Below are 130,609 nucleotides of genomic sequence, written 5' to 3' on the forward strand. Positions count from 1 at the left end.
TGGAAAGTTCTTGGATAAGAAGGATGCCCAAAAGGACAATGAATGAAGTAATGAAAGATGTTGACTGACTTTTGCTCTGGGTTGGTTGCCAAGTTAAGTGCTAGGAATATACTGTTGAATAAACCAGACCCAGTACCAAATCAGAATGTTCCAACCTAAAGGCACAACTCAGGTGAAGGTCATAGGGTTTTTCCTTTCTGGAACATTTTGGTACCTGTTGTCTGTGGCTAAGAGCACAGGCACCACAGTTTTAGGCTTTGGTGCAAGGAGCTCAGTACTCAGTGAAGACACTTGGTAGGTTATAAAGGCATGATGTGGGTTACCTTAAGCCTGGAGTGGGACTGAAGCTGCAGAGATGTGATAAATCCTCTTCACAGCAGATATGTCAATGATCACATACTGCATTTTATCATATAAAGTAAAAATGGGAATAGTATTCATTCACAAATAAGTATTTCCTGTGGATTCTAGCAGATAATTATTTGCTCAGCCCTCATATTATTGGGGGGGAAGCCAATAAATAACAGTGATACAATGTTGATTTCAGGGACTTGAGACAGTTGAGTTGACTTTGGCAAGGCTGAAGTGCCCTAAAGACAGTGTCCTGGAGTTGGTTTAGCATCAAGCCCTATTCTGTTCTGGTTACCATACAGGAATCATTCATTTAGAACCAAGACAGTGCTAGGAATCCTACACAATTCAATCATGATGGTCTACACCTGTAATCCTAGGACCCAGTAAGTTGGGGAAAAAGGATTACAAATTTGAGGCTAGCTTGGGCTGCATAGGAACCACAAGGTTGTTTGAAACTATAGGAGGAGACCCTGTGAAGGAGGAAGAATAGGAATAGGAGGAGGGGAGAGGAGGAGGAAGAAGGAGAAGGAGCAGCTTTGGTCAAGCATTAGACAAATTTTTTGGAGATTTTTTGTGGGGGGTGACTGATTGTAGGGCAATTCTAGTTTTTTGGTTTTTTTATGTTATATATTTTTATTTACATTTCAAATGATTTCCCCTTTTCTAGCCCCCTACTCCCCGAAAGTCCCGTAAGCCCCCTTCTCTCCCCCTGTCCTCCCACCCACCCCTTCTCTCCCCCTGTCCTCCCACCCACTCCTTCCCACTTCCCCATTCTGGTTTTGCCGAATACTGCTTCACTGAGTCTTTCCAGAACAAGGGGCCACTCCTCCTTTCTTCTTGTACCTCATTTGATGTGTGGATTATGTTTATTTACATTTCAAATATTATTTCCCCTTCCCAGTTTTCCCTCCACAAGCCCCCATCCCCTTCCCCCCTGGTTATATGAAGGTGCTCCCCCACCTACCCACCCACTCCTGCCTCAGCACCCTAGCATTCCCCTACACTGGGTAATCAAGCCTTCACAGACCAAGGGCTCACCTCCCAGTGATGCCCACTAAGGCCATCCTCTCCTACATATGAGGCTGGAGCCATGGGTCCTTCCTTGTGTACTCTTTGGTTGGTAGTTTAGTCCCTGGGAGCTATGAGGGGTCTGGTTGGTTGATATTGTTGTTCTTCCTATGGGGTCGCAAACCCCTTCAGCTCCTTCAGTCCTTGTCCTAACTTCTCCATTGAGGACCCCACACTAAGTTTGATGTAAAGCCTCATATATCTTCATGTGTATTGGTCAGGCTCTGGCAGAACCTCTCAGGGGACACCAGGCTCCTGTCAGTAAGCACTTCTTGGCATTAGCAATAGTGTCTGGGTTTGGAGTCTACAGATGGGATGGGTCTCTAGGCGGGGCAGTCTCTGGATGATCTTTCCTTCAGTCTCTGTCCATGCATTTCTTTTTGGAGCAGGAATTCTGGATTAATATTTTTGTGGTGGGTGGGTAGCCCCATACCTCAACCAGGAGCTGTGCCTAACCTCTGGATAGGTCCTATCTTCCCTTTGTTGGGTATTTCAGCTAATGTCCTCCCTGTTGGGTCCTGGGAACCTGTTGTAGCAAAATTTCTTTGTATAGCCCTGGCCATCCTGAAACTCACTCTGTAGAACAGGCTGGCTCCGAGCTCAGAGATTTACATGCCTCTGCCTCCTGAGTGCTATGATTGAAGTTGTGTCTACCACCACCTGGCCTGACAAAATCTATTCTTAAGAAAAACACAGGAAATCAGTCTTGAGGCCAGCCTAGTCTTCAGAGCTAGTTCCAGGATGGCCAGGGCTCTGTTTCAAAAAAATAAAAAAGAAAAAGGAAAGAAGGAAGGAAAGAAGGAAGGAAGGATACAAGGAAGGAAGGAAAGAAAAAGAAAGAAAGAAAGAAAGAAAGAAAGAAAGAAAGAAAGAAAGAAAGAAAGAAAGAAAGAAAGAAAGAAGGAAGGAAAGAAGGAAGGAAGGAAGGAAGGAAGGAAGGAAGGAAGGAAGGAAGGAAGTAAGGAAGGTAGGTTTTCAAAGTCTGTGAGCCCAGGCATGCTAAGGCTTGAGTCTGCAGGATGAGCTCACTAAAGGCACAGACAGAAGCTGAGGTCACTTATCAGTGAGGCTGCCAGGCAGGGGCATGGGTGACAAGCTTACATCAGGACTTGAGAACTCAGACAGGCAGGAGGAGGGGCTTGGTCTCAAAGAGCAAGCTGTCTCATCCCTGGTGGACTTTGGGCTTTGTTATCTTAAAGGAGCTGTGTTTATGAGAGTGGCCTCCAACCCCGCTGCTCAGCGTCTTTGTGTGCAGTTACACTGAACTGAGCTGGATTTCTTTTTTTTTTTCAATTTTCTATATTCTTTGTTTACATTCCAAATGATTTCTCCTTTCCCGGTTCCCTCCTCCCTATAAGTCCCATAAACCCTCTTCCCTCCCACTTCTCTGTCCTGGTAATCCCCTACACTGCTGCACTGAGCCTTTCCAGGGCCAGGGCCCTCTTCTTCCTTCCTTCTTCGGAATCATTTGATATGTTAATTGTGTCTTGAGTATTCAGAGCTTCTGGATGATATTTTCCAGTTCCAACCATTTGCCTAAACATGTTCATGAATTCATTGTTTTTAATTGCTGAGTAGTATTCCATTGTGTAAATATACCACATTTTCTGTATCCATTCCTCCTTTGAGGGACATCTGGGTTCTTTCCAGCTTCTGGCTATTATAAGTAGGGCTGCTATGAACATAGTGGAGCATGTGTCCTTATTGCATGCTGGAGAATCCTTTGGGTATATGCCCAGGAAGTATAACGGGGTCCTCCGGAAGTGTCATGTCCAGTTCTCTGAGGAACCACCTGGGATTGCAAGCTGGATTTCTCTTCATCTCTGCATCTTCCATGACACCTGATGAAGTTGTCCCAGGAGCAAAGGCAGAGGAGCTCACGGAGGCGTGGCCTGGAGCCTGGTAATTTTCTTTCTTTCTTTTTTTTCAGAAATATTTATGACTTTATTCATTCAAATATTATTTTTTCTATTTTCTATATTCTTTGTTTCCATTCCAAATGATTTCCCTTTTCCCAGTTCCCCCTTCCCCATAATGTAATCCCTGGCCAGGTGGTCATCTGTTCTTTGCTTTCTTCTGCAGCCCACATGAAGGCTGGGATAATTTAAGGTCTCTATCTTCATATTTAGAAACAAAATTGGGACGGCGCAATTGACATCTTCTCCTGAGCCTGGTGGCGGTGGTGGCGCACACCTTTAATCCCAGCACTTGGGAGGCAGAGGCAGGTGGATTTCTGAGTTCGAGGCCAGCTTGGTCAACAGAGTGAGTTCCAGGACAACAGCCCGAACTACACAGAGAAACCCCGTCTCGAAAAACAAAAACAAAAACAAAAACACCAAAAAAACAAAAAAACAAAAAACAAAACAAAAAAAAAGGAAATCTTCTCTTAAATGTTTCAGAAAATGCCAAAGGGGAAAGAGACACTACCACAGCACTCCTGGGCAAGCATCTTATCCTTGTTATCCAGTTAGTGTCTGAAGACCTTCTTGTCTTCCAAGCAGTTGCTTTTTCTTCTCTCCCCCCCCCCAAGATTTCCTCAAATCCCAGCACACACCGTAAGCCTCACCGCTCTTCTCTTTTCTCCCAGTGAAAGAGGAAGCTGTGGCCTGTCCTAACACCCCTGCCGGAAGGAGAGAGGCAGACATGGAGTTTAGTTTAATTCACGCTCTCAAGCGTGGCATGCAACTCAACAATGAAGGTGACCAAATCTCTGAGATAGCCACGCACTCTTTCTTTCTGATACGTGAACTTTCAAAATCTATTCCATCTCCTAATAGAAGCTTTGTTGGAAAATAATAATAATCAGGATTTCTTTTACAAATTGCTGGCAGTTATATCTGACATAGGATTTCTCGGACATTAGGTATTTTTTTGCTGCCCCTTCCTGCGATGTTTGGGAGCTCCAGTAGACCCTGTTGCTGCCTCAGGACTGGTTTGCTATTGGTCAAGGGCAGCAATATGAGGTGTCGGAGAATGGGAACGTTGTTTCTGTGCTCCCTCATCACCTGGTTCTGAAGGCCACAGATCACTGTACACAGCCTCCCCCATTCCTTTACTACCCCTTAGGCCTAGAGATGGGACAACTAGAGTGTCTCCTCTTTTCACAGGACCTTAGCTCTGGTGCTAGCCTTGTGATTTCCCACCAGGCTTTGTAAACCACCTCTTATCAATGTTTTCTTTTTCCTGCTCAGACCCCAACTCTTAACACCGCCCTTCAAGTAAACAACAAACAAGACAAAGCACAAACAGATTAGAGGGGAAAAAAGGCAAAAAACGAATTTAAGGAGAGAGGCAGCATTGGAGTTTAGTTTAATTCCTTTATCAGGAAAGGTGCTGTTGATAGCGCATCTATTTATTAAAGGAAAGGAAAACAACTTTGGTTTTTAATTTAGCCACAAATAACGTTACACATGAGAATGTGGGAACAAATTCTTCACCTGTTTTCATAGCTCGTCCTGGGGTCCCCTGCTGTCGCTGCTGACTGTGGTCAAGATTAGAAAGTCCTTTCTGTGTTCCATGGCTTCATGGGAGCTGTGGGTAGTGCTGCATGCCAGCCTCCATCCAATGCTTCTTGCAACACAAGCAAACATCTATGCTTTCTGTCCCTTTTCTTCCTTGTTGGTCTATGGATGCTCCTCCCTGTCTCCCAGATCTTCAGAAAGAATATTAAAAAGCTCCGGTCCTGTGTAAACTACACCACTTCTTAAAGACCTCCAGCTACAGGACAATAATCAGGATTTCTTTGAATTTTCTAAGACTTTGCTTTGGAATGAGAGTTATGAGCGGGTAACTGCGCTGAGGGCAAGGCGCCGGGCAGCAGGTCTGTGCTCTGCTAGCCGGGAAATGCGCTGGGATGGCTGGTTTTAGGTGTACGTCTGACTGAACTGAGGAGGGCTGAGAGAGCTAGAACCATTACTCACTGTTGGGTGTGGCTGGGGTGTGTCTGGAGAGGGGTGGCATGAGACTTAGGGGGAAGAGTAGGAGATTTGCCCTAGATAGGGACCAAGCCATCGCATTAGCTAGAGGCTAAGAAAGAACAAAAGAGAGAAAAAGATTCCCTTCCTCTTGGACCTAAACATTGCTCCTTCATCTGCCCTTGGACTTCAGAATTGTAGCTTGCCTGGTCTGGAGACTCAGGATTTGGATCAGGAGTCCGGGGATTCTCTTGCCCTTGACGGTGACTGAGAATGAGTTTCTCCGGCTCTAGTCTTGCAGCTGTGAGAATACCTACTTCCCACTTTTCAGACAGTGGCTCAGAGATGTCTGAGCCTCCATGATTGCATCTGCTCTAATAAAATAAATCCTGTACATGGATCCTATTGGTTCTGTTTGTAGAGAACTTTAATATACATGCTAATAGCTAGAAAACTGCAAGCCTTAATATGTATTATGAAGGGACTACATATAGTATTAAAAGAACTAAGAACATATTAAATATGTTAAAATGTTAAATATTAAAATAAAACAGCAAATAATGTGTTATGCAGGGACTAAATACAATATTAAAAGAACTACCTCTGGAGAAGTAGCTGAGTGGCCAAGAACACTGGCTGATCTTTTAGAGGACCCATGTTCAGCTCCTAGCACCCACAGGGCACACCATACAACTGTCTGTAACTAAGTTCCAGGGGATCTGACGCCCTGTTACAGCTCCAAGGGCGCCAGGAATTCACATGGTGCACGGATATGCATGCAGGCAAAACACAAATACTCATAAAATAAGACCAAAAAATTAGTGAAACAACTGAGAACATTTGATTTACTCTAAGGGGTTAAGGAAGACTTCAAAGAGGTGATGTCATATTAGCTAAAATTTAGATGATAACCATAATTAAGTCTATCATTCTCAATCAAGAGTGGTTTTGCCTTGGAAATACTTTTCAACTGTTTGAAGCCATTTTTCCCCTGTCATAATGTGTGGACACTGCTGGCATCTAGTGGGTAGAGGCAAAGGATGCTGTGGAATATTCTGATGCCAGGAGACGCCCCTCCCTCCCAGCAAGTAGTTTTGAGTTGTATGGGTCTAAACATGAGTGATACCAAAGTTGCAATCTCTCAACTAGAGAAATGATTATAGTGGGAGGGGAGCAGGTGTGGTGATGTACACTTACACTTAACCTGGCACAGAGACAATATCCAAAGCTGAACTGCATTTGAGTTTGAATTGGGATATTACCTCCATTTTTCTTTCCCGTTATTCCTTCTATTGGGTAAAATTCTGTTTACAAGTCAGGAGTTGGAATGACTTTGGCAAAAACCCTTCCTCTTCAAAATGTACGAGTAAGCAAAATTGTGATGCAGCAAGGGGGGGGGGTGAAATATGGCTGATGGAAGGATGTGAAGGCTTCTATTTCATCACAGATTAGCGTTGCTTGAAAACAGAGAATGGCCTCTGACTCCTGACAGAAGACGTCTGTGGTCGGGCTGAACTGAAATGGAAAGCGTGCTTCCAAGAAGTAAACAGAACAGGCAATCAGAAAAAGGGTGGAAAAGAACCCAAGATTTGTAGAGTGTTTCACAAAATCCAAGTCTACGTTGTTCATCCATTTAAGAAGTATTTTATTTAGTTCCAGTGTCCTAAATTTCTAAAAATTTAGCTTGGAAAAACAAAACAAAGCAAAACACAAGAGGTCTCTGGATCTGATCTGGAGACCAATGAACAACGGCAACGTGTAAGGAGGATGCACCAGTAGCGTCTGCGTGAGGAAGTATTGAGAGAGGAACTGAGTCACTGAGGCCAAATGAGAGCAGCATCGCCACCAGGGTGGCTTTGTGAGAGAGGCCGAGGCTAGTTGATGGCGGAGCTGTAAGGGGACTGAGCAGAAAACCCAGGGAGTAGCTAGTCGAGAAGGAATTTGGTATGGTCTGCTAAGAAGGCAGCAGTGTGCACTAGTACGTAGGATTTAGACACTAGGACTTGGCCTCAATGGGAAGGGTGAATGACAGAAAAAAGAGAGACTGGGAAGGGCTTGGTGTCCCATAGGAAACCTAGGAAAGGCATGGACAGATTAACATGCAAAATGGCCACTCTCACACTGCTGTGCAGACATGGAGGGCAAGACTGGACAGGTGTGAAGTCCAAGAGTGGTGGAGTTAGATCATGGGAGTGAACGATACCACAAGACAAACGAGTTGCCAGGGGATAAGAAGGAGGAGGCCCTGCTTGTTAGAAGTCCTAATGCCATTACACTGGCAATTTTGATTCCACACAGGCATTTTGAGGGATATTCAGACCATAGAAACTTGCAGTGCGTTCACAGGCTTCACGTTCACAATCACTAGTGGGGCAGACAGCTAGCTATTTTACCATCTGCAATAGTGAATGCTGAAAATGGAAACTATGGTGGTTACATGCTTATTAATAGGCAGAACCTAGACTGGAAACATCACTGGTTTATTTGTAGATGTTTACACTCATCCTGCTCCGTTCTATGGGTTCCTGAGTCTGGAATGACTTCCATCCTTCCTTCCTGTGTGTGCTTGCTTACAGACGCTTTTTATTTTAAGCCAACACAAAACTTTCTGTCCATATCTACCTTCTTACATCCTTTTCAAAGCTCAGGTCATATTTCATCTCTTAAGTTTTCTCTGACATATCACCAACTCCATCAGCCAGAAGTAATCTCTTCATAGTTTCTTTCCCCATTATTTTTAGTGCTAAATTTCCCATAATATTTCTATTATTTTTATGTTGCACTCTACTTAAGTATGTTTATCTACACATTATGTCCTATAGTAGGTGAAGGGTCCGGTATTAGCACAAGATACCCTGAAACCACATTCTCAGCCCAAAGGAGATTTATTTGCCCCAGAGGAACCAAGGGGAAGGAATAAGAAACAAAAACAGAAGATAGAGGATGTGGGAGAAGGTGAAAGGAATATGGGAGAAAAGGAAGGAATACATGCTCCAGAGGGACACAGGGCTGACCACATTTGGAGAGAGAGGAGACAGACATGGCTCTTAGGCAAATAGCAGTTTATAAAGGCGAAAGGGAAAATTCCCGTGTTAGGATGAGGTGTTTAATTTTGATTGGTCATGTTAATTAGGTGAGGCAAAGCGGGCTTTTGATTGCTGGGCTTCAATACTTTGAGAGAAGAACATTGGTAGTCAGCCTCATGGAAAGGAATTGTTCAAATAAGGGAACAGACCTTGGTGGCTGGTTTTAGGAATGTAATCTAATGGGTTTTAGCAGGGCAGAGGGAATGGGGGAGAAGGGCAAGGCCCACCAGAGCCATGTTTGTTATGCTCAGGCCTGTTTGAGGTCCTTCAGAAGGCAACCAGCACCAAAGGAGAATACATTTTCATCTGTGAATCCTCAAAGAACTTCATAGAAAACTCTACTTAGTAGAAAATAGAAAGCACAGCAGACATTACCAATGCTGGAATGAAGGAATGAACAAGGTGGAAGGATCAAAGGAAGAGAAACATTTCTAATATTTTTAAATTAATTAATTTTTTATTTTATGTATGTTGATGTTTTGCCAGCATGTATGTCTGTTTAAAGGTCTCATATTCCCTGGAACAGGAATGACAGAGAGTTGTGAGCTGCCATATGGTTGTTAGGAATTGAATCCAGAACCTCTGGAAGAGCAGCCAGTGTTCTTGACCAATGAGCCATCTCTCCAGCTCAGCACATCTAATATTTTTCTTTTTTTGTTTTTGTTTTGTTTTTTTCGACACAGGGTTTCTCTGTGTAACCCTGGCTGTCCTGGAGCTCACTCTGTAGACCAGGCTGGCCTCGAACTCAGAAATCCACCTGCCTCTGCCTCCCAAGTGCTGGGATTAAAGGTGTGTGCCACCACCCCACCAACTTACCAACTTTAAGATAGTGAGTAGACAACTCAAAATAGCTTCAGGAATTCCCCGAAACTGACCATATTCTCTAATCTCCTGTCTGCTAGCAACACAGTCCTAGAATGGAGTCATGCAAGGAGAATACTGAATGCTTGTGAGAAAACTCCAGGAACATAAGAATATTGTGACCTCAGTTTCTTCAAATGTGGAATTGCTCTTGGAATGTGTTGTTCAGCAGCTGTAGCAGATAGGAGTGAATTTACTTCTTATTACTCACTATTGCATGCTGGTGTCATTCAACTAAGTGTTTGCACTTCTACAGTAAAACATGTTTTTGCCCCATGTGGCTCATTCTTGTGATTGTATAGCTTGAACTCATGAGAACTTTATTCATCTGAATTTTCTTAGCCCTCGGAGTATAAATTGTCTGATGCTCTGAATAAAGTTAGCTATTACATGAGACTTTAGTCTGCCTCATTTATCAGCTCCACTCTCCCAGGCCCCACTGTCTCAAATACTAAGGAATAAAGACTGCCAAGAATCACTCTCAGACAAGACAAGCTGCAATGAAAACTTAGAGACCAGCTGTCTTGAAGAAGCAAAACCCAGCCCTGCTATCTGGACAAGGTATCAACTTAGGCACCTGGAAAGGACACTCTCCAACCCATAGAGCTGTCTGCAAGCTGTACAGTGTGCACCAGGCTCCCAGATTTTGTAAGCTGTCACCCATGCTATGGAGAACTTTCATATCCCTCTAAGTAACTCAAATAAAACTCATTGGGTCACCAAATTGCATTTTGGTGGTATCTGTACTAGCTCTGTAGTAGGCTCCTTATCTGGGGGTGAGTAGATGTGTTTTGTGTCTCGCTAGGAAAAATTTTGTCACACTACAAGATGTCGCCCAACCTCTTACATAAAATCACCAGGCATAGAACATCTGAGTTTAGATATCTGGTAAACCTCTGATGCTTGGGTCCTGCATGCATATCATTTCTGATTAGAAGCAATGACTTAAGAGCCATGACAAGGAAAGTCCTACACTGAGCTTTTCAGGATATCTTCCTATTGCTTTTCTATGTTTATCCTCATCAGTTCACAAATGTCTTCAACTCAAGTTCCGGAACAACACCTCTCGTTTTCAAGGTCACCTTCACTTACTTGCACAGACCTCCACATATTCATGATTAAAACTTAAAAATAAATCTTGGGCTGGAGAGATGGCTCAGCAGTTAAGAGCACTGTCTGCAATTTCAGAGGTCCTGAGTTCAATTCCCAGCAACCACATGATGGCTCACAACCATCTGTAATGGGATCTGATGCCCTCTTCTGGTGTGTCTGAAGACAGTGACAGTGTCCACATAAAATAAATGAATAAGTTTTTAAAAAGAATCTTAAAAAATTAAAATATAATAAAAGTTCACATATTTTTATAATTCTGCATGCCTACTTTTATCTTGCAGCTTTATGAAATCTCTAATCTTTTTGAAAGATTAAGATAATTTTAATTTAGCATAATTCTAGCACCAAAATGAGCTTAGTAGATAACTCCCCTCACTTTGACAGTAATGAGCAGTGAGAAGTGAAAGGTTGCATGATGTGCTGAGGATCCAGATTAGCTGATGCTAGGGGCTGGTGTGGGTGCAGTTCCTTTGACTCCTAGGTCAAGGTTCTTCAAACAGAATTACTTTACTATGTTAGAAAGACAGATCTGAACAAGTCCCTCTGTGGCAGAAACAAGCAAAAGCAAGTGGTTACAGGAGAGATGGAGATCAGAATCAAATGTCGGGAAACAAAGACAAGAGTTACTCTAATTCTGGTTTTGCTCTGAGTATCTTAAACGCAGCTCCTTTAGTTGGCAGGACTAAATTTGGACATTTGCAGACTTTAATCCAAGATCATGCCCATTTCCCTGGCCTCTACTGGCCTTCATCCTATTAACCATGACTGTAGAAAATTAGGTAGCCTGATGTGTGAGCTCCAACTGCAGGGGCGTGGCGAACTCAGTGGGGTCGTGTGCTGTTTGAGAACGCAGCTAGAAGTTGATGGAATTGGCAGTTTTCTTTCTTCTTTATCCTTCAGGTTCTCTCCAACTAGTCTTCCCATCCTTGTTGCCACCCTCCTTCAATATCTTCTTTCCATTTCCAGAAAAAGAAAAGAAGAGGAGAGCTGGGCATGGTGGCACACGCCTGTAATCCCAGCACTTGGGAGGCAGAGGCAGACAGATTTCTGAGTTTGAGGCCAGCCTGGTCTACAGAGTGAGTTCCAGGACAGCCAAGGCTACACAGAGAAAGCCTGTCTCGGAAAAACCAAAAAAAAAAAAAGAAGAGAAGGGAGCAGAAGGAGTCAAAGAGAAAGAGCAAAGAAAAATAAGAGAAACAAGATGAACATGAAAATAAGAGAAAAAATGAGCATAAAAGAGGAGTCACAGCATGGACTATTCCGAGGCAGAATCGTCTGTTTAGTGAAATGTACATTCTGGGCCATACCCCACATTAGCCAAATTGGCATCCATGGAAACAGCATCATTTAAGAGTAAGCTTTTTGGTAAAATAATTACACTCTTTTTTGTTAATTTGATTTCTAATTTTATTTTTATTCCAATTTTAAAATCCATTTGCTTCTTTAAAGCTAAAAAAACAAAAAAAAAAAATCTATCTCCTTGCCTAAAAGGCTTTTCTTTTTAATTCTATACAATACTTGATAACCATTACTTTCACAAAGATGTTGATATATCTCCACGTGCATCAAAGCATCCCTGAAGCATAGCACTTTCCATCAAAAGGACCTACTCCAAGGACCATATCATGATAATGTCAAATGTGTTTTCTTCTCTGCCACAGGCACCGGAGCTGAGCATGCAGGAAATTCATGAACCACAACAGTTGTGTCTTGATCTTTCCTTCAGTCCATTGCTAGGATGTTTTCTAATTACTGACCATTGTTCATCAGAAGGCATTTTTTTTTTATGTGCACTTGGCAAAAGTTGGAATGTTGGCGGCCATGTTTACAGTTCTACAGGGTCAAAGTGAAGGCTTCTCTGCAATGCCCATTTTTCATGCTGGAATTACACTGCATAAAAAGAAGATACGCTCAGTTGGACATTCAGTTGGTGAGTTCGCTCAGCATGTCAAGGCTCTCGAGGCCAGCCTGTAAGTCTCAACTGGAACTCTGAGATCCACATGGTACTAAAAGAGAGCCGACTCCTGCAAGTTACCTCTGAGCCCCAGATGTGTGCCACAGCACACATGCCTCCCTCTCACAAAGCAGATAAAGGCTGTAACTTAAAATGTCTTAAAGAAGCTCTATTACTCTTTCTTAAATACCTCAAGATAAATAGAGGCAGGTGTGTACTATAACAATAATTTCAGCATCCAGGATCATTTTTAAATTATTTTTTTTATATCCTTGCTATGTCTATTTCTAAAGTTTCCTATGATAGAAACTGCTATGCTAGTGACTCTCTTCTAGGATGTCGGCATCTGAGTGTGCTGAGGTATTCTGTGGTATGTCCTCACCACACTGTTTCTATAGAATATAGAATATAGGTGCTACATTTCTTCTGCTCACCGTGGCCTGGTATTCTCATCAGGGCTAGGTTAGGAACCACGTTGAAAGGCCCACTGGGCAGTGATGATGTTGTCATGTCATGTTAGACAATGCCTATTTGATAAGTGATCATATTATATCCGTACCAAGCTGGGCCTGCTATGATAGTGACTCTGTTGTGTGTAATTGCATGACCACTTCAGGAATTTATTGTTATAGATCGCCTGGCTGAAGAGACGAGAAGCTGATAACTATGCTGGCTTTGGGCTACTGGTTGTGCCATTGACAGCATATAACACCTCTGAGGGTATGGAAGGAATCTGTGGTTTGGAAAAGAAAATAACGCTGACATTTTCAGTTCTAAATATTTGAATTATGCTTGTACTTCATGTAATGACAAACTCTTTGTAATTAGTAGAGTGGCTCTAAAAGTGAAGAAATACACACAGACTTAATGGATCCATTAAAACTAACAAAACACATCAAGCTTGACTCTAGCTTATTTAAGCAGAACGTTGGAGCTATTCATAAATTCATAAAATAAATTCATAAAAATAATAAAGAACAAATATTTTGTCAGAGAACATAGTGCCAAGCAGGATAGCTAGTATTTCCTTTTCCCCCCCTAAACTCTTGCTAGGGGAATTTTCTTACCTCTTGGGATTCAGAAATATTGATTAAAACAACTAAGCCTGCCAGCTTTCTATCCCAAAATTTCCTCTGAATTTATTTATATCAATGATAAATAAAAAGGGACAAAGTGGGAGGGGCTAATGCTATAGCTCACTGGTAGAATACTTGCCTAGCACGTGAGACACTTCTTCGATTCTCAGCGCTAGAACAGTAAATGAATAAATAAATAAATAATATTGGGGTTTTTTGTTTGTTTTTGTTTGTTTGTTTGTTACAAATAGAGGTCAAAGGGGCAGTAAGTCAGGTCCCGATGTTTTGTTTTTAGTTTATTGTTGTTTATGTTTGTTTGTTTGTTTGTTTGTTTTGGAATCTGGGTCTCATGTCCTAGGCTTCCCTTGAATTCCAGATCCTTCTGCTTTTGCCTCTCCAGTACTGGGCTTATAGGCTCCTGCCACCACCACACCTGGCCTGGGACCGATTTAATAACTACACAATATGTGTATTCAACTGTAGACTCTTTGGCAGTGGAGACTTGGGAAAGCTCACTGTGTCCTGGGAACTCTGTTTGGAAAGGCATTCGTAGTCATAAACCTTGTAAGCAAATCAGTCTCAGACCCTTATGACAGAAAAATGAAAAACCAACGTCAAGGGTCTAGAGAGATGGCTCAGCAGTTAGGAATGCCTGCTATATCATTGTAAAGCCTGGACCTTGGATCCCAGAACCCATGTAATAAGCCTGGAATCCCTCAAACTCCTGTAACTCCAGAGCCGATGAGCACACAAATGCACACACACTCACACAGACACACTCACACACAGATATACACTCACATACACACTCACACACACACATACACCCGCTCATACACACTTTTCACACACAGATACACACACACACACACAGACACACACACACACACACACACCCCTAAATAAACACATCCTGCCTTTTATTCCAGCACTTGGGAGGCAGAGGCAGGTGTATCTCTGTGATTTAGAGGCCAGCTTGGTCTACACAGCTACATAGTGAGACTCTGTTGAAAATACAAACAAATGAAACATCCTTTTAAAATCTGAACACAACAACAGATAACCAGGCATCTACTGAATGGCTTGACTTCCACGGATGTCTGGTTCTCACTAAAGAAAGGTGGGCATGCAAAGGAACTTATTAGGGTGTGTATAAACTGACAATCAGACAAATCTTCTCAAAAGTCATTGATAAGTTCTTTAGAGCCCTCCCTGCATATAGAGATAAGTTTTTCTGACTTCTGCTAATGTCATTTTTAGGCCACGCGTGAACATGGCATCCTATTTTCCAATAGAACAGAAGACAAGCCAGCACACATATACATGCACACACATATGCACACATACAGGTACACACAGAGAGACATACACACATACAGGCACACATACACCCATATAGGCATACACACAGGCATAAAAACCATACAGGCACATGAACAGACATACACATATACCCACACACAGGCATATACACACTTGCATACATACATACACACAGGCACACATATATACACACATATAGACACATCACAAGCACATACACAAGGCACACACACAGAAACATACATACACATAGGCACAGACACAGGCACACATACATACACATATTTACACATATAGACATACACAGACCTACACACATACACCCACATATATGCACACAGATACAGGCACATATATACACACATAGACACATACATATGTATAGACCCAGGCACACACAACACACACAGACACACACAGACATAAAAAGGCGCACACACAGAGGGACACACATGCATACATACACACAGGCACACATACACATAGACACATATACAGGCACACATACACACACACACACACACACACACACACAAGCACACATGATAAATAAGGGCTGGAGAGAGGGGGAAGAAATGTGAAGGAAAGAAGGTAGGAATGACAGGATTTCCTCACAGGATTCTTTCCATAGTTATGGAAGCAAACTTGTAGAATTTTGTTTATTATTTTATGTGTAAAGTGTCTACCTGCATATATGTATGGGTACTACATGCATACCTGGTGCCCGCAAAGATAAGAAAAGGGTGCCTGATCTCAAGACTAGAGTTCAGATGGTTTTGCAAACATATCAGTGTTGGGAATCAAACTAATTCCTCTACAAAAACAAGTGCAACTCTTAAACCTGGAATAAAACTCTTGGCAAGTTGGATGTTTCAAGAGCAGTGGTCCTCAACCTTCCTAATGTTGCAACCCTTTAATACAGTTCCTCATGTTGTGGTGATCCCTGAACGTAAAATGATTTTTGTTGCTACATCATAACTGTAAATTTGTACTGTTATGAAATCATAACATAAATATCTCTGTTTTCTAATGGTCTTAGGTAACCCCCGTGGAAGGGTTGCTTGACCCCAAAGGGTTGTGACCCACAGGTTGAGAACCACTTTTAGAGTCTGGTTCAAGATTTAGATACAAGAGGGTTTCTGGTAAATATATGATATTTCTCTAAGATATAATTTATATCTTAAGATATTGTCTTACTCAGGGTTTCTATTCCTGCACAAACATCATGACCAAGAATCAAGTTGGGGAGGAAAGGGTTTATTGAGCTTACACTTCCATGTTGCAGTTCATCACTAAAGGAAGTCATGACTGGAACTCAAGCAGGTCGGAAGCAGGAGCTGATGCAGAGGCCATGAAGGGATGTTTCTTACTGGCTTGCTTCCCCTGGCTTGCTCAGCTTGCTCTCTTATAGAACCCAAGAGCACCAGCCCAAAGGTAGTACCACCCACAAGGGGCCCTCCCCACTTGATCACTAATTGACAAAAGCCCCACAGCTGGATCTCATGGAGGCACTTCCCCAACTAAAGCTCCTTTCTCTGTGATAACTCCAGCCTGTGTCAAGTTGACACACAAAACTAGTCAGTACAGATATAAAGATAGGATTTTCAGGCCAGGTGTTTTGGTGAATGCCTTTTGCCCCAGTAATAAGGAGGCAGAGGCAGGTGGATCTCTGTGAGTTCAAGGCCAGCCTTGTCTACAAACTAAGTCTAGGACAGCCAGGGTCACACAGAGAAACCCTATCTCCAAAAAATAAAATAAAATAATAAAATAAAATAAAATAAAATAGAATAAAGAAACCCTATCTCCCCAAAATTAAATTAAATAATAAAATAAAATAAAATAAAGATATAACTTTCTTATTTGAGAAATTTAAGGTGGTCTCTTTGGCTGGGCCATGAATTTTTGTGTCTTTGAATATATATATATATGTATTCACGTGTATATACATATATATACACACATATATATTCATGGATGTGTGTATATACTTGTATGTGTGAGGGATGTGTGCACACACATGTGCATGCCATATGTGGAGGCCAGAAATAATATTAAATGTCTTCCTGTATTGTTTTCAACCTCATTTTTTAAAAAAAGTTTCTTGTTACTATACGTATATAGGTGTTTTGCCTGTATATGTTTATACACTACTTGTGTATGTGGTACATGTGGATAACAGAGAAGGCCTCAGATCCTTTGAAACTGCAATTACAGAGTCACGAGCTGTCATGTGGTTGCTGGGAATTGAACCCAGGGTCTTGTGGAACAACCTGAGCTCTTTACCCACTGAGATATTTCTCGCTTGCTTTCTCTACCTGGATTTTTGAGAGAGGGTCTCTCGTTGAACCTGGAGATTCCAATTGGCTAAAATGGCTAGCCTGCAGTACCAGGTTCCGCTGTTTCTGATTTTTCAGCTGTGGGGCTACAGGCATGTTCCATAGTGCATGGATTTTTGCATAGGTGCTGGGTTCTCGTGCTGGCTCATCAAGAACGATATTGAGTGAACCATTTCCCTAGCTTCCCTGCCTCACAACATGATTTATCTATCTATCTATCTATCTATCTATCTATCTATCCATCCATTCTATCTATCTATCTATCTATCTATCTATCTATCTATCTAATCTATCCTGTCTATCTATCTATCTATCTATCTACCTCTATCTTCCATCTTCCGTTATTGAAATAGGACTTACCATGTAGCCCAAGCTGGCTTCAAACTTGCACTCCTCCTGCCTCAACCTGCTGAGTACTAGACTATGAGCATTTCCCCTCTATCTGCATCAGGCTTTGGCCCTGATAGTGTGAAGAGTTATCCCTACCCCTGGCTAGCTGACAGGAACCACAGAGGAACAGGGAAGGAGGGATTAAAGCAAGAGTGTGCAGAGAAAGAATGTTTCATTTTGTTCCATCTTAAATTAAAACATTTAAAATTTAAATGACCATTGCATGGTTACTTTTCTCATTTCTGCAACAGTATATAAGTAACAAGAAGCAGTTGAGGAAATGGAGGGCTTGTTTGGGCTGAGAGTTGAAGAGGTATCTTAGGCAGTGTTTTGTTACTGTGAAGAGACACCATTGCCATGGCAACTCTTAAGGGAGAAAGCATTTAACTGGGGCTTACTTACCTTTCCTAAGGTGCAGTACATTTTCATCATGGCAGGAAGCATGTCAGCGTGCAGGCAGACATGGTGCTGGAAAGGTAGCTGAGAGCTCTCCCACTAAGGAAATATTTGGAAATGATTCCAGCTTTATATCTATGCCTCAAAATCTAGGGACTAGAGACGAATCAGCAGTTAAGAGCACTTGTTGCTTGTACAGAGGATCTCGGTTCAATTGCAAACACCCACATGGTGGCTAACAACTGCTGTCTAACTCCAGTTCCAGGGAATCCAGTGCCTTTTTCTGATCTCCAAGGACACCAAGCATGTGAGTGGTACACAGACAGAAGTGCAGGCAAAAGAAATACATCTTTGTAAAAAAAAGTTTTATATGTAGTTTTCTATTCCAGTAAGATGGCTCAGTGCGTTAAATCAATTGCCATGTATTATGGTTCCTTTCGAAACAATGCAAGCCTAACAGCATGACCTCTGTAACCTCAGACCTTTCCAGCCACGCCCCAGTTCCCGAGTAACGACTCAGAGGCTACTTTATTTATTAATAAATACCTACACCATAAGCTTGGGCTTGTTCCCTGTGTTATGGGAAAGAGCAGGATTTAACTGACCCTGTCTGGAACAGTTTGTGATGCTGGGTGATCTAGTTGGCCATAGAGAAGCTTTTCAGGAAACAGATTTTTAAGAAAACAGCAGTTGAGGCAGTCTGTGAGGCTGAAGTCACATGGGCTATTTGTCTTGTCTTCTTTGGTATCTGGCCCTTTTATTCTGCAAACATAAACTTTTCTAAGGTAATATACATTTCTGTATTGGCACACATATGGAATGTGCAACGTGTACAATTTAGCTAAAGATGATTCTCTGGGCAGGTGAAAGGCAGCAGGCTTTATAAGTCCATTTGCGCTGTATAGACAAAGTGAATTTCCATCCATGACATTTGAAAGAATGGCATAAGTCCTGAGGGCTCACTCTATAGCCAACAAAATCCTCTGATACACATATGTTTTGCCTATGACTTCAAAATGGTGGCTACTTCCTGTTTACTTGGTCTAACCAGCATGTCATCAATATAGTGCACCAGTGAGATAGTTTGTGGAAGAGATATGATCAAAATCCCTTCAATCTAAGTTATGACACAGGGAAGCAGAGTTAATATATCCTTGAGGCAAAATGGTAAAGATACACTCTGACCTTACCAACTGAAAGCAAATTGCTTCTGGTGGTCCTTATGGACAGGTCCTGAGAAGAAGGCATTTGCCAGATCAACAGCTGCATACCAGGTACCAGGAGATGTATTAATTTGCTCAAGTAGCAAAACTACATCTGGTACAGCAGCTGCAATCAGAGTTACTACCTGATTTAGTTTTCGATAGTCAACTGTTATCTCCATGACCCATCTGCCTTCTGCACTGATTACAGATAGTCAAGTGAACAACCAGAAACAGTCATCACACCCAGCAGATACGAGGACACTTTCTCAGCATTCCCATCCCCCAACATCATCCAACACGAGATGGTAATACCTACCTCAGTTATTCAAGGTCAAATTGTCTTTTGACTCTGGAGGTTCAAACCCTTAGCTCACCACAAGAGGAGGCGGCAGTGGTACTTGTTAAGCTCTTTTTTTTTCCCACAAAAGAATGCTAACTTTATGCTCTGTAGCATGGTCATTGGATGTAGCATGAATGTAGCCGGGCACTTAGAAGAGCCCAACTTTCAGCTCAATCCAATTTATCCAGAGACAGTAGACAAACAATGCTATTCACGGCGGGTTCCCTGGGGGCCACAGTGTCCATTTACCCTCAAACCTGTGTGGGTTCATTCTCATAGCCCCAGACATCCAGGCTCATTTTAATCTCAGTTTATATGGAAGGTCACTGCAGGAAACATCACTAGGGGGGCCCTGTTATGTCTATTGTAGGGATACTGTTGAGATTAATGTGGCACTACCTAACAGTGCTGTTTACTTCTGGACATTCCAATTGAGAGCAGTCGTAAATATCCTCAGTAATCCTATTATATAATGGGCACCATGAACCGTGAAGCTGACATATTTATTTCATGATGCTAGGAACTTAGAGTTCAAATGATACCCGGCTATATATGTTAGCTACCTTCAAACGCCACTTGGAATTCTTTCTGAAACAAGGTGAGTGAGTGGCTTAGGTGTGCCAGTGAAAATGTAAGTCATCAGCTTTTATTTCCGAGGTTTTTCTCTCCCAGTAAAGTCACCCCAGATAGTCCATGAATGGGACAGAAATGGCCTTCCGATTGGGAGATGTAAAGCTGCTTTCCTCTCTGCCTCCTGACTATTCTCTGTGGAATTCAATAAGCAAATACCATAGGAAATGAGCGGTTTTGTTGTAGGACAACAGTAAACTCACCATGGCGTGGCTCTCACTAAATCGTTCTCTGACTTCTTTAACTCAGGATTCCGGCTGCATACTTTATTCACAAATGTGTGCTTTTGTGTTAAACACAGGCTTTTTGTTAGTGGGAGACACAACAACAACAACAAACCAAACAAACCAAAAATCAGGTAAGAGGCGGGGAGAAAGCATTTAACATAGCTGAGTTCAGGTTTGCTAGCAATGGAGTTCTCTCAGCTAACACTTTCCACCCCAGAGAGCTGAGTGGACTGAGCCGGTTGATGGTCAGGGAGACCAGGGAGGGGGGGAGGGAGAATATGAATAACTAAATATGAATAACTAAGTCTACCTCCCCAGCTACCTTTCTGAGATGCTCGTGAAAATGATGAGGCAGTAGGCAAAGACAGGGAAGGTCGCCGAGATGAGCCTATTACGAAAGACCTAACCAAAAACACACTCCCTCAAAGCCCCAGGTCCTTCATTTGAATGCCTTATTGGAAATAACACAAAAGCCTTAGCTAACGTGAACCTTAGCTTCAAGAGAGCAGTACTGAAGGCAGAGGTTTTTATCCCCCCTTAAGTTGTAGCACAAAAAGATATTTTATTTTACCATTCATGACTTTGCTTTTGTTGCCCCCTTGTTTCAAATTCATTTTTCTAAACAGCCATATCATGCCTTATTAAAATAAATAGGACCACATTCATCAGCTGAATAGGATCTAATACTGCTAAGAAATTCAAAGTCCTGAAATTAAATCTAAGCAGCTCACTCACACACAGGTCAGAACAAAGATAATTGTCCAAATCAGAAATACTAGGCCCATCACAAGAGCTTTAATTACTTCTACCCCCTCCCCCACGTAAAAGCCCGAGTCAATCTATTCCATGTGTGGGACACGGGGTGTGTTTTCCGGTCAGGAGTGGGGCGACAAATGAAACAGGCTGCCAGACTTAAAATAAAGTGTTGTGGATTCTCCGGAGTCATGTGTTTTCAAATTTGTTTCCTTCAATTAATCTGTCTCATCTTTCCCTGGTCTCTAAGATGCAGCGATTTCGGGCGGACTCTTGGTGGAGCTGGGAAGTAAATTGTCAGCTTATACACAAGGTGGCACCCTGTGATTCCATCCAGGTCTGAGAGCAGAGATGCTGCTCCGGTGACTGAGCCACAGTTACAGATTTTTATTTACGGTCTCACGTTCCCTGTGGCAAATGAAGAGGTGAGAGTAGACATTTGTCATGTGTCCCCTCCCTACTGCCTGGATCCCAACATCTCAAACAATCAAGACTTGCCTTCCGAAGGTGCTCTGGGGCTGCAGGATTGATTCCAGTTGATTGTAATGAATGCAGACTCCCACATTCAGATTACATATGGGGAACAAGGAAGCTTTATTAGTACTAGGTTCATTCCTAGAAACATAGGGTGGGGGAAGGGTGGAGATACAGTCCACATACCAACCCAATTAACTTTCAATTGGGTTTGCAGAGACTGGGAGTAAATTAGAAAGAACGTGACATTTGCAAAACCCTGAAATCACTGAATAGCAACTGTGTTTACTAATTTAAGGGTTCATTTTTTTAAAAAATGAACTTGTCTACTATTTGGAAGCCCTGATTATTATACTGGGAATTGGAAACTTGAAATGTAATTTCCATTTTTTTTTTTTAGTTTCTTATTTGTATATTTTTTTATAGTTATAAAACTGGTTCTGATTCTTGGTGTTTATATATTACATTCCCCAGATTAAATGACTGTCATTTGGATTGATCCAGAACATATTTGAGTGGGCTGATTTTTAGGATGGCTGCACACACACACATGTGCATTGCACATGGAAATTAGAATAGGTTCGGCTGCATAACCATTTGAAGCAGGTTTTGGTAAGTTTCCTAAGCGGATTTACTTCAAAAGCCGAAAAGATACTCCTGTCTTTAGCACTAACCAATAAGAGCATTCAACAAATAGAAATAAATAGTAGAAGAAACAGTATTTGCATACAAATAAAAAATACTTTCCAGATGTGAAGCAGGCATTTGAGTTTACGCACTGAATGAGAATCTAAGGAAACGCAGGCAAGGCTACTGTGACGTTTGCTTCACACTGTTTTGTTCTTAGCTTGTAATCATTGCCTGCAAGGCAAGGAGAAAAGGGAATGCTGGTGGGTAAAACTGTTAAACATTCAAAGCAAAGACCAACAGAAAACCAACTGCAATGCAAAAGTCATTCTCTTGGTTGAGTTTTACATTAGGAAAAAAAGGTTTCTTTGAGATGTTCTTATTGTTTCTAAGGTTCTGATGGCCAAAGGTAGAAATCTGAAGAGCTGGGTAGGCCAAAGAAAAGAAAAATTTGCATCAATGGCTAAGCCTGATGCTAGGCCAGGAAGGCACTCAAACTCCAACCTGAGGTAGAATGGGGTTAACAGCACTGCAATTCTTCATGTAGCTGATATTGATTTCATAGCTATCAGCAAACACCAGCTGCCTGCTTTCTGTGAGGTATGGATCTAGGGTTAGAGGAATGAAAGAGCAAATGCTCTTCTTCCTGTTGGCTAGATGGTCTCACCAATTAACTCTGGAGGTTTTCATTTATTAACTTTTGGTCAGAAACTTTTGTACATTGGATGGCCAATAAACCAAAGAGCTTGGATTCTAAAGTGTGAAGCTAGGAGAACAAGTCTTTTGGAGTTAGGATAGACCCAGATTTGAATCCAGGTCTGCTGTCCCCTAGTATTAGAACCTGACAAATTATAGGTCTGAGTGTGTTTCCTTTTTAGCAAAAATTACAGTATTTCTTCCTATGTAGAAGTACACAGTTATAAGAATTAAGTGGACTTCAACTGCTTGGGACTACTACATCATAACATACACACACACACACACACACACACACACACACACACACACACACACACACACTGTTCATACTTCTTTTTCCGAGTGTAACATTAGGCAGAGAGACTAGAAGCTATTGGTTTTTTAAGCCTTAGAAGGGCTGGGCATCTAGATAATAAGCCCTGATGACTCATTTTTTTTTTCAACCACTGTTTCCCCCTGATTTTCAGACCAGCACTCAGTAATCCCCCCACCCCCACCAACGCCCCTTCTGAGAACTTCTTGTTCTTCCTTACAAAGGATTGGACCTACTCCAGAGGGTATACTCAGAACTGGGCATGCTCACATGCATGAGAAAGGTGTTGCTCACAAGAACCGAACCACAGTCTGTTTGCATTGTTACCAATAACAAGTAGACATAAAACACAAGGACACTGAATAACGTTCCAAAGTGATCCTGTACAGACTGGTTGGATTATTTAGATGTTACTAAGGAAGTTCACATTTTCCCTTCAGCTTTCAAAGGAAAAGCTGGAGACAAGGGGGGGGGGGAAGAAGAGAGAGAGAGAGAGAGAGAGAGAGAGAGAGAGAGAGAGAGAATGAGAGAGTAGGGAGAGAAGGAAATAGAGAAAAATAATGGTAGCAACGAAGAGAGATGTTTTTGCTATATTATGACAAAGAAATCTGTTTTTACTGTTGGACTTTAGCAAACCATCTACCCTTTTATGAGCTAGGTAGGGTATTTTTCAATGATTAGAAAATGGTAAAATTGTTGCCCTGTGAGGGAATTTGCTTAGAAACCTGTACTACTTAAAGGCGAAGAAACTGCAACAAAGAAGTTTGTGTCAACAGTAACCAGTATTTAATTGAGTCAATTTGATTCTTTTTGCTGCGTTTTCTCCAACCACTTCTGGCCAAAGCTAAGTCTCATTTCTTTGACCTGTCACAGCAACTGTTCATAGATGTCATGTGGTAATTAACTTTCCATCCCTCTGTATCGTTTTCTTCAAGTATTTACTTTTTTTTTTTTTTTTGACTATCATCTTTGCAGCTGCCCTTTCAAGTGTTTACGACTCTTGCTACTAATTATCCAACAGTGTTTAGTTGTAACACAGTAACACGCAAGCTAATTGGAGTCCGGAACTTTACAAAACTCTTTGGAGTAGTCACAGTAACCAGTGTTTTTACATACATCTAGCTTTGGTTAGAGATTTCAAGTGGAATCTTTAAGAATTGTTTTTTTAAATCCGAGAAATGCCAACCGTCACACTAAGAAAGTTTGGATGACAGGTGCAAGTCCGCTTGTTGCGTCCAGCAGCTATTCAAGTAGCAGCCTCAAACTGCGAACCCTCGTGTCCACGGTGAGCATCCTCTCGGTGAAGGCGAGGGTGAGCTCGGGTGCCTAACTCTGGAGAGCTCCTTCGGACTGGGACTGCCCGAGTTCTGCGGGCGCGGGACGCAGCAGGGCTGTGCCTCTCGCGTGGGCAGACTCGGCGGACCAAGCCGGGATGCGCAAACCCGAGGCGCGAAATCAGCCGGCAGGCGCCCGGGCGAGCCGAGCCGTCTAAGTGCGGGCTCGAGGGGCGGCCGGTGGCCCGGGGGTGGACGGCCTCCTGCCCCCTGGGGCGGGCGGTCCTGTGCGCCGAGCCTTCCCGAGGGAGCTCTGCGCGCCGAGCGAGGCAGCGGCGGCCGCGGAGGCACAGGCGCCCGCCCCGGAGCCGGGGCCGAGCGCACCTGGCACCTGCCGCCCCGCCTGCGTGCCGAGCGGCCGGCCGAGGGGCACCCGGGACTCGGCTCGCTCTCGCCGGCTGGCCGGCCGCGCCGCGCCGCGGAGAGAGTGGGTGGGCAGGCAGGGGAGGGAAAGGAAGGAGGGAGGGAGGGAGGGAGAGGGCGACGCGCGTCCCCGCGGCGGGGGCGCGCTCTCGCGCGGGCTGTCGGGATCGCTCGCCGCCGCTGTGGTAATGTCCGCCATGTTGGCCATGGCGCAGGGAGCGGATCGGGCGGGCGAGCGGCGGATCTAGAGTGTGGAAGCGGCCGCGGGCGGCGGGGGGCTGTTTTTGGGCGGGGTGGGCGCCCATGCTGGGGCCGGGGGCACTGCGGAGGAGGAGGAGGAGCGGGCCGGCCGTGCTGCACTGAGGAAGGAGGTGGAGGAGGCGGCGGGAGTGCTCCCCCCCTCCCCGCCCGCCCCGCCGCCGCCGCCCGGGCTGTTCCTGTAAGGCGGGGAGACAATGAGTAAACTCTCCTTCCGAGCGCGGGCGCTGGACGCCGCCAAACCGCTGCCCATCTACCGCGGCAAGGACATGCCTGATCTCAACGACTGCGTCTCCATCAACCGGGCCGTGCCCCAGATGCCCACCGGGATGGAGAAGGAGGAGGAATCGGTAGGGACTCGAGTGTTTATTACCCCCCCTTCCCTCCTCCCCCTCCCCTTTGTCAGCCGGGCCTCGCCATTCACAGAGCGCTCTACGCTCGCTGGAGGGCGCCGCTGCCGCTGCGCGCTCCGGCCCCTACGCCGGCGGAGTAGCGTAAACCTGTCGGCCGGCGCTGCGCCCGCCCGCGGCCGCCATGTTGTTGCGTCCCAGTGTTGTGATTAGCTCTCGGCGCCGCTTACGCTGCCGTAAGGGGGCCCTGCCGTAAGCAGCGGCCGGGAATGGCGCAGGGATGCGCCGACCGCACTTGGCGTACGGCCTCTGTTTACCTTGTGGACATCTCCCCGGGAGCGGGGTTAATTAGTCGAGAGGGGCCTTTTGGCGAGGCGATATTTTCGTTACATTTTAAAATCCGTGTGTGCATGAAATTGCCTTTGAAACGATTTAGGAAAAGTAAAGCTCTTTCAAAACATGCATCTTCCTAGTAGTAGGGTGATGGTTTGCGCTGCCCGCTGGAGGAGGTGCGGCCGGAGTAGGCGATGCAACCCTGCGGCCGGGCAGCGACCCTCGGCCCGGGCTCTGCGTTAGCGAGTCCCTTAAATCGCACGCGAGCTTTGCCTGCGGGGCTGGCCCTCCTCGGTTGCGCGGAATTAGGACGGAGCCCGAGTGCTTGAAACTAGCCTACAGGCCCGCGCTTCCCGTGCAGAGTCCAGGGAAGTTGCATGCGAGATGGCTGTTTACAACTTGAGGACTCAGAGCGTCCACATTGACAGTTGCATTTTTTTGACCAGTTGTTAAAATTTTGGCAAAATGCTGTTTCCTTCTTCCCGGGGGTTAAATTAAATACCCAAGACTGAATTTCCTCTGATTTGACAGTGTTTACGACTCTGGAGTGTTGTTACTTGTGTGCGAAGTTCATAGTAACTGCACCCTGAAGAATTTCTTCAATGAACCTTCAGTCCCGCCTTATTGTCAACCACGGGTGTGTGTGGATTGGTTCCCTTGCTTCTGTGACTGTCAAAAGAAAGCTGGAGGTTTCTGTGATTGGTTTTCTCTTTTGACTATTAATATTGCAGGAAATGCCTTTAAGCCTTTGATTGGCTGCTCGAATTCTGACCTCACTGTGTTGGTGCTTTGACTTAATCACATTTCTTTTTGGTGTTTGGTTATCTGACTTAACATTTTCAGTAGAATATAGAATAGGGCCTCTTTGTAACCCTTCAAAAAAATTAAAACCCAGCTTTTATGCCTAAGGTTTAGATAGAGCCGAATCGTGTTTGAGAAGTTTGCTTATGAGGTTATTGACTTGATTTTAAGCCATCTTCTGACAGCCTCTTGATAGGTGACCTAGAAACTGCGTTTGGTAGCATGGCACTGCCTTTGCTGATCACACCTTTTTACTATCCATTTCTTTTGGGCATGTGTCTTTACATCGTTTTCTTCTCTTCCTTGTGTTTGTTACCTTTTGCCTAAGGTCTGCCAGTTGCAAAATCAGGTGATCAGTTAATCAGTCTGTCATTTCTTCAGGAATGTTGTATGTTGGTAGTTACTGTTTTTACTATCTCCTGTTTGTCAAATATTTAGATCTAAGATACTGTACTATTTACTTTATGTAAATTTTTGTGAGTTATAAGTACAGGCCTTTTTTGATACTTAGGGTTTTTTGTTTTTGTTTTTTTAACACATAGCTATGGCTGAGATACTATTTTTTTTATCCTGCATTAATTAACTATTATAACTATGGGCAGGTTTCTATGAGAGAGATCTTCATTCAGGCACAAGCCAAAGTCTACATGAATCATGATTTAGTATTTAAACATACACAAGATATGCATGCATACGTGTACCTGCACATACATATGCATGGTCAGTGTTTTTTTAAGCCAAGAGTCCTGCTTTGTAGCCACATTGGTCTTAGACTCACTGTCTTCCTACATCTATTCCCCATGAAACTGTAGCTGTGTCTAGTGCACCATTAGCTTACTTTGAAAGAAAACAGGACTGACTTGAATTTGTAGTTTCCACCATTACTCTTTCTTGATTTCTGTCATTGTATTTTAAGTAAAATATATTGAGTATTAATAACTTTTCAGAATTAACTTAGATACTGTTTTTTTCCTGATTTCGGATAGAATATAATGTACAGTTTTGTAGATTGATGTTGTAAAAACATGACAAGTGTTATGTTACTTAAATGAGATAGTGGGATTGAGATGCATTGGATATCAAAGTTATATATAAGCCAGTGTGCAGAAGTATTCTTAGTTTTTCAAGAAAATTTTTATCTTGATTTCATGGAGCTAAAGATGAGTCATCTGAGGTAAAGATTATGTACAATATAGGGAAAGTTAGCAAAAACTAAGGCCTTAAGGTAGCATGGCAGACGTCAGAGTATGTCAGAAAAAGTAAAATGGCAGTGTAGTTGCAGCATGAGAAAATTCTGATGTATAGAGTAGGCTTCTTACAGAAAGAGAATTCTGAGTTTTCTTTTAAAGGAAGGGTTACATTGTGTGAACTAGAGCAGACATGCTGGGGTGCTCCTTGGGGGAGGGTTGCTTCATTGTAACAGTTCCCTTTTTGTTAGATTTTGTTTCCAGAGGGTTCTCTGTGTAGCCTAGGCCGGCCTGGATCTTGCTTTGTAGATGAGGCAGGCCTTGAACTCACAGAGATCCACCTGCCTCTGCCCCACCACCTGGCTGCATCAGTTCTTTTTCCATCTTTTTGTAGGATCTGGGGATCACACACAGGGCACCAAGCTTGTATAGCAAGCATCTTTACCGAATTGCCATCTTGCTCTGCCCAATTTTGAGCTTTCAAGCTTGCTTGAGGATTATATGTTGATGCAAATATTTGAGCATAAGGTATTTAAAGCAAGGTCTATGAATGTTACCTGGAAGGAAGGTTCTTCCAGATCCCTTATCATTCGTTCATACCTTCTCCTACTGATCCAAACTCCAGGAAGAGATGGTGGTGCTCTATCCTAATTTTATTATCTTTTTCTATTTTTCTTTTTTTGATATGCAGACACTTTTTTAAAACTGTCTTTTGTTGCATTTCCTATATGAATGTTTCTATCTCCAATGCTGTTTAAAATATAGTAGAAATTCCATAAATATTTGGTAAGTGGTTGAATCAAAATGGGGTAGAGATTAAGTTGAACAAGGCATACAGCTATATCAGATTCTAGGTGGCTTTGTGTGTTAGGCCCAGAGGGTGATAGAATAGTCTGGAAGAAAGATTGTCCAGGTGTGGGTCTGGAGTTCGTTTTTCTAGTTCTGATCCTTAGGGCCTTTACTGGTAGAAGCTCCCTACCTTATCTAAGTCTCCGGTTGTTTATGTTATGTAACATCCAGAGTATGTTAACCTTTGTTAAGTTCCTCAGAGGGGTTAGAATTCATTCTAGCAATAGTATATATAAGTGTAAATGTCTCATTTCTAGAGGGCAGAAATCACACTTTAAACTTGTCCAACATGACCTATCTAAAATAAAATGCAGTAGAGTCAGAAATTGAACTGAGGTCCTATGTCAGATTTCAGGATTCTGAGCCTTATCTTTGTATTGCTTCATCTATTAAATTAGTGACTTGAGGCAGATGGTATTATTGAAGAAGCTGAATTCCTTCTTTATATACATTCCTTTTAAATGTAGAGGAATGCTTTATTTGTGGTATAAGTTTATCATTTGTCTTAGAGACAAGTCCAGGAACTATGGCAGTGACAGGCTCTTTAGTAGGAAGTGACATCAACATCACTGATAACTATCTTTAAGAAGCACTGAACAATATTGGCTAAGTGTACATGTTCCTAGTTCAGGCTCTCCCCCGCCCCCAGGTGTGTGTGTCTGTCTGTCTGTCTGACTCTCTCTTTCTCTCTGTCTTTCTCTCTCTCTCTCCCTCTCTCTCTTTCTCTCTCTCTCTCTCTCTCTCTCTCTCTCTCTCTCTCTCTCTCTCTCTCTCTCTCTCTCTCTCTCGGTGTGCGCGCGCATTCTTAGACATGCCAGTATTTATAAGGTCTCATCAGTTTGTTGGAGGATGAATTGTCATGTATTTAGAAAAGTTAAATTGGCATGAAGTAAGCATTCACTAAATATCAGGTGTTTCTATTGTTTAATTAAAATTTCAATTGCAGTATTTCTGTGTGTGTGTGCACACGTGTGTGCATATGCATGCAAAATCTGGCATATGTGGAGGCTAGAGGACAGTTTTTGAAACTGTGACTTCTGGAAGTTGAACTCAAGATCGCTAGACTTAGCAGCAAGCCCCTTTATCCCCGTAGCTAGTTCAGTAGCCCTACTATTTTTATCACTGCAAAATTTCTCTCAGTTTAAAATTTCAGATTCTTGGGATGTGGAGTATGATTTCTGTGAGACTTGCATGAAGTTTCTGTCTTTAAGCCTGGTAGTTACAGAGGTGGTCTACTCCTAGGCAGGAAGTTGACCAGACAGTTACTGCATTGTGTATGGAAGTTAGATAGATTAATTTTTTAAATCATGTACTTAGTTTTACAAACCATGAATTTGAAAGGGTTTTAATGAGGTTAGAATAAAAGAAATCTCTAAAATGCATTTAAAGAAAGCAAATCCTTCATACTTTGCAGAATTATATAAGTTTCTGTGGCTTCAAAGAACTTGTTTAGCCTTCTTGGCCCTTAATTTCCTCATTTCTGAAATAGAATTAGACTGACCTTTAGATGACTGTTTGCCTGCAGAACAGACTTGCTTAGTGAGTTTGCATTCTGTTCAGCAGTCCAGACGTAACTAGATGAAGAGAACAATATGGCGCTGGGTGTTGGGAGGCTCCTGTGCAGACTGAACTCTGCAGCTCTCCTGGCCATTCCTTGTTTTGACATGGAGTTACTTTTTATATGAGAATTGATCATGTTTATCAATTGTCTGACACCCCTTTGCTCTTATAAAGGGATAGAGCAGTCTAGTCTATATTTTGACTGTTTTTGTTAGCTTTGATTTTCTTGCACTATCTTACTGCTATTACTCATCGCTGTTAACTGTTTTAGTCAGCTTTCTTGTGTCTATTGGGTTTGTGTATAAAACTACGTGAGTATGAATGTTGTATATGAAAGGAGAGAATGAATATACATTTTCCCAACCAGATTAATGGACATAACTCTGTTATTATGTTTGTTTAATTTAATACCTAACACATTCAGGATATTGAGCAGGAACTTATGTCCCTTTTTACTTTAAATGATGGAAGGTTTATAATACAGGCTTTGACTGTCCTCACAGCTACTTGGTTAAGTTTGATTGTATGACTGCATGTATCCCTGCCTCTTCATTTCAAGTAGAGTGGACATGTAGAAAGGACAATGAGTGGTAGGGCCAGCAGAAGAGGAATGGCTTGTAAGAATTCATCACTAAGGAGACCTGTACAGACAGCAGAAGGGCTCTCACAATTAGACTTTGTCTTTAAGTTAGTCTTTGATTATGTGCCTTGCCTGTATTATTTAAATGGAACAAACAAAACTTCAAATTTGCTTACTGAGCTCACCATTCAGGACTGTTCTTTGTGGAGTTAGTATTGTGCAAGTAAATGGTAGTCACTTCCAGATTCTCCTCAGCAGCATTTCCCTTAGTTATCTCTTTTTTAGGTCTCTTTTTCCCTTAAGCGAGTATAGTGTTGAAATCAGATAGGTGGCTGCATTGTGAGAGTCAGCCTGTGGTTTTTACTTGTCAGTGCATTGCCTCACCACTGTTCTCCTTGGGCAAAGGGTGTCAAGCTTTTGGTTGACCAGGAATCTCACAAGTGGTAGTTAATAGTACTAGTAATTGGACAAAATAACCTTGGCCTTTGCCTCTTCCCATGGACAAAGGAAGTGATAACCATCTCAAAAGGTCATTTTAGTTAAGTTTTATTTATTTTTATTAAATGTGTATGAGTGCTTCACTTGCATGTATTTAAGTAAACTGGGAACATGCCTCCTGCCTCCAAAGACCAGAAGAGAGTGTCTGATCCTCTGTACCTGGAGTTACAGATGGTAGTGACCTGCCATGTGGGTGCTGAAAACCCAACCCCACTCCATCTTAAGAATTAGCTGCTGAGCCATCTCATCGGCCTCTCAGAGCATAGTTTTAAAATTAAAGAGCTCATTTTTGGCAAGACTTGAATCTGCCTTATATGCCATTTGATAACAGCTATTATTGATGAACAATTTTCAGTGATACAGAGTAAAGGAATGGGAAGAATAAAATATGAAGTATCCCCAAAACATTCTTTCATAGTTTGCCATTCTATCTTTCTCTTGTCAGTTGAAAATATTTTTATTTTTATAAGCTTTAGTTTGAATGTACTAGCAAGTTAATATGTATATTTTTCTCTTTTCTGTTATGGCAGAGTAACAGTCAAGTTAGCTTAAAAGTTAAAAATATTGGCAAAAAGAACAAAACTTTTAGCTACTTTTAAAGTAGTAATTGGGTTTTAAAGTAATAGTTTACTATTGTATTTGTTTTTCAGAGTTGGTTTTTATTTTAAAGATTGGATAAATGCCTAGTCATGAGAGAAAATAAATTTGTATGATGACAGCCTCTTCAGAGGTTGGTCTACACAGGAAGAGTGGACGAAGACAGTCTGATATACCAGTGAGCTTCAGGGTTAACACATTTAGAAAACAAGGTAATTGGTGAGTGTAGCCATGCCACATGTTTTATTCTTTGTAATATTTTAGCTGGAACATTATTAGCAATTCAATCTGTAGTGAATGATAACAGGACTATTGCAGGCAAAATGAGAAATGTTTACATCTGCCCCCTGCTCATTAATATCTGGTAGCATTCCAGTTTGGATAATTAGGAACTGATTCCTCTCAGTATCCAAATGGAGGTTGTAACACCTGATGTGAGAACCTTTATCTAGGGATTCTCAGCTTTTTTGGGTGATGGGTTCTCTTGGCAGTCTGATAATACCTTAAAAACAGAGAAAGTCCACAGAGGTGGCTCTTGTCTTTAATATCAGCACTTGGGAGGCAGAGCTAGGTGGATCTCTGAGTTCAAGTCTAGCCTGGTCTACAGAGTGAGTTCCTGGCTAGAGCTACACAATGAAACCCTGTCTGGAAAAATCAGAGAAAAGTTATACTGGAAAACAGTTAAAATGATATTAACTTTAAAACAGGATGCAGAGTTGGATCTGATTATGCTAAATTTGGAGTAGTGATGGGTATAAACAATATTTTGACAACAACATGAAAAGGTTTATGATTTCTGTTAGTATTGCTAGTACTACTTCTTACTATTGACTACATTAGTAAAACCAAAGGAAACATTAAATTGCTTGAGCTTAGGGAAATTAAAAGATGACTATTTTCTTGGCCATTCTATGGACCTTTCAATTATTTTTTGTGAATATTTTGGGGATATGTGATTCCTGGGGGAAAAAAGGTTTATGAAAAGATGTTATATTACTGCTTGCCTGTTATGTAAGTAACATTGATTGTTACTTACTTTTTGATAAAAGACAGTGACTGATTCCCTAAAGATTGAGAACAGGACTGTTCCTGTACAGTACTTGGTAGGTAGGCCATGAGAGAGCTTAGCCACGTAGCAGGACTTGTCATGGCTTCCATAATACCCCAGAGGAGTGGAAGTGGTTTAGTTCAGTAATTCTCAAATGTTAACATGTGTCACATTACTTGGAAAGTTTATTAAAACAGACTTTTGGGGTTGCAGTCCCAGTTTCTCAATCAGTAGTTCTCGTATGGAGCTTAAGAATTTTTATTTTTAAGATGTTTTCAAGTGTATCAGTTACTTTTCTTCCTGTTGTGACAAAATAATTTACAAAAATAACCTGTGAAGGGAAGGGTTCATTTTGATTCATAATTTAAGGAGAGATGCAGTCTTCTGTGGTAGCAAAGACAGCAGACTGCAGGAGTGTGAGGTGGCTGGTTCCATTGTGACCGTAGCCAGGAAGCACGGAGGAGTGCTAGTGTTCAAGTGTGTGTCTCCCTTTTCTGTGGGATCATGCTGCTCACATTCCGGGTGGGAACTAATCTACTCAAACCTTCCTGAGAGTGTATAGACAAACTCGTAGGTATGTTTCCATAGTGATGCTGAATCCAGTCAAGTTGACAATGAAGATTGACTATCAGTGTGAGATCTTGATGCCATTTGTCTAGGGACTCAGTTTTGAGATCCAGGATAGTCTGTTCCCTTCCCCCTCTGTTTCTTTTTTCCTTTTTCCTTTTTGTTTTCTTTTATATTCATGTTCATGTGTTGTGTAGAGGTGTCCCAAAAGGCCAGGAAATTTATTGTATCTCCTGGAGCTGGAATTACAGGCAGTTGTGAGCCACCCAACATAAGTTCTGGAAACCAAACTCAGGGCCTCAGCAGGAGCAGTATATGGTAACTGTTGAGCCATCTTTCCAGCTCCATTCGTGTGTGTGTGTGTGTGTGCACGCACAAACATACATATATGTATATACACACACATACATACTTACTGCAAGTTGTTTCTTTATTCTCTATAGTTTCTTTATCAGTGTTTTGTGGTTCTTACTGGAGAGAAGCTTTTCTTTCATTACATATTCAGTCCTAGACATGTATTTTTGTGCCCCCCCCCCCCCCAGCCCCATTTGGTAGCTGATGTAGATGGCTAGATTGCACTGGTTTTGTCATTCTTCTTTCTTCGTTTGTTTTTTAGTTACTAATAATTTAATTTTAAATTAGTATTAGCTTCAATCACTTGTAGCATGATGAGTTTATTTACTACACACTTTCAAATTCAATACTTTTTTACTTTAAAATATTTTCCCTGGGCTGGTGATATACTTCTCAGTGGTACAGTGCTTGTCTATCATGAGCAATGATCTGAATTCCATACCTAGCATCTTACACTAAAAAACTAGGGGAGGGGGAAACGGTTGGAAGGAAGGAGGAAAGGAGGGAGGGAGGGAGGGAGGGAGGGAGGGAGGGAGGGAGGGAGGGAGAGAGAGAGAATGCTTTTTCTTTTAATTATTTTTTAAATTTATTATTATTATTATTATTATTATTATTATTATTATTATCCAGTTCTTCCCTCTTGGTCTGACTTCCCATGGTTTTGACATTCTAATACTTTAGGAATTGATTGATATATTGCTGTTTATTTTGTTTTGTTTATTTTGCATCCAGCAATTTTGATACAGTCTAGGTTTTTTGGTGGAGTTGGGTTTTCCTGTGTATAAGATCATGCCATTTGCAGAGTGACAATTTAGATGCTCTTTACTTCTTTTTCTTGGTTGATAAGTCTGGGTAAGACAGCTAGTATTGTGTTGATTAAAGGCATTGAAAGTGGGCATTTTTGTCTTGTTCTAGTCTTGGTGTGAAAGCATTAAACATTTTTCATTCTTTATAGTGATAGGGAATGGCTTATTTTAGGTGACCATTGTATATTGCTGTCTGTTCCTTTTGTGTAAAAGTATATTTTATTCACCAGCTGTAATTGTCATCTCTGAAACTTACTGCTGAATAAACTCACGTTTCTAGTTCTTTATGAACTCTGCCTGGCTGGTTCAATTCAGCTGTTCTGGCTCAAACTCTTCTCCAAGCTGACTGATTCAAACTAGCTTCTCTTGACTAATGACTGAATTGCTCTGCTTGGCCTTAGACTAACTCTAGCAATCTGTTTTCATCTTTTGGCTCCTTCTCATCCTCTGGCTCATTCTGTTTTTACCTGTGCCAGCTTGTTCTCTTTGCAACCTGTCTGTAAAACTGTCCTGGTAAAAAACTGAACTCTATGAACTGAAATGCCACCAACTGAGCTGCCATACTCAAGTCCGTTGTATGCCACTGAACTGACTCCGTGTGTACCACCCTGCCTTCACCTAAGCTTTTCTATTCCTGGAACTTGCTCTGTACCAGTCTGGCCTTGAATTTAGTGATCTGCGTACCTTGTCTCCTGGGATTAAAAATTTGTGTGTATTCCAGCCAGAGTAGCCATGTTGCTGGATTAAAATTCCTCTACACTCTTGAGTTTTCTTAAATGCCCTGTTCTGTTGAATTGATCATATGGTTGTATAGTCTTTATTTTGTTTATAATGCCATATCACTTTTATTAACTTTCACATTATGTACTATAGATGTGGAGTTTGTGCCTCCTATAACTACTTCTCTATCATAATAATATTAAATTTGTAAAAAGATGCCAGAAAAGTATGGACATGAAACACAGATCCCTAAATCTCAGCTACCTTCAGAAGTCCATTGTTGGCTTTTGAGGTGAATGTACTGCTTGCTGTCTTTGCCCTTTTTCTGTACAAGTATCCTTTTGTAGTACCCAATTAAAAACTAAGACGCCACACCTGAGAAAGTGCTTGACAGAGAGCATAGCAACCATGTAGGAGCTGGGGGATTGCAGCCCAAGAGGGCTCTCTGCCTAGGACCAGGGCAACAAAGGTGGAATATAGATCTAGTAAGTAGTAACTCCTGGAATATTGGAGGGAGGCGGATTAGCCACGTGAGGTTAGGAAGTGGCTCAGCCATTGAGCTGTTTTAGGCCTGTCAAAATATAAAGGTTGTGCTTGTGTCTTTCATTAGGGAATCTAGAAAATTAGGGGCGGATAGTGAGGAACACGCCACTGATGGAATCAACTAAGTATTTAATTGGGTACTACTACAGTATCCTATATATGAATGTGAGCGAGGGGAACACTTTATTTTGTGTTTTACCTATTTCTGTTAGATTGAAAAGTTGAGAAATGAACCTCTTTGGTTGAGTCTGTGGAAGCCTAGGACATAGATGATGTAGAAACAAGACAGCTTGCAGTTGGATCATTGCTCTAACCTGAGCTTAGGATGAATAGTGGTACTCAAAAACAAAGGAACTAAAGTGTTCCTGTTCATTATGAACTCATGTTCATTAAACCCTTATGGGCTCTGTGGCACCAGTGTAGCCAGGTGGTGGTTTAAAGATGACTCTACTATTAATCAGTTATATTTTGACAAAATAATGACATGCAGTCAGTAAGTTCAGTTCTTAATAAAAATATTTCTGTTATGTAATTTAAGTTAAAAGGTCTCCCTTTGGTTATTAATTACTTTAATCTTTACTATGGAATTTCTGTGATTTCTTCTAGTATATGCTATTGTTTGTATTGTCAAACTCAAGGTTTTGTTTATGCTAGACCTAGTTCTTTACCATTGAGTCACATCCTGAGCCCCTGAAAGTTACAACAAGCTTCCCTCATCCAAATGGATATTCAGTTGTTCAAAGAAAAAATACAGTTATCTTTTCTCCAATGTTTCTTAGGTATTGGGGCCTTTCGAGTGTCTTGAGATGGGGTTCTGTGCTGTCCATGTGTCAGCCTCCTGCAGTTGGGGTTAGAGTTTTATGCTAGCACTTCTCTCTCACGCCTGACTTCTTTTTCTTTGGTTCCATTGAGCAGAATGTTTAGTGCCTTATTTGTTAATTGTTTTATAATTTTATCATCACGTTCTATCAGTTATTTCGTCTCTTATATGGTTATTCACTGTTGCCACTTTCCCTGCTCTGCTTTCTTAGATATTTCCTAGGTGCCATTGCATTTTTTCATGTGAACTTTATAATTATTTTGCCAAAAATCCAGAAAATAATGTTGGTATGTTTGTTAGGATTCACCATACATTGGTAAATTGACTTAATAGAGAATCGATAAATTTATGGATTCTCTCATTTGCTGAAATCTGTTCATCTCTGAGGAATGATTTTTTTGTTGTTGTTGAGCTTATTTATAGGAATTTTATGTGGTTTTTATTGTAAATGCCATTTCACTATTCCCTTCTATTGTCATTGTGTTTACAAAAGCTGTTGATTTTTTTTTTTTTACTTTCAAAATTGTTTATGTTGACTATATGTATACATATGAGTACCTGCATATGTATGTGCACCCTGTGTGGGCCTGGTGACCTTAGAAACTAGAAAAGTGCTTTCCCTGGAATGACAGTTATAGACAATTATGAGCCACCTCATGTAGGTGTTCTGAACCAGCCTAGGTTCTCTGCAGGAGGAACAAGTGCTCCTAACCACTGATCCGAGCTATTGATTTCTATATGTTATTTTCATACTCTACAACATCACTAACTTATGTAATTGTCCTAGGAGCATTGATTTCCTTGGGTTGTTGAGTTAGATCTCTGCCTATTAATAGAGATAGTTTACCTATGCTTCTTAAACACTAGGCCTCAAATAGTGTTTTCTTTTAATTCTCTACAAAAGATCTTGGACATCTTCTTGACCAAATATGGCCACCCCAAAGCTTCTGTAATTCATTTTTCTAAGTTACTGAGAGAGTATGATTGGCTAGTTCAGGTACATATCTAATCTGGTTCAGTTAACTGTGACTTTGGGTATTATGAAGTGATTGATTAATCAGCTTGATTGATGACTGTTCTGTCTGTGGGAAAGAACAGGTATTTAAAGAAAGACAAATACCTGCAAAGGTGTCTACTGCAATTTTATATTTTATAATACAAAGTTCATAGCTATAAATATTAATTACATTTTGACTGTCCAGATTGTGGTTTCTCTTCTGATAAGTGGCATCAGACACCTGGATTTTGCTCTACAATGCATGTGTTCAGTGATAGTTTAGAACTAAAAATCTAAATGACCCTCAGAGTCAACCACCTACAATTCTCAACCCCTTAAAAGACAAAGTTCTTACGTTATGTATACTTGACACACTATACATAGTATGTTATGTAATTGGATAGTGTTGGTGTTTGTGTACACCTGCAAAACCATTTCCATAGTCAGGATAATGGCATAAGTGTTCTGTACTCTACTGCCTTGTGTTTTAAATAAGCAACAGTCTTCCTGTAATTGGAGATTCATGATAATACTTTCTAGAGTTTTGAATAAATGGAACATAGTATACTTTTAACCCTCTCTAGCTTATTGGGAATTTAATTATTTTTAAGATCTATACATATTGTAACATTTATCAGTAGTTCATCCCTTGCTGGGCGTGGCCATGTAAACCTATAATACCAGTACTCAGGAGACAGAAGCTGGAAGATCACCACAAATTTGTAGTTACAGACCTAATGATACATAGTGAGACAGCTGTTTTTAAAAAGTCTTCTCATTTTTGAACGGAAGCTTCATCCTTTTTATTGCTGAATAGTATTCCTTTCATAGCTATTTACCTGTTAGGTGACATTTGGGTGTTAGCAAATAAAGTCACTGTGAGAATAATGACTTTTAGCAACTAAGTGCCTATAGTGAAATGGCTTCAGGTAATAGTAGTTTTATGTAAAGTGTGGACTTTATGAGGCATGCTGTCAAGCTGTTTTCCGTAGAGGTTCTACCATAACACTAGTTTATTTTAGATGTTTATATAGTTGAAAACCTTGTTATCCAAAAGTTTGAGATGGTGATTTGGTCTCACCGGGGAGGATATTTAAAATGTTAACACCAGGTCCCATCCTAAAGTTAGAGAATCAAAATGTAAACTTTTAAATGTATTATTATTTATTTTTTAAAATTCCCTAGGTTGTTTCAGTTCTCTTTAGGATTTGAAAATCTATGTGGAGCAGAACTTTTCATGTTTGTTTGTTTGGTTTTGGTTTTTTGTTTGTTTCTGCTATAGAACATGTGAAGGCTTTGACACAGTTTGGTTTGCGTAAAATACTTATTAAAAATATGACATAATATTGATAATGGGAAATATTGTGGTTAAGGTTAATTGTCAACTTGATAGGATCTCAGATCACTGGGAGACTAGTTTCTGGGCATTCCAGGAGGTTCTAACCTCCTAAACCTTTCCAAACAGTTCTGTCAGGGTGAGTGGTGGATAGGAGTGGGGTGGTATTAAGACATATACGTCTGTAGCAGCAGTTAGATACAGGAATAAAGGGCAGATATTTGTTACTTTATCAAGTGGAGCAAGTCCATGGTAAAGGTAATGAGTTTTTCAGACATTGGTCTGTAAGACTAGTAGTAAAGCTTATGACATTTCCATACAGTTGAGATGGCTTACAGTTTTCCATCTGTGCCTATAATGTAACACGCTGAATTAAAGTCTTTTACTCCACCTGGCCTTCATATACCTCCCAAGTAATTATAATAAAAAGAGAGGGGTGGTCCTGTCAGTTCTGGGTCACTTAAATCCACCTCAGCTGGTTTTCAGGACAGAAACAATCTCTATTTTGTTTTTCAATCTAAAGGGAACTTTTTGCAAGTGGACATTTAATTTGTTTGGTAAACATCCTTAAATGTACATTACAGAACAGGGAATTTAATAATGTAACTTTATTTCAAGCTAAAACTTGTCCTTTCTTTTCTTTTCTTTTTTTCCATTTTCGTTTTTCTAACCATCATACCTGATGAGTTGGCAGGCAGCTCGCTGTACCTTATGTTCTTTGTCTTTTTATTTTTTACGGTCAGTGAGTCGTAGTAAGAGTTCTATTGCTGTAAAGAGACACCATGACCAAGGCAACTTAGAACAGTTACTTTTTTAATTGGAGATCTGTAAACAGTTTGAGCGGGTTATTCTGTCTCCATCATGATGGGAAGCATAGTGGCAGGCAGGCATGGCACTGGAGCAGGGCAGTAGCTGAGAGCTTGTATCTCATCCACAGTTTGCAGGCAGAGAGAGAGTGAGCAAGACTGGGCTTATTGTGGGCTTCTGAAACCTCAAAACCCACCATCAGTGACACACTCCAACCAGGCTGGCTGTACCTTTCCTAAATAGCTACCAATTGTGAACTAAATATTCAAATATTTGAGCCCATGGGGGCCATTCTTATTCAAATTACCACACAATAATACAGTTCTTGGTATTTGTGCATTGGTGTGTGTGTGTGTGTGTGTGTGTGTGTGTGTGTGTTAGGTATCTGTAAGTGTGCTGATATGAACTTGTGTGGAAGCCAGAGAAAGATGTCAGGTGTCTCCACCATAACCCCTCAGGATGTCTCACTGGTTATGGAACTCCTTATATTTTGTTAGGTTAGTAGGGATGATCCTCTGTCTCCATCTCTTGACCTCTCTCAAGAGGTAGTTACATGACCACAACTGGCTTTTGTTTTTTGAGACACGGTTTTTCTGTGTAGTCCTGACTGTCCTGGAACTCACTTTATAGACCAGACTGGCCTTGAATTCAGAGATCATATGCCACTGCCTCCTGAGTGCTGAGATTAAAAGTGTGCACCACTACTACCAGGCAAAGGTGGCAAAATTAATGAAATGCATATGATGTTACCTTCAAAGGAAGTGTATGTTTAAAAATACCAGAGAGGAGGATATTCTTCAGAAATGTCTCATTATTTTGAAGAACATTTTTGTTTGTTTTGTCTTTTGTATTTTTAAGACAGGGTTTCTCAGTTCCTTGCCTGTCCTGGAACTTGATTTGCCAACCATGTTGGCCTCCTGCCTCTCTCTGCCTTCCGATTTTTAGGATTAGAGGTGTGTGGTGTCATTACTGCCTGACTTGAAGAACGTTTCTTAATAAACATTAATTTTAATATTTTTATTTCTTTCACTGCATAGATTTGTCAAGTAAAAAAAAAATGTTGCCAGAAAAGTAAGAGAGGTACAAAAATACAAGACCAAATATTTTAAAGTATTGGTTGCATCAGATTATTGCTAAATTGCTTTAAATTTTTAGATGTTTACTCTAAGGTTTTGTAATTATAGAGGACCACAGTCTATAAGCTGTACTACCTTAAGCAGGTGCTTCTTAAACAGGTTGTTTTCTCAGAGTACAATATTCAACCCCCAAGTGAGAACTTGTTAGGGATATGCATTGTCTAACTCCATCCCAGATGTGCTGAATTAGAGACTCTGAAGTTTGTATCAGAGAGACTATGATGTTCATATTAATATTAGAGTGTTGAAATAAGACCTGTCAGATCATCTGAATGCTTACAAATATTTGAGAGCTGGGACTGGATTTTCTTCATTTCAAAATACTGATTATCCAGAATGTGCTTAGTCAGAACTGGAAATCACTTTTACTGTGTCTGTATTCATTAAATAACATTTGCAAATAGAAAACCTAAAGGTTGGGTTGGTTATGACATTTTAATATGATACACACCCTGCATGCACAAGACTTTGGAGATTAAACTATGCTAAGTTGGTGTTTTACCACTGGGCTACAACAGATTCTTAGGTAGAAAATAATAGGTATGATTATAAGATTATACTGTTGAAACATGAGCTAAGTAAAAAGGAGGATTCAAGCTGGCTGTGGTAGTGTATGTATGCCCTTAATCCCAGCAGTTGGAAGACAGAGGCAGGTGCATCTCTGCAGCTTTGAGGATAGCCAGAGCTAAAATAGTGACAACTCGTCTCCAGATAGACAAACAATAGAAAAGAATTAAGAAAGAAAAGGTAGATTCAGAGATTTTGGATACTAGAATTAGAATTTGGTTGAAATACAGAGCTGAGAATCCCACTGATCTTGATATTGGAATAAAGACTTTATAGGCCAGAACTTAATAATTTTAAGACCTCAGAGCTGCATAGCAAGTGTTATCAGACCGTTCTAAGAGTGTGACAAGTTGTCTGATGAGTCTCAAACCAGTGGAGAGTGAATGATCTCAGATCCGTTCAGATTAGTTGATTTTTCTCCTTCCCTCCCTTCTGCTTGCTGATAATGCCATGACCTTCCAGTAGGTATTAGGTAGACAGTGAGTATTGAGTGCTGTCCCGTTCCTTATCTTCGGACAAAGCACTGAGTGTGTGAGTGTGATTTTATGTGTGATGCCCTTTACTACACTGAAGAACTTGCCGTGTGTTTTATTAAACAGGTTTTTAATAAAGGTTTATTTTTTCTTTATGTGTGTGGCTGTTTTGCCTGAACTCATGTTTGGGTATACCACATGTGTTTCTGGGGTCCACAGGGGCAGAAGAAGGGGTAGGATTCCCTGGAACTGGAGTTACAGGTGGTTGTGAGCTGTTAATATGGGTGCTGGGAACCAAACCTGGGGCCTCTGGAAGAGCACCAGTGCTCTCAAGCACCGAGCCAGCTCTCTAAACCCAGCTCTTGTGTTTTTCTGAGTTTTGGAAAAGATGTTTACTTGTTTCCAGGTGCTTATTTCTCTGTCTATAGAGATTATCATGATTTTCATTTTAAAAATAACATTGGATAATAGTCTATTTGAATATTTTCTTGTTTGTTTGATTCAAGGCAAGGTCTTGATGTAGCTCAAGCTGGCTTTCAATATGTAGCCTCTAGGAGTTTTTTGTTTTGTTTTGTTTGGTTTGGTTTAGTTTTTCGAGACAGGGTTTCTCTGTGTAGCCCTGGCTGTCCTGGAACTCACTCTGTAGATCAGGCTGGCTCGAACTCAGAAATCCACCTGCCTCTAACTCAGAAATCCACCTGCCTCTGCCTCCCAAATGCTGGGATTAAAGGCGCGTGCCACCACTGTCTGGCTTACCTCTAGGATTTTGTATGCATATACATACATACGTACATACATACATACATGCATGCATACATACACACACACCATACCCAGCCTAACTCTTAACATTCTTGAGATAAACCACATTTATTTGTGTAATGGTATTTCAATACACTATTGGATTCTATTTGCTCAATTTTTGCTTTGAGTGGTTACATATATAGGGGATATTTGGTATAATTTTCTTTTTTCCCAGTTCTTCTTTCATTTTGGTATCAGAAATACTGTTCCATAGAATGAATTGGGGACAGGCCTTTCTCTTCATAATTTTGCAAAATTTGGATAGAGCTGCTGTTGTTTTTGCTTTAGCTATTTATTTGAAGACATTCTCCAGTAAAGTATTTGTCTATGAGTTTTCTTTTTGTGGGTTTTAAAAGTATAGTTCAAACATGCCGATGCTTGCAAGGTTACTCAGGTTATTTGTGTCTTCCTGTGTAAGCTTTAGCAATTTGTTTCTTTCAAGAAATCTGTCCCTGAACTAACACAGAGATCCACAACTTGACAATGTGCAGATTGAAAGATTTTTGGAGCATTTAGTCCTATAAATGAGATGTTTTAATCAAGCTCCTTTCCTCGGGCCTCTGGGATCTCTGTGAAGAGGTGGAAGGATTTTAAGAGCCAGAGGGTATGTATGACACCAAGAGAACTCATCAAGACACTGTAGGATGGACGCACATCTGAACTCAGGCAGACTGTGGGAGCATGCACAGGGCCTGCACAGCCTCAAGACAGACTAGGTCCCAGCTCTGAGAGGGGCGGTGGATATGGGCTCCCAACCCTAACCTATAAACTATCTCCAGTTGACACAAAGGAAAAAGTTAGTTTTAAACAATACAATTTCACTGGCTATATTAATCACACTTAAGAGCAGACTCCGCATTTAACAGTAGTAGATGGCCAGCACAAGACAAACATGGTATTTTTGTGTTTTTTTTTCCAATTTTAATTGTGTTTGTCTGCCTGTTTTCTAAAGAAAGAAGGGGGAGAGGAGGTGAAGTTCTGTAGGTGGGGAGAATCTGGAAGGAGCTGGGGGAGGGGAAACTGATCAGAATATATTATATAATCTAAGGTGGGAGGGACCAGAAGGGGGGAAAAGAAATTTGTCCCTGTTAGTTGATTGTCCAATCTCTTGGCAGTAAATTGATTGGAATGTTCGCTGATACTGGTAGTTTGTATCTAATTTTCTCTCTGACCTGTATTGTCATCAGTTTTGTGGAATTTCTTAAATCAATCTGCTTTTCCTATTTTTTTTTTCTACTCTCTTAAGGTAGTTGTTCAAGTTATTGGTTTATTTTATTTATTTAATTTTTGTGTTTTGGTGGAACTAAGCCCAGGGCCTTACACATTGCTAGCCCAGTGTTCTCCCACTGAACTTTAGCCCAAAATCTTTTTTTTTCCTTCATTAAGTGTTGCTTTGTTGATATTTTACATTTTTTAATATAATTACTCTGTGTGTGTGTATGTGTGTGTGTGTGGACATGAACAAGTATGGAGGTCAAAGGGCAACTTTTGCCAGTTGGTTATTTTCTTACACAGTATAGGTTGGGGGTTGAACACTGTCAGTTTAGCATGAAATGCTTTTGCCCTTAAGCATCTCCTGGTTCTTGTTTTGATTTCTTTTTAATTCACAATATTTGCCTGTTTTCCTTTCTTTATCCCTTTGACCCATAGTTGAAGAGTATTGTTTGGTTTCTAAATATTTAATGGATTTATAAAGATCTTTGTTATCAAGTTTCAATTTAATGCCGTTATATCTTAGAATTTGTGTGACTTCATTCCTTGTTAGTGACCATTTAAATTTGTATTATGTATACTAAAATATTCTGTATCCTTTTTAAATGAATTTTTGAAATGTGCTCAAGCTGGGTGGTGGTGGCGCACGCCTGTAATCCCAGCACTCTGGGAGGCAGAGGCAGTTGGATTTCTGAGTTCGAGGCCAGCCTGGTCTACAAAGTGAGTTCCAGGACAGCCAGGGCTATACAGAGAAACCCTGTCTCAAAAAAAAAAAAAAAAAAAAAAAAAAAGAATGTGCTCATCGTGTAGCCATGTTGTCCTGGAGCGCTCTTGAGCTGATTTGACTCCCTATGTGCTAGCTCTCCTTGGCGGACAGATGTCTCATGGCTCTGTCATTTTCAACTGGAATCTCCACCACAACTTTCATGGCCATGCAATGATCTTTCAGGGCCTCCGCTCAGCAGCTCCAGAACTCCCACATGTTGCCTGGTCTTAGCTCTCCGAAATCATGGAGGAAGAGTCCAGGGTCCCGTCCCTCTTAAATCTTTTGTATTTCCAAAGATGGGAATTCATTAGTATAGGTAGAGTTGAATGATATTTTTTTAGGGCTTTAAATTATTGAATAGATATACTAAGTTTTCTCATTTTCATTTTTGTAGAGTCAACTTTTCCCATTGTGTATAATTCTTTTAATTAGGGTTTCCCTCCCCCCCCCCCCCCCACAGGGTTTCTCTGTGTAGCCCTAGGCTGTCCTGGAACTCACTCTGTAGACCAAGCTGGCCTCAAATATAGAAATCAACCTGCTTCTGCCTCCCAAGTGCTGGGATTAAAGGCGTGCGTCACCACTGCCCGGCTAATTAGGGCTTTTAAAAACAATTTTCTTGTTATTATTTAAAAATGCCATTGTTTGATCTTCTGTAGGTCAGGTAGGCTTGGAGATCCCCCCCAACCCCCCCTTGGGAGTTTGTGTCCTGTGGTCTTCTGCATGAGTATTTTAGTTTCTAGAATTTTGCTTTAGTGTCTGGTACTGTTGATCTGTTTTCTTTGTCTTTGTAGCTTATAAGATGCTTAGTTTGCTACTAGTAACTTTATAGTAGCAAAGTATAAGTGGCCTGTCAGTTGCTTTTAATCTGGTGTTGCATATGGAGTTTTAAAACTGACAGATAACCTTTGACTTAATGTACAGCTCCTTAAATTCATTCCGGGAGTAAATTCTGAAAGCCAATAAGTTTGGTATTGTAAGATTCAATAGGACTTCAATTTCAGTCCTGATATTGCATGGATGGCCATAGAACCTCAGCTAATACCTTCCCAAAAGGAAAAAAAGAAAGAGATTGTGGTACTTATGTATGACTAAAAGTCATAAATTACTTAATTTGTTTGCTTTTCATAGCTTATATGCAATTCCATTGTTTACTAGGGAAAATAATCTACAATAATCACTATGAAAACAAAATATTTAGGTGTAATTATAGTAATAGCCAGTTTTATCTTTGAATTTTACTTTTTATGTGTTTATGGTATGTGTATGTGAGTACATATTGTATGGTCCTACTGGGAAAGTCAGAAAATAACTTTGAAATTGGTTCTCACTTTCCATATTCATGTGGATTCAGAGTGAGGTCGTTGGGTTTCTTGACAAAGCTATGTACCTTGCTTAGCCATTTCACCAGCCTTTTTAGCTTTTCCATTGTGGTGGTAGATTGGAAACAGGGTTGTGGATATGTCAGTAGGTAGCTCAGACTTGGATGACCTTGAACTTCTAAGCCTCAGGGATGGAATGACAGCCCTCAGGGTTGGTTAGTGCCTGGGTTAAAAGGGCCCTTGGTGTGGTATGCTGGTGCTGCACCCTCTGAGCTACCCCAGAAAGTATACTTTTTACATTTTTAAAATTACAGTTTATTGAAAATGTGTGTGTGTGTGTGCGCGCACCCATGAAGGTACAGGTCAGAGAACAACTTTTGGGAGCAGATATTTTTCTACCATGAGGGTTCCAGATATCAAATTCAGATCATCAAGTCTGTTGTCAGGCCCCTTTACCTGCTGAGCCATCTCTAAGGCTACAGGGATGCTCCTTTAAAGGAGAGGTCAGGTAGTGCTACTATTTTAGTTACTTTGAATGACCAAGTAACCAACCAAAGTATAGTACAGCATATAACAAGAACCTGACATTACCCATGTTAGTCCCTCTGTCCCCAAAAGACAAAATTTCAGTACCTACTTCCAGGAGGTGCCCTCTTTCTCTTTAAAATCTGAGACTTGTTACAGTCATTACCTGAAGCTCAGGCCTCTAGTAAGCCTGTTATTCCTGTTCTGATTGGGTTTTTTGTTTTGTTTTGTTTTGTTTTGTTTTTGTTTTTTTGAGACATGGTTTCTCAGTATAGCCCTGGCTGTCCTGGAACTCACTCCGAAGACCAGGCTGGCCTCGAACTCAGAAATCCGCCTGCCTCTGCCTTCCAAGTGCTGGGATTACAGGTGTGTGCCACCACTTCCCGGCTCCTGTTCTGATTGCTAAAACAATTTTTTAACAATTTATTTTATGTGTGTTTATTTTATGAGTGTTTTGCCCAAATATATGTATGTATACCACATGGCAGTTTGGTGCCCTCAGAAAGAGGGCATTGAATCTTCTGGAACTAGCGTTCCACATGGTTGTGTGCACGTGTGGGTCCTCTATAAGAGCTTGAAGTGCCCTTAACCTCTGAGCTATCTCTCTACCTGTCCCACCCTCCTTTTGAACACTCACTACAAAATCTGATGAAGGAAATGATAGCTGAGCGTTTATGTTTAGAAATAGTTTTGGCCTCTTAGTTAAAATAGGAGAGTGTCATAAGTCTTCCTTTTTAATTTCTGGCTACAACTCTGTCATCTGCTAACTCTGCTAATATAATAATTTCTGGCATAATTTAAATTTTTCATTTAGAATTGGCGATAGAATAGGGAATGAGTGATTTCAAGCAGGAGGCCCTTTGCTCACCAGATTAATAAATTTCTTAATTTTTGTTAAGAATTAGCATGAAACCCTCATCTATTAAAATGTTTATTACTTTAAAACTTGATTATATTATTACTTTAAAATGTTTTATACTTGGAGGAAAGTGACATTTATGTTAGAGATTCTCATTACCCAAGTCTGCAGACTGTTAATATTATAAGAATGTGGTTTCTCATCTCTACTTTAACAAATGCCCTTGTCCTCTGAGAATAGGATACAAACAACACTGGAACCAGAGTCCTAAAATTTGATTCTCTAATATACATGTAATTTATCTAGGAAGAGATCACTTGTTTGATTCTCAAAATTGTTGTGACTGTAGATGGTCTCTAAGAACTAGAAGACTTTGTAACTGAAAGGGAGGCATTGCTTGTTGTGTCTTACTTTCTATGACCAGCCTTAACTATTAGAAATGATCTTATTCAAGGCTTTGCTTCTTAGTTCCTGGATGCTATTTGTGCTATTTTTATGTAATCCTTGGAATTGTTCAGTTGACTCAGATTCTATCACTAACACATTCTAAATTTATAGCACAGTACTAGTTATTCATGTATGAGAGAATGTCATTGGTGAGCTTGGGTTCTACCTTGTAAAGAAAAGTTCTTTGAAAGTCTGGAAATGCAACTAATCCTGTCCTAAGCTGCTTTCCGTTTGTTGCTGGGCCTTTATCCATTTTGTTAATGTTGTTTTTGCTGCCTGAATTATTGCTTTTATTGCTTTGTCAATTCATCAGTCTCCCTAAAAGTCTCAAATTAGATTTGCATTCTTTGGGCATCTTTTCCTGTTGTCCAGAAACAGTAGTTTGAATAATTGAGCAGAGAAGTACTTGTCAGGTTCAGACATGATTGCATACTTGAGTATTTCCCTTCTACCAAATAAGCTTCTTAATAGCAGAGACTGTGCTCATTCACTCTAAAATTTCAAGTGACAAGATAATATCACAGTTTAACAGGTACACTTGGAAGGATGACTGATAATAAATGTTTAAATTTATCTATTGTAGCATCAGGCTGATTTTTGTATTAGCCTAGTGCACTTCCTGTTATTGATCAGTGCTTTTACATGGAATGGAATATCAGAAGAATGGAGAGAAGATAAATAGTCTCAACAGTATATTCTAGACCTGGATAAAGAAGGAGGCCAGTGAGTGAGTCTGATAGGGAAATGGAAAGGTTGGTAAGCTGAAGCCTTTCATAAAACCCAGGAACAAGCTGTTAATAGCAGACTGGAGATGTGTGTGTAATGAGGAGTGGAAAGTAGAAGTTGTTTGTCTTCAGGAGAGGACCAGGATTCGGAGAGGAGAAGGTAGGCAGGAGGATACAGAGGAGATGGTAGGCGTTGTGATTCTGGGGGAGCATGCTTGGCGAGAGACATGCTGGTAGAATGAGAGGTTGTGTTTATGAAGCTTAGAAAATGAGACAGTAGTAGGTGGTAGCTAGCGGGCCTTCCTTTATTCTAATATGATGGAGAAGCTCTGTGAGCATGATAGCCCTAAAAAAACAAGCAAACAAAAGCCTGGCAGACTGAGGGGCTTAGAATAGAAAGGTATATGGATTTGAAAAATGATAAAAAGAACTTTAAAGAAAAGAAGACTTGGAAGGGTGAGGATGATTCATAGGGCCTAGAGTTTGATTTCCTAGGAGGAAAAAATATATGGCTAGATTTCACTTTAAATAATCTAAACATGGGTCCTATAGACCTTATTATTTAGAAGTAGGATATTATTTGTTCATTGCTGAGTATATTACAGAGAAGAATAGCATTTTGTTACTATTTGATAATCTCTAAATCTCTTGAAGGCTTTAATTAATTTTATTATAAGCAGTAAGACATTCTCAGAACATTTATGGTATCAGAATTCTTTAGAAATTTTGGTTGTAAGTGATAATTGTGTGTGTGTGTGTGTGACTGAAATATTTTTAATATTTTTTTTCCGAGACAGGGTTTCTCTGTATAGCCCTGGCTGTCATGGGACTCGCTCTGTAGCCCAGGCTGGCCTCAAACTCAGAAATCCGCCTGCCTCTGCCTCCCAAGTGCTGGGATTGAAGTCGTGCGCCACCACCGCCCAGTTGTGACTGAAATATTTTTAGGATAGCATTCTTTCTCCATTTCGTATCTTATGATATTTTTATTTAAAAATTGCTGTTCTGATTTTTAAAATGATTTTAAAATATAATTTAAAATATTTTTAAAATACAACTAAAAAGCTTTTAGTTATAAAAGTATTTGTCGTTTTTAAAGCATAAAAATTAGTGGGGTATTTGACATTGTATTTAAAAAAATGACTTGGAGGAGCTCAGCAGTTAAGAACACTTGTTGCTCTTGCAGTAGAACTGGATTCCATGCCCATTACCTGCATGGTAGCTCATAGTCATCTGTAACTTTGGAGTAACATGAAACACATATTGCTTACAATGGTAGACTAAATATTATTGATAGGTGATGTATCTCACTTACCAAGCTACTATGAGCACATGTTTATCTGATGATGTAAATTGTATGGTGCATGGAATGTAACACCAAAAAGGTGCACATCACCTGCAAACTGAAGCCATGTATACATACAAATAGTGAGAACATACTACATTTATTTTGCATGACATTATGATGGTGTTCACAAAGTTCATGGTTGAGAACCACTCAATCATTAAAAATTATCAAAAGTTTCATAATGTTTAAGTAAGGCAATGGTTTCATGTTGAGTCACATTCATAGTTATTGGGCCCATTGAGGAGCTGTGGTTGTGAGTGTGGCTGTTGCTGGGAGATCCCAGACCAAAGGCATGAATGAAGTTAATATCTAAGTTCTTAGGCTTTATAGAACTTCGAAAATTAAAATTGGACAAATGATATAATTAAGAATTTGGCTTTGCACATATATAGACAAGTTCATATATGCTTAGAATTATGTGACCATAATAAGTTACTGAGCATTTTTACACCTCAAGTTTCCTTGAGTGCAATATATTTTTCATTCTCTAAACTACTGGTAATCTAGTAGATTTAATTTATTAAATATATATCAGTTTTTGTTTTGTGCAATTTGGAGACGTAAAAATTTACAGAAGGAGCAGAACTTGCATATTTATGCTTACTTTTGCTTAGCAGGTGGAGGACAAATGAGACTTAGTGTATCATATGTAACTAATAGCATGGAGGAAAATAAGGCCTTTCTAGAACTGATGGACAAGGGCATTTTAGGAAGGCCTCTCTGATAGATGCAACTAAAGAAATTTCAAAAGTAAGCTATTTGGATACAACTTCAAAACAGAAGAAACATTGTGGCTAGAGCAAAAGGTGAGAGATTGAGATGTTGAGAGATACAGAGCCATTGGGGAATTTAACCTTCTACTGCTACAAAGGTGATGGTTGTGGAAGCGGCCTGACCTGGCCTGGCCTACTGTCTGAAAGGGAAAGCTGCTCCGAGTGGAATATGTATATTAAGACATTTCCAAGGCTGTGAATGAAAGAACCTGCATATGTTTTATAGGATCTTTTTGTTTTATATTAAATACTTCCTGCCATGGTTATTGTATGATTTGTTATACTCATCTTTATTTCAGTTATTCAGTTTCAAGTATAGAAAACACTTAAAATGTATAATACAAACTTATTTTCTTGACTATTTTTTTCTTAATCTGTTAGTGGTGATGAATACCTCAATTTATTTACCACACAAGGTCTATACTTATTATAATTATGTATATATGATTTTTAAAAATTCTACTCTTTAAAATTGTTATAGATTTGGGATGCTGATATTAAGCTGCAGGCATTAAGGGAGAATGATGGTAATGCTTTCTTGGGTATGCAGGAAAAAAACCTATGGTTTAGCAAAGGGAAACTATTCTAAAATGATTTTGCATTTATTAATTAACAAAGTAACTTTTAAATAACATTATGCACTGAGTTAATATCACTAACATAACTTACGTTGCCTACTTTACATTTTCCAGGAACATCACTTACAGCGAGCTATTTCAGCACAGCAAGTATTTAGAGAGAAAAAAGAGAGCATGGTCATTCCAGTTCCTGAGGCGGAGAGCAACGTCAGCTATTACACCCGCTTGTACAAAGGGGAGTTTAAACAGCCCAAACAGTTCATTCACATTCAGCGTAAGTGTGCTAATTGATTGTTTCTGTTTGTAATTCTAAATTATCAGCCATTGAAAATATTCTGTAGTATCTGAGGCTTTAAGCTTTTAGTTCATATTCTTTGATGAACAGAATGTTAAACATTAGATATTTACATTTGTTTGTATTTTCATTTGAGCTTGGAGATCACTTTGAGTTTTAATAATATTTGGACCTGTAATATTTATACAATATAAGATTTTTAGAACACAGTTTATTATACCACTAAAAAGAGGATGGTTTGCCATACTCAAATAAGACTTATTTTTAAAAAACCGGTGTCTATTATGTTCACTAGTAGGGCTACATCTTTAGAAAAATTTAAAACATCTTCCATTTAAGTTTTATAAAATTGTAAATTTTTCCTCCCACTGTTGGTACACCAGTGGTCACCATCTCCAATGCTAACATCGTTTTGAGGACTTCCTAATTGTAACATTTTTACCACCATCTGATTTCCGTCCTGATGCTATTCTGTCTTCTCTGCAAAGTCTGCCTTGCCCCAGGGTATTCCAAGTTCTCAGTCTCTTGCAGTCATGCTCTTTATTACAATTCTGTTTCCCGTATTGCTAATATTCTGCACATGAGTGCCAGTGTTTCATATCTTCTCCACATTGCCATCGAGTTTTCCATATTGAGTGACTTCTTTTTTCTTTTAATTTTTTTTCTATATTCTTTGTTTACATTCCAAATGCTTTCCCCTTTCCCCGTTCACCCCTCCCCATAGGTCTCATAAGCCCTCTTCCCTCCGCCCATTTCTCAGTCATGCCCCTCCCATTTCTCTGTCCTGATACTCCCCTACAATGCTGGATCAAGCCTTTTCAGAACCAGAGCCCTCTCCTTCCTTCTTGGGTATCATTTGATATGCTAATTGTGTCTTGAGAATTCAGAGCTTCTGGGCTAATTAATACCTACTTAACAGTGATTGCATTCCATGTGTATTCTTTTGTGATTGGGTTACCTCACTTAGGATAATATTTCCCAGTTCCAACCATTTGCCTAAGAATTTCATGAATTTATTGTTTTTAATTGCTGAGTAGTATTCCATTGTGTAAATATACCACATTTTCTGTATCCATTCCTCCATTGAGGGACATCTGGGTTCTTTCCAGCTTCTGGCTATTATAAATAAGGCTGCTATGAACATAGTGGAGCATGTATCCTTATTGCATACCAGGAAATCCTCTGGGTATATGCCCAGGAGAGGTATAGCAGGGTCCTCGCAAGTGTCATGTCCAGTTTTCTGAGGAACCGCCAGACTGATTTCCAGAGTGATTGTACCATCTTGCAATCCCACCAGCAGTGGAGGAATGTTCCTCTTTCTCCACATCCTCGCCAACACCTGCTGTCTCCTTAGTTTCTAACCTTAGCCATTCTGACTGGTGTGAGGTGAAATCTCAGGGTTCCTTTGATTTGCATTTCCCTAATGATTAATGATGTTGAGCATTTCTTAAGGTGCTTCTCAGCCATCCAAAGTTCTTCATGTGAAAATTTTTTGTTTAGCTCTGTACCCCATTTTTTAATAGGGTTATTTGGTTCTCTGGGGTCTAATTTCTTGAGTTCTTTATATATATTGGATATTAGCCCTCTATCAGATATAGGGTTGGTAAAGATCTTTTCCAAATTTGTTGGTTGCCGTTTTGTCCTTCTAACAGTGTCCTTTGCCTTACAGAAACTTTGTAATTTTATGAGGTTCCATTTGTTAATTCTTGATCTTAGAGCATAAGCTATTGGTGTTCTGTTCAGGAACTTTTCCCTTGTGCCCATGTCCTCAAGGGTCTTCCCCAGTTTCTTTTCTATTAGTTTCAGTATGTCAGGTTTTATGTGGAGGTCCTTGATTCATTTGGAGTTGAGCTTACTTAGTACATGGAGATAAGAATGGATCGATTCGCATTCTTCTGCATGCTGACCTCCAATTGAACCAGCACCATTTGTTGAAAAGACTATCTTTTTTTTCCACTGGATGTTTTCAACTCCGTTGTCGAAGAAGATCAATAGGTGTGTGGGTTCATTTCTGGGTCTTCAATTCTATTCCATTGGTCCACTTGCCTGTCACTGGGCCAATACCATGCAGTTTTTTAACACTATTGCTCTGTAATATTGCTTGAGGTCTGGGATACTGATTCCCCCAGAAGTTCTTTTACTGTTGAGAATAGTTTTAGCTATTCTGGGTTTTTTGTTATTCCAGATGAATTTGAGAATTGCTCTTTCTAACTCTATGAAGAACTGAGTTGGGATTTTGATGGGGATTGAGTTGAATCTGTAGATTGCTTTTGGCAAGATGGCCATGTTAACTATATTAATCCTGCCAATCCACGAGCATGGCAGATTTTTCCATTTTCTAAGGTCTTCTTCGATTTCCTTCTTCAGAGACTTGAAGTTCTTGTCATATAGATCTTTCGCTTGTTTGGTTAGAGTCACACCAAGATACTTTATATTGTTTGTGACTATTGTGAAGGGTGTCATTTCCCTAATTTCTTTCTCAGTCTGCCTGTCCTTTGAGTATAGGAAGGCTCCTGATTTGCTTGAGTTGATTTTATAACCTGCCACTTTGCTGAAGTTGTTTATCAGCTGTAGGAGTTCTCTGGTAGAGTTTTTTGGGTCACTTAAGTATACTATCATATCATCTGCAAATAGTGATAGTTTGACTTCTTCCTTCCAATTTGTATCCCTTTGACCTCCTTATGTTGTCTAACTGCTCTAGCTAGTACCTCAAGTACTATATTGAAAAGATATGGAGAGAGAGGGCAGCCTTGTCTATTCCCAGATTTTAGTGGGATTGCTTCAAGTTTCTCTCCATTTAGTTTGATGTTGGCTACTGGTTTGCTGTATATTGCTTTTACTATGTTTAGAGATGGGCCTTGAATTCCTGTTCTTTCCAAGACTTTCAGCATGAAAGGATGCTGAATTTTGTCAAATGCTTTTTCAGCATCTAATGAAATGACCATGTGGTTTTTTCTTTGAGTTTGTTTATGTAGTGGATAGCATTGATGGATTTTCATAAATTGAACCATCCCTGCATCCCTGGGATGAAGCCTACTTGATTATGGTGGATGATTGTTTTAATGTGTTCTTGGATTTGGTGGGCAAGAATTTTATTGAGTGTTTTTGCATCGATATTCATAAGGGAAATTGGCCTGAAGTTCTCTTTCTTTTTTTTTTCTTTTTTATTTTCTTATTTACATTTCAAATGATTTCCCCTTTTCTAGCCACCCACTCCCCGAAAATCCCGTAAGCCCCCTTCTCTTCCCCTGTCCTCCCACCCACCCCTTCCCACTTCCCCATTCTGGTTTTGCCGAATACTGCTTCACTGAGTCTTTCCAGAACAAGGGGCCACTCCTCCTTTCTTCTTGTACCTCATTTGATGTGTGGATTATGTTTTGGGTATTCCAGTTTTCTAGGTTAATATCCACTTACTAGTGAGTGCATACCATGATTCACCTTTTGAGTCTGGGTTACCTCACTTAGTATGTTCTCTAGCTCCATCCATTTGCCTAAGAATTTCATGAATTCATTGTTTCTAATGGCTGAATAGTACTCCATTGTGTAGATATACCACATTTTTTGCATCCACTCTTCTGTTGAGGGATACCTGGGTTCTTTCCAGCTTCTGGCAATTATAAATAGGGCTCTATGAACATAGTAGAGCATGTATCCTTATTACATGGTGGGGAATCCTCTGGGTATATATGCCCAGGAGTGGTATAGCAGGATCTTCTGGAAGTGAGGTGCCCAGTTTTCGGAGGAACTGCCAGACTGATTTCCAGAGTGGTTGTACCAATTTGCAACCCCACCAGCAGTGGAGGAGTGTTCCTCTTTCTCCACACCCTCTCCAACACCTGCTATCTCTGAATTTTTAATCTTAGCCATTCTGACTGGTGTAAGGTGAAATCTCAGGGTTGTTTTGATTTGCATTTCCCTAATGACTAATGAAGTTGAGCATTTTTTAAGATGCTTCTCCGCCATCCGAAGTTCTTCAGGTGAGAATTCTCTGTTTAACTCTGTACCCCATTTTTTAATAGGGTTGTTTGGTTTTCTGGAGTCTAACTTCTTGAGTTCTTTATATATATTGGATATTAGCCCTCTATCTGATGTAGGATTGGTGAAGATCTTTTCCCAATTTGTTGGTTGCCGATTTGTCCTCTTGATGGTGTCCTTTGCCTTACCGAAACTTTGTAATTTTATGAGGTTCCATTTGTCAATTCTTGATCTTAGAGCATACGCTATGAAGTTCTCTTTCTTTGTTGGATCTTTGTATGTTTTTGGTATCAGCATAATTGTGGTTTCGTAGAACGAGTTGGGTAGTGTTCCTTCTGTTTCTTTTTTGTGAAATAGTTTGAAGAGTATTGGTGTTAGGTCTTGTTGAAGGTCTGACAGAATTCTGCACTAAAACCATCTGGTCCTCTGCTTTTTTTGGTTGGAAGGCTTTTATGACCCCTTCTATTTCTTTAGGGGTTATGGGACTGTTTAGATGATCTATTTGATCCTCATTTAATTTTGGTATTTGGTATCTGTCTAAGAAATTGTCCATTTTCTCCAGATTCTCCAGTTGTGTTGAGTATAGGCTTTTGTAGTAGGATCTGATATATTTTTTTTTAATTTCCTCAGTTTATGTTGTTATATCTCCCTTTTCATTTCTAGTTTTGTTAGTTTTGATACTGTCTCTGTGCCCTTTGGTTAGTCTGGCTAAGGATTTATCTGTCTTGTTGATTTTTTTTCAAAGAACCAGCTCCTGGTTTTGTTGATTCTTTGTATGGTTCTCTTAGTTTCTACTTGATTGATTTCAGCCCTGAGTTTGATGATTTCCTGTCTTCTTCTCTTCCTGGGTGAATTAGCTTCTTTTTGTTCCAGGGTTTTCAGTTGTGCCTTTAAGCTTCTATCTAGTGTATGCTCTCTCCAGTTTCTTTTTGGAGGCACTCAGGGCTATGAGTTTTCCTCTTAACACTGCTTTCATTGTGTCCTATAGATTTGGGTATGTTGTGCCTTCATTTTTTTTTTTAAATTCTAAAAGCATCAGGTACTGAGATATCGCGAGTTTAAGATCTCTGGGGGCACAAACCGCCAGGGGTCTGCCTGCACCCAGAACCTGGGCAGATCGGCGGTTCATCTGTGTGCCAGCTGGTTGTGGGTCCTGTGCCCTAGGTGGTGATCAGCACTTGGAGTGACTCCCTGTCGCCATCTTTGCTCCATGACAGAGCAGGCAGGGAGCACCAGGTTCACTGAGACAATCCAAGTATAACATTGCCTGGGGTAAGACACAACAGGGCTCCAACTGCACACAAGAGGAGGGCAGCACATCAGCAACCTGTGCCAGGAGAAACCCAGTCATCCAGTGTTGCAGAAATAGCCTTACAGGCTCACAGGAGGGTGAAAGCACCAGCCAGTGACAACAAGACCAACTAACACCACTGAGAACTAGATGGCAAAAGGCAAACATAGGAACGTTACTAACAGAAACAAAGGCAATATGGCAGCATCTGAATCCAATTCTCCAACAACAGCAGGTCTTGGATACCCCAACACACCAGAAAAACAAGATTTGGATTTAAAATCACTGGTCATGATGCTGTTAGAGGAACACATGAATGTCATAAATAAATCTCTTAAATTCAGGAGAAAAGGGGATCAAAAGTTAGCAGCCCTTACAAAGGAAACACAAAAATCTTTTAAAGAAATTCAGGAGAATATAGGTCAAAAGATAGAAGCTAATAAGGAGGAAATGCAAAAATCACTTAAAGAAATACAGGAGAACTTTGGTCAACAGGCAGAAGTCATGAAAGAGGAAACACAAAAATCTCTTAAAGCATTACAGGAAAACAGTGGGGCGGTGTTGGTGCATGCCTGTAATCCCAGCACTCTGGGAGGCAGAGGCAGGCGGATTTCTGAGTTCGAGGCCAGCCTGGTCTACAGAGTGAGTTCCAGGACAGCCAGGGCTATACAGAGAAACCCTGTCTTGGAAAAAAAAAAAAAAAAAAAGAATTACAGGAAAACACAAACAAGCCAAGTGAAGGAGGTGAGCAAAACCATCCAGGATCTAAAAACGGAAGTAGAAACAACTAAAATAATCGCAAAGGGAGACAACTTTGGAGATAGAACACCTTGAGAAGAAATCAGGGGCCATAGATGCAAATATCAACAAGAGAATACAAGAGATAGAAGAAAGAATCTCAGATGCTGAAGGTACCATAGAAACCATTGACTCAACAGTCAAAGAAAATGCAAAATGCAAAAAGCTTGTAACCCAAAACATCCAGGAAATCCAGGACACAATGAGAAGACCAAATCTAAGGATTATAGGCATAGATGAGAGTGAAGATTTACAACTTAAAGGGCCAGCAAAATTATGGAAGAAAACTTCCCTAATCTAAAGAGAGAGATGCCCATGAATATACAGAAAGCCTACAGAACTCCAAACAGGTTGAGTGACTTGTTAAGATGAGATTCAGGGCTTTGGGGAACTCAGGAAGTACTTCCCTCTGACTGGCCTGGGCATGCAACTGGAAATGCACATTTGAAAGCACTAAGCATTTAGGTCTGGTGTTTGTTAATGCCTGGCATGTGCTCTACCCTGGATTACATCCTAACGAAGTTTCCTGGGTAATCCTGAAACATCGGCTTACTTAAGATTTTGATCCTAAGATGTCCATCTTTGTTTTCTTATCTTTGAATTGAGTTTTCATCTTCAATTCCTGTTGTTCCTGACTGAAGCTTTTATATGCATGTTGACTGATTGCTTTCAAATGATACTAAAAATTAAGCCCTGTTGTGAAAAACACATTTTCCAGAAACCTCCTTTTGTTTTGTTTTTTGCTATACTCAGGATGGGACAGACCTAGGCAAGTACTGTGCGACTCCACCACTGACCTGTTTGGGGAATCAGTATATTTGCAAACATTACTTATATGATTTGTTTTATCTTTGACTTTGAATTCTTTCAGTGTATTGAATTTGCCTTTATTTTAATATCAGTGAGGAAGGAGACAGATTTTCACTTAAACATTTTTCCAAGCCAAAGAAACATTTGTTTTGTGTTTAGCAAGCCTAATTATAAATTTTTCTTAGGAAATAAGAAGCCAAAACTAGCTGTAACACCTTTGAATCAGCCCCGTTCAACAAGCATGGCTCTTACTGTGACCTTTACTTTATTCTGTTTGTTAATCTGTAGTATGTTCTGTATTATATTTCATATTATACATGTAGTTTTATATTCTGCCTTTTCAAATATTAAGGTTTTGTGTCTATAACCTGTCATTTTAAGCTTATATGTAAGTTTTTATCATTGATAGTCCACAGTTTGCTCACCTTATAGACCAATTGTATTTAAGGTTAGGAACTCTCTAGTTTATTTTTTAATTAGATTTTTTAAAAGAAAGTCTTAAATTTAAAACACAACATCCTACAAACCCTGTAAATACAAGGAATTTTAGAAAATGCCACTAATTTTTTTTCTTTTTTCTTTTTTTTTTTTTTTACTGAAGATTTCTAAGTTTCCGATCATTTACCTTTCTAAGGACAAAAAACTACATTATTAGACATTGATTAAAATCTTCTGTGGTATGGGTTTGTTTTGGCTGGAGGAAGAGTAAAGGCTGTTGGGATAGAACTTACTTAGAGTTGAGTCAGTCATATGCCCTCCTACAATTGTGCTTACCCATTGAAACATGTCTCTGCACCTCTTTGTTATATATGATAAAAGTTTTATCCTTTCTTTGTGTCTCACCAGCCATGCTTGGCTCTGCATTATAATGCCAACTGTACTGAACTGAATTAAAATTGGGTGTCTTTCCCCCTTTTCCTCCTCTGCATTCTAAGCTCATTAGGAGCCTATTACATTCACTACAGTATATCATTACCCACTGTAGTCAAAAACTGCAGTCACAGCAAATTCTGGTTTTCTAGTTTCTCTAGCTTTTTGCGCTTTAAGCTATAAGAGTAGTGAACTCTCTAAAACTGGCTTTTTATACCTTATTTGCTTGTACCTTCTTAATCATTCTACACTTATCTTTAAGATAAGTCTTGTTCTTGGGATGGCTTTTTGGAGTGTTTCCTGACTTCGTTCAGTAAAATTCTTAGTTCTTTTCGCTTTAAAGCCCCCTTCTGATGTCTTTCTAAGCCATAAAGCACATTGAGATCTAAGATCCCATTTAAAAAATCTAAATCTCCTTACCTAGTATACTATGTAACATGATTATGGTTACAATGAAATGTTGTTGAATAAGTGAGTAAATGAATTGAAAATTAAAAATAAGTACATACAAATCATGATCATTCTCAGTCAGTCATTTTGCAGAACATAAAAATTATATACTGAGTTAAATATAAGACTAAAGTTATTAACACATACAGTGGAATCTGAAGACTTATTCTATGGTATCCAAGTTAGAAATTGAAAAGTGAGTGTTCTTAATTGGCAGCAATGCTAGTTTAGAATAGAGGGATTGGGTGTGGATCAGGTTTGACCACACATTCCTATAATACCACCATATGGGAAGTAGAGTCAGGAAGGTTGTGAGTTCAAGGCCAGTCTTAGCTACATAGTAAGATTCCATCTCATAAAAGCAAAAGCCAGAAATAAAGGTTAGTGGTAGAACATTTGTCTAGCGTATACAAAGCCCTGGGTTTGACTCCTAGGATTGACTCCCAACCCCCTACCTCCAAGATGCTGAAAGTGGAATAAGTCTGGATGTGAGATATCTTGTTTATTCCTGTCCTTTTCAGTGTCTGTTTTCTATAGTCACTGAGCTGGTATTCTGAGAATTTACTCAAAACACATAAGGGTATTCCTTTTGGTCTTCAAATACGTTAATTAAATTCAGATCCCCTTATGAACAGTAGTGGTTACTTTCAGTCAGTTATTTAATTTCCCATTACCCTTCCTATTTAATGGGAAAATATTTTATTGTTATTAAGTTTCAGAATTTTAGACCATGAATAAATTTGAAGTGTTGCATTACATTACTTGCATCTACTTTTGCAGCCAGTAGAATGGTTCTTGGTAGCAAGACTCTGTTTCTTGGTTTAGAAGGAAGGTTCATCTCCTATTATGCTGTGTCTTAGCGTTACTTCTGTCATAGTTTGGGTTTTACAGCTGTGAACAGACACCATGACCAAGGCAACTCTTATAAAGAACATTTAATTGGTGCTGGCTAACAGTCTCAGAGGTTCAGTCCATTATCATCAAGGCAGGAGCATGGTAGCCCACAGGCAGACATGGAACTGGAGGAGCTGAGAATTCCACCTGTTGTTCCAAAGACAGCTAGGAGAAGACTGGCTTCTAGGCAGCTAGAATTAGGATCTCAAAACCCACACCCACAGTGACATACCTACTCCAACAAGGCCACATCTACTCCAACAAAGCCACACCTCCTAATAGCACTACTCCCTGGGCCAAGCTATACACACCATCACAATCTGAAAATATGTATCTATAGATTACCTTCCCTGCTGAACTAGGAGAGTAGAGTTCAGGACAAAGAATTGGTGAAGTAGCTTTTTGTTACCTGTCAGGTTGAAAACACACTCAAAAAGGATTGAGTTGTTGTAATCTGTTCCTGAGATCCTGAGGCAGAGAAGATAGGTGTGTGGACAGGCTTTTCACTTCAGTCTGCTTGGTGCAGGCTGTCTGGTAAGCTGACCACTTCCATTCTACATGGAAAAAAGGGAAATTTAACACTCAGTATAAAGTGAGCTTTCATGTTGTTCATATTTTCAATGAGTAAAATACGTGTCAGCCTAACATCTAATTTTACTTTGTTAACCATGCAATATTCTTCAGTGTTTTCCTCAATGAACAAAACTGGTCATGGACCCTTTTCCTTGAGACAGGGACAAGCATAATTATATTGAAAAGAGTTTGGACTGATCCAAGTGCACTTTGACTGAGAGAAAAGTCCAAGGCAGTTGCTGAGCTTTGTTGTATTTCTGCACTAAACTAGAATTAACTTGACAGAAAGAATGTTTTTCTGGGGCCTCCCTCTTCCCTTCTCCCTCCTTCTCCCCCTCCCCTTCTCCCCCCCTCTCCCCCTCCCCTTTTCCCTCCCCCCTTCTCCTCCCCTCCCTCTTCTCCCTCTCCTCTCCCCTTCTCCCTCCCCTCTCCCCTTCTTCCTCCCCTTCCCCTTCTTCCCTTCTCCCTCACCCCTCCCCTTCTCCCTCCCTTCTCCTCTCTTCCCTTCCCCTCTCCCTCCTCATTTCCCTCCCTTCTCCCATCCTCCCCCATCCTCTGTTCCCTTCCCTGTCTCCCTTTTTCCCCTCCCTCCCCTCCCCTCCCTTCCATTCCCTCCCAGCCACTATTTGTCAAGAAATCAAGCTATATATAGGTTGTATGAATGAAATGATATCCCTTATTAAAATAAGCACTAGAAAAATCAGTTAGAGGCAGATTGTATCCAATTTGTGGCACTTTCCAGATTAACTTGGTGTTTAGAATGACTGAGATACTGAGCAAGGCCAGACACAGACAACAACTGCAGTTCAGATCAGCTGATTCTAAAAATTTTTCCCTCAGGTTATTCAGTGACTCCCACCACCTCCTGGGTCTAATCTGAGGTAGATAGAAGTGGCAGAGCAGTATCTGGATGGGTGCTAGTTCAGTAGGGAGTAGTGTTCCTGCCCTTAGGAGATGCTACTCATTGAAGGTATTTTGGGAAAAACAAAGTAATCAATCCCTTGTTCATTTTGGTGGAGATATGAAAAGTCTTGAGTTCAAGGAGAATGCATGCTCCTTTGTCCTCAGTAATTTGTATGTCTGGTATTTAAAAGGAGGGGAAAGGATTCACTATCACCTAGATTCAAATATAACAGACTGTCATGGATAAAGCAGTCAGAGAGAAAGTAAAACCACTCTAATGTTTTATGGCTGTTAAAATGTATAAAACATTAAAAAGTGAGGTTGGCTGTAGAAAGCATGTTACCTAGTGATAGAAAGGGTGGTGCATACAGCTGTTGGGACTGGGCAGAGAACTAATGAATGGCAGAACACTGAGCATGAGACGGGCCAGGGAGCCGGATACGGGTGGTGGCAGTATTGTTGTTGACTTAAAAACACTTAGAACCCCCTCGTGTGTCTTCCTACAGAATATACTGTAGAAAGATATAGCATATCTGCTTGTGTTAGTAGGAGTTACCAGGAATAGACCTTTAGCACATTCATCTAGCAACTACCATCTTTCCTGAAGACGTTGGAGTGATGCTGTGCTACCTTGGAAGTTGGCACAGTCTACATCTTAGATTCCTAGCTTGCACAACATCTGAGGGAAATATGCTTTCCTGCCTTACACTTGTGTGGGCTACCTATCTATAAGTAATGTTCTCTGCCATTGGGTGGTGGTGGCAGCACATGCTTTTAATCCCAGCACTTGGGGTTAGAGGCAGGTGGATCTCGATGAGTTCAAGGACAGCCTGATCTACAAAGCAAGTTCCAGGATAACCAGGCTGCACAGAGAAACCTTATCTCCACACCCCAACCTGACCCCCCACCCCCCAGGGCGCCACCCCCCCACTCCCCCACCCCCCCCACCCCCGGCAAAAAAAGTTCTCTGCTCTAAACTTTTGTGAAAAATGCTTATTTCTTAGACTTTTTAAGGGCTTTTTTTTTATTTCTTTTTTGTTTTGTTTTATTCTTTTTTCCTTTTTTCTTTTTTTAAATTTTTTTAAATTGGATATTTTCTTTATTTACATTTCAAATGTTTTCCCCTTTCCCGGTCTCCCCTTCAGAAATCCCCTAGCCCCTCCCCACTTCCCCTACTTCTATGAGGATGCTCTCCCACCTACCCATGAACTCCCATCTTCCCGCCCTGGCATTCTCCTACACTGGGGCATCGAACACACTCAGCCCCAAGGGCCCCTCCTCCCACTGAGGCCAACAAAGCCATCCTCTGCTACATCTGGGGCTGAAGTCATGGGTCCTTCCATGTGCACTCTTTGGTTGATGGTCCAGTCCCCCAGAGCTTCAGGGAGGGGGGGTTATTTCTTAGAATTTTACTAGGAAACTAAACTTTTCTTCTTATATAGTGAAATAGCTAATATTAACTGAGCTATGTCCAGACTTTGTTTAGTGTTATAAGTTTTAGTTATACTAGGCCATTTGTTTCTCATACTATTCCCAGGTATTTAGGGTATAAGCCTAGACACTCTCAGCCCCAATAAGCTAGGTTTGGTCACCCATTCTCAGTATGTCAAAGGAACAAGTAATAGTGTGAAAAACTAGAGAAGAGGTTTGTTGAGTGTATCCTCAAAGGGAAGAGAAACAAGTAAGAAAATTGTTCTCACTCCAGTGCGTGTGCATAGTTGTACTCAGATCTTAGGACCATACACAGACTGAGAGGTGTGTGGGTGTGAACGGGCTTGGCCACCAAGCTTGACCTGGTTCAGTTTCTGGGCTTCTACATGGTGGGGGGAGAGAACTCACTCCTAAGAATTAGCCTCTGACTTTCACATGCGCTCAGTGGCATGCACATACAGATAGTGGAAGAAAAATTTATAGTGTTAATTGCAGAAGAAAATCAGTGACTCATTTCTTAAAGATAACCAACACATGGCAATTAATAACTTTGTTTTAAATATGTATTGTGCTATATACATGAATATGTGAATGTTTTACATGTGTGTGTGTGTGTGTGTGTGTGTGTGTGTGTAGAGTGTGCTCTAATGATAAAAGCTGTAGTATAGTGTTGAGCACAGTAGCATGTTTCAGCTATGCAAGAGACTGAGGACAGGGTCACTTGAGCCTGAACATTCCAGACCATCCTGAGGAATCTAGTGAGATCCTATTTCATAAACGTGAACAATATAGTGAGAGTGTGATATATTCTATATGAATACATAGACCACATACAGTCATTGATTGTCAGATATTACATGATGTACATAATTGGATGTGCGGGGTTTCTTATATGACTAGCAACACAGTATGACTCATATTAGCGTCACCCACAAACGCGTAAGGGATGGAAATGTTTTTAGATGTCATAATCATATAGAACTACTGTTGTATGTAGTTCACAGCTGACTGAATCATCACATGAAAGATCACATGTGTGCATAATATGTTGTCATCACTATTGTTTTAAACAAATTATTATCTTTTTACTGTTAGGTAATTAGGAATAAGAAAAATCAGTTTTGTTTTGCCCTTGTTTACTTATTTTCTGGTCTTCCTTTATACATATTAGATTTTTTATCCATGACATTTTCTTTCTCTGGTGGACTTTGAAATTTCATGCAAGTCAAGTGTGTGGCAGCAAACACCTCAGATTTTGTCTGTGAACATTTTCTTTCTTTATTTTGGGAGGATTATTTCAAAGATTGTGCACTCTTTGGATTCTATTTTGGTTTTTCAACATTTCAGATATTTCAGTTTATTCTCTTTGCTTGCATTTTTAACACTATTGAGTGTAATTTTTATCTTTGGATCACTGTAGATCCACTTTCTCCTTCTGGCTTTTTGCTGTGTGTGTATGTATGTATGTATGTATGTATGTGTATGTGTGTATGTGTGTAAGTATGTATGTATAGTGTTTGTGCATACTCGTGTGCATGCTTCTGCACATGCCACACTCAGTTTGTGTGCTGCTGCTAAAGGACAACTTGTGGGCGACCTGTAGTTTCAAGTCTTTGGCTTTTATCCTTTTTAATGTGTTGTGAGTTCTAGTATTTATTTTGGATTTTTGAGACAGGGCCAGGCTTTGAAGCCCAGCTGGCCTCAGACTTAAGAGTCATTTCCCTTAGCCTCCTCAGAGCTGGGATAACAAATGTTAATCACTGGGCCCACCCTAGAGACTCTTCCTTAATCTGCTCCAGTCTAAGAAACCTCCAGTACCACTTTTTGTTGCTAGTAATTTTGATCTTGTCATTCCTTTAGATTTTCTTTTCTAGGATTCCTGGTATTCAACTTACATTATTCATCTGCCTTGCATGTTGTCAAATTGCTGCCATTCCTATCAGGTCCTAGATCTGATTGTGGTGCTTACTAAATCTCTCTTTAGATGTGAGGTATTAGGCAAAGTGAACTGCAGCAAAGAAGACTTGAATGATATAAATGGGGGAGTAGTTAGTTAATAGTAAAAAATCAGACAGACAGATTTATCTTCTGGTGAGCCTGTGTATCTCAAGTTCAGTGCTTCTCATGGTTTTTATTTTTCTCTACCCCCAACCCCCACTTATTGTCCTTTTGATGGGGCAAGTAATGGTTCCGTGCCCACCAAGCCTCTAGAATTGTTTTTTTCTCTTCCACCCAATCAGAGTTTTATGATAAAACATCAGCAGATTAGGCTCTGGTGAAGTAACTCATGTGCAGCATTTGCTAAGAACTAAACGTTGTGGTGTATTTCAAAATGCTTCACTTTCCTCTCCCACCAGAAGCACTGAGGGACCCTGTATTTGCTGAAGACTTACTCACATACTGAAGGTGAAAGAAAAAACTGTGTGCAGTACCCCCATGGCTGGGGACTGGGGCCTGGACTTAGACTTGTCCACCTTTAGTCACAGCTTAAGCACACTTAAGTTTGGCACACACCTCCTAAATCAGTTCTCGTGTCTCTGAACTCACCTGTCTGTCTCTTCAGTTTTGGTGACAATGACTTAAACTATGGCCTTGTTAGTTTTGTTTGTTTACCTTTTCATGTGTTATTAAGATAAAGTGTCAAGTTTTCAGTTCCTTACCTGGAAACCTGAAGTTATGCATGTAATTGGTTTCTGGTTTTCTCTGGCAATCCTTAGACTTTGTTTCCTCTTATTAAAACATAGATGTAGTCTGCAGGTGATGGTAACCAGCACTGCTTGTGTTTGCTCTTTTGTCTTCTGTGATGGCTAGAGACTTAGAAAAGTCAAAAACTTGTGGAATTTTTTATGGTTTGTGTTTAAGATGCCTTCAGTAATTATAAATATTTGCCTCCTGGCTTAATGGAGTTTATTCAGCTTTGGTATTATTTGGTTTTAAAGATTCTTTTTTCTTTTTTGCTGTTTGTTCTTTTTCCTCCCCATTCTTTCTTTTCCCTCCTTCCTTCTTTCTTCATGCCTTCTTTCTTTGTTGTCTTCCTCTTGGGTCTGCTATAACTCTGAACTTATAATATCCCTGCTATCCCTCATGCTGAGATTATATACACGGGTCTTTTATAGTTTATATTCTATCCTGAAGGTGCTTGCAGAGAATGGTTTCTCAAGTATTTTCTTTAGAATATATGTGCAACTTATTTACCTTTAAAATCAATTTTAATTTTAAATAGGATCATTTTCATTTTTACTTCAATTCAAGTGGTCTGACAAGGTATGCATGTGTGCATATACATATTTATTTTAGTTGCTTTAGGTTTTGGTTTATTGGGTTTGGAACAAGGTCTTGTTCTGTAGCTCTGAATGGAACTCACTGTAACCCAGGGTAGCCTCAGTTAAGCAGTAACCTGCCTCTGACCCTTGCCTTGAGGACTGGGATTTCAGAATGTATCACTACACTAGTCAAGTTTATTTGTTTGTAAGTTTGCTCACTATTTATTAGTTCAATTTTGTTCATACAAAGAAAATACAGCTTTCATTAACATTTAGCCAAGAATTTAATTTTCTTTATAGCAACTAGCAATTACTTTGCTGTTCTTTCTAGAAGCATTTAGTGAATTTTTAGGCATTGATAATACTAGAGCAGGAATACTTGGCCAAAATGTTATATTACGTATGAAGATAATAGACTATGGGGACCATTTTTGAAGGTTCTAGAATTAGTCGGGTTGGTTTAGTTTTTGCTTGTTTGTTTTTCAAAGAGAATGTGGCTGTTATTAGGTTGAGACCTCAGCTACACATGAGCCTCCTCTTCTGAGGTCCTGAACTATGCCTTGTCACAGTTACTAGGACTGGGAGCAGAAAACAATTTACATCTCTTTGATTACTAGTAGTATTTAGTTCAGACTTGAAAAGAAACAGATTGCAATATTTATGAATTTTCTATTTGGGGGCTATAAAACAACCTTTAGTTATATTTGGTATCTGTATGTTTAAATGGTCTTGCGTTTATATTAGAAAATGAAATTAGTAGTGAGAGAAAATGGTACCTAAACATACTTTCTGAGAACTTTTTATTTTGATAAAATTTAAATTAAATTCCTAAAACTTGGCATTACTTCCAAATCAAGGGAAAGTTGGCAGAATGGCATAAGAATTCTTTAGACCTTCTCCATGCTTCAGTAAATGTAGAGTTAGCAGTATTTATTGCTTTTTCTCCAGTTTTCTCTATTCTTCTGTCATTCTCCTTCCTTTACGTACGAATACCTCAGTGTATGTTTCTTAGAAACAATGGCATTTTCTCTTTTAACCACAGCATGGCTATCAAAATGAACAAACTGTCTTTGGTATAATATAATTAATCTCTTTGACCTTGTGTATAACTTAATAGCTCTTTGTATAAAATCTTTATAGTAAAGGAAAATCCAAAAAATGTTTTTCGTTATCTGTCATAGCTCTTCAGATTATTCGTAAGTTTTCTTTTGCTTCATGCCAATGACGTGTTTAGGGGACACAGCCTAATTACTTTGTAGAAAGCACCTTAATGTGGCTTTACCAGTTATGACATGGTTCTGGCTGATTGTTGGCTTTTTGCTTACCTTTTCATTGTAGTAAAGAATGGCAGAGCATAAATTTACCTTAATGACCTTCAGTACATATTATTAGCTATATACATATTTTTATACAAAGGATCTCTGGAACTTCTATTCCATTTGGTAAAACTAAGCTTCTGTATCGTTTGAATAATAATTGCTCATTACCGCCCCACCCCCAGCACTGACAACAACCATGTCTACTTTCTGTTCCGAGAGCTTGAGTATTTTAGATACCTCTTGAATTGTTTCCTGCTGTGTCTTTTGTAACTTGCTTACTTCATTTACCATGTCTTCAAGATTCATCTGTCATTAGCTTATAAAAAGATTTTGTTTTATAGTATTTTAATACAATATTATATAATATTCCACTGTGTCTGCCATATTTTTAAAAACTTATTCATCAGTATAAGAACATTTGGGTTGCTTCTATTGATTATTCTAAACAATGTTTCACTAAGTGTGGGTAACAGCTCTTCAGGATTCCATTTTCATTTTCTTATGGGCATTAACCCAGGTTGGATAATTTAATTATCATCATCATCATCATCATCATCATCATCATCATCATCATCATCATGATTCGTAGTAGTAGCAGTAGTAGTAGTAGCAGTAGCAGCAGCAGCAGCAGCAGCAGCAGTAGTAATAGGATTTGTAGTGCTTTGAGGAACTGCCATACTAATTGACGTTCAGCAGTACACTTTTACTTAGGTTTTTTGGGAGCTAGTGACCATCTTAACAGGAGGAAAGTTAGGTCTGATTGTGGTTTAATTTATAGTCTCTGATGATTATTGATGTTGAGCATCTTTTTATATGCTTATTGGTTATTTATGTTTCCTTTGAGAAATGCTTCAAGATCTCTGCAGGCTTGTAAATTGGACTTCTTAGTAGGGGTTGTTCTTGAACTGTAGTGCTCACATTGTTGATAGTACCCTCTTATTACACATATGCCTTGCATTTTCCTCCGTTTTCTTTCACGATGCTCATCGCTTCCTTTGCTGGGCAGAAGCTGTTTGTTTTGGTGCTCTTGGTCATGGGGAGGCTTTGGCCATGGGAGTACTGTGAGTTGATAAGTTCTAGATCTGCCTGGCTTATACTGTAAGGCTCTGTTAGAGGTGAGGAGGAAAGTAGGAGGAGGAAAATTAGTGTGAAATCTTGTCATAACTTCTTGTGTTTTCCTCTAGTAGTTTTGTAGTTTCTGGTCTTAAACCTATTTTTAGTTATTTGTTATAAGAATTCATTTCCCTCTGGCAGTGGTGGCACACGCCTTTAATCCAGCACTTGGGAGGCAGAGGCAGAGGCAGAGGCAGACAGATTTCTGAGTTCCAGGACAGCGAGGGCTACACAGAGCCCTGTCTCAAAAAAAAAAAAAAAAATTCATTTTCCCATGTGAATATTCAGTTCTCATCATCTGTTTCTTCTGTTTGGTTCATTTTGGGACCCTTGTCAGTCATTTAAAATACACACGAGGGCTCGTTTCTGAGTTCCCTCAGAACCTTATGCTCATATTTTACTATTTGGATCACTGTAGCTTTGTAATTTATATTTTGTAATTTAGAACTTTCATATCCTCAGCACAGCTATTTATTTTCAAAAGCACTGGTAAAATCCTTAGTAAAGAATGCCATTAGTAAAGAAAACAACATTAATTGCCCACGAAATTTTGATTTATAAGCTTTTTTTTTCAGATCTTTCTGATTTCAACTATGTACTGAGTTCAGACCTGAGTTTACTGTCTTGTAAATGCTGAAACAGTCAGTCTGTTGGAAAACACTACTAGTGTTCCCACCCTATCCCCGCTAAGATTCTAGAATTCGATTTTTGAAACATCTTGATTTTTGACCATCTTGATTTTTGAAATTTATGCTATATGAGAAACTAATATATTTCTATTCTTATGTATGTGTTGGTTTTGGGTTTAGTTTCTGCTGCTTATCACTTGCTGCCTGACCTCTGTTTAGGTAAGAATTGCTGCTCTCATTCTCTACCTGCCAAACTTGAGAGGGAACAGAAGGATGATGGTTGGTGGTTTAGAGGGAAAATGTGAGCATGTCAGTCAGTCAGTAGGGGCCACTGGCCCAGGACTGTTAAAACACAAAGTGGTGTTTATATTCACAAATATAAGATGACTTTAAATAAACCAGATCATTTTGATTCTAAACAAAAAAAACAACACCAACAACAAAAAACACCCTGAAACAAAGCTCCTTTGTGTTGAGCCTGCCTGCGCTGCAGCCACTCCTACAATGAACTGCTTTATCAGTTCTTTTATTGTCTTGTCTTCTCACCTAAACTCAAGCATGTGGTTCTTTGTCTTTTGAACCTCTTATTATACTCTTTTATATTATATAAGACTTAATATACATGTTTATTTTTCTCTTTTTAAAAATTTATCACACAAACACACGTGTGCATGGCTGTTTTTTGCATGTGTGTGTGTGTGTGTGTGTGTGCATCATTTGTGTGCATTGCCCACAGAGTCCAGAAGAGGATGTCAGATCCTCTTGGACTGGAGTTACTAAAGGTTGTGAGCCGCCGCGTGGCTTCTGGGAATCGAGCCTGGGTTCCCTGAAGGCAGCCAGCACTCTCAACCACTAAGCTACATCTCTGGTTCCCTGTATGGTTTTTCTACACCTTGCTTTTTTATGTTTAAGAGTAGTTTTAAAAAGTCTATAATCTGGAAATTAATCTTATATTGGCATGTATAGGATGTCCTTGGTTTTTTTTTTTTAAATAAGCCTGTGTGTGTGGTGTTTACACCCCTCCCATCTAGTTTATTGTTAAATCAGACGTGACTGTTTCCAGCTTTCTGGTACATATAGTTACATATAGTGCTTTAGTGAATAATCCTGAATATAATGAACGTCATAGAAGCATAATGCTATTTGTCATAAAAGTTCAAACATTGTGTTCTTGGATATTTTACCATTTTATATTAACCTGAAAAATGCTAATTTGGGGGTTATCTAATTAAAATGCTGCTTTTAGTGTTTGGAATTCTTAGTGTTTGGGTCTATTTATTGAATAAACCATATACCTTGGTATAGTACATTTTTTTCTTTTATTTTTGAAATTATATTAGAATTACATCATTTCTCCCTTTGCTTTCCTCCCTCCAAACCTTCACATATACCTACCTCTTCTTGCTCTTTCAAATTCATGGCCTCTTTTTTCATTGTTGTTACAGGCATATATGTATATGCATATGCATATATAGTTATAAATGTAACCATCTCATCTTATATACTATTTTATTATATACCTATATGTTCTATATGTATATAAATGTATATTTAATATATACTGTATTCTATACTATTACTTAATACACATGTTTTCAGACTGACCCTTTGATACTGGATAACCAGCTGGTATTCTCGTCCACAGGGAAGACATTTCTCCTGCTCTCCGCAAGCCCTAGCTTTCAGTACAGTGGCTTTTTTCCCCAGTATATGTCATGCCTAACCTGTCACAATGTTTTAAAAATTAAATTATTAAATCGTATATTTCAGAAATAGAATTTGTTTTATTTAGAGAAAAGTGGTACAAGTGGTCCCTGTACACTGTCAACCAGTCTTGGATTCCTGTAATGATATCCTTTGTCTTACTCTGGTACCTGTACTTTTGTTACTTTTGGTAGCATTATAATGTATATTTTTTATGAAGTTGAGTGTCTTCAAATGTTAGGAGCATTTTTACTTTCAGAACTATTACTATCCTTCACAGAATTTTCCCTTGAATAACAAAACTACAAAAGAATGAGAATCTGAAAGAAGAAAATGAAGAATGAGAAAATCATACAGGGGAAATAAGAAAATTTTCTTGACACTTCTGTGATGTTTTCAGGGTTAACCCTTTGATACTGGATGACCAGTTGGTGTTCACATCCATGGAGAAGACATTTTCTTTTGTTCTTAGTATTCCCTAGGGTTCAGTGTATGCTAGGCAAGCATTCCACTACTGAGCTCTGGCAACCCAGCACCTTTTCTGAAAAGGATAGGGACAGGTGTTCCTTGTTTTGCGATATTACTAGGCTGCAAGTTCCATCTTAAAAGATTTAACGTCATTATCATTGCTTATAGTTCCTGTAATTGCTATTTCTCTTGGCCAGTGATATTTATTATTTATTTATATATAATGAGTTTCTGGAAGTGGGTAGTTGGCTGACCAAAAAGACCAAGAATAATTCTGACTATAGAGTTTTTGAAGAATCAGTCAGTGATTGGTTGGATTTTACTGCACAACAGTGTAGAAATAGCTTTGAACTTGGCTGTAGTTGACTTTCTTTGTAGGTTAGAGATGAGCTGTATGAACACTACCTCTGGCTAAGTCGTATAACTCTTAGAAATCTAGAAGAGTCACTTTAAAAGTCCTGGTTACTCATTCAGAGCTATTTGATTGATGGTTTTCAGGCAGGCTCGGTGTTGTTTCAGAACCTCGGAGAGCTCCCAACAGAGGCGCTTTACTTCTCTATTGACTTTGTACTAGCTACCTTTAAAAGTTATTTTAACCCCGAGGGCCTGAAAATTTGAAAAATTCTTGAAATTCAGGGTATTGTACATTAGACAAAATATTTCTGATATGTTAGTGCACTAGAGTTGTGGTTCTCAGAATAGAGTCCTGCAGTGTCACTTGGGGGTTAGATATACAGACTTATAAACCTTACTCTAGACATACTAGATTGCAGATAAATGATTGATCCCAGTATTAACAAGTCCTCCATGTGGTTTCTAGTGAATGGTGAAGTTTGAGAAACACTGGCTTCAAGACTGTGTTGAGAACTGTGTAAATGGGAGGAGTGTGTGTGATATCTTAGGCAGATACTGTTTTATTCTACTTAATGTGAGATTTGGGTATTTTACATTTTTTGATACTAAACATGTACAGAATTTCACTTCTGCTTTCTAAACATATGCCTCACATATGCTCATACAACTTATTTGGCTATGTAGTCCAGGATACTTGTTTTGCTTTGAAGGTACATTTGGGTCACATAGCCTCTTGCCCAGTCTCATGTTTGGCACTTTATATTTTGTGGTTAAATACACCCCTCTCCTTATTCCTTTTGCTCTTTCTAGAATGCCTTTGTATTCACTTTCTCTGTGTTCTGTAGTATTGGTATTTTGCTTGCTTCCAAGGGGAGCTTGCCATGTATGTTGTATTTGAGGAGTCAGTGTTAGATATTTTTAGATAAATTGAAGTAATAATGGCTTTAAAAGTCATAGGAAAGAACTGGACAGTTGGATAGGAGATACAGCCTAGTGAGTCTTTAAATACGTGCTTCTCTTAGAAAGCACTGTTACAGGTGCTCAAAGACAAACCTTAGGGACAGGATGCACTTGTGTTTCTGTCTTACTTTGTTGCCTACAATTAAATGGACTTTAAAAAGTAGTTTCCATGGATAAACATTTAGGAAATAGATGGATGTGATTAATAAATTTTAATGTATTTGATTAATTAATTAATGTGTGTGTTGGTTGGGTTTGGCCTGTCTGTGTGAAGGAGTTGGATCCACTGGAACTTGAGTGACAGTTGTGAGTTGCCATGTGGTTGCTGGGAGTTGAACCTAGGTCGTCCAGAAGAGCTGAGATATCTCTTTAGCCTGACTAATATGATTTTTTTTTAACTACCATAATTTAGGTAAATGTTGGAAATGTAGCACATGTGTGGAGGTCAGAGGAAAATATTGTAGAGTCAGTTCTCACTTTCTAACTTTACATGGCTCTAACTCAAGTTATCAGGCTTATAAGGCAAGGACCTTGATCTGCAGAGTCATCTCACCAGTCCATGATATTCTTTTTTTATTGTCTTTGGTTAATAAATATAATTTGTAAGCTTAAATATTTAAGTTCAAAATATCTGTCTTAATTAGGGTTTTACTTCTGTGACCAGACACCATGACTAAGGCAACTCTTATAAGGCTGACATTTAATTAGGGCTGGCTTACAGGTTCAAAGGTGCAGTTCATTATCTTCAAGGCAGAAGCATGGTGGCATCCAGGCCAGCATGGTGCTGGAGGAGCTGCTGACAGAACACTGGCTTCCAGGCAGCTAGAATAAGCTTACAGCCCACACCCACAGGGCCACACCTTGTAATAGTGCCACTCCCTGGACCAAGGATATACAGACCATCACATTATCTTTTGACATATTAATGTCTTTATTCCATTTTGATGTTCTAAAGACTTTCATTGAGGCAGCCAAGACTAGAACAAATGCCAGTCATTATATGACCCTGAGGCCTTTGTTCAGCTCACCAGACTTCTTAACCATTTTCAGCTCTAAATTATATAACTTTGGTGTGTCAACACATAAATAAACTCATATGTCAGTCTTTATTTAACTTCCTTGCTTTTTTGACAATAAGATCTTAGCGGGAGTATTCTGGCAGGGCTGGGGATGAAACCCACATAACAGTCATTATTAGAAGAGAACCCACAGTTCATTACAGCTGCATGGGGGCCTCATAGGTAAATGAAGATCAGAAAAGGTAGGTGGATCCAGGTACTGATATGCTGTGCTGAGCAAAGAGTAGCAGTTCTGAAAAAGTAATGGGAAATCAGAGGCAGAGCACAGGTCTGCGTGCTTTCCATCTCCTGTGGTGAGGCGTCTTCACATGAGAGCTTTGTCTGCTTTGGGGAAGAAAAGGGAAGGTTGTCGTGCGTGCTCTTCTTGGGCCTGCTGCTTTCCAAGTATCTTTACCTGGGAATAATTTTGGGCCAGTGTGACATATTTTGGGGTGGCATACTCAGTATTTCATATGGAGAAAATGGTCGTAGGGAGAAGAGAATTTTTAAAAGTTCAAACTGGATTCCATGAATGAACACAGCAGTACAAATTTTAAGACCGGTTTTTTTCTTTATTACAATACATGAGCCTGCATAGTTTTTCTACATACTTAGTGTTTTTCTACTAAACATGAAGAGATGGACTTATGTCACTCTTTGAACATCTGGGCTCTGGACTCTAGGGGCTATGATTTTGACTTTCTTTAAAACTTCTTTCCACTACAAGCTTCCATTTCCATCCTACCCAGTTTATATGGTAGCTACTCTTTTCTCTGTTGGGTAGTAAGATGAAGTACAAAACACAAAACCTGTTCTTGCTCTTTGGGTTTGAAAAAAGCAGGGTTTGTATGGATGACTAGTATATATGGTTTGTCTGAGTGAACACTGAGTAAACAATTAATTCTGAGATGGTTTTGTGCAGTCCTACCAACAACTCTGTTGAGGCTGTTAGCAAACACGATGTTTCTTGCTCTCTTTTGGTGTGTTTTATAGCTATCTTAGAGTGTGAGGTATGTGTTCTACAAATGCATTTCTAAGTTTTGATGATAGGCTTGCTTTGTTGTAAATGTAAGGGCCTTTCCCCCTCTGTATTGGCAATGTGTTCTCTGAACTGTTACCTGCCTTCGTTCCTTGTTGCAGTTGCCCTGCTTGATACTTCTTAGGAAAGGAAAACAGGAGGGGTTGTTCCTGACACACACACACACACCCCACTCCTTTAGAAGGGATGCTAATCAGTAGTTTTCAGTACCCAGTAGTGGTTTAAGTTCATCACAGAGAAACGAATTCAGAAGTTCCTCAAGGTAACTTATTTACTGTGACTAATTCAAGTAAAGGGGGACTTACAGAGAAACCTAAAATAGATATGGCCAATGTAATTCAAAGGATACATTTTTTTTTCCCTAGCATTACCATACAATATTTGTTTTCTAATTTGGGTAACCACAAGGTATATTTGTGAAGAAAACCCTGGTAATGACTAGGTTTCCTATTCAGGTATGTTTTTACATAGAAATTGGTGATCCTTGAAAGCCTGGAAGCCCTTTGCCTTTTCATCATCTCTCTGTAACAGTGATATCTTCACTGTAGTTTCTGCAGCATTGCAGGAAAAGGCAGAGGGGGATAGGTGATGATGGGCTGGACCATGCTGGGTGCTTCTGAGGGTGGGTGAGCAGCAGTGTGAATGTGCTTGCTGCCATACAGTGAGGCACCATGGCGGTAGAAAGTGAGGATTCATAGGGCTGGCCAGTGGCTTTTTGTGTTTTATTGTTTAATATACTTTTATTAAAGTAGTAAATCATCCATTGTAGCCAAATTGGACATATATAGCTGTGAGTGTGTATATACACATATAAATGTAAATTTTTGCCTTGATTAGATACAGTTCTCTCATTTTACTACTTATCGTTTGTAAAGTTAATAAATGATATCTCATTTACAAAGGGTACTACTTAGAATTGTATCACTTAAAATCTTTTTAAAATCTATTTTAGATTTATTTATTTTACTTTATATGTTAGTTATATTTTTACCTGTATTTCTGTATACCAGGTACATACCTTTTGGATCTCCTAAAATTAGAGTTGGGATTTGTCTTTGCCAACAGAGAGACAGAAAGGGTCATTATTTTTGCAGTAAAGTATTATTTCCTGCTATGGTTGAGACTTACCATATTAAATTAAAAACCGTGATTTCTGTACATTCATTATAATGGGTATGAATACTAAACTGAGCTGTAACACTATATTGCACTTGATTTACTTCACTTCTGCTAAGTTAGGCAGTAGTCTTGATCAACAAATGATGTAGAATTGAATCATAGGAGCTATCTATATTTCTTGATTGCTTGCTCAGTAGTTGGCATTATGATAGGTGTAAATTATTTTATTCTTATGAAAATTTAATGAGATATGTAAGTTTATTGGTATTGTTTTGTAGCTGTTAATGTTTTGTCTAGCTCTATAATTTTGTCATTTCAAGAATGTTAAGCTGGGCGGTGGTGGCGCATGCCTGTAATCCCAGCACTCTGGGAGGCAGAGGCAGGCGGATTTCTGAGTTCGAGGCCAGCCTGGTCTTCAGAGTGAGTTCCAGGACAGCCAGCGTTATACAGAGAAACCCTGTCTCGAAAAAAACCAAATCCAAAAAACTAAAAAAAAAAAGAAAAAAAAAGAATGTTATATAAATGGAATATACACTGTGTAACTTATACAATTGACATTTTTCAAACTCAGCATAATTCCATTACAATTTTTCAATTTGTCATATGTATCAGTAATTTGGTCTGATACATTGTTGACTATAAGCCCATTGCTGTACTCATTACTGCTCCACCACTGGAAGACGTTTTTGGCTATTGTGAATAAATTGGCTATGAATATTTGTGTTGACATTTAAATTTTTTTAATTATTTTAAAATTATTATTCAGAGGAACTAACTGTCAGAATCCATATATGGAGGCCAGAAGACAACTTTTTGGGTCAGTTTTCTTCTACTTTTACGTGGACTCTAGGAGTTCATCCCAGATTGTCAGGCTTGTGCAGCAGGCTCTTTTACCAGATGAGTCGTTCTGCTTTTACATGAAGGTGGCGAACATCCACCGATGGCACCTCAGCTTGTCTTTGAGCAGTGTTTTAGCCACGGTTTTCTGAAGAAACCTTTATAAATTATCTTTCAGGCTGATATTTGAACAGAAAGTGGTTCTTTCTGTTATAGCAATAGAAAAGTCTATTGTTATAAAATTTTTTCAGCCAGTCTTCCTTTCAAACTCATACTCATCCCTTTGAAGGAAATGTGTAAATGTGTTTTAGCACTTAGATACAAAGAGGAAGGGGACTTCCTGATACGTACTGTGTATTTCAGTGTTCTCTTCCCTGTTAATTCTGAAACATTTATTTGTTTTTACTTCATTCTCATCAGCTCTATTGACTTGCCATTTGCTTTGCGAATAGGATTTTAAGGCAAGCCACATGATCACCTGCCTTATTTAATTTATGTTCATGTTTTTGTTGGAGGAACTCTGCCTTATATACTTTAGACTTCAGCTGTTAGTGAGTAGCACATCTATGATGCAGTTCCCTATGGAAGTGTGTCAGATATAACAGAAGGGTCCAGGGCAATGAAACATCTATAAATATAAGAATGGTTTGTGTAAAGAGTTCTGAATTCACAAATAAGTAGAGACCTGATTGGTATGGGGTTTGTTCTTTTAAAAACCTTGATATAAGCACTCTGATAAGCATGTTTAATATGTCAGAGAATACTTTTGTTACACACACTGCTGCAGTCTTGTGTAAGTAAAAAGTCTATGAATAAGTGAGAGTTATGTTAGAGATTGAAAAGCCATGAGATGGAAACTAAACTATAGAAATAGAATGTTTTAGTGTCAAACAAAAAGGAGTAGCAGAAAATATTGCCTGCTTAAAATACTATATTGAACAAAGTACCATTCCTTTCCCTTTTCTACTTCAAAACTGGTAAACAGACATAGCTTTAATTAGTACTGTTAGAACGTGAGGAAAAAAAATGTGTCTTAAAGGACTTTATAATTGAGACCTGCATTAGACATCTTTATCACACTACTTGTTACTGGGTCAGTGGCATGAGGTCTTTTAAGAGTTACCTTAGGCCAGGCAGTGGTGGCACATATCTTTAATCCCAGCACTTGGGAGGCAGAAACAGGCAGATTCCTGAGTTCGAGGCCAGCCTGGTCTGCAGAGTGAGTTCCAGGACAGCCAGGGCTACACAGAGAAACCCTGTATTAAAAAACAAAAAACAAAACAAAACAAAAACAAGTTACCTTGGGAGAGAGGAGGGGGGGGAGGGAAGAGAAGAAGGAAACAGGAAAGAGGCCTTACACCCAATTAAGTTTTCCCAGCTCCACCAGTGCTTACCATTCAGTGTTTTACTCAATAAAACTTTGTGTTTTATTGCTGTAAAGAGATACCATGACCAACTTATAAAGGGAACTCGGTTAATGGGGCTGGCTTCAGGGGTTTAGTCCATTATCAACTTGGTGAGAACATGAAAGCTTGCAGGTAGAAATGGTGCTAAAGGTTCTGAAGGCAGCCAGGGGGAGATTAGACTCCACACTGCCCGGACTATGTACATGAGGCCTCAAGGCTCCTGTTCCACAGTGACACACTTCCTCTAACAAGGACACACATCCTCCAATAAGGCCACACCTAATAGTGTCACCTCCCATGGGCCAAATACATTCAAACCACCAAAGAAGACAAAAGAAAATAAATGTACACCCATTTAAGTTTTCCCAGATCCACATGTCAGGAGGAAACCAAGCTAGTATTACCATTCCTGGAGATTGGAGAGAAAAGGCAGAGGAAACGAATAAATGTTTCTCTGTATCATACAATATGTAATGAGCATGATATTATATGTAGTTAACTGTCACGTTGATAATGATCCTTTAAAGTGATGACAGCAACTGCCTGTCCTTGTTTTGTGCTCTACTGAATTGGATCCAACTGATTTTATACCATGCTTAGTTAGCTGTTTAATCTGCAACCATCTCATCATATTTCAGCTATTGGAGATCTTCTCTTCCTGGTTTTATGTGTTTTCATTCCACTAGGCTGTTGAGCTTATTAGAGACTTGGATATGCATATTGTATAAAGCTAAATAACTTGAAAGGCATTCCTGGCTAAACTATGCATATATTCCCTAAGCTACCCCTGGTCGATGTAAATATGTCATATATTCTGTCAAGAGACTATCCTGATTTCTTTCCCATACATAAGCTGTTGCTCTTCTTATAGAAAGTAACCACACTTTGTGGAAACTACAGGGAATTTTCGGCTTTCTTTCTCAGTGTGTTTATTCACACCTTTAAATCCTCTCGAGTTTCCTTTTTGTTCATTGCTGATATGCTTTTACCACAAGAAAGATACATGTAGGGAGAGACATACACCCTTATTCACCTGTCAGTGCCTTTTTAAAATTTCATTTTTTGAATTAGGATATAGTTATAACATTTCTCCCCCTTCCTCACTCTAAGCCCTCTCATATTTCCTCTGTACTCTCTTCAAATTCATGGCCTCCTTTTTCACTGATTGTTATTACATTCATATAGATAGCCCCAAATAAAACCTGTTCAGTCCATATTATGGTACTTGTATATATATTTTCAGGGCTGACTGACTGGCACCGGGCAACTAATTGGTGTGCTCTTTCCTGGGGATGGCTATTTCTCCTGCTCCCAGTATTCCTTAGTTGCCTGTAGGCTTAAGGCCTCATGGGCCCCACCCCCACCCCCACCCCCAGTCTACTTGGCAGTCTCTTGTTGTGTCCGTTCAGCTCATGCTTGGGTAATCATGTTGATATGACTTTATGGATATAGCTTTGACATCACTGGGAGACACAGTCTCACAGCAAGGTCTTACAGTATTTCTCCCCCCTCTTCCTTAATGTTCTTTGAGCCTTAGGTACAGGAGTATTTTCTGGATGATACCTTACTTTCTGTCTGTCTGTTACATCGAGATATTTCCAGCCCTTCTCTCTCTCCTCTCCACCTCCTTTTCTTATGTATAGGGGGTGTTTTCCTCATTGTCATTGTTGTTGTTGGGCTGACTGGCCTGTAACACTAACCTGTTATTTTTATCATTTGTTATTTAGCAACAAAAAAAAATGTTTTCTGGATTTCATAAACTGAGGTGTCAATAAATTAAAAATATTCTGCTTATAGTTTAAAAGAATTTTTATACTGTATTTAACAAATGCTGGTTTAGCCAAAAATATTTAGTACTCATTTAACCCCAAGTACTATGTAGAGGTATTTAAGTATGATGAAAGCAGTGGCCGCTTCTACAAAAGAATCTGCTTTTTTTGTCTGATAACATAAAGACCCAAGTAAACAGAATGCTGAAATGCATGTACCTGCTTTGCAAACAGCAGGAAGTCTGAATCTCTAAGGATTCTTGTAGCGTTTTCAAATAAAGACAGGGGTAATACTAGAGTAAAAGAGTGCTGGTGTAAGCCAGTCTTTGCCCTGATTCTGATTTAGCACATTGTCAGATCTCTCCAAACTATTTCCTAGCTTTTCTTGTCCTTAGCCCTGCCTCATAAGCAGGCGTGCTGGCTTTTGTCAGAATAGAATGTAGATAGAGCAGATAGAAAGTGGAAGAGCAAGTAAGTAAGATCAGGTAGCTGTGCACAGATGGTCATGCACGTTTATATATAGCTCTGCCCCTGAGCCTGTGGGAATTTCTGTTTACTGTGCAAAGTAACACTGAGTTACTGCTGCTTAACATGTAGGCCTGTCTTTAAAATACCTTCACCTTGTATCAGCTCCCCGGGTAACTGCCATTGGTCTGCGTCCCAAGGTGTCATTGTGCGCAGCTGCAAAAAGCATTTTCTTTGTGGAAGAAAGAGTAGTGTTTAGTAATCTGTATAGTTTATAGGATCTGTAGCATCTCTCATTGAGTTTGATCTGAAGTAGATTGACTTTTTCAAAGCTTACTTGTAATAAATGTTAATCATGTAATTCAACAATATAAAAAAGATAAGAATTACATTTTTAAAACAAATTGAGTATACTTTTTAAATTAATCATAAGAACAGAATACTATGTCATAAGTTCACCAATAACTAGAACCTCCTGACTTACTAACTTTATTATGTAGGATGTAATACAAGTTAAGTACATTAACATTATAAAATTTCACAATGTGAGACTCAGAGAGGCTGAAACAGTCATTTTAGTAGGTATACAGCACCTTGGCCATTGCCTGGCTCATAGTAAGTGCTATAAAAGTTTGTAAGTCTTGGCTAACATTTATTTTTATTCTTATTCTTATTGAAATATTTAAAATATTTCAAAGAATTAGAGTTCCAATCTTATCTGTATTGACTTAGTTTTATTAAAGCATCTGAGCACACACCTTTGTTTCTACTGTCACTATTAGGAATTACCCTTAAGAATGATGTGCTAGATCTGTGAATGGTAAAGATGTGGAGAGTAGATACATTTGGGTTCACCTTCATATGCAGGCAGCATTAAATAACTAGCATGCTGGTGATTGGTCTTCCTTAATGCTTTGTTCTAAAATCTCACCAATTATTTTCAGTACATATTTGTGTATGTTAGTCTTTTCAGTAAAGACACGGATACATATCAGAGGGAAAATTATAATTCCCTTTTCAATTCTTGAACTCTTATCCTGATAGCCCCTCTTGAACAGAAGTAAATAATTATCAGCAATTTCTTTTTTCCTTCAAAAGTATTCTGCACTTATAATAGATGTGTGTCCATGCACCCATGTCCTTTCTATACCTTAGCCTTCTGCCTCCGGTTCTTTCACTTTTGCTCCCAACACATGATCATCCCCGACTTCAGTTAGCATCCTGAGCATGTACACCGCCATTTCTCTGTGTCTCTGTAGACTGTCAAGGTGTCACACTTAATACTTTATATATTTTTTATATGTAAATTTATGTTATGTTTGAAAGTGTGTTTTAATTGATAAATACTAGCTTATAATTTCCTCCTCACAGTTCAAAATAGCTTAATATCTACTTTTAAATCTTAATCTAGTTGATGACTAAAAAATACTGTGTGTGTGTGTCTGTGTCTGATTTGCATGTTTAAAAGTACATTGGTATTCTCCACTAAAAATTCTTGGCCAGTTTTTTAAAGGTATTAGGGTTATTTTTATATTTCTGAGAAATAGTAAGAAAAGTGGCCCTTTATATGTTACTTTTTCCTCAGTACTTTGTCTACTGACTTATAAAATTTTATATGTAAAAATTTTAAATTTATGTAGCCAATTATTTTAAATCAGTTTTTGTGATATTTTTAATTTAAAACTGTCCATATAGTTCTTCCTGTATTTTTTTTGTATTTTAGTGTATCTGTCTTTTTTCCTTGAATATTGTATTCATTTCCTTGGATATGTCATTTATTAGCTTTACAATAAGAGTAGGTGTTAGCCTTAATTTGTTTTGTAACTAGCCAGGTATTCTGACATCTTTAAAAATTATTTTTACTTTACATTTTATCTTGAGTGATTTGCATTTTGTGCTGTATGCTAAGCTTAATTCTGGATTTTTAATATTCTTCCGTAGCTGTTGCCACATTGGCATGTTCATCTCTGTTATAATTACTGTTTGATATTTTGTCATATGTGTAAGATACTTTAAAAAGTAGTTTCTTGGGTGATATTCTTATTCTATATGTAAGGCAATGTGCCTGTCACTGTACAGTCTCTAAAACTAAGTGTGTAACTTCATAATTTCAGCTCAATTTGAAGCATTTCTCTTTTTCTTTTCTAGCTTTTAACCTAGACAACGAGCAACCAGATTATGATATGGATTCAGAAGATGAGACATTATTAAATAGACTTAACAGAAAAATGGAAATTAAACCTTTGCAATTTGAAATTATGATTGACAGACTTGAAAAAGCCAGTTCTAACCAGGTACTGTACCATATAAAAGTATCTCTTCTTTATAATTGAACCCATTAACACCTTTGTATCTGAATATCCAAGTATATTATCTGAAAGTGCTGTACCACTCCCCCCTCCTCCTCACCACTCCCCCTCCTCCTCACCACTCCCCCTTCTCACCACTCCCCCCTTCTCCTCACCATTCCCCCCTCTCCTCACCACTCTCCCCTCTCCTCACCACTCCCCTCTCCTCCTCACCACTCCCCTCCTCACCACTCCCCCTCCTCCTCACCACTCCCCCCTTCTCACCACTCCCCCCTCTCCTCACCATTCCCCCCTCTCCTCACCACTCACCCCCTCTCCTCCTCACCACTCTCCCCTCTCCTCACCACTCCCCTCTCCTCCTCACCACTCCCCCCTTCTCACCACTTCTCCCTCCTCCTCACTACTTCCCCCCCTCACCACTCCCCCCTCCTCCTCACTACTTCCCCTCCTCCTCAACATTCCCCTCTCTCCTCCTCTGTACTCCCCCTCCTCACCACTCCCCCTCCTCCTTACCATTTCCCCCTCCTCCTCTCCCTTTTTCTCAGCATCCTAGAATTTCTATATGAACAAAGGACTTCATAATTTTAATAGGAGCTTAGAGAATACTGCTGTGACTTCTTCCCACGTGGGTAAAAACGTAATGTCATAATGCCTTGATTCTGTGCATAGTTACTATATTTTTGCTATTTCAGTAACTAATTTTATTTAATTGGGTATCTGATGTAATTATCTTAAATCTTGTTTTCAGGTCCCTAAATTATACAAGTTTCTATTATTTTTTTAATGAATTTTAACTTTAATAACATTCACATTACAGTTTTACTATACAAAATTATTCACAAAGTAATTGAGAATTTTCTTTAGTGAGCTGTTCTAAAATTTCATAAGGAATTTGAAATAATAACTTTTTCTAGAAAAAGTTAGATATCACATGTCAGGAGGCTTTAAGTATTTATCCTTTTGACTTAATAACCTCATGTCTAGAATTATTCTGCAGAAAAGTAACTAAGTGGCTGGGAATGTAGCTCAGTGGTGAAGCTCCAACTTAACATGTGTAAGACCTGGTACCACAGAAACTCAGAGAAAGAGATGTTTGCCTGAAATAGAGTCTAATGCACACATTAAAATGACTTTAAATGGTGACTAAAACCATGGATATTGTTTGTTTCTGATTTTGAAAACAGGATTTAGAATTTATTTAGAAAACTATGGTTTGTTTAAAACATACTTACATGTATGCATTAAGAAAAAGAAGATACAACAAAATGCCAACAATGGTTGTATTTGGATGTGGAAATTTGGGGGGATTTTTGTACTCCTCATGCTATTTTTTGTCTTGCAAGCTTGCTATAATAAAGGATGTATTGTTGCATGATTAGATTTTTAAATAAACTTTTTAAAATTACTTTTGGTGTACCTGTGTGGTATATTAATGTACTAATTACTCATAAGGAATTTAGGGATATAACAAAATTACAAATAAATTATACAATAGATTCTTAATTTTTTTTTTACCAGTTTATAAAAATCAATTTCCCCAATAGCTTAAATTCTTTAAATCTCTGAGGTAATGGTTCTCAACCTGTGGGTTGTGACCCTTCGGGTTCATCACATATCTGATATTCAACATCACAATTTATAACAGTAGCAAACTTACAGTTAAGAACTGGCAACAAAAATAATGTTAGGGTAGGGAACTAACTGTATTAAAGGGGCACAGCATTAGAAAGGTTGAAAACCACTGGTCTAAGATATTAGCAGCTCTTCAGAACATTTTCAAAGCCTTTCCATTAGAAAATTACTTAGCAATACTATTAGCCAGTCTTCCATTTCTTTGTCTTGGTAGAAAATAATATCCGGTGTTCTAACTAAAGAAGCACACTTTGGGGCTGAGACTAAAACTCAGTTAGGAAGGTGCTCACCAAGCCTGGAGTTTGATCCCTAGTAATTCAACCAGATGTGGTGGCTGGCATGTGCCTGTGATCGCAGCTCTTCAGAGGTGGTTGGAAGCATTACAGGCTCATCAATTGACAAGATGGCAAATTTAAGATCAGCCTGGGAAACATAAACCATGTTTTAAAGGGAAGTAGGGAAGTATTCTTTAAGTTAAATTTTGTAGTATTAAGCCTACTAATATTTTAGATACCTTTTTTATTAGATTTTTTTTCCTTCATTATCACATCGGGATTCATTACAGTTGTGTGCACAGTTGTCCTGAGTTTATATCCACAGGTATCAAATAGTTTCTGGGGTCCTTTTATATACAGATGTTTCCAGCAAATTTAGGGTGGGGTAATCTTTTGGAATCTATTCTATTTTCCATAATGGCTTAGAAATTCGCATGGTAAGACTGAGATCATATCATCAAAAGTCTTCTGTTTAGTGGCTTACTTTCTTAGTGTCTGGGCAAACAAACAGTTGATACCACTGCATGAGACAGATGACAGTTTATTCAAGGACAAGATAAACAAGGCACACACACACCTGGCAGTTCCCTGTGCACAGCTGCTCAGTGCCATCTTGTTTTCTCTTTGCTTAGGAATGAGATTCTGGGCCTTCAAAGAGTTGCTGAGCAGAGACTTTATAGCTTCTACTTAAAAGCAGAGACTCAATGGCAGAAGTGTTATCAAAGGACTGTGATGAGATCTGGTTACCAGAACTAAGAACTTACAGACCCCAAAGAGTCCTCTGTCCTCCTGACTTCCTGCTCTCTTCATTCGGGAATTACTCGCCTTTCCTTTTGGACTGGCCTAGCCTCACAGGGCAGAGGATGGAGTTTATTAGGTTAGTGGAGGAAAAACTTTAAAAGATAGGCACAAGTTTTGCTCCTGTCATTCTGGAGATCCTATCCAATGAAACTGACAACTGTTACCAAATGCTGTGATTAGTTTCAGTCTAGATCTACTGCGTATTTCTGTGTTCTCCTATCCTTCTCCCTCTGGAGTGCTGGACATTGATCCCAGGGACTTGTACAGGCTAAAAATTCCACTGCTGCTGAGCTGACTGTCTTCTTAAAACTGTCTCTGGTATTGTTCTTAGTTTTGTCCCTCTGGTTTTATTTCCCTGAACTGCACTCTGCTACTTATGTTTTCTCGGGCTGTCCAGTTGGCCTCAGGCCTCTTGAGTGTTGGCAGTACAGCTGACTTGATGGAATTCCATTCTCAGTGTTCTTACCTGCATTTGGGGTATTATCACCATTAAATGCTGGCTTTAATGGATAGAATAAGTCGTGGGCAGAAAGGTCCTCTCTGAGTGCCCATGACTTCTTTTTTCTGATATAACTAACCTCTTTGCATCACCACCAAGACCCCTCAAGCTTAATCCCCTTCTAAGACTGGATTTACCCTCTTATCCTGGATGGTCCTAACATGTCTTTGCAGAGATTACACAAACTCATCTTTTTTTAAAAAAAAAAAAATCTTTTCAGTCATGGCAGCCTATTTCCAATACCTAAACTTAGACCTCACCTTTTGTATTAAGCTATCAGTAGCCTCTTGCTGGTCCTCATACTCTGTGTCCACTGCTGAGCTACAGGCAGTGTTTCTCTAGAACATCTCTGACACAGCAGTGGAATTTCCAGATTCATCATCTTCAGACCCCTTGTCAATTCTGCAGCTCTCCCTTTCTTCTTAAGGGCATCATCTTTCATTGTCTGACCACACTTGTATTTGTGATCACCCACAGCCAAGTATACCCTAAACAAAACTAGTGCTTTCCTTTGGAAGTGTTGTATTGTCTTTTCTACCACTTCTACTTTTATTGTCTCTCATTTGAACTCCGATTCTTCTAGAAGCTATTTTATTAATAAAATTCATTTTTTTTTTTTAAGAAGGAGGAAAAAGCACTTGGGAGGCAGAGGTAGGTGGATTTCTGAGTTCGAGGCCAGCCTGGTCTACAGAGTGAGTTCCAGGACAGCCAGGGCTGCACAGAGAAACCCTGTCTCAGGAAAAAAAAAAAAAAAAGAAGGAGGAGGAGGGAAAAGTGTAGGTCTTCCACCTGACTCCAGGTGCATGACTTCTCTCTGGTTCCCCCAATGAATGCCCTGTCCTTTTTCTAGCTCTTCTTTGCCTAATAGGCTAAGTCTACATTTCTAATATTGTGGTTTTAGTAAGCAGTAGTCTAAATGCCGTGTGATGATTCTTTACTAAACGTTTCATACTAGCTGACAGTCCACAGCGCATGTGAAGTCGTGAGAACGCAGTCACGCTAACTTCTGCCCTGCTCCTCCTCAGCCAGGCTCCATTCTAAAGCTCCAGGATTTGCCGCCGTCTGTTTTTCTGGTGCTAGATTTCTGCCAGAGTCTCTGAGGTTAGAAGTAGAAAGGGAGCTAGAGCTGTGGGGTCTTCCTGGGCATCCTGAATGGTTAAGTAGCTTATTTTCAAGAGAAATAGCATTGATAAAGGGCCAGTCTTCTTTATGGCTGTCAGAAAGTACAGTTTTTAAATAGTCATATTGTATGCTGTGACATGTTCAGTACATGTATGTTATTAAGCCAATGAAAGACAATCTAATTTAAAATTTTTCTAGATTTTTAAATGTAATGAGCAAGGGTATTTTGCTTGCACGTGTGCGCATCATGTCTATTCCTGGTGCCTGTGGAGATAAAAAGAGAATGTCGGATCACCTGGAACTGGAGTCAGGGATGGTTATGAGCCACCATGTCAGTGCTGGGAAACACACTAGGGTTCTCCGCAGAGCAACTGCAGAGAGCTAACTGCAGCGCCATCACTCCAGCCCCCAAGTAATCTCAGTTTTAAAACAACTCGCTCAAATTTAATGTTTATGGTTTCCATTAGAGCTCAAAGTGTTATTAGACCCGGATTTGTTTTAATTTTGTATTGCTGGAAGGCCAGAGTGTTTTTTACACATTACTGCGGTTTCAGCATGTAAGGAATCTTATCGGCATGTGGCTAGGAAAAAGTTCCCAAATGAGACTACATGAAAGCTTTGAATGAAAGAGTAGGTCACGAAGATTTTTTGTAAGTCGTTAACTCAAATGAGCAGATAAGTGGAATAGTACTGTTTGCTTGCTTGCTCGGCTAGGTGAGTTTTGTTTTGTTTGTTTTGAGGTAAGGTCTCCTATAGATCAGCCTAGCCTGAAGCTCCTAATCTTCTTGCCTCTACCTCCCAAGTGTTGACATTACAAATGTTTGGTTTGTCTCTGCACCTGGTACTGGTGTGCGTTTTAATGGGTTAGCTTTGGTTCCATATGAAGAAGGAAAATATTGTGTTATTTAGCTGTAGTATTAATAGGCTTAGAATTGAAATAGAATTCTTTTAATTTGGACACATGTCCTTTGAAAAATGGTACATGACTGATGTTACAATGCTTTCTTGGGGATCCTGTCTCTGAGACTGGGATTCTCTCAAAGCTTCATTACCATAGTTTGAAGACCTTTGAAAAAATAATGCTTTTTCCTCAGCTTTATACATGTAGAATACTCAGTGTGTTACAGTGTATATTTCTACTTAATTAAATAATGATATCTTTCCTCACATTGGCTTTTTATAATTGTGTGGCACTGTAAATTACAAGTGATTTGATAAATAAAAATATTTCTCATCTTATCTATATAAAATCATGACACCCCTCACTATATCCATTTTAAACTGAATGCAGTTATTCATTCTTTGAGAGCAGAAAGTGAAAAGGTATCAATTAACACTTTAAATTTAATGTGAATAATTAGTTATTTGGAAGCCACTAGATTTAAAAGAAGAGAGGTAAGACAAAGAGGGCCTATAAGCAGTCAATCACAGATGCAGACCTCATCAGATGAAGCGCATCCATGCTCCGCTTCGCTGTGTCTGGCTGCAGGAGTCCTCTGGCCGAAGTCCCTACATTCCCTTTCACCAGTGTTTGCCTTGTCCACTTTGTTGGTGTCTTTAGCCAGAGAATCTGTCTTAGTTTATTTTCCCTTTCCCCACAATCTATGAACTAATGGAGCTGATACTTTCTTTTTGGCTAATTGATTTTTAAAAAAATCCTTTAATTTTCCTTTATAATTTATTTGTATATTCATCATATATTGAAGCCTTGGGTTTTGTCTGTCAGCAAACTAAATGGTTCGTGGTACCACAGAACTTGTAATGGTCTAGAAGAGAAGCCCAGTGGTAAGAAGTTTTCTCTGATGCCCAGGTGATCAGTGAGCCCAGACCTGTTTCAGAAGTAGCACAGTTACTACAGATCTTTTCCCAGTTCACTACTGGCTTCCACTGCTTTTTAGTGAGTAAAGTGCATGCTGAGTGACATAGTTTTTAAAAAACTTAGTACAAAGTGGTAGAGAAGGCCCGGCACTCTCCTGCCTAGCTATAATCCCAGCAGTGAGAAGGCCGAGGCAGGCTTGTGAACCACAGTACCGTGTACGTGAACAAACAAATGTGTAAGTATCTTGGGCTGTCATTTTATAGATGTTTGGAAACTGTAGTTGACATTTAAAAAAATGTCAGAATGTTTAACCATAAATTGTATATTAAATTATTATAATATAGAATATTTTAAAAGGTAAAAAGAACTTATAAGCTGGAACAGAGAGCATGAGAGAGAGGTGAACAGGTGACTTAGCCCTGTGGCACATGCAGGAACATAGGAAGGGCTCACGGTGTGCTGTGCGCTAAGATCTCACTTTTGCTCTGCTGACTGGAAAGGAGCCCTTGTTCTCCACCTCACTCTACAATTAGAATAAGATCTTGATTTAATTAGCAAAGATTATAAAATAGTATCAGCAATGTAATGATCAAGCAGCTGAAGCACATGCAGCAGAGGAGAGCATTGTTTCTTCTGGACTCTAGAACACCTGATTTCTGCTAGTAATGCTGTGATGCTGTCAGTGTGAGCTAGAATCTGTGAGCTTCAGGGAGCCTGTTCTGGATTAATAGTGCTGGCCCGTAGGTGAGTGCTCACCTAGCCTGCGTCAGGCCCTGAGTTAATCTGCTACATTCTCCCATGCACACAGGATGTATAGGAAGGAAATCAGACAGAAAGCTCTGTTTTTGTTCTAGTCCTGTTCTTGTAGAACTTGGGGATCTAAAATTGCTGTCCAACAGAATTTTTAACAGTTTGAAGCTTTCTGTTTTAAGATTCCATTTAGAGGGTCAGGGAGATGCCTAGCAGGTAAAAGCAACTGCAAGCCTGATGCCTGAATTCTCAGGCCTCAGAACTTGTGCAAAAAAGTCAGTTGTGTTGGCATAAATCTGTAAATCCTAGCATAGAATTATAGAATGGCTAGCAGAGATAGGAGAATCACCTAGAAGCCCCCATGCTTGCTTACCTACAGTTCACAGTGCAGCAGCAGAACCAAGAGACCTTGCGTCAACAAAAACCTACTCCTGAAAATTGTTGTCTGCCTCCACACAGGAGCTGGGGCCGGTGCAGAATGCATTTACATACATGCATGCAAATTAAATAAGCATAATTTTTAAAAATAGCTTTAAGAAAAGATGTTTAGAAATACTAGTCCTTTTTTATCCTCAGCTGACTGTCACGTGGACTAGAATACGTGAGCTGAATTAGCAGTATATTCTTTTTCTTGTAGGAATTACTTATAAAAGTAAAGTCACTATGCAGGCTGACTTAGGGCTAAAAAATTCTTGTTCTCAACACTGGTTCAAGATACTGTCAACTCTCTGACAGATGCTTTCCGTAAGAGCCTCTGACATAGGCATTAATGAGTTTATTTCCCCTTTATGGATTCAGCAGGTAAAATGTTTATATAACTCAATAAGATGTATAAAAATTTGCTTAATCATATACATTGCCTTCCTCCTTGAGAAGATTGGATCACTCAGCTGGTTTTTGAGCAGGACATAAATAGAGGTGTCCGTTATTTATAATGAACTCTAAATCAGAAAAAGATCAAGTAGTTTCAAAGCTGGAAAGCCTACCAGAAGTAATACAGCAAGGTTGTAGTGGTTTAACAGACTGTAGCTTGACGGTGTTTACTTTCATTAATCGTTTGAACACAGTGACACTGATGACCTGCTGAGAGCCTACTCTTCAGTTGATCTTTTGACCACGTGTTTACAGTGTTTGTTTAGACTGCCTTATTTAGCAGTTAGGTTAGACTTCCAGTTGGAGCAATAGGAAAGGGCAGCCAAATTATAGTAGACCAATTAATCAACCTTAGAAGTCAGTACCCTGGACTTGGGAAATCCAGTGATCAGTACATTTATGTATTCTGTAAATTTATGTCAACACAGGATCTCACATGAGCTTACATGCATGTGCTGCAGAGGTCGACACCTGCTTTCTCAGTAACTCTCCACCTTGCTTTGTGAGTTGTAGTTCCTCACTGAACCTGGCGTTTGCTGACTGGGCTGGACAGGCCGGCTGGCAGTGTGCAGGAGTCCTTTGTCACCGCCCCCTTGGCACTGGGGGGGGGGGTACACCTTTTTTACGTGTGTGTCAATGCCTGACATCATGTCCTCATGCTTACTAGGCCAGCACGTTTCTAATTGAGCCATCTCCCAGCTCTTATCAGATATTTTAAGTAGTGGATGGAACCTCTGCCTCCTGGGCAAAATAGGAAATTTTAAAATAACATCCCAGTTTAAGAGACTTCTGTTAGGTTGAATAGAATTACATCTTCACCTGCTGTCACACGCTGTAATTGTAATTATTTCAGTGGATCACATTTTCTGCCATTGCTGTAGTGTATCCTGATTTCTTTCTCACATGTTTCCATTGGTGACTTCTTCTGCTTCCTCTTTAGCTTGTAACACTTCAAGAAGCAAAACTGCTGCTGAATGAAGATGATTACCTTATTAAAGCTGTATATGACTACTGGGTGAGAAAACGGAAGAACTGCAGGGGACCATCCCTCATCCCCCAGATTAAGCAAGAGAAAAGAGATGGCTCCACCAACAATGATCCTTACGTCGCCTTTCGGAGGAGAACAGAGAAAATGCAGACTCGGAAGGTAATGTCCCATTGTAATTTAACTGACTATATCTTGACAGTGGTTACTGCTGTTAATCATTTGAACACGGTGACCTGGCCTGCTGAGAGCCTACTCTTCAGTTGATCTTTTGACCACATGTTTACAGTGTTTGTTTTGTCTGCTTCCGCAATCTAATCACAACTAGTTTAGACTTCCAGTTGTAGCAATAGGAAAAGTTTGTTGTGCTTATAACTTCTCAGGTTTTGAGTTCCTCACTAAATTGTGTATGTACTCAAGATTCACTTCTATGTAGGAAGTTAAGGATTTGAACACTAATTATCCTCTTTAGAGACTAAGGAGTTTTGGAATGATATTCTTGTTCCTGCAAATAAGAATAGGTCTTGCTGCCTCTAAGTTTATGGGGTAGGAAGTAAGGAAGAGTTGTTCTGGCAATCCCCAAGAGTAACAGTGACTTTTTTTTTTTTTCTCATTCTCTTAGTTGTCAGTTATGTCAGATTTCAAATTGACAGATATGTTTCCATCTGAAATTCAAAAGTGTGAACCAGAATTTAAGAGAAATAGAATTTCTTACTGTGGGATGATATGATATAGAGTAAAATGAAAATATTGTTTCAAGGTGTTATTCATTGCCTTGTATTTCTTATAAGGAAAAGTAAATACTACTTATGGTGACATGTTTTCTTAACATTACAAAAGATCAGAAACGCATAAATACTGAAGAATTACCATTTGGAACAAAGCATCTTCTATGGATTCTTTTTTCTTCTAATGTTGAAAGGTTGTCTATGTCAGCTGTTAGTGTAACAGCTGTGAAGTATAGCAGATGCAGACATTGTATATTTTAGGAAAAACTCTCCTACTGGTTAATAACTAGAAATTTTTGTATGAATCTTTATTATGAATGTGATTTTCCTAAACATCAGAGGACAAATTTTCCAAAAATACACAACTGTCGCTATCACATGCCTAGTTCTCAGTTTAGCACTCCAGTCTTAGCTAAGGAGATATAGGGATTCAGAAACTGTAGCATTTTAATTAGAAAGGACTAAGATGAACTAGGTTTATGAGCACAGTTAAGCTTTGCTTGCATGGAGACTGGAGATGCAGACAGACACTTGCTGACATTGGCAATCTGAACTGCTAGCTGCTAAAAAGCAGTGTTATCAGTCGGATTACATTCAGACATGACTCATTATTTTTGCTGGAAGGAAAGAAGTATTGTGCTTCTTTTAGTGAGTAAATGTGAAAATTGATATTTATTTGCATGTAAGATTCTAGATATAAAAGTATACTTTATTTTTTTTTTTTAGCAGTGTATTATGAGAACTACTAGTAACTGTTTCTTAAAGTAAATGTGTCACCACTCCACAGTCACCAATACCGGTCTCTCCTAACAGTGCTTCTCACCTTTTCCTACATAATTTTCATTTTCCTCTGCAGGCAGGGTACTACTACATTTCCTTTTCAGTGCTCTTTGTTTTTTATTCTTCTCAATTGTAGGCCAAATGAATTATCTATGCCATGCACTCTGTGCGATTAACAAATGTTTATTGTGTTTCAAAATTAGAAAGATGGGAAAGTGCTCCTCGGGTTGTACTACTGCACACTAGGTAAAGAGGAGGTCGGAGGGTGGGGCACGCAGGGAGAATGCTGTTGTAACAAAACCCTGGTTCCTTCTTTGCATCATTAAACTTAAAAACACAGTTTATGCAAAGACCAAAAGGACTACTAGACTGTTTACATGACAGTCTAGAACTTAGCTATAACTCACTGAACTAAAATTAATTTGAATATTAATAAGTACTTTAGGACATTTTTATACCAGATGATCTTATCTAAATGCACTAGTTAGGAAATCCTAATCAGTGTGTGTATTTAATATGCTATTTGCATAGATACAGCCTTATTTTTTGCTTGTGCCATCTGTCTTCCTCTGTTTGGCTCAAAAAAAGTAATTAGGTGGGAAGGAAACTCCCTCCCAGGTTCTCAGTTGTGCCTGTGCACATCAATCACCTGTGAATCACCTTACATTATAAAAAGATATGTAATTACTCGAAATGACAGTAGTTTAAAAATCAGTTCCCTAAATGATTTGATGGTAGGTACAGAAGTGTAATATAACTGCAATTAGAAGAAAAGAGTTCATCCTAAGAGGCTTGAGGGATGGAGCAGTTAAGAGGACTTGCTTCTCTTAGAGAAGACCCAAGTTTGGTCACAGCCCACAAGTACCTGTAACTTCAGCTGCAGGGTGACTCAACACCTCTAGCTTCTGTAGACACCTGTACTCTTGTACACAGACCTGAGCACACAATATAATTAAGATAAAACAAAAATGAAAACATTTCTTAAACACAGGTTGGCCTAGAGCAGAAAGACCATTATAAGAAGGGGTAAACAGTTAAAAACTAGAAAATAAAGTCAATGGAAAAGATTAGAAATAGTGTCAGCATGGACTTCCAAATTTTAATGTTGATATAAATAAAGATACGCCTGGAAAAAGGGTTCTGCTGTTTAAGAAAATAAGAGTGCTGGAGTCATAGTAATACGCAGAAACAACCTGAAGTTAGGTGGGGATGTGTAGACATTAAATAATGAGAGCAATAAATCATGCCTCGGAGTAGCCCGTGAGCAGACTTAGAGAAGTGGCAGGTTAAGGCAGATAGGCAGCACGTGAATGCTTCTAAGTCAGTACTTAGAGTCCGGGCTTCACGTATGTCTTCACGCCATCCTCCCCATTCCCAGGCCCTCCTCTCTTCTCCACCTGCTGTCTCTTCCCTTTACTCAGTGTCGTTTCTGTGCTGTTGGGCTGGAAACCTGTAACCTGAATTTAATCATGGAAAAGTGTCATTGAAACTCAGATTGAAAAATACACTACAAAAGTTACTATGTTCCATTAAAAAAAGAAAGTCATGAAGTCATGAAGATACAGTAAAATAGAACGTTATACCCTGTGTTTCATGTGTTTACACTCCTTCCCAAGATCTATTTATCCTCTTTCTGTTTCCAAGGCTATAAATACACACATCTCTGCACACACAAATATTAATCTGGATTTTACACCTGGGAAAAAGTGTGGTATTTGTCTTTCTGAGTCTTGGCTTATTTTGTTTAATGTAATGATCTAACATTTTATCTATTTTCTTTTAAATATAATCTCATTTTTATAGCTGAAAATTTCCTCTGTGTGTGTGTGTGTGTGTGTGTGTGTGTGTGTGTGTGTGTGTACATTCTTTATTCATTTATTACTTCTTTTTGGTTAGATGTCAAAACTTAAAAATATCAATAGAAACAGTTTAAACTTCACCAATTGGCACTTGTAATATTAATAATACTAATAATTATTTCAAGTGAAAGAATCATTGAACATTAAACTTATCGGGAATTTTAATGACAAACTAATATATAATTCTACAGCATTCTAGGTTAATTTAAAAGGGAAAGTAATATATTAGTAAGTAAGCCTTACAGTCACCATCCTGAGTAGTCGACAGTAATAGGACAAGTTGTGTTATCTAACTCTTGATAGAATGTGAGGCAGACTCAATGTCATTTCTGTAGTAATGGTACCAAAACATATAACCCGAGTTTAATCTTGCAAAAGCATTAGTACACTCAATTGAAGAATACACTATAAAAATAAAGATTCTACATTTTAAAAAAAAGGTCATAAAGTCATGATGAACACAAAAAAAACAGAACTTTTCAGAAAAATGGGATTTTAGAAACATAACAACTAGAAACAATTTTAAATCCTGAGTCGGATTTGTAAAAAATTTAATTTTGAAAATAAAAATACTATTTTACTATTTCATTGGTCTTGGTTTCTAGAATTTGACCTTTGTGCTTTCTTTGAGTATATAAAAACATAATTGTTTTTATAAAGGCAGATTAGAATATTTAGGGACATATTCATCTTAAATTTTGAAAATAATGCCAGTACTAGGAATGTTTATATACATAACTAGAAATAAAAGGCTAAATTTTAAACCTTTAGGGATCTGGTTAAACATCCATGGAAAGTATTTGTGCTGTTTTTGTATGTCAGAAATTATTTTTAAATAATGTTTTGAGTAGAATGGACAGAGCAGAGAAAGAAAAGGGTTGGGGATGTAATGGAAGTCTTTAGAGTTTCTGGTGAGCTTTAGAATGTCATTCTACTGGTAGGTGAATATGGCCTCATAGGAATCTTCATCTTTTTATTTTAGTGCCTGTGCCTCTTACATGTGCTGGTGTGTGTGTGTGTGTGTGTGTGTGTGTGTGTGTGTGTGTGTGTGTGTGTGTGTATCCAGAAAACATAATATAGCATTAGCAGTGTAGTAGGCATTTGTTTGCTCTTGATCATGTTAGTTTTTTTCACTTACCAGTATTGTTGCCTGTTTATTTCCAAAAATTACTTAAAGTTCTGCTCTATATTTCACTTCTGTCAAAGTACTGGCCAGGAGCAGGGGATAAAGCGAATTGTGATTTGGTTAAATCAGACAAACTGTTAGCAGTTTAAAATATTCCATATGTAGTACTATAAAGGAATGTGGTTTATACTATGTTCATAGATGATTATTTTCCAAGTGCAAGTAAACACAAAAAAGAAAATAGGTTTTCTTTTCTTTTTTGGTTTTTATTTTCGTTCATAATCTTGTATTTATAAAATCTATGACTTTTTTAGGTTCTTTCTAATTCTGTATTCAATTGTTAACTTGAGAATGAAAAGATTGCTTAAGTAAAGGTCTGTGTGAAAATTGAGAAGTATCAGCAGTCTGTGTTTACATGAGACCACTGTAGGGCATTTGACATACTGTGTACGTCGCTGGTGATTTTATATTCTCGGGAATGCTGCTCTTTGCAGTGAAGCCAACTCTTAGTTGAAGTTATGTTTTATTTTTACAAGGAAGGAGTTAGCAGTGTTCCGAAGCCTAGAGCTTTGGTAGACCGCCTTCATGCCCTGCACAAAGCACACATGGGAGTGTGGGACTCTCATTTCTGCTTTCTTCTTTTTTTGTTTAGATTTTTTTATTGGTTATTTTATTTACATTTCAACTGTCCCTCTTTGGAGTTTCCCCTCCCCCGCATACATCCCATCCCATTCCTCCTCCCCCCTGCCTCTATGAGGGTGTGAGAATCTCATTTCTTGAGGTGCTCAATATACTATTTTCAGTCTTCTGAGTTGCTAGAAGTCAAGTTTTGCCTTGATTATATTTAAACACTTTAGTTTCCACTTACAGATTTGGATGGATATATGTGTAGAGACTCATTTGAGCTATTTTTTTAGGTTACCTTGATCTTGGTAGAACTATTTTTTATCCTTGGGTGACATTACTGCAATAAAAGGACTTCATAATTTTTATATACTAGGTTCAGGTGGATATTTTTCTTTTCTTTTTTATCCCATTGAAATCATTCTTTCTGTGCCAACAGTTATCAGCATTTTTCCTGTAAACATTTGCTTGTACTTAAATTTTTACAGATATACAGATGAGTTCATTTGGAGTTACTATTTGGATATTTTTTGTGTTACTAATTTAAAATGTATAAGATAATTGAGATTTAATCAGATCTTGTTAAATAAAAGATAAATAAGTTCATACTTCTCTAAAATTGTCCTTATTTGTAAAGAACCGTAAGAATGATGAAGCTTCTTATGAGAAGATGCTGAAGCTGAGGCGGGAGTTCAGCAGAGCCATAACAATTCTGGAAATGATCAAGAGGAGAGAGAAAACCAAACGGGAATTATTGCACTTAACACTGGAAGTTGTGGAAAAAAGGTAACATTACTGCTCTTCCGTACTACAAAGCTGGTCTAGTCAGGTTTTGTGACGGTGGATATTGGTTGTCTAGTAGAAATTAGTTTCTACCTTTTTAAGATTGGTAGTTACTAATTGTTTTTAAAATTAGATTGTAACAGACTTGACTTTGGTGGAGTAGCGGGTATTTGGATATAAAACAGTGGTTCTCGGCTTTCCTAATGCTGCTTTCTTTAACACAGTTCTCATTGCTGTGGTGACCCCCAACTGTAGTTTTGCTACTGTTATGAATCATGATTTAAATAGTCGATAGGCAGGATATATGATATGACCCAAAGGGTCATACCCCATATGCTGAGAACCACTGGTATAGAGAATTGAATCATTTTAGATATTGGCAGACGTTGGACTTTTCTTAATGAAACCTAAGGATTATCTTGCCTATTTGTCTCTGTTACTTTTTCTTGAACACTAAAGGAAATAAATGGTTGGAAAGCAAAATTTCCTGTTTACACTCTTCAGAATTATGATTTATGAAGTATTTTCCTGCATAATTAAATAGACTAAAGTTCTGTTAGGTTTTAGGGAATTTTGTGTTATTACTGAAGTAACCATTCAAAGCAATATTCCTAGTGCTCGATAAAACACAATGATTAATTTATGTATTGTATACCTTACGCATTGTAAAAGTTTCTTGTTCATTGTGGTTTTAACTGAATCTCAGATATGAACTGCTTTGTTTTTGCAATGTTTCTCTTAACAATAATCTGATACTCTAAAACTAGGCTTTGTGTTATGTCCCTGTAATTTCAGCAGGAGGATCAGGACTTGAATCTACTTTGATGCCCACCTGGCTGGACCCTTGAGGTCCTGTCTCACCCCTTCTAGTCCCCCCGGAATTGATAACTCTATTTTGCTGATTTAGTTCTTAATATGTCATTGTTTCGAATATATTTTTCTTTATTATTGAACTCTTCTTTATTTTCTTATACTTTATTGTCTTTTGAAGATACCATTTGGGAGACTATGGGGGTGAAATCCTTAATGAAGTGAAAGTTAATAGATCAGAAAAAGAGTTATATGCCAGTCCAGCAACTCTTCATAATGGAAATCATCACAAAGTTCAAGAATGTAAAACAAAGGTAAATATTCTTTGGAGAGCATCATGAGTGAGCGTATTAATCACATAATATGGTGGTAAAGGAAGAAAATAAATAGCACCTTTTCTTATGCCACCACTTTGATGAGTGTTTTTATATACCTACAAACCCATTAGTCCCTCAGGAACTCTACCTCTGTGACTTCTAGATCATAAGTGCTAAGTGTTAGATTCACAGTTTGAGTTCATGTCTACCAAAGTGGATTATTGTTAATGTGCTGTCTGCCTCTGTAGAAAACAGGGTCATGGCCAGAACCAGTATTTGCCAGTTTTGTACCTCGATTGGCATTAGAAAGTTTATTTCAAGTAAAAGAGCTAACCTTGGTGAACATTGTATTTTTAGCTAAAGATTTGTATTTCTTTAGTACCTATTTGCTGTATCCAAATATTACTAATTTTGGGTATGCAAAAATGTATAGAACCTTTAATTTTAAGAAGTATAGATTTAATTAAGCATTGATATGAAACATCTAGACAGACAATATACATGACTTGGGGTGTTTGTGGAAAATTCATCTTTGAAAAATGTATAATGATATTGTTCCTGGTATCAATATTTTTAAACACTGAGGAAGAATGTGGAGCAGTCGGACTTCTCCTCATTCAGCTCGTGTCAGTTCAGCCAGCAGGTTCTTATTAATCACAGGCATCTAGCCCACCTACCCGATCTCTTTGAATCACACTTGTGTTGATAGCCCAAAAAAGTTATCAGCACAACAAATGTCGCTTTGAAAACTATTTTTAAAATCTATTTGTATCAATCAGTGCTTTTCCCAAGAGTATAATTACTAGGCATTCAATATAAAATTTAACCCATAATTACTGGCAGAATTATATTGAATCTTCCTTTAGGCCTTATCTAAGTAAATAAAAGCAGTTATTCTTTTTAGAGATACAGTGTCACACATTGTAGTCCACCCTGTGCACATAGCGACTCTGCTTAATTTTCTTTTCACTCATCCCACCTTAAAACATGGGATTGGCTAAGGAGTTTCCCTTTGGGATCTAATAGTTAGTATCCCTTATCCATCTCTACCAAGCAGCTTATATTTCACTAAGTATGATCTGTCCCTCAGACAGCATTTCTGTCATGTTCACTGTTTCTTATTATTAGGTATTTTTAATATCTGGACTATATGAGACAATATATAACTTCCTTAATAATTTTAAACTTTTAATATGGTTTTTAATTTATTGCTCAGAACAGTCATTTTTCAGCTTTTTTAAAAGTGACCATTCTTCTTTTATCAAAAGCAATGCCGACCAGTATATAAAACAAAAGCTTTGTGGAAAGGAGAAGGGACCAAACCCTTCAGTCAGACCCTTTGCCAGATGGACTACACAGAACCCTGGGGTACTTGAGGACCATTTGATTATTGTTCAGTCAAGGCAATAATTACATGTTGTAAACAATGAAAATGTTTGTCCAGCTCATAAATTTAGTTTTTCAAAAGATTACCTCACATAGATATTTTTATAAATTGGAAATTAGTATAGAACTAAATTAATAAGTTAGTGATCCAATTCAATTATTTTTAAAAATAAAGTAATGAATTTTGTTCACCAACACAATGGATATAAGTGAGAATTAAATTTAAATACCTTTTAAACATGGGATGGCATGATAAAAGAATAGCCTAAAAAATTTTAGATTAACTATTTATAAAAAGCAAACTTAACACCATAATTATTTTTTATTATAAATTACAGAAAGTAAATCTAAACCATGTTTCAGTTTATGACATAATAAAGTTTTCATACTTAAAACAATAATTAAAATTAACTCCTAAAGAAAAATGTATGTTTTTCAAAGAGGAGCATAGTTTTTCATGATTTCTAAAATGATTTTCATTTCTTCCTTTTGGGGGAAAATTCGTCATGTAAACAGCACCCTCATCATTTGTCTTTGAAAGAAGAGGCTTCTGACGTGGTTCGTCAAAAGAAGAAGTACCCAAAGAAGCCTAAGGCAGAGGCTGTGATAGCACCTCAGCAGCCCACTCCTGAGACATTGCCTGTGATCAATAAGAGTGACATTAAGCAATATGACTTTCAGAGCTCAGATGAAGATGAATTTCCACAGGTGCTTGTTTGAAACTGTTTTGAACACATGTCCTCTTGCTCTTTTATATTGCTATGTTTTGCAACGTAATTGGCATCTTCGTCTTATTCTGCTTCGCTCACCTAGTGCTATCAGACACTTTCTACATATATCATAAGTGTACACGAATACACACACGTCGCCTCTAGTTTCGTAGTTACTCTTTGTTCTTTGTCAGCTTAGAAATGTATTCTGTATGAGACGTTTACATAGTTTTCCGGTTTTGCCTTTTATAAAAGCAAGCATCTTTGCCTTCCTCCTGTTTCTAACATAGCTTTTTAGAAATAGCATTACTGAGTCCAAGATATTAGTATTAGAAAATATTTACTCATAAGTATAAATATATACCAGCAGTGTTTTTTCTTTCATATTCCACCAACAATCTCTTTTTGACTTAATGTAAATTTTATTTGTCAGGTAATAGCAATTTTATATTAAAGATTTAGAAGAACTAAAGTTTTAAATTGTTAAAAAAAAAAAAAGAAAGAAAGAAAAGAAAAGAAAAAAAAGAAAAGAAAATCCTTGTCAACTATTCAATTTTCTTGGCAAAGTATTTAGAATTAATTTTTTTAATTTAATTTTTGTCATTGCTATATATATATATATATATATATATTAAAAGGTTAGGGGGGTTTTTTTTGTTTTTTTAAAAAGCACCTGGTCTGACCAAAGCCTATTTTTCTTTTCTTTTTTTTCTTTATGACCAAAAGTATTCCAAAGAAAATACTATGACCCCTTGAATCTACTAGCAGATGTCATATTTTAATGTTTTATTTATTTAAAATCAATTTTCTTTTAAAATTCAACATCAAATATACAACTTTAGCCACAAGACTGCTCGTAAAGCCTCTGGTTGTGGCAGCCACATAAAGCCTAGTTCATGACGGTGTGCTCCCCGTGGCAGCGTGCTCCCCGTGGCAGCGTGCTCCCTGTGGCTACATTATTTTTTACCCTGTTACTTACTTAGGCTTTTTTTCTCAAACAATATTGCAGTGTTCCTATGTATTAATAAGTACACAAAAATATGCTTTATGTTACATGTTCTTAAGAACCACTTAATAAAACCAGACAGTGTATTTGTCAGGAAAACTATCCAGTTAGTCTGGGATAGCCCTTTGCTGTCATGGGAAAGGCATCAGATGATCATTTTTGAAGAAATGAGGAATGTAACAAATAGTGAGCGATCAAGTTCTGCCAGGGAGAGAAAGCAGAAGCTGCAAGCAGAAATAGAGCATGATGAGGGGAACGTAGCAGTTTGCCATTGCTGGAGTCAAACAGAAGAGAGGGAAAGATGGATGGCGTAAGGAAAGTAGGCAAATGGGAAACGATCAAAAAGCCTAAGTCAGAAAATGACAGTTAAATACATGCATAGGAAACTTGCGGAGTAGTTTACTGTCAGTGCTAGTGAGAATTTAGAATGTCTTGCATACGTTCCAGTCCTGTAAGAAGGATGCCATGGGATGCTATGACCATGACCATGAGGGGAATGTTATCATCATTGCTATTCCATCCACTGCCTTAGATAAGGCCTCATTCAGCATAATTTGTCATACATTCCTTAAGGAATTTTCATTTCAGCTTAAAATTTTTATAGTTAATTATATTGTCCCTCCCGCCCCCCACTCTTGCATTAAGATTGCATTTTACAAGTTTCCTGAGACCTTTTCCTAAGTTTTCAACAACTTTCGTTAGTTTTTATGGTATTTTCTCATTATTGCAGACTGTTTGCCTGTATGTTGGCATCACTAAATAATATAGGTATTTAGACTGTAGTTCTAAATTCTCCCAGGAGTAGATTCCCGGACACATGGGAAAAGATAGCATGTTACCCAGTAAACAGTGAACAAGGAAGTAGATATATTTAAGAAAGTATTTTAACCAAGGCTGACTAGCAGACTGCGGCTGGGAAGATGGAGAAACCCTATCTGTCTGTACTGATTGCACTGGTTCTCCTTTGGTTGCTGTGTGGTACCACCTTTCTGTGTGTGCTGGACTCCATCCTAGAGGATGATACTTGGGAAGGAGTGAGGTACTTCATGCAAGAAATTGTCCGACATCTGCAGAGGAACCAAACTGTTGAGATTTCTTTACAGTTTGAGTTTGGGAGTTGGTACCTCAGGAAGGAGAATCAGCCCGGCTCACTGTGCCTTTCTCCCCTGGGGCTATGACAGGCATATTGGAACCTCAAGTGAATGCCCTTCTTCTGAGGGGACCAGCTCCATGGTAGTCACCACAGTTTGGAATTAATGTGGAGGGGGAAATCCTGTCTAAAAAGGAATAAGATTTTTGAGATTCAAAAACTACCAAGTTAATAAGATGAGGCAGGCATTTTGTGAGAAAAAGATGTACTGCAAAGTGAGAGATCAACCCAAACTTAGGGACTAAGGCTCTTGTGCTGTTTAACCATTACTGTGGACATTATATTTATTGTTTCTCTGCTGTACCAAAGTATATTTTATCATATATATTATATCATCACTTAACCTGTTCTTATGACATAAAATTGTGCTCTATTGAGTCAGTTCTACCCTAAGGGATATTTGGCTGGTAGCATCTGGTCCTGGCAAAATCCTTTTTAATGTAGCAACTCTTTAGAAGTCACTACACTTTTTCTTTACTGTTGTAGTCTTAAAATTTCTCTCAAAAAACAGAATATGTTTTCATATACTTAACTAAATTTCTGTTTCTGACTTGCTAGGTTTAAGCAGTGATTTAAGGAGCTAGGGAGATGGTTCAGTGGTTGAGTTTCCTTGGTGCTCTTACAGAGGACCTGAGTTTCCTTCCAGTACCCACATGGTACCTCACAGCTGGCTGCGTCTGGTTCCAGAGAGTCCAGTGCCCTCTGCTTCCTAGCATTTGACTTTATTATAGAAAGAAGGTCCAGATAAAAATTACAACTCCCTATAGGTGAAGCATAATTTTCATCATCAAGCATTTTGCCTGCACAATTTATGACTATATAAATGGGATATATAAAAGCTATACTGATATGTCTAGCCTTTGTTCATAAAACAGTACCAAGTGTACTTAGATGCAAGAGTGAATCTTAAAAAGGACTTTTAGCTATAGAAAATGTTTAGAAATTTATAGAAAATATTTACCAGTCATTTAATGTTTCAGGCAAATTAGCTACCTGCTGGATGTAGGCAGGTTTGTTTGTGATCTGACTTTATTTTCACTCATTATATACATTGATATGTTAACTTGGTAACTGCTAAATAGAGCACCTGTTTTATCCAGGTACCATCTCCAGCATCAGAACCTGAAGAAGAAAATGATCCTGATGGTCCCTGTGCTTTCAGAAGGCGGGCTGGATGCCAGTATTACGCTGTAAGAACTTTGTTTTTTGTGATATTTTTGTGAGCTGGCATTAACAGATCTTTCATGCCCAGGTAACGTAGGCTGAGTCTAAAAGTGGGGAGTGCATCAATATTCCTTATTTAATGCCTCCTGGGCATGCAAATATCAGCAAAAGAAGATGAAAGATGCCAAATTCTTTCACAGAATATTAGAATTCTTTACTTAGACAACTCCTATTTTCAAAATTACTTCATTTGGAGCTTTAATTACAGCTTTAGCAGTTGTGAAAATTAATTGCACATGTCTGAGTTGGCTGTAGAACTTTTGGTGGTTTCTGGGTAGTGTATGTGTGTGTGTGTGTGTGTGTGTGTGTGTGTGTGTTATACCCAAAAGTATAATTTTTAATGGCAAAGTTGTCTGATAATTGTATCCATAAATTTCAGACACATTAAGAAACTCTTTGTTATTAATGTCCCATTTTGGGTGCAGTGTTTAGAGAATGGCCTTGGCATCTCATTGTTCAAGTTTTCTATCAGGTTTATAACTATAGAGTAGAAAAGGTAGTTTTACCTTGTTAGCATGGTTTATACAGACCATTTGATAGCAGTATATAATGCACAGATAGATAGCTTTTTTGAGGGCAGACTTAATGTAGGAAGGATAGGTATTTGTTTTCAAGTTATGCTGATAGAGGATGGAAAACTCCTATACAAGGGAACAAAGTGCAGAGACAGAAAAACAGGGTGATGCATGTAGTAAAAAGGCCAAAACCAGGCTCTACATTCCTTAAAGCAAAGAGGATGCCTGAGCGTGGCCTCTGCATGCATTCCGTTAAGTTTTCAGTTGCCTCTTGAACCCCCTAAAAAATTCATTCTAGTTTATCATGTAGAGAAACTATAAATTAATAATTTTGGCCCTCTCTATATCAAGAAACCTAAAACATATTCCTTATAGGTATTTTTAAAAAACATACTAAGTGTTTGTAGTTTAGTGTAATTTGGATAAGGAAACTTTTTATCTAATTTGATTAGCTTTTGATTTTAATTTTATAAATTTTAACTGGATTAATATATTTTAACCTTAATTTTACAGCCTTTCATCTAAATTTTAATTGTTCTTCTAATACGATTTGCAGTCAATTTTATTTTTATCATGATTTAACTTTTCTTCATTTCAGAATTAAACTGAATTATCTTTTTTCTCTTTCTTTGCAGCCGCGTTTGGACCAAGCTAATAACCATACGTGTGAAAATTCAGAGTTGGCAGACTTGGATAAGTTGAGGTATAAGCATTGTCTCACGACACTTACAGTTCCAAGAAGATGTATAGGATTTGCTCGGAGGCGAATTGGCAGAGGCGGAAGGTAAGCTGCTTTGACCTTGGTATCATTTTTTAGCTGAAGGGAATCTATAGAGAAACCATTATGTATGATATATGCATGTTTGTCTTATATTGCTTTACAGGGTCATAATGGACAGAATATCTACAGACCATGACCCCGTCCTGAAACAGATAGACCCTGAGATGCTGAATGGGTTTTCAAGCTCTTCCCAAACTATAGACTTTTCTTCTAATTTCTCTCGGACCAATGCTTCCAGTAAACCTTGTGAAAATAGACTGTCTCTTTCTGAAATATTAAGCAATATCAGATCATGTCGACTACAGTGTTTCCAGCCAAGGCTACTAAATGTACAGGACATTGATAGTGAAGAATGTACCTCAAGAAAACCAGGGCAGACTGTGAGCAGTAAAAGAGTTTCTGCAGCATCTGTAGCTTTATTGAACACCAGCAAGAACGGCATATCAGGTAAGCATTAAAAGGTCCGTCACGAATCTCTGCTGCTGCTCTTTTCTCCTTTGTGTCATTACATAATAAATGAACTCATAATACATTTTGGAGACTTATTTTCCTACTCCTTTTTGGAAAATAAATTTTAGTTTAGTTTAGTTCTCAGCCTAAGAGACAGCATCCTACTCCATGACTTGAATTTTACATGTGAGTGGTGTGGCCAGTGTGGGGACTGAGCCCGGTGTTCCCTGTGAGTTACTGCTCACTGGCTGCTCCCGGTCATTGCTCTATAACGCCATCCACCTCTTATGTTAAAAAATGTCCCCTGACTTGGACAGAATGTGAGCATTGCTCCTTGAGAGTTCTCTTGAAAGCCCCTCTAGAAAGTGATTTTTTTCTTTTAAAGGGTGCATTAATCACTTTGAATAGTGATTCGTCAGCATGCTTACCTTCTAGTTGAGATCAGAAATATCTTTCATTTTAAGAGATACTATGCTAGATATATTAACATGTGTTTATAATCTCAACATTTGGAAGGTAGAGGCAGGTAAATCAGGAGTTCAGGGTCATCCTTGACTACTAGCTACTTTTGAGACCATGCCTCCCTATGTATGTATGTATGTATGTATGTATGTATGTATGTAATGAGTTTGTGCTTGAATAATTTAACATTTTTATGGTATATACATTAAGAATAATTTGAATATCTAGGCATTGCAAAATATAATTTGTCTATGGATAATCTTATTACATGTTTATAAGTATATATAATATATAAATATGTTTGTAATATATACACTGCAATTATGCATGGTAGCCAGTGGAAATGTATTAAATAAAACCTGTAATTTTATTTTTAAAATAATTTATTCAACAGTTCCATGAGCATAAATGGTATATTCTGATGACATATGTTCCTCTCCTCTTTCTTAATTTCCTCCCTGCCCTTTCAAAGCCCCTTTTCCACCCATCAAGTCCCTATTCCATTTTCTTAGCTTTTTGTTTTGTTGTGCTTTTGTTTAGTCATGGCCCTTACTGTGGATGTGGGAGTGAATCTATTCACTGGAGTGTGAATGAATGGAGTAGCTGCATGACTGAAGAAGATAGCTGACTCCTCTTCACAGCAGCCCTAGATTGTCAGTAGCTCCCCATGATGGTCCGGGGATCCCTGAGATCCTCCCCTGTCTGTGAATGTTATTTACTGGTTTGGTCCGGTATATGCCCTGTGCTGTCAGCAACAGCTCTTGTGGATTCCTGAGTATAGTGGCCAGGTCATCAGCATAAGACACTATTTCACAGCCTTCTCCCCTCTTGTTGGTGGTCAGTGTTGGCTGGATCTTGGATGGGATGGAAGGTTTGGGAGCTCGCTTTAAAGCCGAGCACTCGGCAGTCAGTTGTTGTTCACCTCTTTGCCAGCTGTGAGTCTGCGAGACCTGCTACTGACCTCAAGAAAGCATGAGCATATCGAAGTTACTTCCTGGATGGTGCCTTAGTCAGGTGCTGCAGTTATAGCAAATTTCTTTTAAATTATTTTAAATTCCTTCAATTTGGAATTTTGTGTCAGTGGTACTCACAGTCTTGTGTGTGAGCTGTTTTTCAGTTTGGTGTGCACATTCATCCATTTAAAGGTTGCAGTAGAAAACTTAAAAGAGTTGTTTGAATGAGTGGAAGTTGGCCTACATTTCTCTAAATATGTTGGTTCTTTTTCTCCAAGCTGAACTTTAAGAAAATGATATCCCTTTCTATATACTTTGTGAGTTGGTGAAGCTTAATGAACCTTCTAATCTGAAATGGATAAAAAAATATCTCGTATAATTTGAGATCTTTGAGTTTTTAGCAATCTGTTATTTCAGGAAGTTAAACAGTACTGAGTCTTTTTCCAGCCAATTCTCAAGATTATTCAAAATTATATGAATAAAAATTTCTGTACCAAACTCTGCTCAAAATGGGAATTCGAAACATATCCTATATAGGTGTTGATAATTGTGTAAAAAGTCAACTATATGTTGACTTTTTAACTCTACCAATATATAGCATGTTTAAAATGACTTGAATGGATTCTCAATTTGAGTATTTACAGATTTCTACTGTATGTCCCAAATGAACTCTGGATTTGACATAAATGTTTTCTAGATAATATATGTTTTCTGTTGCTGTATCAATTCTGAATATATACTGATCCAAAATTATAACTTAATATAACTGAAACTGTTTTCTAATAATCAGCTATCATAATGAGGTGCATTATCCATGTATCATCATGAAAAAAGCATTTAAATTTCCATAGGTATATATGCCATCTGTCATTTTTCCTCTATTTTTTAATATATAACACCATACCTTTCAACCTCAGTTTGAGCTCCAGAATGCCCACACACACTCACAAAGCCAAGCATGGTAGTATATTCATGTAATAGGATAGAGACTGGCACATCTCTGTGATGGCCAATTGAACCTCCTTGCTAAGTTCCAAGCAAGGTCTTTTTTTTTTTTTTTTTTTTTTTTTTTTTTTTTAAGGGGTGAACAGCATCTGAAGGATTACACCTAAGGTTATTCTCTGGTCTGCACAGATGCCCATGAACTTGCGCGAGTGTATCACACACATACACACAAAATAACTGTTTGTATTTAAGTAATAATGAAGGTACATTAGAGATCATTCTGTGTATGTTTATATGTGGTATGTGTGTGATAGTATGTGTGCCCATATGGTTATGTGTGTATGCATGTATGGAGGCCAGAGAGAGTGCCAGTTATCTGATGCTCTGCAGAAACAGGAGCTTTTATTGAGCCTAAGTTACTAATTACCTGAGCTGATCAGTCAGTGAGTTCCCGAAATGTGCCTCCCTCTGTCTTTGTGGTATTGGCATTACATGTGCTTTCTGCTTCACCCTGCTTTTAACATGAGTACCTAAGGTTGCTGCAGTTATACACAAGCACTTTACCAACTCTACCATCTCCCCAGCCCTAGAATTCAATCTTTTTAAATCAGCTTTTCTTATTTATTTGCTAGTAAAGCAAAGAGTTTATTTATTTCTAGACTGCCTGAGGTCTTCTTGTCCTTGAGATCATGAGAATTTTTGTTTTTAATATGTTTTTAAAATGGTGGCTTGTTGGTTGGAGAAGTGCGCATTCATTCAGTGGTGGAGCTTGCCTAGGCTGGCCAGGTCCTAGGCTTGGGTCTGCACCACTTTGGGAGTGAGAGTGTCGGACAAGGGGACGTGGTTATCTAGTAAGCTGTTGTATACAACAGCTAGGTAACTGAAAGGGACTCCCAAGACAGTTCAGGAAATACCCATATGCGTTCCCTTCTGGGCCTAAGAATTTTGTCATTTACTCATTTGGGGGAACTTTGGTCTTCAAAGCTGTGTATTTTTTTAAAACTAATAGGAGAGGCATATAATTTTACCTTTTGAATTTTCTTTCCCTGCTGGGAAATCCCAGTAAATGAAGAGTTTAAGCAGAAGTGAAACCCTGTGTCCTTAGCAGTAGTTCTTGTTCCTATGGCGTGTCCTATGGCGTGTCCTATGGCATGTCCTATGGTGTGTCCTTAGTTCTTAAGGAAAGCAGGTAAGGAGGATGGCTGTACCATGCGCACACTCAGACTCTTTTTATATTCATGTTGTTAGTAAACATGGCTATCTTTTTAAAGCCAAAATTTCTGTGTTAAAAATACATTATTTAATGTATTGATTACTTTGAGCTAGGATCTCCATGTAGCCCAGTCTGCCCTCAGACTTGGTCTTCCTATATCAGCCTCTCTGGTGCTGGGATCACAAACGTATCCCATCATACCCAACTTATAGTTATCATCTTTGATATGCTTGAAAGAAAATTTAAATGTGTGCCCTAAATATTAGAAAGACTAAAACAGAAAACGTATTTTAAATGAAATGAGAAACATTGCCCATTACTACATAAAGGTATTCTTAATTTAAAAACTTAACCGAACTGAGAAAGGAAAGAGGCTGTATTGAGCATAACAAGTGAATAAACAGAAAAATTATTTCATATAAAGTTATTTACACTGTTTTATATACAAAGCACTATGGTTAATGACTGAAAGGTTGAGGAAGAAAAACGGTTTCTTCAAGAAGCTGACAGCACGTGGCAACATTCCATTCTTTATAGAAGCAGAGGGTACTAGAGTCAGTCATCTTTGAAACTGATACTATCAATTTTTAAAAATGTTTTTATTATAAAATGCAAGAAAAAATGTTTCATATGTAAAACAGCTTTATTAATTCAAACTTAAAGGGCCAGATTTTTGATCAACATGGTTTTTTTACTGATACACAGTTCAGATTAACATGATACAGTTTTCTTTTTTTTTTATGCATGCTTTAATAGATACCAATAGCCTTTTTAAGCATCTCCAGATATCTTACAATCATTAATAGTTTATATAGTGTTCCAGGAGGAATTCCTGAGTTTTCATTTATTTAGTTTATTTTCCCATTCTTAAATTGCCATGAAATGTTTGCAAGGATAAAAAGTGTTAGGAAGTGAAATTGCTTTAACAACTAATGTAAATACTTATAAGGTTGTATTTATTTGGGGAGATTATGGCTGCCTCTAAAGGTAAGAAAAACATTCAGACCTAAGCTAAGATATTAAAATACTGTAGAATGACCATTAAAGGAGCTAACAATCCTTTACTATTGACTGCTGTGCTTGGACACTGGAAATGTTGTCATTGTCCCATTTGTACTCATTTGTTCCTCATTTTTCCACCTTCCAACTCCGGCAGTTATTACCTGTATCCACAGCTTACGTTTACAGAACATTTGTAGGCTTGCTGAGTAATTCCAACTCCCCTAGCTTTTCCCTGGAAACCTCCAGTGTTTTATGAGAACCACTGCATACTCTGCACTGTGACATGTAAGATATAAGACAGAACCTCCCCATCTGCCTGCCCCCAGTTCAGACTCAGATCTGTCCCTTACAGTGATTCTGGTGTGGTCAGCATTGCTTTAAACCATTTGCTATAATTCACAACAAAGACTCACCAGGTAGAGAATGCAAGATAACATAATCTTCACCAGCACATTAGTTCTCCATTAAACTGTGAAAATTTGGTCTAGGCCAGTATTTGAAAAATCATGCTTTCTCAAGAATAAATCTTAGCCAAGTTTAAGAAATTCTGTTAAAAATTAAAAAGCAGAGGTGGTACAAGTGAAAAAGGTCCATATTCCATTATTGGATTATCATTCCAGAGTAACTAGAACACAGTCTGTTTTTCTCTTTAGTTTACCAGTGGACAGCAATACAGAATCAAGAAATACTTGATATATTTCATGTAACCACAAGAATGCCTCAGTAGATCCAATCTTAGCACTTTGTAGTTATGTCACTGTATAAAGTCTGTGAAGTATCCAATTTTTTTTCTTGGATCATTAACCAGAGACCCAGAGAGAACGGTGCAGAGAGCTTACTTAGCCCAAGCAGAGCACCATATAGGAGTGCACAGTAGGAAAGTAATGGCCATTAGTGTCTGCAGAGGCTATATGGAGTCGTCTGAAGAATAAAAGCCAACTAGGGCAAGAGGGGTAGCAAATCCAGTGTATAGAAGGGAGCCAGAAAGGACACTGTTGGAAAATACTGGCAGAGATGTACAAGCAGTAAGAAATACAAGGTTCTACTGTGTGTGGTGTTGGATATTTAAGGAAGAAATTCTTTAGTGGATATAGCAGTCTGTCAGAAGATATTAGCCAGGAAAATTTGTAAAGCTGTTTACTTAAGGAAAAGAATGCTTCCCATATACCTAAAGCAGTTAAGTATTGTCACCTTTCAGGACAGACAGGTTTGTGGTAATTGTGACCTGATAGAATTTTGGGGAGTGAACTAAGTTTGCTCTTAAGCTGCCAACTTGTACAGTAAAGTACTGGGAAAAGTTCATCTGACGGCAAGCCGGAAGAGAGCTTGTTTGATCCATCACCACTTCTGCCCCGTGCTGCTGCCACCCTGACCAGTGAGGAGTTCCTTTCCTGCATTCCATCCCAAATGGATGTGTTCACTGTAACTGTGACCTTTCTGATGCATTTCGATGTATGCCACTGGATGACTCAGTGTAAAAAGAAAATAGATCTCATGGAAATATTCCAGTAACTTAGGAAAAATAATCCACCGAGAAAGTGTTTTTAATCTAAGTTTCCCTCTTTCCCACAAATTCATCAACCCTGAGAATCAGCTCACTGCTGTGTCTTACCACCTGTTCTTTAACTATTCCCACTAACAAAGGAGTTAAGGTGTTTGGTGCTGGATGTGGGCACACATCTATAATTGTGGCATGCAAGAGGTAAAAGCAGGTGATCATGGGTTCAAGATCATCCTCCACTGCATAGTGAGTTTTGGGCCAGCCTGGGCTATGTGAAACGTTGTCCTAAAGGGAGGTGAGTAGTTGCTCCAGTGTTGTATCTTAGAATTGAATAAATGAATAAACAAACAGTACTCTAGAAAATTCTAGATAAAGAACGGTTTGAAACATGAAACACCCTAATGGCATTCTGTTTCTGAGTGTCAGGAATAGAAATAGCAAACTTAGCTTGAGTAAAAGTTATCTGTAAAATACCCTGAAAAGATAAGCTTGAGTAAAAGCTTATCTGTATTGTAGACTTAGGTTTTGTTTGATTTAAGGTTTTGGCTATGGTTTTGTTAGTTGTTGTTTTTTCAGTGATTCGTCAGGAATGAGAGGTTTAGTACCCACTTTAAATATATACACAAATTACTACTTACTCACTGAAGTATGCAGAACACTTAGTGGGCAGTATTTTGTTAGCTGTACACTAACTCAAGAGGAATTAGTCCCTATGGAGCCTCAGCCAAACTTTCTGCCTTAGCAGGCTCATAGCCAGGTACCACCACACTCAATACCAAAAATAATTTATTTAATTAAAATGACACTTTATTTTGTTTACTAATTTAGATAACAGTTAATTGTTCCTTATTTGACATATTTAAGAATGTTTTAGAATATTTGTGTGAACGTTAGTGGCTAAATAACCCTTATCAGAATATTTGAAATCTAAATGCTCAGATTAAAAACTCTTTGAATGTATAAACTCTTTGAATACAATGAAAAGGTTCTGGATGGGTTTATCAGAGTTAGTGTTTTATTCTAAATTACTACCATCTTACCAACTGCCTCACAAGGCTTTGGAAAGAGAAAGAAAGTCTTGTTGACATTTCTGTTTTGAAAGGGCACTAAAAGTGTGATGTCTTACTATTTATCCATAAGTTAATAAGCATGAGTCTCACTTTTCCACAACAAAAAGCTCAGATCTAGTCAGGGAGCACTGGTTCATTAGACTGAGCTAGCTTTGGCTTCTCTACCTTTTCCTTTCCAAATGGCTCAGCATAGAAGACATAGAAGACTTGCTAAATTATTTAGATATATGGTTTTTCTTCCTGCCTTCATATCTAATAAGCTATTTTTTCATCTCTTTCCCCAAGGTTTTCAGAAAGCTGGAAATTCATGAATACTTCATATTTTCATTTGATTTTGAAGATTGTAACTTTAGACTTAATTATTTTATATAAAAATAGAACACTTGCAGTGAATTTAACATGTACAAAGAAAGACTTGATTTTATTGGTAATTCAGTAAAATAACTATTGTGTACTTCAAAAATACAGGTAAAGATTCTAAAGTGAGCAGTATAATAAATATGCCAGTTAGAAATAAAATATTTATTTCCCCTCATAATTCAATAGAAATTGTGATGCTATATCATATAAGAGAGAGGAAAGTATATCTAAAGCTTTGTCCATCTTGCTAAACACAGCTTAGCTATTTATCTATATTATTGTCAAATTACTATCAAAATATTCTTGTTTGATAATCTTACTGAACACAGACTTTGGGGGAGTAAGGTACCTCAGTTGTAGATCATATTGATTAGATCGCTCAGCACATGTTGACTGACATTACTTTGTTTCTTCCGAGATGTATTGTGGGACTTTATATTAATAACCCTTTTTCTAATTCATTTTTCCTTATAATCACCAAGATTCCTAGGGTACATTCTGCATGGGAGTAGACAGTAAATTATTACTGATTGAGTGAAATAGAGATCTCTCTCCCCTTTTTTAATAAGTAGAATTAGGCTGGAGATGTAGCTCTGTGGTGGGATTGACTTAGCTGAAGATGTGGGCCCCGTAGCACTGCAAAGAGAAAAGAAAGAAGAGTGAGAATTACTTTTAAGAGTCTGTGTATTTTGGTGTTGTTGGACACTTATATTCTAAATGAGTGCTAATTTCTATGAAAATACCTTGTGTTCACTAAATTGCCTCATCAGCAACACACTTAAATATGAGTTCATGAAATTTCATTTGCATTTCTTTGAGGAAAATGTACTTATTGTAACTCTTTTGAACTGATCCTTCTCTCAGCTTAAGAAAACAGGGATCTTGCTTTTACTTAAAATCCATAATTTCGTATATTCTTCAGAGCATTGTTGGTTGCATCTGAAGGTCCACTGTAACTCTAGCTTTCTGAAAATGTCTCCTTCCCATCACTTCCTTTATAGAATTTATTTCAGACATTGACTGCACTGGCTCACACTTATGGCTGCTGAATGTGATTGTTTTCTACTCCAATTTAGAATTTAGAAAGGAAAATATTTTCACTTAAGTGTCATAAAAATTGGCAGAAGTCATTTGTCTCTCATTAAGACTGTAATTTGGTTATTATTTATGTTTACAGTAGTAAGTGCATATATTTTTTATTATTATTATCACTACTATTATTCCATGGGCATCCTAATATGGAGAGCTAAGAGACTCAAGGCTTGGCTCAGTGAGTAAAGAAAGACACTTGCCACCGAGCCTGCAGACCTGACCTCCATCCTCGGACTTTGTGCATGCATTGTGATACGCATATCCACATGCTAAAGACACAAATGTTAAAAACCCTCAAAAATCCAAAGACAGATCTCAGTTCCATCGTGTTCTATAGTTTAGAACTGCACGGGAACAAAGGAAGCTATGGGTGTGAGTGTGCAGCACTGGGTCTGCCACTGGGGTTCTTTCTCCTTGGCGGGTGTACATGGTGGCTTGTGTTGGCCTTTCTTCCTCACAGGTTGTGTTGTATTCTGCTCATGTCATTAAAAGTGCTCTAACCCTCTTCCATCTTTCTCAGTGACAGGGGGAATCACAGAGGAGCAGTTTCAGACACACCAACAGCAGCTAGTTCAGATGCAGAGGCAGCAACTCGCGCAGCTTCATCAGAAACAGCAATCCCAGCATTCCTCACAGCAGACACATCCAAAAGCACAGGTGACCTCTCACTCTTTTCTCTCAAGTTCCTATAGGTGACTTAGTACCTCTGTTCTTGAGTTTGAGAATTAACCCAGATTTTCTTTTATTAAGTCACCTGTTTCTGAATGGCTAGTTTCTAGACTAGTCTCTGGTTATTTGAGAGCCAAATATGGTAGTTTTGGTTTAGGAAAGAATTAACTAGTTTCTAGAAGGATTGTTGAGAGTTTATAAAATAATTAACTATTTTTTAAAACGCCCTCATTTTTTTCAAGAATATGGCTTTTCTAACCTTTTCATCAAGTTTATACTTAAGTTCTGTCAGTATAGCTTATGGGGAGAAGGAATTGTATTAAGTTGTGTGGTAAATGTAAGCTTCACAGGCCTCCTTGCATATGTGAATCACATGTCCCTGAAGGGAAAATGTAATGCCACATGCCACCAGAAGTTCCTAGACACCCATAAATACAGACACGAGTGATGCGAGTGAAAATACCGTAGAAGACTGCAGGAACCAACCCAGCAAAAAGCAAACCTTGATATGAGCCTTGGGAGACTCCTTGTGGGCCATGGCTTCTAGAACTGTGCAATAACACAGTATGTTGCTTTAGGCCACTGAAAGCTAAGCAAAAGTAAAAGGACATAGTCTCAAAGTTGAATTGGCAAAATGAACTTCATTCACACTTAAAGTCTGAAGTTTTGTTGTCCATAATTTTAAAGAGCCCAAATCTCAGTAATAAATGAGAGTAACTCCATTTGGTCACACTCAGAGTTCTCAGACCAGGATCTACCAAGAGTGCTTTAGCTCATTCCCAAGAGTCTGTCCTTTTACATTAAAGTCATGAGTTGACAACATGGAAATCTTAATGATCCTGGTTGCTATCCACATCCCTGTGACAGTCCTGGTAGATCTGGGCTTGGCTGATAGCCTGTGGCTGTCTGTGTTAGCAGCAGCCAGTTCTACACAGAAGCATGAAAGAGTGGCCACTCTACTTGGTCTGGTTTGATTTTTGGGAGTCTCTTCAGATAACTAACCTGAAGTGTTTGCAGCCTGAAGTGTTTTGCACACACACACACATACACACACACACACACATACACACACACACACACACACACACACACACACACATATGCTTTTATCCCCCCCACCCCCACACATGCAGAAAAAAGAGAGCGATTAGAGAGATAATAGACAATGTGGAAAACTGAACTGTGTTGCTATCCGTTTTACAGGGCTCAAGCACCTCTGACTGTATGTCTAAAACACTTGACTCAGCCAGCGCCCACTTTGCTGCATCTGCAGTGGTCAGTGCTCCTGTTCCAAGTCGCAGTGAGGGACCTAAGGAACAGAACCCAGGCCACAACAGTATGAATGGTGTCGTCCAGCCTTCAGGTACAACTGGGGTTTCTGTAGTACTTACTAACTTGAAATTGCCACTCAAGCTGGGTTTGATTTTGTCATAGACACGGGGAAACATATACAGTCCTGTTCAGAATGCCTTGGGGTGATAGGAATGAATAGCTGAGTGTTTTCTAGATTTCTTACGGTACCTTCCATATACCTCTCTCCATCCATTCTGATTCCATTCATGGACTATAGTTGCCTCACATGTTAAGGAAATCCATTGAGTTCATTGTTAGTCACCCCCATTGGATCATGTATAAATCATTTATAAAGTGAAATACAAAACAACACGGTCTGTTAAAACGTCTGAAGTGAGGCTGCTTTCCCGCATGCACATGCAGAGGGACACTTCCTCCACCTCCCCAGCCCCCACCCTTGACACACTGCGACTGAAGCCCGCTCACTGCTTACTGCCTGAGCCTCAGGATCACTTGTTTTTTACCCCCTTTCTGCAGTCTGCCCTTGCTGACTCTTGGATGCCTATAAATCCTTAGAGAAATCCAGCTATCATTTCATCTGTCCTATTGTATTTATCTCCAGAGTTGACACATACAAAGGCAGCAAAATGCTTTGGAAACCTCCTTATATGACTGTAATATAGAAAGTTAATTTTGTATTTACTTAATTAGAATATGAGTACATTTATTTTTATTACTGAATTCCTGATTTTTTAAGCATTTTTTCCATTGCACTAATTGAATGATTTCTCCCTCTTTTTCAGGACCCTCTAAAACATTATATTCCACCAATATGGCTTTATCATCCAGCCCAGGGATTTCAGCTGTACAGCTTGTTAGGACAGTTGGCCACACTACTACAAACCACTTGATCCCAGCGTTGTGCACAAGCAGTCCTCAGACACTTCCCATGAACAATTCCTGCCTGACCAATGCAGTGCACCTCAATAACGTCAGTGTTGTTTCTCCTGTCAATGTGCATATCAATACACGGACTTCTGCACCGTCGCCAACAGCCTTAAAACTTGCCACAGTTGCTGCCAGTATGGACAGAGTGCCAAAGGTTACTCCCAGCAGTGCCATCAGCAGCATAGCCAGGTGTGTGCGCGTGTGTGTACGGGGGACCATTCTTGAACTGTGCTCTAGCTCTCCCGAATCAAGAGAAGGGCCTTTTTTGCTTTGTACTGCTCAAGTATATCTTTTGACAGACTTGATTTTTCAAAAGCTCGAGGACTTGCTTACTACAAAGCCATTATCTGGATGCTGGAAATCAGACATGGGTCCTCTGCAAGAGCAACAGTACTGAGCCATCTCTCCAGCCGCCATCTGTCTCATTTTTATAAATTGACAGCTCTTATCAGAGCTTAGGTTGAAATCAAACTGTTATTCTTAGCTTAATGTTTTTAAAAATAATTTTTATTTTTATTGTATGTATATATGTGTGTGTATAAATTTGATGAATTTTCAAGTTTCGCGGGACAAGTTTTTATGTTCATTTCAATAGTACTAATGCAAGGAGAACAGTAAATCAGAAGAAAGTTGATGTGCATGGGTTAACAAGTTGATGATCTTAAGCCTATAAAAAGAAACTTGGATTAATTGTGTTATATATTCCCTAATCTATCATTAGTATTAGAAATTAGTGGAATTTCTGAACTGAAGAAAAACTCTTCTTTCCTGCCTGGAAATGATAAAAATGGAGGGTTTTCTGGAATTATGTTTAGTTCTAGTTACTTAAAAATGTGAGTTATACATACATAGACAGCATATTCTCAAGAGTGCTAATGCTTATTCTCCTCTCTGCCTTCTTATAGAGAGAACCATGAACCAGAAAGACTGGGTTTAAATGGAATAGCAGAGACAACAGTAGCTATGGAAGTGACATAACGCAAGGCATGTGGCTTTGCCCGTGTGGATGGTTGCTGCCATTCCTATTCCAGCGGAATACAAAAGGCGACAGACACTCTGTGGATCACAGAGCAGAACAATGGACCTAAATGGAGTACAGTATCCCGGATGTTAAGTCGATATATGATGTATATTTTGTAAAATTGGGAAAATCACTACCTTGTAAAATAGTTTATTTGTATCATCAATATTATTTCTGTTACTTGAATAGTAGATATTCATCATCATGCTTTTGCACTTGAATTTGCAACTGAATGGATTTTAAAAATAATTCTTTAATGGGATCATGAGCATGAAATGGGATCCTGCATCACTTGTTTTAACTATTTATTTTGCCATGTTTACATTTTGTATCTTGTAAAAAAAAAAATAAATCCAACTTTGTGTCTAAAAAGTTAAAGATTCATAGCTAGGAAATGAAATTCTTGTAATTTTTTTCTAAAGGAACTGTAAAGTTTTCACTTGGTTCATTTTGTTTCACAATTTGACTAGATGGACTTTTTGGTAAATACTTTAGTGGCATTTCACTGTCAAATATGACTTCAAGGCAAAATAGTATTTTCTATTACTGTGCAGGGGAAAGGGATGGATCGATACATGCAAATTTAATGTAGTAACTCACTTTTCCATATATTTTGAATGTATATTTCTATTTATAATACCAGTTTATAAAAAATAATTACACAGAAAAAGTGGACTAGGAAATTATGCATCTAGCACATTTAAACTGTGCAGATATGAAAATTTTTCATGGATTACATTTTATCTGAAGACTGCATATTTTAACTGGCTTTAAAACTGTAACACACCACATAAAAGATATTTACCAGGTATGTATTGCATCATATCATTGCAATAATTATTGGAAGTCTATATATCGAGCCATCCCAGGTTTTGGGAGGGGGGAGGGTTGTGGCAAGATTGTCTTTTCAATTTTGGAGAGTTTTCCTGTGGCTACAAGGCAAGTAACGGGTTGGAAAACGTCTGACTGTAAGTGTTGGACACCTTCATAGTGTAGTGTTTTAGTGACTTTTTTATACGGTTCTTGTACATTAGATACGTGTAGTGGTGTTTCCGAATGTTTGTTTATGCACTAGTTCAGACAACTTTCCCTGTTACTTGTTCTTGATAAGTGAAAACTGCAGGGAAATAAAAAATACATATCAAACACGGCCATGCTGCATATGTGTTTATTTCCCCATGTGCACACAGCGCAAGTGAGGACAGGAGAGCCAGGCCAGCGCGTGCAGCACTAGTCCCAGGCTGCAGGCGGGGAGAGAAGGTCGAAGGCTCGTCTCTGGGCTCCATTGGGTTTCAGATAATCCAATATAAACTACCTTTGCTATGAAAGTTCTTAAAATATTTTACAGAATGTAAGTAATTTGCAGTATAGCAGTCATTGAAATCTCATAAATGAGCCTCATTTTATAAATAAATAGAGTATAGTGTAGAATTATATTGCGAGGGGGTTTTGGAAGTCCTGGGAAATGTAAATATTTTTAATGAATACGATTAAAACCATTTCAAACTAAACATAATTTTATACCTTTTTTATATCTGCAGTCCTGAAAGTTGTAAACTTATTGTCACTTAAATTAATGGGCCAGGATTTCTGCTGAGAGTGGTTTTTATTCAGATCCTAAATGTAAAGCAATTTATGATCAGAACCACAGCGGAAAATAAATTTAATTACTTTGTCAGTTGTGACCTGATAGGATCCATGCTCATTTTTGCCATACTACCTCTGGGGTTCACTGCTGATGATATAAAGGAAATAATTTGATTGATATGTATATGACTGTTCATTCTGCTTACAGTTGGATGTATCTTGCTATTAAGAATTTGAAACAGCTCAGTGCTAATTTCAGAGAAAGCTTCTCCCCTCCCCCCATTTTGCTGAAGTAAAGCATGAAGTTAATTTGCCTTATGTGATATATGTATGTATGTGTGTGTGTCTGTGTGTCTGTGTGCGTATGTGTATTGTGTTATAATTAAGTGAAATGGGAACTATGTATTTGTACAGTTTCTGGAAGTCCAGAACTTAGAAAAGACTGATTGATGGCCGGCAGGTATGTTCCTTTTGAAGTAAAATAGACTATTTCAGCCTGCCTGCCTTCGCGGGCTGCGCCTGCTTCAGTTACCCGTGCACACAGTTCCAGCACTTCTCCAGGGCTGAAAGGAAGAGGCGTTGTTATAGTAAAGGGTGGCTTGGGTGGCTGCTCTCTGTGCTGCCAGTTCTGCTGTGTCTTGGAACTTTTCAGAACACTGGGCAAATGCATTCCTTTGGAGGGAATAGGTATAGGAAGAGAGGTTTTGCTTGTATGTGCGCATTTGTTTAAATTACAAAATGACTTGTGTGCTGGGTCATCCTTTCATTGGTATAGGCAAAATATCAGACACACTGCACTTTTCTGCCTTACTGGAATACTCCCTTTCTCAGTAAGTCAAAAGTCAGTATTACCACACAGCTCTAAATATATTGGAAGACACAGTGTGTGTTTCTTTTGCAAAAGACCAAGAAAAAAATGAAAATATTTGCAGTGTATATTTTTTAAATGTATACATATAGCATTGTAGCTCTTTTAAAAACAGTGCAGTGTTTGCAACTGTTTTTAGTATTTTATTGTTAATGTGACTCGGGCTGGAAGGCGTTGGGCATAGTAAAGGCCAGCATTTTAGAAACTTCGACCTGGTATGTTGAGCTGACTTTGAGTGTTTTATTGTCCCCTAACCCCTTTGGCAAACAGTTTTAGGAAGTACTCTTTCATTTTACAGGTCAGAAAAGGGTCAGAGCAAGCTGAGTTCCTGAGCCAGGGTGTTAAACCTAGGCAGTCTCTGTACTTCTGAGCACCGTCTCCCATGTAGTGTGAAGGTCTCTCTGGAGCTGCCTTGCCTGAACTGCCCTGTGTTTGCTGCCATCTGCAGTAGCCCAAAGCTTCCCCAGTAGACAGCCTCCACCTCACCCACACTCTTCCACCACCGAGCTGCATGCATTTGAAAGCCCGGCTTCTCCATATGCTCTGAATCTCCAGACCTAGCCAGTGAGTGCTCCAAAACTCTGTCTGCATGCGCCAATGGGAGCAGGACGTGGCCAAGTTGGCCCTTTCTGTATCTTTGTTTCCCCATCTGTAAGATAAGAAAGTTCCTGAAACTGTAAAAGAGGCCTCACTGATGAGCTTGGTAGAGGCTCAGGGTGGCCTGTGTGCCACTGGTGGTTTGCCAAGGAAGTAAGCTATGTCAGATTCAAGTTAGCCTTGAGCTCTTTCAAGCCATGGCAGAGGCCGACAACTGTGCCTTGCATTTAGATGAACTCATACAGAATAATTGTAACCAACTTAGTGACTATACCAAGAGAATACAGAGTGGTAATACGACGGATGTTTTAATCCTCTTCTAGTCTTGTCCCTGAGTTAGTGTCATTCAGGCAGCTCCTTCTGGGGCATTCCAGAAGTATTCGCTCCCCTGCCCTGGTCAGTATCCATTGCCTCAGTAACAAGTTAGATGCGTGCCTCCTGGACCTCAGACTGTCTGGAGGGCTTTTTAGCTGTTAGCTTCATTTACAGCCATGTACTTCAGCAATCATTTATCAGTGCAGAATTTTAGATTGTCCCAAAATAGAGTCTGATGCTGTATTAAATATTTTACCTTTAGTGTAGAAATACAAACCACTTTAGAAAATCACATTCCCAAAACAATGACACACATATTCAAACCCTATAACTACTTACATAAAATACTTCCTCTGCTTAATGTTGGGCCACCAAAGGCACATGGGCACACAACTTTTTTAAAAAATGTGTTGAATGCACTTGTTTCACTGAAGAGAGTTGATTTTGGTCAGTAACAAAGTGAGGTCAGGTTAAGATAGGCAAGACGAAGGCTTTGGGTCTCAGTGGAGGATATGGATGTGTTAACACTGCTGAACGATGTCACTGTGTAGGTCCGGAAATGCTGCAGTCTCCTGGTATTGGGCTTCATTCTAATCTAGTTCAAATAGAGAGGGATCCATTTGCAAGCTCCCTGGGTAGTAACAGTTCATTTTCATATGGACTTGAAATTTACAGTGTTTATGAAGCCATCACTGAAAGTCATGTCTGCTGCCTGGTATTTGCCAATCTGTATAAAAAAAAGAACAATTTAAGGCACTCAAGTACAAACAGCTGTTTTGTTGGGTAAGCTATCAGGTCAGGGCTGTAAAAAAGCACATCAGCAATCTCGAAGCCTTTGCAGAAGCTGGATTCAAGAAGAGTGGGCAGCAGAGCCTGAGCAGCTGTCTACGCGGGCAAGGTGGGAGAGGAGCCGAGGAAGGAAGAGGGCCGCCATGACCCGAGAAGCATGCAGAAGCCAAGCACGGGCAGAAGGGAGCGCACAGAGAAGTCCTCGAAGGAACGCAGGAAGTCGAGGGAGGAGCTGTGAGGGAGCCTGGGGACAGTTCCATTCCGTGTTTCTGGGCCTCAAGAACTGAGATTTGAGACCTACATATGCAGGCCACAGCCAGTCCAAGGGGCAGAAAGTTCCTGAAAATACAGGTAGGTGTTCACGCCTTCCAGGCCGGTTGGGCTGGTCCCCAGCGTTGAGTCGGGGTGTTATTTTGTTCTTAGATCATTTCAGGTCTTTGCGGAGTTGAGGGGCTCAATGGGTTGGTAGTTCCCACGCTTCCTTGCCACGTGAGCACTACAGCGGAAGTTAGCATTTCTGCTTTAAAGTTGTGATAGTATGCAAGCGACTGCTTAGAAGCACAGAATTTATTTCCTTGCCTGACAAATAAGTGCAACAGATTATTTCCCCAGCTTCATTAGCTTCCCGAAAATATAAGCATTTCTCTCCCTGGGCATGTTTCCAGCCACTAGAAATCATGCAGATTCAACATCAATTGCTATTCTTTACCCCTTTAAACATGTAAGAGTTAGTGTGTGTTGGGGGTGGGGTGATTACTCTTTCAACAGTCCACTGCAGATTTTAAATGTGGCTCCTTATTGTCTACGTAAGTCTTAGATATACTTCACATCTTAACCATCTCAAGCAATTCAGGCTTCCAAGTAACTTCCAGAACATTCTTCTCCAAGAATTCCCCCCTCCATGCTAGTGCGATGAGCACATTCTAGAGTCTGTTAATCTATTTCCTGCTCAAGGTTGGAGCCTCTCCAGACTGCATGCCTTCTCTAATCTGTGTGTGTGTCACTGTGGGATCACCTGGAGCTCAGGAGAGCATGGAACCCTCTATTCAGTGCATCAGTTCTCTAAAAGAAAGGTGTTCCAGACCCTGGTGGGTCTCAGAATCCATAGATATTTAGGTTCCAGCTGTAAAGTGGCACAGCATTTGTGTGGCCTGATACACATTCTCCAAAACACTTTTTTAAATAATATTATTTTTTGAAGTTATAATTACTTTACTTGTCCCTTTGTTGTTGTGGTTCCATAGCTGGGTAGTAATATCGGGTGCTTTCCTCCCTTGGAAGCTTACGTGAGACCTTGTAGTACTAGAAAGCTAGTCCTTAGGGATGAGGCTTTCAACTCTGACCCGGCTCAGGCCCTCTGGTCTTGTATTCAAGACGCAAGCTGTCTTCTGGAGGCAACCCAGGGCAACAAAAATACCCTGTAATGTTTTGGGAGTCTCAGCTCTGACCAAAAACTCGAAAGGATGCTTCTCATGCCTGGTGTTGGGGTTTTTGTTACACAGTCTATGGCTCTCGGGGGTGGTGGGGAGCATCGTCATCCCAGATGGGGAATTTTTACTTTAAATTTGTAATGTATATACACATTTATTATATGTAATTTTGCGTGGATAGATAATAATTTGACATAATTTGATTCCTGAGCCTTTTCCACTCATCCTTACGGGTATTTTATCCTCATCTCTCCTCCAGCATATGTCTGGATGTCCACTCTCTAACTGAAGCCCCTCATTTTTCTCATGGTCCCTTCACATCCCCGTAGCCTGCCGCTCACCTCTCTATCACCCCCTTCCTTCCTTTTACTTTCCTGGTTGCCGCGGTTACTCCGGGATGTGTACTGAGCCTCAGGTGAAGAACATGTAACATTCGTCTTTCTGAGTCGTGGTTACCTCATTCAATATGTTTTTAATTCTCTCCATTTACCTAACCAGACCCTGGTGAAGGATGTCCCCTCTCACATTGAAGTCATGACTGGATTGCTTATAGCATTTTATACAAGGCCAGCACTACATAATAGCTATTGTATATGCTTTGGGTAATTACCATGAAGTGTGTGTGTATTGGTTCAGAAGAGAAACAATGTTTCGAATCATCGTTTGACCCCTGTTTGGTTGTGTCGAAGGAAGTGAAATCCCTGGGTGTGGAGGGAGGGCATGGGAACCCATGTTTTACCACTTTGACAGGCCTCAGAAACAACTCGCAAGAACACAGCTGTGTTGTTTCTGGGCCTGGGTGGGACAGACCACCATGGCAGAAGGGCATGGCAGGGCAAAGCTGCTCACCTCATGGAGGTCAGGAAACAACAAGACAGACCAAGAGGTGCCCAAGATGAGATATGGTCCCAAGGGCACTGCTCGGATAGCCTACTTTCTCCAAATAAGGCCCTGGCTCCAAAAGTGCTTATCACCTCTCAGTAAAGCTATCTAATTGGGAATCTAACAATGGACTACTCAACTGATGTCAGAGCCCTGGGAACCCGATCACACCTCAGTGATTGGGTTTTCAGTAGCTGGGAACACGCCTTTAGCACATGAGCCTTCATTTGTTTTTGAGAGTTTTACAAATGAATACTATGTTGTGCTTTACCTTTCCTCTCTCTATTTCACTCTTCCCATATCTTTTCCCCTCCCTTTCAAATTTATGAGCTCTTTAACAACTACATGTGTATCCTGCTGGGTCCATTTAGCGTTGCTCAAGAGTGTGAGTGTGTACATGTATGTGTGTCTGTGTGTGTCTGTGTATGTGTTTAGGGATGATCTCTTGGAATTGAATAACCAAATAGCAAAGATGTTTTCCCTTTCTCTCAGCAGTCATTTATTTCCTGTAGCTCTTCCTCTAGGTGCGAGACCTTGTGAGACTTCCCCCACCTTCTCTGGCGTGTCAGCTGGTATTACCGTTGAGCAGGTCTTATTTAAATAACCACATTTTTAAAAAGATTTCCTGGTGCAGTTTCCCTATCATATGTAGAAGTCACCCTCTCACAACACGTCTGCAACTTTATTTTTTTTTAACTTATTTTTAGTGATGGTTTTTAAACACTCCAACCTGCCTTGTAGCCCGCCACCCACCAGAGGTAGTGGAAAAGAAAGGATACAGGGAAAGTGGACCTGTTTAGAAGGGCTCTTTGGAGCAAATCCCGTCTGTTTTGTGTGGAAATCGTCAGTTCACAGGTCAGCGGTGGCAGCTCGATCCTCTTGTAAACACTTCACAGACATACCAGCAGTCTGGTTTGGTAGAGTCAGGATAGCAAACAGGAATCATCAATGGTAGCACAAACTAGGAGAGACAGGCAGGCCTCAGCCTCAGCATGAGTCAGCAGGAAGGATGAGGGCAAACGGGAGCGCCAAGAAAAGTTCTAGACTGTGCCTTTCTCAGTGAAGCCAAGATCAGCAAAGAGACCAACAAGTGTTGCACAGCTAGCTCTATAAGCAAGTTAAGCTCAGCGCCCATCACTGTCCGCCGAGTTCTTTTCATACTCCCTCCAAACAAAGCATATGTCTTGTCTCAGTACATGACTCTATCTCAGCTGACATCATCTGTCAATCAGCCAGAGTCCCCAAAAGTGGCCAGGATCTGCAGCCTGCCACCACTCTCCGTGGAGTCCTGACAAATGCAGCTCAGCTACACAATGTAAGGCGGAACCAATACAAGTGTGCCATTAATGGAGAATCCTTTATGTGTCCTTTTACATGCTTGCTTTAGCTAAACATCCTTTCACCTGTGTCTGCTTCAGCTAAACCTTCCTTTACAAGTCTGCCTTTGCCTTTCACCTGTGTCCACTTAAATGAAATGTTCCTTCACATGTTTGCCCCAGCAAAACACCATCCAACACACTGACTTTCCAAAGAACCCTTAAAAGTTTCCACTTCACATGTCCTAGTCCTCCATCTCTTATAATACTGCCACCTCCTCATTCACAAGGTTGCCTGAGCCTTAGGTGTAGAGTTATTGTAGACAAATAGATAACAGGGGCTGGACAACCCACAGTCAATTGTTTTGTTTGTTTGTTTTTTGTTTTTTGCTTTTTAACTAGTTGTGGTTTTCTGTAATGGTCTCTGTCTGCAAAAAAAGAAAAATTCTTTGATGAGAGATGAACTTTAGGGTGCAGTTAGGAATTATACAGAAATATAGGAATCATAAACTGAAAGTGGGAGTGATAGGTTCTCATCTAGGGTGCATAATCTCTAATTACAGGTAACTGACAAGTTTTACAGTACTAGGCTCAAACCCTTCCTGTTAAGTGGCCCTTAAGTTCAGTGAGACAGCTGTTGGTTAACCCAAAAATCTAACTTTTTATTTATTGTACTTTAATTGCCATTTATTGGGGGTGTCTTCACATGTTGGTCATTGCGGTTTGTAGGCTCTACAGCTGGTAGGACTATTGACTGTTTTTCTCCCCTGGACGCTTGCATAGCATCTTCAGATACTATGACAGTTAGTCCTCAGGATGGAGGCTCCCAGGCCAGTTCCAGCTCAGTTACTCCAAGGATTGTGTCCGAAGTGTGTGGTGTCTTCAACAAAGTACAAAGCAATAGCTTATCTTATTTGGGGACACACAAGTCTCTTTAAAAATTTGTTTTTGTTTTGAGGAAGCTAGAGAGATGGCTTAGTGGTTAAGAGGATGTGCTGCTTTTGCAGAGAATCCAGGTTTAATTCTCAGCACCCATATGAGGGCTCATAACTGTGTGTACCTCCAGTCCCGGGGGGGCCTCCATGAGTATCAAGAATGCACATGGTACGTTCATGCAGGCAAGCAAAATTACTCATACACATAAAATAAATCTTTAAAAAAATTTTTATGACCACATATTAGTTTTACATAGTAATGGGTTTCATTGCAAAACCATTTTCACACATATACAGAATACATTCCAATCATACACACACACACCCTGTGTCCTATTTACTTTTCTATTGTCACAACAAAACATCATAGTCACAGCAACTTATAAAAGAAAGTATTTAATTTGGGGCCTCACAGTTCCAAAGTATTACAGTTCATGACCATCGAGGCAAGTACCACAACAACTGGAGGCAGGTGTGTTGCAGAGCAGTAGCTGAGAATTTATAATTGACCTTTAACTATGAGGCAAAGAGGGAAAACTAATTGGGAGTAGGTGGATTTATGAATTCTCAAAGCCCATCCCCCACTGACACACCTCTACCAAAACCACACCTTCTAATCCTTACCAAGTAGTTCCATCGACTGCAGCCCAAGCATTCAAATATATGAGCCTATGGAGGCCATTTCTCGTTCACGCTGTTACCCCTGTTACCTGCTTGTCTTTGTTTGCTTTTCCTCCTGCTGTGATAGAATTCCCATAAACAAGGCAACTTATAGAAGGAAGGGTTTGTTTGGCTTACGGTTACAGAGGGGTAAGAGTCTGTCCCAGCAGCAAAACATAACAGCAAGCAGGCATGATAGCTGAAGCAGAAAGCTAAGAATTCACATCATAATTCACATCGTAGACCACAATACAGAACAGAGAGGGCACATGCCACATGGCATGAATCTTGAAACTCTCAAAATTTGTCTCCAATGACATACTTCCTCCCAAAAGGGCATACCTCCTAACCATTCCCCCTCCCAATAGTGCCCTAGATTGAGGATGCCTAAAATAATAGGGGACATTTCTCGTTCAATCCATCACATCTCTGCAATTCCCAGTAATTCCCTCCCATTTGTCCAAACTAACCCTCCCGCTTCTTCTTTCATGGGTGTTTCCATGTGTGTGTGATCCAGTGAGTTCCGTCAGGGTTACAGGACCATGGGTGAGGGGTTAGGACCTAGTTTCATTCTTCTCTAGATAGATATGCAGCTTTCCCAGGACCATATGTTGAGGAGCTAGCTTCTCTCTGGAGTGTGTTTTGGTATGGGTCAATACCTCAGTCTTCCATTCTCTTGATCTGTATGTCTTTGCTCATGCCAGTATCAAACTTTTTCTAATTATGGCTCCATAGTATACTTTGGAGATACTGGAATGATATTGGAATTTCAATGGGGATTACATTTAATCTCTAGGTTTCTTTTGGGAGGGTGGCCATTTTGCAATATACTTCCAATCCATAAGCATGGGAAGCCCTTTCATACTCTAGAGGCTGCCTCAGTTTTCTTTATCAGGACTTTCATTTTAGAGCTTTTCGCCTCCTTGGTTTGTTCCAATGTTGGGATTTTTAGGTTATCATGAATGGAATTGGTTCCCTAATTTCTTTCTCAGTCTGTTTGTTAGTAGCACACAGGAAAGCTACTAGTTGGTGTGTGTTAACTTTGTGCCCTGACACTTTACTGAAAATGTTTATCACTTAAGAGTATTCTGATTGGTTGTTCATAGACTCATGCATAAAATAATATTTTCAAATAAGAATTCTTTGACATCTTCCTCTCCCATTTGTATCACCTTTGTTTCCTGTTCTTGTCTGATTGATCTACCTAAACCTTCAAGTAGAGAATGAGGCTTTATCTTGTCTCTGCCCCTAGTGGGTCAGAATGCCTTGAGGTTTTCTTCCATTTAGCATGTTATTGACTATACGTTTGTAATATATAGCTTTTATTAAGTTCTATTCTTTTCTAATCTCTTCAGGATTTTTTCATGATTATTTTTAATCATTTATTTGTTGTTTTTTTTTTTTTTTTATCTTAGGTGCACTGGTTTTTTTCTGTGCATGTGTGTCTATATGTGAGGGAATCAGATTTCTGGAACCAGAGTTACAGATAGCTGTGAGGTGCCATGTGTGGGCTAGTAATTGAAACTGGGTCCTCTGGAAGAACCTTTTAATAGCTGAGCCATCTCTCCAGACCCTCTCTTTAGGGTTCTTATCATGAAGTTATGTTAGATTTTGTCAAAAGCCCCATTGACATGATCGTATGTTTTTTTGCCCTTGAATATGTTTATGTGATGTATTACACTTATTGATTTGCATGTCTTGAACCATCCCTGCATCTCTATAATGAAGCCAATTTGATCCTGGTGAATTCTTTTAACGTTACTATTTTATTTATTTATTTATTTATTTATTTATTTATTTATTTATTTACAGACAAGGTCTCACTATGTAGTTGCAGTTGGCCTAGAACTCATTATGTTGACCAGGCTGGCCTCAGAGTCACAGCAACGTGCCACATTGTGCTGGGAGTAAGGTGTGTGCCACTAGGCCCAGATATAAGTGTTGTTTTCAGTGTGTTCTTACACTCAATTTGCAAGTATTTTATTGCTAATTGTTGTGTCAATGTTTGCCAGGGGGATTTGTATGCAATATTCTTTCTTTGTTGTGCCTTTTTCTGGTTTGGGTATTAAGGTAATTAATACTGGCTTTTTAAGATAAGTTTGGAAGCATTTTTTTTTTTTTTTTTTTTTTTTAGTTTATGGATTCAATATTAGTTAAGTATTAGGACTCAGTATTAGTTTTTTGTTGGTCTGGTTTTTGTTTTTTGATTGTTGGGTTT

The 130,609-nt window shown here is 39.1% G+C and overlaps 1 protein-coding gene across 2 annotated transcripts; it reads left to right on the top strand.

The window, feature by feature from the left end:
- Window positions 1-25,002: 25,002 nt before the first annotated feature.
- On the top strand, window positions 25,003-120,162 carry Epc2 (enhancer of polycomb homolog 2). 2 transcript variants are annotated; one of them, XM_052182456.1, is made up of 14 exons: window positions 25,003-25,444; window positions 51,491-51,650; window positions 83,318-83,463; window positions 92,190-92,396; window positions 97,989-98,137; window positions 99,126-99,258; window positions 101,164-101,355; window positions 104,614-104,703; window positions 105,888-106,036; window positions 106,137-106,480; window positions 115,602-115,738; window positions 116,954-117,113; window positions 117,847-118,180; window positions 118,897-120,162. In XM_052182456.1, exons 1-14 carry the CDS (start codon window positions 25,292-25,294, stop codon window positions 118,967-118,969), a joined length of 2,427 nt encoding a protein of 808 aa, XP_052038416.1. In that variant the 5' UTR covers window positions 25,003-25,291; the 3' UTR covers window positions 118,970-120,162. The 2 variants fall into 2 exon arrangements, with proteins under 2 accessions (XP_052038416.1, XP_052038417.1); XM_052182457.1 differs by lacking the exon at window positions 101,164-101,355.
- Window positions 120,163-130,609: the final 10,447 nt, after the last annotated feature.

The sequence above is a fragment of the Apodemus sylvaticus genome, chromosome 5, assembly GCF_947179515.1.
Source record: "Apodemus sylvaticus chromosome 5, mApoSyl1.1, whole genome shotgun sequence".
Lineage (NCBI taxonomy): Eukaryota > Metazoa > Chordata > Mammalia > Rodentia > Muridae > Apodemus > Apodemus sylvaticus.

Bases quoted from the DNA above. Each gene is read 5' to 3' on its own strand.
- Epc2 (XM_052182456.1), top strand. From the start codon at position 25,292: ATGAGTAAACTCTCCTTCCGAGCGCGGGCGCTGGACGCCGCCAAACCG. The intron at 98,138-99,125 runs GTAACATTACTG...TGTCTTTTGAAG, and splicing joins CTGGAAGTTGTGGAAAAAAG to ATACCATTTGGGAGACTATG. The intron at 106,037-106,136 runs GTAAGCTGCTTT...ATTGCTTTACAG, and splicing joins CGAATTGGCAGAGGCGGAAG to GGTCATAATGGACAGAATAT.